Source organism: Zingiber officinale, chromosome 4A (genome assembly GCF_018446385.1).
Source record: "Zingiber officinale cultivar Zhangliang chromosome 4A, Zo_v1.1, whole genome shotgun sequence".
Taxonomy (NCBI): domain Eukaryota; kingdom Viridiplantae; phylum Streptophyta; class Magnoliopsida; order Zingiberales; family Zingiberaceae; genus Zingiber; species Zingiber officinale.
In genome coordinates, this window is record NC_055992.1 from 70,367,342 (window position 1) to 70,511,520 (window position 144,179).

The 144,179-nt window shown below is 38.7% G+C and overlaps 1 non-coding gene across 1 annotated transcript; it reads right to left on the reverse strand.

Moving 5' to 3' along the window:
- Positions 1-72,532: 72,532 nt before the first annotated feature.
- Positions 72,533-72,639, reverse strand: LOC121974048. The gene has a single exon (XR_006109923.1). It is a non-coding gene; the product is annotated as a small nucleolar RNA R71 (small nucleolar RNA).
- Between the last annotated feature and the right edge of the window lie 71,540 nt (positions 72,640-144,179).

Below are 144,179 nucleotides of genomic sequence, written 5' to 3' on the forward strand. Positions count from 1 at the left end.
TAGTAATAGATCTTCTCGTAACACCTGAGCAATATAACCGATAATATATACATGTAAAATAAATAACATGTATAAAACATGACAACCATATGTAACAATCATAGCTCAAATAAGTGCAACATATCACAATCACATGTAGCTAGTAACTACAAGATATGTATACAAATATATCTCCACAGATGCACTGTGCATCATATGCAAATGCACATACATGCCACATGGTCATCCTCGCCACATCTCAAGACACCACGACCCCTGTATGGCCGAGAGACTTTGGTTTGTGATAACTATACTACCCTCTAGATACCACTACAAAGCGATCGAGGTAGATAGTTCGCTAAGTAGTTATCTAACTACATAACATCAGGGTCCCTGACTACTCAAATCTCTAGCACCCGGACTACTGTACCCTCCAGACTCACTACTCACGAGTGGCTGAGGCGGATAGAGTATAACACTGAGTGGCAAAGTGAGCACAATAGGATAAGAAGAAACTGCTCTAGCTACCATTACTCATAAGTGGTCAAGTGTACGACGCTAGAAATGATTGACAACCCACTCAACTACAAGAAATGTAAGGAACTAGGGTGCTAAACACGCTTAAGCGTAGCAGAAAACTTCTAGTTCCTCTAAAAGATCCATGCGAAGGGAAAGACATGTTACAATCTATACTAAGTTTATAACATGATAGTATACCTTTGATGCATGCACATGAACTCCAGATAGCTTAGATCTCAGCATGACCACATGTTCGTGCCTCTATGGTATCCACACGAACAAGTGTTCGTTTGTCTCACAAACTCATAAAGTGGAGAAGGCAACCACCTAAGGTTGTGCTAGCAACCTTGATAGGAGGTCTCAGACTAGAGGAGAAGAGAAGAGGAAGGAGAATGAAGAAGTACACGAAAATTAGAGGAAAAATGCTTAAGTATTTTCATCCAATGAAATACTTAATGAGCACTAATTCAATTAATGAGCATTAATGAATATTTACACTCCATTAAGGACCACATTTTAACCTCTTCATTTTGAATTCACTTTCAAAAATTGAATGATTCATTGAATTTCTAAATTTAATAAATTAATCTCCATTAATCCTCTTAGTGAATGAATTCACTTGAGTCTAACTCAACTCCAATTCAATCGAGTCTTACTCAATTGATTGTTGGGTTATCGGGCCGCGAAAACCGTGTTTTCGCGTCACGGAAACCCCGAATCACCCATGCCACTGGATCTCGTGTGAAGGATAGATTTTAAAATTTAAATACGAGTACGAGTTTACTAAAACTTAGATCTACTCCTAGATCTACATGGAAGAGATCTATACCTTCGATGCGTGCCCTTTTTCGTATCCCGCTCGTCCAAGATTCGTCGGATCTCGAAAGTATCAAAGATAGATACTTCTCTATACGTATCCACACGAACACACTAGGTGGAGATGACCAAAACAAGGTGTGCTAGCACCTTATGGGATTCGGCCAAGGAAAGAAGAGGGAGAGCAAAAATGGCTAGAGGAAGGAGATGAAGTGAATGCACATGAATGAGAAAATGAATTCACATCCACAACAAAAAGTGGACGGCCACTTTCCCAAGTGTAACCCCCATTTTTGCATTAAGTGTGGCCATTAAGAGATTTGTAACCTCCATGAGATGGCACACACATGTGCTAAACATGATGATGTGGCACCTCATCATTGGCCACTTAATGCCAACTCACCAATGAGGTGACATGAAGTCAAGTCAAACTTGACTCTTTATCTTCCTCTCAAGTCAAGTCAAACTTGACTTAATCTCTCTCATGGTTGATCTAATCTAACCATTTAATTCAAGCTACTTTAATATAATGAATCTAATTTATTTAATTAAATTGATTCAATGAGTCATAATCTAAATTAGACTCATTAAACATATGAATCAACTTGAGTCCAACTCAAGTTAGCCCAATTAGGATTACTCTTAATCCAATTTGATTCATCAAATGAATCCAATCCTCTTGGTTCATCATATGAACCTAATCTCCATCTAATTGTCCTTAGTGTGTGACCCTATAGGTTCTTGTAACGTTAGCAATGCCCCTAAACCTATTTAGGAGCACAAGTAATGAGCGGTATCTAGCAATACATCATTACTACCCAATGTTACAAGAATGTTGAGATCCAACATCACCTTGTGACTCCTCACAATATATGACAAATGTCCTTCTATCCTAGACATCTAGATTGATCAATATGAGGCATAGACCGTGTCATCCTCTAATCAATCTAAATCTTGAACTCCAAGTAAACTCACTAAATCAAATGAGCTCAATATCTCATATTGACTCATTTGGGCATGACCATTCACTTCGTGGTCTCACTCTATCAAGAATATCGATGTCTCTCCCGTCATATAGGAGGGATAGATCCCATCTACATCACTCACATCCCTCCACATAATTTGTTACATACCCAGTAATCGCCTTTATAGTCCATCTAGTTACGGGTGACGTTTGATGAAACCAAAGTACATAACTCCTTATGTAGGGAACCATGGTGACTTCAGGTCTAAAGACTAGTAGTCATACTAATATCTACATGAGAAAGTATATGACACTCATATAACGATCCATGATACTTTCTCATGGCGGGTCATTCAGTATACATTCTCCAATGCATACCCATGTATCAACTTCATATCTTTATATCCATGACTAGTGAGATCAAGTCATCGAGTTGACCTACATGCTAGTATTATTGCATTAGCATTGTTCCTGAATGTTAACACTCGACTAGGAATGATTAAGAGTAGTGTTCTCTATATCATCTCACTATCAGTTCAACTAACTGATTGATATAGGTGAGAACCGTCTACTCAAGGATGTTCTTATACTTAATTTATTTGGCACCAATACAAGTAAGTATAATAATCAAAAACCAAATGCCTTTATTTATATAGAAAATGATACAACAAGTCCAAAATACAATCATCAATTGATTGGCTCTAGGGCTCTAGCTAACATTGAACTCATGCAATTTCAAATATAATGAATCACTATCTCATTAATTTGTATTGACTCCTTGAGTCTAGTTTGAATTGGACTCAATCAAATAATTAGATCCAATTGAGTCTAACTCAATAAGTCCAATTCAGATTAGACTTAATCCAATGATTCATCATATGAACCCATCTTCAAATCTACTTATTCTTTGTGTGTGACCCAATAGGTTCTCGTAACATTGGCAATGTATCTAAATCAACAATTAGATACATAAGCATTGAGTGACATCTAGCAAGGCATCATTACTACCCAAGTGACGAGAAAGTCAAGATCCGACCTGACCTGTCCATGGGTATTATCTTGTATGACTTGGTCCCTCTATTCTTGATATCTAGATTAATAAATAAGGCATAAACCGTGTCATCCTATTATCAACCTTTTGTGTTTCTTGATCTTTAAGTAGACACACTCAATCAAATAAGCTCAATATCTCATATTGACTCATTTGCTCATAGTCATGCTTTCTTGTGTCCTACTAATCAAAGGGCCCACAAATATCACTTCTGTTATATGGAAGGGATAGATCCCATCTACATCACTTACATCCCTCTGCATAATTCATTGTATACCCAGTGATCAACTTTATTGTCCACCTTGTTACAGGTGACGTTTGCCGATACCAAAGTACACAATTCCTTATGTAGGGAACCATAGTGACTTCAGGTCTAAGGACTATTCATAACAATAGTCACATGAGAATATTTATGACACTCATATAATGATCCATTAAATATTCTCATGGCAGGTCATTCAGTATATATTCTCTAATATATACCCATGTGTCAACCTGATATCTCATATCCATGACTTGTGAGATCAAGTCATCCGTTGACCGACATGCTAGTCTCAACGCATTAATATTATCCTTGTATATTAATACTTGACAAGTAATAGTTAAGAGTAGTGTTCCATGTATATCTAGAATATCTCACTATCAATTCGATCAATTGATGCTGTAGATAAGAAACTACTACTCAAGGACATTATTATCCTTATTCAATCGACACTGAACTAAAATAAATATAATAACTAACTTTACCTTTTATTAATAATGAAATATGATACAAAACAAGCCCTTTATAATCATCTCATAATTGGTACTAGGGATAATACTAACAAGAAAGACATTTGATTGTTAGCATTGTAGTGTAATGATGGGCATGATGTAATTATCATGATATAGACACAGCCATCATCAATGCAACAACACAATTAACATAAATACCTCAAGTACAAGATGTAAAATATCGAATAATGGTGAATAATGATAAGGAAATTTTCTGGAATTTTTAGAAATTTTTCTGGAATTTTTCGAAGACCGTATGGACGAGTTTACGGGGATAAAACTGGGCCCGGGAAATCCTGTTTAGGCTACCCCATTTAAGCGGGGAAATGTTGATTTTCTTTTTATTTTATTTTCTTTTCCTTTTATTTTCTCCACCTCCTTCCCGAGTGCCTTTCCTCACGATCCTCCGCGATGCCGAAGCCCTAACCGGCGACGGTTTCTTCCCCTTCCTCGCGGTTAAAGCCGTGTCCGATTTCTTCTCTTCTCATCTCTTCCACTTCATCGCCGAAGCTCCCCAACCCGATCATCTTCCTCCTTCCTCTCCGAGCCCTAGCCGTCTCGACCCATCACCTCCTCTTGACCTTGATCATGCCGGTGCCGAGGCTCTTCATCGCTGGCGCAGGGCCACCGGAGCCGAGCCCCTTCCTCCGATCGCCAAGCAGAGCCCCCTTCCCTCTGCCCTAGCGTCGTCCGCCTTCCTCTCATCTCTGCCCGACGGTGCCACCCCGCCCTGTCGCCATCGCTGGTTGCCTTTCACCATTGCCTTGTAGTCACCTCGGTCTGACGTGACTAGCCACGGCCAGGCACGACCATCCCGTGGCCACTACAGCTCGCCCTTGTGCACTGCCTTGTTGATCACCGTTGACTCCCTGTTCTTGAGTCGTGCCCTAGATCCTATCCAATAAGGTGAGTTGGTTGGAATTAGGTTATTGTTTGGCAGTAATCCCGACTCTTGATCTTGATCCTCTCCTTGCTGCTAATCTAGGTTACGGATTGGTGAGGAAGTGGTGCTCTGTGGTGTTATTTGTTTAGCAGCAGAAGACCTTAATCCACAGTAGTGAGGGCTGTGATTTTTAGGTAAAGAGTGGTGATCTTGATACATTTTGTAATTTATGTGGTCTATGAATTTAGCATTTGCTTAGTTGTAGATCATGTGTATTGGATTTTGTTAGATGATTAGGTTTACATGTTGGATTAGGTAGGGTTAATGTTATATGATTAGGGTTTTACCCTAAATTAGTTTAGGGGATTTTATTTAGCTATTCGTTTGAATTGTAGCTAAATAAAAATGTATATATATATTGGTGACACAGGACATTGACGCGAGACTAGTATCTTGACGTTGGATTTGGACCAGATTGGACTTTTCGATTAGAGGCGGGTACCTTGACTTATCTTTTGATATGATCATTTGATATGCATAGTAGATTTTAACAAAGAGTAATAGTTTTGTTTATATCTGTATCGATATGTCATTATCTATTACCTGAGCATGCTTTAATTGTTTACTGTTTGCATTCATGTTTATACCTTCAGATTACTTACGATTATAGATCTAATGACATACTATGCCTTTTGATATACCGGACTAGGTTTTTATCATACCTTACCTGTGTACCTTAGATCTTCGGATTTGATCCATTGATGGTAGGGTACACATTTTATATATATGGATACGTTCAGGATATTGCCATGCTTAGTGTCATGCATCATCTCGCATGATTGCATGCTGCGCGATAGTCGACTCCATTATTGTTGAGCACATCGCCAGTTACATAGATCTGCACACACCACCACTCATGGGTTAGTGGTATGTCAGGGAGGTGTGTGGCAGTTCTGTTGTTAGGCTCTGCTGGTCCGATGACTCAGTGTGGTAGCCGGCATATAGTTTGCTCTATTTGGTTCCGTTGGTCCGCTCATGGATAGTGTGACGCAGTGTGGTAGCCGGCAGGGACCCCTCCTCTGGATTGTCTCAGGGAGATGAGGCCATTGCACTCCCCCCCCCCCTTATGATTTGGGGTAGGAGGATAGGTGTACTTCGACAGCATCTCGTCCACTCGGTCACTCATCAGGAGCAGTAACGGCAGAGTGCACGGTAGTCACTGCCCTACCCACTCGGTCTCACCATCGTGTGTGAGATGACTGATTGGAGAGTAGGGGTGACCAGGACATGTCATTGACATCATACATATTGATGCATATATTGCTTGTGTTTGCTGCATATTGGATGGATGCATTTATTTGACATGCATACAGGATTTCTATACCTCTCGAATTGTTATACTTATACCCAAGTCCTGGTTAGTACAATTTTCTCTTATTTATTTCAGATGCATTTATCATTCTTATGTCAGGAGACTGTATGCATGATTAGTGCTAGTTGTTATTTTCTTACTATGCAGATCAATATTACCCGCTGAGGAGTTGCCTCACCCCGTGGTCATTACTATTTTCAGGTTGAGGCTGTCCGGAGAGTTCAGTCGCTAGTCCCCTACAGATCGCAAGGATTTTTATTTGGTCTTTTTGGTTTTCTTATTGTACTAGTTTGGTTCTATGGATGTCACATGGTTTAATTTATTGCCGATGGATTTTTATTGGATTTGTTCTACTACATGCCTGCCTGGATGGCAGAAGGGGTGAGTTGATTTTATCGTTATGATTTGTGTTTTATAAGTATAGTTGAGTAGGGAATCAGTTTTGAGCTTTATGAGTGTAGTTGAGTAGGAGATTTTGAGATGGTTTTCTATATTATTGCTTTAGTTTAGTTTTTCTATTAAACGCGTGGATGATTGCTGATTATTATTGATTGCTATTGTTCCGGCCATGTGGGCCGAGGTATATGTGGCCTTGAGGGCAATGTATAAAGTTTCATATTATCACCCGTACAGGGGAGGTGCTGCCGAAATTTTCTTCTGGCAGGGACTCCCCCGGGGTGTGACAAATTATTTGGTATCAGAGCCCCCGGTAGTAGCTGCTTATGGCATGTATGGACAGGAGCACCCCAGTACTCTCATAGTACCACAGTGCTTTGTTCTGGGACCACAGTATCTGACTCAAGGGCAGTATCAGTTGCAACCCCAGCCACTGGTTCAGTACTAGTCACCGCCTCAGTCCCTAGTATAGTATCAACCACAGCCACTGGTCCAGTACCAGTCATCGCCCCAGCCGCCGGTCCAGTATCAGTCTCACCTACCTATCAGCCTCTGGCTCAGTATCCGACACCGTCATAGTGGCAGGCTCAGACTCAGGCACAACATCCTTTGGCAGCACTACCACCTCCTCCACCGCCAGACACTGGACGTATTCATGCGGTGACAGAGAGGATGCACAGTGGGCCGACGGATCCATTTTTCGCAGTACGATTTCTATTTAGGCATTATCCACTGATATGCTGATAGATATTGGTAGCTCGCATTCTTTTATTTCCTGTGCCTTTATGAAGGACATAGGTAGGCTACCTACTCTTAGACAGCAGCGACTGACTGTCTCCCTACCGTCCGGTGATACATTTGACGTCACTCAGGAGGCCAGAGGTAGCCCGTTAGACTTTGGCAACATGATACTTACAGTAGATCTTTTAGTACTGGAAATGATCGACTTTTATAGTATTCTTGGCATGGATTGTTTGTCAACATATCATGCCACTGTTGATTGCCAGACGAGGGTGGTCACATTCCGGCTATTAAGAGTTTTTGTTAATGCCATCTGGGCTTACCAATGCTCCAGCGGTATTATGGATTATCTGTGGTGGAGTGTTGCTCCCACGTGTTATGGATTGGTGTGATGGAGCATTGCTCCCACATATTATGGATTGTTTGTGGTGGAGTGTTGCTCCCACATGTTTTGGATTGTTGTGGTGGAGCGTTGCTCCCACATATTGTAAATTGCTTGTAGAAGAGCGCTGCTCCCATATAGGTTGCATTGATGGTGGTAGAGCGTTGCTCCCACATATATAGTATTTCTTATGATGGAGCGTTGCTCTCACATACGATGATCTATTTCTTTGGTGATTTGTAGCTAGTGATCATATTTCAGACTTGTTGTCAGGGATCTTATAGTTGAGTGTGCCTGTTATACGGGCATTATGAGTTATAGGTTTTACCATTTAGGCTTACAAAGCCCTAGATGTTTTCATGGACTCGATGATTTCGGTATTCCTAGGTTGTTTGGATCGGTTTCCATTGTCTTTGTTGACAATTTTGTAATCTATTTCTGATCCGAGGAGAATCACGTACACCCCCTTCGCATACTTCTAGAGATGTTTCGACGGAAACATCTATATTTGAAGTTCACATGGGTAGAAGCCTGCGAGACCAACTTCCAGAAGCTTAAGCGGAGATTAGTGTTAGCACCAATTTTGGTTTTGCCCGCTGGAGAGGATGGATTCATGCTCTACACCTACGCATCTCTTCAGGGTTTGGGCGCTGTTCTGATGCAGCACAACAGGGTAGTCTCCTATGCTTCTCGTCAGTTAAAGAAGCATGAGAAGAACTACCCAGTACATGATCTGGAGCTAGCCACCATCATCTTTGCTTTGAAGATTTGGCGGCATCATCTGTTCGTCATTACCTTTGAGATTCTCACTGATCATAAGAGTCTCAAATATATTTTCACTCAGAAGGAACTTAATCTCCGGCTAAGGAGATGGATGGAGTTCCTGAAGGATTATGATTGTACCATTAGCTACCACCCGAGGAAAGCTAATGTGGTTGTCGATGCACTCAGCAAGAAGTATAGAGGGACTTTGGCTTGCCATCGAGCATCAGTCACATATTTGATTCAGGGTTTTTTCGAGTTAGGCCTTGAGGAGCGGGGACGGACAGAGCAGGGTATTCTTGTTACCATGATTACTCAGTCGTCGATCAGGACGAGGATCCGAGAGGCCCTGGCCGGTGATCAACATTTTCAGTTCATTGGCAGCCAGATAGCTTCCAGGCAGTAGACCGAGTTCACACGAGATGAGGATGGTATTATATACTTCCGAGGCAAATTATGCGTACCTCAGTCTCACCCGGTCTTACAGGAGCTACTTCAGGAGACTTATCGCTCTCGATTTACGATAGCAGGGTATTCTTGTTACCATGATTGCTCAGTCGTCGATCAGGACGAGGATCCAAGAGGCCCCGACCGGTGATCAACATTTTCAGTTCATTGGTAGCTAGATAGCTTCCGGGCAGTAGACCGAGTTCACACGAGATGAGGATGATATTATATACTTTCGAGGCAGATTATGCGTACCTCAGTCTCACCCGGTCTTACAGGAGCTACTTCAGGAGGCTTATCGCTCTCGATTTACGATCTATCCAGGTGGAACCCGCATGTATCAAGATTTGAGGCGTTCCTACTGGTGGAACAGTATGAAGAAAGACATCACGGAATTTGTAGCTAGATGTCTTGTCTGTCAGCAGGTGAAGGCCGAGCACCAGAGACCTGTCGGATTACTTCAGCGGATTCCTATTCTTGAGTGGAAATGGGATCACATTACCATGGACTTTGTGGTGGGTTTGCATAGGACACGACGAGGCCATGCCGCGATTTGGGTAATCGTTGATCGATTAACCAAACCCGCGCACTTCTTAGCGATCCGGAAGACTGATTCCCTGGATTGATTGGCAGATCTGTATTGCCGGGAGATCATCAGATTACATTGTGTCCCTTTGACTATTATTTCGGATAGAGACCCCCGGTTCACGTCTCGTTTCTGGCAGAGTCTGCAGCAGGCTTTGGACACTTAGCTCCGTTTCAGTACAGCTTTTCATCCTTAAACAGATGGACAGTCAGAGCGGACCATTCAAACTCTAAAGGATTTGCTGAGGTCATGTGTATTGGATTTTGGAGGCAGTTGGGAGGACCATTTGCCATTGGTAGAGTTCGCCTACAACAACAGCTTTCATTCGGCTATCCAGATGGCACCGTTTGAAGTGTTGTATGGTAGGCCTTGTTGGACATCCACCCTCTAGGATGAGGTTGGGGAGGCCCAACTATTGGGACCTCATAGAGCTTCGCATGAGACAGAGTTGGTCCGTACGATCAGACGGAGGATATTAGAGGCGCAGGACCGCCAGAAGAGTTATGCTGATCGGAGACGGAGTCCCCTGGAGTTCTCTATAGGCAACCATATATTTCTGCGAGTTTCACCCACGAAAGGGGTGAAGAGATTTGGTCTCAGAGGTAAGTTAGCTCCGCGGTACATTGGCCCTTTCCAGATCCTAGAGAGGATTGGAGCAGTAGCTTATCATCTGGAACTACCACAGTCCTTGATGTGAACTCAACGAGAAAGATATCTCAAGAACCCACAACGAATTGAAAACAGAAAGAAGGAAGGACTAAAAATGATAAGATGGATGAAAGAAACCTCGACCCAATGCTTAGAAAAGCACGAACCATGGTATAAGAGATGGAAGACGTCACAACCTTGGGATTGAGGTTGATAAGTCTTTGAACCCCACAAGGAGATGCCTTGATAAGTTCAAGTTCAATGAAGAACCAATAAGCGAGAACCTCACTGTGCTTTAGATTGAAAAATATGTCAAAGATACATGTGTGGCCGTCACCCCCTTTATTTATATCTTTAAGGTGACCAAAAAAATCCTAAAAGGCCAAAAGAAAGCTCATTTAGTAAAAGTCTATGTACACTACTTAGCCATTTTAAGCTTATGACTTTATTACAACCCAAATAAAAGTAGAAATTGAGTCTAAATTAAGCCTACATATCCCTACTACATAGAAATGAGACTTAAGTGATAATTAAGCTCATCTAAGGCTTGAATTAGGTTGACTATGCCGAATGACTTGCTCTTGGTCAAACATTCTTCAATGGTAGCTTTGGCCTTCACATCTTCAATTAGTACATTAAGTGCTTCCTTCATCTTTCAAGTCTTAGCCCTTGTAATTGGGCCTCCATTGATGCATAATGGATCATCATTAACATCTAGAGTGGGTTGACCATGATCCATATCGTTAGCTTGTTGCTCTCTTTCTTCGACTCCATCATTCCCCCTTTCCCCAAAAGGATTCGTCCTCGAATCTTGATCACCTACATCAAAGGGAGAAAGATCAGAAACATTAAATGTAGCACTCACATTATACTCACCTAGTAACTCAAGCTTGTATGCATTATCATTGATTCTAGAAATGACTTGAAATGGACCATCTCCTCGTGGATGCAACTTAGTAGGATGTTTAGTAGGGAATCTTTGTTATCTAGAGCCCTAGAGCCAATCATTTGATGATTGTATTTTGGACTTGTTGTATCATATTCTATCTATATAAATAAAGGCATTTGGATTTTGGTTAATATACTTACTTGTATTGGTGCCAAATAAACTAAGTATAATAATGTCCCTGAGTAGACGGTTCTCACCTATATCAATCGGTTAGTTGAACCGATAGTGAGATGATATAGGGAACACTACTCTTAATCATTCCTAATCGAGTATTAACATTCAGGGACAATGTTAATGCAATAAGACTAGCATGTAGGTCAACTCGATGACTTGATCTCACAAGTCATGGATATAGAGATATCAAGTTGACACATGGGTATACATTAGAGAATGTATGCTGAATGACCCGCCATGAGAAAGTATCATGGATCGTTATATGAGTGTCATATACTTTCTCATGTAGCTATTAGTATGACTACTAGTTCTCAGACCTGAAGTCACCATAGATCCCTACATAAGGAGTTATGTACTTTGGTTTCGTCAAACGTCACCCGTAACTGGGTGGACTATAAAGGCGATTACTGGGTATATAACAAATTATGCAGAGGGATGTGAGTGATGTAGATGGGATCTATCCCTCCTATATGACGGGAGAGACATCGGTATTCTTGATAGAGTGAGACCACGAAGTGCATGGCCATGCCCAAATGAGTCAATATAGGATATTAAGCTCATTTGATTTAGTGAGTCTACTTGGAGTTCAAGATTTAGATTGGTCAGAGGATGACATGGTCTATGCCTCACATTGATCAATCTAGATGTCTAGGATAGAAGGACACTTGTCATATATTGTGAGGAGTCACAATTAGTAGTCACATGGTGATGTTGGATCTCAACATTCTTGTAACATTGGGTAGTAATAATGTGTTGCAAGATACCGCTCATTACTTATGTTCCTAAATGGGTTTAGGGGCATTGCCAACGTTACAAAAACCTATAGGGTCACACACTAAGGACAATTAGATGGAGATTAGGTTCATATGATGAACCAAGAGGATTATATTCATTTGATGAATCAAATTGGATTAAGAGTAATCCTAATTGGGCTAACTTGAGTTGGACTCAAGTTGATTCATGTGTTCAATGAGTCTAATTTAGATTATGACTCATTGAATCAATTTAGTTAAATGAATTAGATTCATTATATTAAGTTGGCTTGAATCAAATGGTTGGATTCGATCAACCATGGAAGAGATTTGGTCAAGTTTGACTTGACTTGAGAGGAAGAGGAAGAGTCAAGTTTGACTTGACTAATCGCCACATCATTAGTGAGATGGAAAGATGTGTACCAATGATGATGTGCCACATCATCAAAGTGTGCCACCTCATGGGAGTTACAACTCCATTCTCTTTAATGGCAACATTTAATGAGAATGGGAGTTACACCTTGGAGAGGTGGCCGGCCACTTATGGTTTTGAATGGAATTCATTTTTCATTCAAGTGAATATTGATTCCTTCTTCTTCCTTGAGTTCTTCTTGCTCTCTCCCTCTCCTCTTTTTGCCGTGGCCTATCAAGGTGCTAGCACACCTTTGTTTAGGTCTTCTCCACCTAAGTTGTCCGTGTGTATACTTCTAGAGGACTGTACGCTTGACGATCTAGAGATCCGACATTTTGGACGAGCGGGATTCGCGTAGGGCGCGCATCAAGGGTATATACTTCTTAGCCTTTGTAGATTTAGTGTAAATCAAAGTTTTCTAACTCGTACTCGAAATTTTTTGAATTTTTCATTTGCACGGATCCGGTGGCATGAGTGATTCCGGGTTTCCGCGACGCGAAAAAGTGGTTTTCGCGGCCTAAAAAACCCAACAGTGGTATCAGAGCCACGTGCGAAGTTTGTACGAGTTTAATTTGATTTTTATGAAAAATTAAAGCTTCTATACATTTCTGTAAATTTATGGTTTTTATAGTTTTAAGAGTAATATTTCTCGTAGAAGCGAAGCACAAGTGTTTATACACTTGTAGGCTTCGACTACCGAGAAGTTTTTTCCGAAACGGCATCGTTTCGACCCAAATATTTTTGGGACAGCGGGTTAAGGTGCTCTTGGATCGCTTAGGAGCAACTCGCGATGGTTAGATCGCGGGTAGGGGTACTGCCCCTAACCCCGCAAGGGGATTTGCTCCGCGATTGCGCCCGAAATCGCTAATCGGGACCGCCGGGAAAATTTACTCATAAAATCTGTAAAATTATGAAAAATTACAGAAAAATTATGAAAAATATATAATTTTGAATTATATATTATTTTTGTGATAGTCATGGCCCAAAGACCCAATTCAATTGGACAATTGTGTTGTAATTCATAATACGGCCTGCGTGCCGTTATGTGATGTGCGTGCTTGTATTTTTATTTTTTATTTTATTTTCGCGACCTGCGCGTCGTGCCTTTCTCTTATATTCTGGTTGTAAATTAGATTTAGACTCGAATGTAACTCGAGTTTCAAAATTGTAATGTACAAAATTGGAGCTGTGGAAGGTCCACTCGAGACGGAGTTACGAGGAGGGCGCGACCAACACCAGGTGGTCAAAGGAAGGAGCTTGAGAAGCTGTTGACCTTAGGTTGACCATCCGATCTTCTCATTGGCTTGAGAAGATCGTAGTAGGGCCATGACATAATCACAAAATTATTTGATTAATTATTTAATTAATTGTTTTGTGTGTATGTGATGCATGCTAGTTAATTAAGTAATTAATTAGTGCCTTACGATTAGATTAGATCTAAGTCATGCACATGATGCACCCTTCGATTAGATTAGATCTATCGAGTATATGATACGCATCATCGTTTAGATTAGATCTAAATCACATCAACTCGTAATGCCTACCATGCCGTGATACCTACCACTACCTCGATCGCATGTAGTTGTTGAATCTGCCAAAGCAGAGCAACACATACTATCTTGATAGGGTACGGAGGGACAATCTTGGTCCCGCCTATCAACGCATGAGTGAGTACAAATCAATTAGATTGAGTATTCCTAGTTAACTCGGTTGGATCGAGTATAACTATAGGCATTCTTCCAACAGTTAGAAAGATAGGTCAAAATCACATTTATATTAACTCTCGGGCGTATTAGCCAAAGCTAACTCGAGTTTTAATATCAATGCAGATCTTGATCCTATAAACAAGAGTTGCATAGAGATGTAATTGGTAATCGTTACCTACCAATCATACTAAGTCTTGGGCGTATTAGCCAAAGCTAACTCAAGGGTTAGTATGATGTGGATCTTGTCCCACGTGAATTATAGAATTCAGTGAGAGCATCATTTAGTTAAAGGCCTAATTAAATGATTAAGAATATGATACTTATTTCTGCATTTATTTCTGTTGTAGAATTTTCATGACGTCGAATACGAACACCTTCTCTCTGCAATCTGTCCTTAAGAAGGACAAGCTCAACGGAGCAAATTTCCTGGACTGGTATAGGAACCTGAGAATAGGTCTCACCCAAGAACGTAAACTGTACGTTCTGGAGCAGCCCATTCCGGAGGCTCCTCCTGCCACTGCCACGCGAGCAGATCGAGATGCTTACAAGAAGCATCAAGATGACGCATTAGATGTGTCCTGTCTTATGCTCGCGACCATGAACTCTGAGCTTTAGAAGCAACATGAGTTGATGAGTGCTTACGATATGGTTGAACATCTTTGTCACCTATATCAAGGACAAGCAAGGCACTGGAAGAGGAACTCCAAATAATACCTGGAAGATCTTAAGAAGAAGATAAATAAGATTTCTACTTCAGGTATACATGTTATAGAAGTCAACCTCTCTATTTCTTCATCGTGGGTATTAGATACCGGATGTGCTTCGCACATTTGTACCAATGTACAAGCGCTGAGAAATAGCAGGGCATTGACGAAGGGTGAGGTAGACCTACGAGTAGGCAATGGAGCACGGGTTGCTGCTATTGCTGTAGGAACTTACTATCTTTCTCTGCCCTCTGGGCTAGTACTAGAATTAGATGATTGTTGTAATATGTCTGCCTTGACTAAGAACATAATTTCAATTTCTTGTTTGGACAAGAAAGGATTTTCGTTTACAGTAAAGAACAAATGTTGTTCTATCTATTTAAACGATATGTTCTATTGTAGTACACCTCTGATGAACGGACTCTATATTCTAGACCTTGAGAGCCCTATCTATAACATAAATACCAAGATGTTCAAGTCAAACGACATGAACCAAACCTATCTCTGGCACTGTCGCTTAGGTCATATAAATGACAAGCGCTTATCCCAGCTCCATAAGGATGGTATGCTGGACTCATTTGATTTTGAATCATATGAGGTATGCGAGTCATGCCTAAGAGGCAAGATGACCAAGACTCCCTTTAGTGGGCACAGCGAGAGAGCGACTGATTTGTTAGGACTCATACATAGTGATGTATGTGGTCCTTTCAATGTTGCTGCTAAAGGCGGTTATAGGTACTTCATCACATTTACTTATGATTTCAGTAGATATGGTTATGTGTACTTGATGACACATAAGTCTGAATCCTTTGAAAAGTTCAAAGAATTCAAGAATGAAGTACAGAACCAGCTTGGCAAGAGTATTAAGATACTTCGATCAGATCGAGGTAGAGAATACCTTAGCCATGAGTTTCGTGACTACCTAGCTGAGTGTGGGATTCTATCCCAACTCACTCCTCATGGAACACCACAGTGGAATGGTGTGTTCGAAAGGAGGAATCGTACCTTATTAGATATGGTACGGTCTATAATGAGTCACACAGATCTTCCAACATTCCTTTGGGGCTATGCTCTAGACACGACAGCTTTTATACTCAACCGAGTTCCATCCAAGGCCGTGATAAAGACACCATATAGGATATGGACTGGGAGAGATGCCCAGGTGTCTTTCATGAGAATTTAGGGTTGTGAGGCTTACGTTCGACGTCAAGTCTCAGACAAGTTAGGACCCAAATCCGACAAGTGCTATTTTATTGGATATCCTAAGGAAACTAAGGGATATTACTTCTACATTCCCAGTCAGCACAAGGTAGTTGTGGCAAAGACTGGGGTCTTTCTAGAAAGGGACTTTGTCTCTAGAAAGACTAGTGGGAGCGCGCTCGATCTTGAAGAAGTTCAAGATGCGAACAATAGCACTGATGCCTCGATGAAAATTGAACTGGAACCACAAAGTGTTGTGGATGATGTTGTTCCACAAGGTGTTGAGGAACAACAACTAGTTCATGTAGACATACCTCTTCGCAGGTCTGATAGGGTACGTCGTCAGCCTGAGAGATACTCATTTCTTTTGTCTGACCATGATGACATTGTGCTCATAGAGGATGAGCCTACCACCTATCAGGAAGCTGTGATGAGACCAGATTCCGAGAGATGGCTAGAGGCCATGAGATCCGAGATGGAATCCATGTACACCAACCAAGTTTGGACTTTGGTTGATCCACCTGAAGGGGTAAAACCCATAGGGTGCAAGTGGGTCTTTAAGAGAAAGACTGACATGGATGGACTTATTTATAAGGGTCGCTTGGTAGCTAAAGGTTTCAAGCAGATTCATGGTATTGACTATGATGAGACCTTTTCTCCAGTAGCGATGTTTAAGTCCATTCGGATCATGCTTGCTATTACAGCCTACCATGAGTATGAGATATGGCAGATGGATGTCAAAACCGTGTTTTTGAATGGAAACCTCGAGGATGTGTACATGACACAACCTAAAGGTTTTGTAGATCCACAGCATACTAGCAGAGTATGCAAGCTGTATAGGTCCATTTATGGACTAAAGCAAGCTTCTCGGAGCTCGAATCTTCGTTTCAATGATGCAATCAAACAGTTTGGTTTCATCAAGAACGAAGATGAACCTTGTGTCTACAAGAAGGTTGTAGGGGACATAGTTGTCTTCCTCATATTGTATGTGGATGACATACTACTCATTGGGAAGGACATCCCTATGCTTCAATCTGTCAAGACCTGGCTAGGGAGTTGCTTCTCAATGAAGGACTTAGGTGAGACATCCCGCATTCTAGGGATACAGATCTATAGTGATAGATCTAAGAGATTGCTTGGCCTAAATCAGAGTATATATATTGACAAGGTACTCCTTCGGTTTGACATGCAGAACTCCAAGAAGGGATTTCTGCCGATGTCACATGGCGTGAGTCTTTCGAAGACTCAAGGTCCCTCTTCTAGAGAGGAGAGACACCGCATGGATCAGATCCCTTATGCCTCAGCCATAGGATCGATCATGTACGCCATGCTATGTACTCGACCTGATGTCTCGTATACTTTGAGCATGACGAGCAGATACCAGTCAGATCCAGGTGAAAGTCACTGAATAGCGGTCAAGAATATTCTTAAGTACTTAAGAAGAACTAAAGAATATTTCTTGATATATGGAGGCGATGATGAGCTAGCTGTAAAGGGTTACAGTGATGCTAGCTTCCAGACCGACCAGGATGACTATAGATCGCAGTCGGGGTTCGTATTTTGCATTAATGGTGGTGCTGTTAGCTGGAAGAGGATACAGTAGCTGATTCTACAACAGAAGCCGAGTACATTGCTGCATCAGAGGCAGCAAAGGAGGCAGTTTGGATCCGCAAGTTCATCACTGAACTTGGGGAGGTTCCTAGCATTGCTGGCCCCATTGAGCTCTCTTGTGACAACAATGGAGCTATAACACAGGTGAAGGAACCTCGCTCACACCAGCGGACCAAACACATACTACGGCGCTTCCATCTCTTTCGAGAGATCATCGAGAGAGGAGATGTGAAGATTTGCAGAGTACTTACAGATGCTAACATTGCAGATCCCTTGACCAAGGCTTTGGCACAGAGGAAGCATGATGGCCACACTAGGTCATTTGGGCTTAGAGCCTACACTGATAGGCACTAGTGCTAGTGGGAGATTGTCAGCTAGTGCCCTAGAGCCAATCATTTGATGATTGTATTTTGGACTTGTTGTATCATATTCTATCTATATAAATAAAGACATTTGAATTTTGGTTATTATACTTACTTGTATTGGTGCCAAATAAACTAAGTATAATAATGTCTCTGAGTAGACGGTTCTCACCTATATCAATCGGTTAGTTAAACCGATAGTGAGATGATATAAGGAACACTACTCTTAATCATTCCTAGTCGAGTATTAACATTCAGGGACAATGTTAATGCAATAAGACTAGCATGTAGGTCAACTCGATGACTTGATCTCACAAGTCATGGATATAGAGATATCAAGTTGACACATGGTATACATTAGAGAATGTATGCTGAATGACCCGCCATGAGAAAGTATCATGGATCGTTATATGAGTGTCATATACTTTCTCATTTGGCTATTAGTATGACTACTAGTCCTCAGACCTGAAGTCACCATAGATCCCTACATAAGGAGTTATGTACTTTGGTTTCGTCAAACGTCACCCGTAACTGGGTGGACTATAAAGGCGATTACTGGGTATATAACAAATTATGCAGAGGGATGTGAGTGATGTAAATGGGATCTATCCCTCCAATATGACGAGAGAGATATCGGTATTCTTGATAGAGTGAGACCACGAAGTGCATGACCATGCCCAAATGAGTCAATATAGGATATTGAGCTCATTTGATTTAGTGAGTCTACTTGGAGTTCAAGATTTAGATTGGTCAGAGGATGACATGGTCTATGCCTCACATTGATCACTCTAGATGTCTAGGATAGAAGGACACTTGTCATATATTGTGAGGAGTCACAATTAGTAGTCACAAGGTGATGTTGGATCTCAACATTCTTGTAACATTGGGTAGTAATGATGTGTTGCTAGATACCGCTCATTACTTATGTTCCTAAATGGGTTTAGGGGCATTGCCAACGTTACAAGAACCTATAAGGTCACACACTAAGGACAATTAGATGGAGATTAGGTTCATATGATGAACCAAGAGGATTAGATTCATTTGATGAATCAAATTGGATTAAGAGTAATCCTAATTGGGCTAACTTGAGTTGGACTCAAGTTGATTCATGTGTTCAATGAGTCTAATTTAGATTATGACTCATTGAATCAATTTAGTTAAATGAATTAGATTCATTATATTAAGTTGGCTTGAATCAAATGGTTGGATTCGATCAACCATGGAAGAGATTTGGTCAAGTTTGACTTGACTTGAGAGGAAGAGGAAGAGTCAAGTTTGACTTGACTAATCGCCACATCATTAGTGAGATGGCAAGATGTGGACCAATGATGATGTGCCACATCATCAAAGTGTGCCACCTCATGAGAGTTACAACTCCATTCTCTTTAATGGCTACATTTAATGAGAATGGGAGTTACACCTTGGATAGGTGGCCGACCACTTATGGTTTTGAATGGAATTCATTTTTCATTCAAGTGAATATTGATTCCTTCTTCTTCCTTGAGTTCTTCTTGCTCTCTCCCTCTCCTCTTCTTGCCGTGGCCTATCAAGGTGCTAGCACACCTTTGTTTAGGTCTTCTCCACCTAAGTTGTCCGTGTGGATACTTCTAGAGGATCGTACGCTTGACGGTCTAGAGATTTGGCATTTTGGACGAGCGGGATTCGCGTAGGGCGCGCATCAAGGGTATATACTTCTTAGCCTTTGTAGATTTAGTGTAAATCGAAGTTTTCTAACTCGTACTCGAAATTTTTTGAATTTTTCCTTTGCACGGATCCGGTGGCATGGGTGATTCGGGGTTTCCGCGACGTGAAAAATCGGTTTTCACGGCCCGAAAAACCCAACAGTCTTTCCTTCCTTATATGAACCCAAACCCAATCTCCGGGTTCAAAGATCACTTTCTTTCGTCCCCTGTTGGCTTGCGTAGCATATTGTTCAGTTCTCTTTTCAATTTGCAATCGAACTTTTTCATGCAGTTGCCTCACAAACTCAGCTTTTCTGGTACCATATAAACTGGCACACTCAGAGACAGGCAAAGGTGACAAATCTAAAGGAGTTAAAGGGTTGAACCCATATACCACTTCAAAAGGTAAAAAATTAGTAGTAGAATGCACAGATCTATTATAAGCAAATTCAACATGTGGTAAATAGTCTTACCAACCTTTTAAATTCTTTTGAATGATAGCTCTCAATAAAGTAGATAAAGTTCGATTTACTACCTCAGTTTGTCCATCTGTTTGTGGATGACAAGTTGTAGAAAACAAAAGCTTTATTCCCAATTTTCCCCATAGTGTCTTCCAAAAGTAGCTTAGGAACTTTGCATCACGATCTAAAATTATGCTCCTCGGTACTCCATGAAGCCGCACGATCTCCCTAAAAAATAGATCAGCAATATGGTTAGAATCATCTGTTTTCCTACAAGGAATAAAATGAGCCATTTTAGAAAATATGTCCACAACCACAAAAATAGAATCCATACCTCGTTTGGACCTTGGTAGTCCTAAAACAAAGTTCATGGAAATATCAACCCAAGGTTCACTAGGAATTGGTAAAGGTGTATACAGTCCATGAGGTAAAGATCTAGATTTTGCTTTCCTACATATAATACACTTCTCACAAAATTTAACTACATCTTGTTTCATGTGTGGCCAAAAGAAATGCTCTACCAACACTTCTAGAGTTTTTCTTACTCCAAAATGTCCCATTAGTCTCCCACCATGAGGTTCTTGGATTAATAATTCCCTTAATGAACAATTAGGCACACACAACCTATTCACTTTAAAAAGAAACCCCTCAGGCCTATAAAACTTCCCAAAAGCAGCATGTTCATAAACTTCAAACACATTTCCAAAATAAGAATCATTAGAATATAGATCTTTAATGTATTCAAATCCTAACAATTTAGTGTTTAAGGTAGAGATTAAGGTATACCTTCAAGACAAAGCATCGACAACAATGTTTTCCATACCTTGTTTATACTTGATCACATAAGGGAATGATTCAATGAATTCTACTCATTTTGCATGATGCCTATTCAACTTACTTTGGCTCTTCAAATGCTTCAACGATTCATGATCAGTGTTAATAACAAATTCTTTGGGCCACAAGTAATGCTGCCAAGTCTCTAAAGCCCTCACCAATACATACTGTTGGTTGCTACTCGGAAAACCTAGAGGTTCCACTGTATAAAAATTTTGTACAAAGGTCTGAACCTTTTCCTAGCTACCATGTGTTCTTTTAAATTAAATTTTGGATCGCCTGCGGAACTTAACACGTTTGATCCAAAACTTAATCTATTCGTTCTTTTAGGTTTTGACTTGGGTCTCCTGCGGAACTTAACACGTTCGACCCAAATCACCTTAAGTTATTAATTCCATTAAATATTAATTTCCATAATTGGTTCCCAGTACTGACGTGGCGAGGCACATGACCTTCTTGGATATGGGAGCAACCACCACCGACTAGACAAAACCTTTTATGGAAAGCTAATATTTAATTTCCTAAAATAACTTTAGGTTAACCGAAAAGAACAATCAAATCACAAGGGAAAGAAAAACAAAAGAACACTATATTGAAAACAAATTCGAAACTCTAGAATCGTATGCCTCTTGTATTTAGTATTATTTCCAAAAATAACTAATATGATGCGGAAACAAAAATTACTAGTTATACCTTTTAGAAAGACCTCTTGATCTTCTACCCTATTCCTCTTCTAACCTCGGACGTTGTGTGGGCAACGATCTTCCGAGATGAGAACCACCAAGCACCTTCTTCTTCCTTACAAGTTTCGGCCATCAAAACTTCTCCTAGGATGAAGAGGTTCGGCCACCACCACCATGCTCCATGGGATGCTAGAAAAGAGGCTTCTTTTCTCTCCTTCTTCTCCTTCTTAGATCCGGTCACCAAAGCTATCTCCACCATGAGAAGGTTTCGGCCACACAAAGGAGAGGAGAGGAAAGAAAGGGCCAGCCACACCCAAGGAGAAAAGAGAGGAAAAATAGAATAGAGTTGTTAGCCTTGAAGCCTCCTCTACCCCCTCTTTTATAATCCTTGGTCTTGGCAAATAATAAAAACTTCCTTAATTCTTTTGCCATTGAAAAGGGAAATTTATTTAATTAAAATAATTTTCTCTTTTCAAATTATAATGGCCGGCCACTCTTCTCCCCAAAACAAGGAGAGTTTTAATTAAAAAAAAAATTAAAACTTCCTAATTTGTTTCTAGAAATTTATAAAAATTTCTCCAATAATTTTAATCCCTTCATGATTGGTTAATAAAAAGAAATTTTATAAATTAAAATCTTTCTTTTAAACATGTGGATAATTTCCAAAAAGGAAAGTTATCTCTAAAAATTAAAATCTCCTTTCAATCTATAAATAAGGAAAGATATTAAATCTTTTCTTAATCTTTTGTAGAAACTAATAAAAGAGAATTTTTAATTTTTAAACTTTCTTTTAAATCATGAATATAATTAAAAGGAAAGTTTTTACCAAAATTAAAATCAACCTTTTAATCTACAAATAAGGAAAGAGATTTTAACTCTTCTCTTAATCTTTTGTAGAATCTTATAATAGGAAGGATTTAAATTTTTAAACTCTCTTTTAAATTATATTATCCACATAAGAAAAATTTAAAATTAAAATTCCTTTTTATTTTAATAGGGACGACCACATGAATTCACCCATGAGCATACCCATGGCCGGCCCTAGCTTGGTCTCCAAGCTAGCTTGGTTGGCCCCTATAGGATGGGTAAGAAAGTGGGTATAGGTGGGTATAGTACTCTATAATTAAGAGGCTACGATAGGGACCGAGAGGAGGAATTGGTTTTGGTCTCCCGATAAAATTAAGCATCCCGTGCTCGCCCCGAACACACAACTTAATTTTATCAATAATAATTCATTCCACTAGAGAACTATTATTGAACTACCGCACCAATCCCAAATTACATTTTGGGCTCCTTCTTATTATGAGTGTGTTAGTCTCCCTGTATTTAAGATAACAAATGTCCACTAATTAAGTAAGTTACTGACAACTCACTTAATTAATATCTAGCTCCAAGAGTAGTACCACTCAACTTCATCGTCATGTCGGACTAAGTCCACCTGCAGGGTTTAACATGACAATCCTTATGAGCTCCTCTTGGGGACATTCTCAACCTAGATTACTAGGACACAATTTCCTTCTATAATCAACAACACACACTATAAGTGATATCATTTCCCAACTTATCGAGCTTATTGATTCATCGAACTAAATCTCACCCATTGATAAATTAAAGAAATAAATATCAAATATATGTGCTTGTTATTATATTAGGATTAAGAGCACACATTTCCATAATAACCGAGGTCTTTGTTTCTTTATAAAGTCAGTATAAAAGAAACGACCTCAAATGGTCCTACTCAATACACTCTAAGTGTACTAGTGTAATTATATAGTTAAGATAAACTAACACCTAATTACACTACGACCTTCCAATGGTTTGTTCCTTTCCATCATGGTCGTGAGCCACTGTTTATAATTTATAAGGAACCGATAACATGATCTTTTGTGTGTGACACCACACACCATGTTATCTATAATATAAATTAATTGAGCAACTACATTTATCATAAATGTAGACATTTGACTAATGTGATTCTTATTTCTAGATAAATGTTCATACCAAAAGCTAGGCTTTTAGTATACACTCTAACACATACATCTCCTTGTCATAAGTTGGATAGTTCAAAGCTGCTCCGCTAAGTTTCTCGCTAAAATAAGCAAGGGGTCGACCTTCTTGGATTAGTACAACTCCAATACCTATTTCTGATGCATCACACTCAATTTCAAAAGTTTTAGCAAAGTTAGGTAATGCAAGTAATGGTGCCGAACTTAGCTTCTCCTTAAGTAAGTTGAAAGCTGTAACTTGTTCACTATCCCAACAGAACCCAACATTCTTTTTAACAACTTCAGTCAAGGGTGCAGCTATAGAACTAAAATTTTTAACAAACCTTCTATAGAAACTTGCCAACCCGTGAAAGCTACGTACCTCAGTTATCAATTTTGGTGTTGGCCACTCATGAATTGCCTTAACCTTTTCTTCATCAACTGCTATTCCCTTAGCACTAACAATATAACCAAGAAACTCTATCTGACTAGTGCAAAAAGAACATTTTTGAAGGCTAGTATACAATTTTTCATTTCGCAAAACAAGTAGAACTTTTTGTAAATGGTTGATATGCTCATCTAAATTCTTACTATAAATCAAGATGTCATCAAAATATACTACAACAAAGTTCCTAATATAAGCACGAAAAATATGGTTCATTAATCTCATGAAAGTACTAGGTGCATTAGTTAGCCCAAATGGCATGACTAACCATTCTATTAGGAATGACTGCTCCTGGGATGAAGTCAATCTGGTGCTCTATTCCCCTAAGTGGCGGCAATCCATTAGGAACTTCTTCCGGAAAGACATCATAAAATTCCTGCAAAAGAGATTTAACAACACTAGGCAAAGAAGAGTTAAGGTTGTTAGTGTTGAAATAAGCCTCCTTGTACAAAAGTACAATCATCGGTTGTTGAGAATAAAAAGCTCTCTTAAACTCTCTTTCTTTTGCATAAAAGCTCCTTTTTTTACACTCTAGATTTTTTGTTTCTTTTTCATTCATTTTTTCACTCCTCTCATCCTCACTTTTTCTTTTCTCACACTCCTTTTCTATTCCATTTTTTTTCCTCTCGCAATCTTTTCTTTTTTCACTCTTATTTTTTATCCTCAATTGATCTTCATATACTTGCTTAGGAGTCAATGGTACAAGAGTTACAAGTTTACCATGCATCTTAAAAGAATATTTATTTGTGAACAAATCATGCTTGACCCTCCTATCAAATTGCCATGGTCTACCTAAAAGCAAATAACTTGCATGCATTGGTACTACATCACAAAGAACATCATCATGATACCTACCAATGGATAATGAAACCAACACTTGCTTAGTGACCTTAACCTCCCCGCAATCATTCAACCATTGTAGTTTATAAGGTCTAGGATGTTTAGTGGTAGGTAAGCATAATTTCTCAACCAAGATAGTACTAGCAATATTAGTGCAACTTCCTCCATCTATAATCATACTACATACCTTGTCTTCGATGTGACAACGGGTATGAAATATGTTGTCTCGTTGTTCTTCATCTTCTTCCTTCACTTGCACATTTAGAGCACGCCTAGTGACAAGGGCTTCCCCTTCAACAGCATACTCTTCTACATCACTTTCCATCAATGGTGGCAAGGCATTATCATCTTCAGACTCACTCTCAGTTTCATTATCACCATTTTCTTTCAAAAGCATACTTCTTTTGTTTGGACATTGTGAAGTAATATGTCCTCTTCCCAAACACTTAAAGCATTTAATATCTCTATTTCTTGAAGATTGGATAGGTTCTTTACCTTTAACCAATGGAGAATTAGCATCTTTATTCTTCAAAAACTCAGTCTTATTTTTTGATGCAACTTTATCATCTCTTTTGTTCCAACTAGATTTTCAAGTGGATGAATTAGAACTTTGACCATGCTTGATTGAATCCTTCCTTTTGAGTTGCCTTTCAACTTTCATGGACATATGCACCATATCTTCCAGCTCCACATAATGTTGCAACTCTACTATATTTGCAATTTCTGAATTCAAACCTTGTAAAAATCTTGCCATGGTTGCTTCTCGGTCCTCCTCCATATTAGCTCGAATCATGGCAATTTCCATCTCTTTATGGTATTCCTCCATAGTCTTGGATCCTTGGGTTAGACTTTGTAGTCGTTGGTACAAATCTCAATAGTAATGTGATGGAATGAACCTCTTTCTCATAATTGATTTTATCTCTTCCCAAGTGCCAACAGGTCTCTCGTTATTTCTTCTTCTGCTTAGAATAACTTGATCCCACCAAATAATAGCATAATCAATAAATTCAACAGCAGCAATGTTTACCTTCTTCTCTTCAGAGTAGTTGTGACAATCAAATACTAATTCTACTTTCTTTTCCCACTCCAAATATGCGTCTAGATCACTTTTGCTTTGAAAAGAAGGAATCTTCATATTGATATTTCCCAAGTTTCTATCAACATAATCACTCCTCCTTCCCCTTCTACCACCAATTCTAATACCACCAGATCTGTCACTAGAAGCGCTATCATCAATGCCCTCAGAAATGCCATCATCGTCATCGTTGTTGTCTTCACGATTATATTGCCTCGAACTTCATGTATGAACTCTACCAGCTTGGCTATTTTGCAATTCGGTAATTACAGCATCTTGTCTCTCCAATCTGTCGAGCATTTGATTGAATCTGATTTCCATGTGTTCCAAGTGTTGTCTCAAGGCACGTTGTTCAAGTGTTTCTCTAGGTCTTGCTTCTTCTCCACTTGTCGCCATTAATGCAATCTGTTGTCACTCAATCACTCAACTCGCTAATGTTAGCTCTTTAAAGAACTTAGAATTGTGGCAATTCCTTATAAAGGATCATTGACTGATTGAAAATCCCAAAGGTATAGGATAAAAGAAAGGAATTGATAGAAGAATTCAAATTATAGAATCGAAAACTTAAATTAAGTTCAGAAAGGAAATTTGCCAGAATTGAATCCAAGCAAAACTTATGAGAATGCGGGACTAAAAGATAAAGATATTTGAAATAAGAACTAAAAAGGAATTTGCCAGAACTTAATCTAGACAGGTGCAGAATTAAATTTAGGCAAAACTTTAAAGGAAATGCGGAATTGGAAAGTGAAAGTATACTAGGCAAAACTTTAAAGGAAATGCGGAATTGAAAAGTGAAACTATACTAGGCAAAACTTTAAAGGAAATGCGGAATTGGAAAGTGCAAATATACTAGGCAAAATTTTAAAGGAAATGCGGAATTGAAAAATACAAATATACTAGGCAAAATTTTAAAGGAAATGCGGAATTGGAAAGTGTAAGTATAGAAATGACAATTCTCTTCACTCACATTTTTTTTCTATTTTTTTCATTTCTTTTTGGAATTTCGGCCCTTTTTTTGACTATTTTTTGTCGAATATATATATATATATATGTATATATATATTGTTTTTGAATTTTGGTCTTTTTTTTTCCCGAAAATAATTTGATAGCACCAAGACGAATAAACCTCACTAAGATCGAGATGATAATGATAAGCAGATATTTTTGAACAAATAGACAAAGTTTCAAGCACAAAGAACAAAAGGATAACCAAATCGATTTAGAAAAACCAAATCTCTGATACCAAATGATGTAAACCCAACGAGAAAGATATCTCAAGAACCCACAACAAATTGAAAACAGAAAGAAGGAAGGTCTAAAGATGATAAGATGGATGAAAGAAACCTCGACCCAATGCTTAGAAAAGCACGAACCTTGGTATACGAGATGGAAGACGCCACAACCTTGGAATTGAGGTTGATAAGTCTTTGAACGCCACAAGGAGATGCCTTGATAAGTTCAAGTTCAATGAAGAACCAACAAGCGAGAGCCTCACTGTGCTTTAAATTGAAAAATATGTCAAAGATACATGTGTGGCCGTCACCCCCTTTATTTATAGCTTTAAGGTGACCAAAAAAACCCTAAAAGGCCAAAAGAAAACCCATTTAGTAAAGGCCTATGTAGACTACTTAGCCATTTTAAGCTTATGGCTTTATTACAACCCAAATAAAAGTAGAAATTGAGTCTAAATTAAGCCTACATATCCCTACTACATAGACATGAGACTTAAGTGCTAATTAAGCTCATCTAAGGCTTGAATTAGGTTGACTATGCCGAATGACTTACTCTTGGTCAAACCTTCATCAATGGTAGCTTTGGCCTTCACATCTTCAATTAGTACATTAAGTGTTTCCTTCATCTTTCTAGTCTTAGCCCTTGTAATTGGGCCTCTATTGATGCATAATGGATTATCATTAACATCTAGAGTGGGTTGACCATGATCCATATCGTTAGCTTGTTTCTCTCTTTCTTTGACTCCATCAGTCCCTGGCAGACATCCACGACGTATTCCACGTATCTATGTTGAGGAGATACATACTTGACCCGACACGTGTGCTGACAGATATCTCAGTTCCCATTCAGCCTGACGTCACTTATAAGGAGGTTTCGGTACGGATTCTGGACCGGAAAGAGCGTCAGCTGCGAAACAAGACTATCCGACTGGTTAAAGTCGGATGACAATATCATACGAATGAGGAGGCTACCTGGGAGCTCGAGGATACTATCCGAGCTCGATACCCCCATCTTTTCACTTGAGGTATGTGATTTAATTTACCGTTCAACATTTATAGTCTTTACCTTTTGTTAGTATTTGATGATGGTAGATAACAAAATTTGGGGGACCAAATTTTTATTAGTGGGGGAGAATGTAAAATACCGAAAAATAGTGAATAATAATAAGGAAATTTTCTAAAATTTTTAGAATTTTTTCTGGAATTTTTCGGAGACTGTTTGGACGAGTTTACGTGGATAAAACTGGGCCCCGGGAATGCCTGTTTAGGCTACCCAATTTAAGCAAGGAAATGTTGATTTTCTTTTTATTTTGTTTTATTTTCCTTTTATTTTCTCCACCTCCTTCCCGCATGCCTTTCCTCCTGATCCTCTGTGACGCCGAAGCCCTAACCGGCGACGGTTTCTTCCCCTTCCTCACAGTTAAAGTCGTGCCCGATTTCTTTTCTTCTCTTCTCTTCCACTTCGTTGCCAAAGCTCCCCAACCCAATCATCCTCCTTCTTCCTCTTCGAGCCCTAGCCATCTCGACCCATTGCCTCCTCTCAGCCTTGATCACGCCGATGCCGAGGTTCTTCATCGCTGGCGCAGGGCCACCGCAGCCACTGTGAGCCGAGCCCCTTCCTTCGATCGCTGAGCAGAGCCCCCTTCCCTTTGCCCTAGCACCGTCCGCCTTCCTCTCATCTCTGCCCGACGACGCCACCCTGCCCTATCGCCATCGTCGGTTGCCTTTCACCGTCGGCTTGTCACCACCTCGGTCGGAGGTGACTAGCCACAGCCAGGCACGACCATCCCGTGGCCACTGCAACCCACCCTTGTGCGCTACCTTGTTGATCGCCGTTGAGTCCCTGTTCTTGAGCCGTACCCTAGATCCTAGCTAACAAGGTGAGTTGGTTGGAATTAGGTTATTGTTTGGCAGTAATCCCCACTCTTGATCTTGATCCTCTCCTTGCTACTAATCTAGGTTACGGATTGGTGAGGAAGTGGTGCTTTATGGTGTTATTTGTTCAGCAGCAGAAGACCTTAATACAAAGTAGTGAGGGCTGTGATTTTTAGGTAAAGAGTGGTGATCTTGATACATTTTGTAATTTATGTGGTCTATGATTTAACATTGGCTTAGTTGTAGATCATGTGTATTGGATTTTGTGAGATGATTAGGTTTACATGTTGGATTAGGTAGGGTTAATGTTATATGATTAGGGTTTTACCCTAAATTAGTCTAGGGGATTTTATTTAGCTATTCGTTTGAATTGTAGTTAAATAAAAATGTATATATATTGGTGACACAGGACTTTGACGCGAGACGAGTATCTCGATGTTGGATTTGGACCGGATTGGACTTTTCGATTAGAGGCAGGTATCTTGACTTATCTTTTGATATGGTCATTTGATATGCATAGTAGATTTTAACAAAGAGTAATAGTTATGTTTATATCTGCATCGGTATGTCATTATCTATTACCTGAGGATGCTTTGATTGTTTACTGTTTGCATTCATGTTTATACCTTCAGATTACTTATGATCATAGAGGTAATGACATACCATGCCTTTTGATATACCGGACTAGGTTTTTATCATACCTTACCTGTGTACCTTAGATTTTCGGATTTGATCCATTGATGCTAGGGTATACATTTTATATATATAGATAGGTTCAGGATATTGTCATGCTTAGTGTCATGCATCATCTCGTATGATTGCATGTTGCACGATAGTCGGTTCCATTATTGTTGAGCACATCACCAGTTACATAGATCTGCACATACCACCACTCATGGGTTAGTGGTATGTCAGGCAGGTGTGTGGCAGTTCTGCTGTTAGGCTTCACTGGTCTAGTGACTCAGCGTGGAAGCTAGCAGATAGTTCTGCTATGTTAGGCTCCGCTGGTCTGGTGATGCAGCATGGTAGATGACAGACAATTTGCTCTGTTTGGCTCCGTTGGTCTGATCATGGGTAGTGTGACGCAGCGTGGTAGCCGGCAGGGATCCCTCCTATAGATTGTCTTAGGGAGATGAGAGCATTGCTGTCCCCCACTTAGATTTGGGGTAGGAGGATAGGTGTACTCCGACAGCATCCCGTCCACTCTATCACTCATCAGGAGTAGTGACGACAGAGTGCACGGTTGTCACAACTCTACCACTCAGTCTCACCATCGTATGTGAGACGACTGACTGGAGAGTAGGGGTGACCAGGACATGTCATTGGCATCATACACATTGATGCATATATTGCTTGTGTTTGATACATATTGGATGGATGCATTTGTTTGATATGCATACAGGATTTCTATACCTTTCAGATTGTTATACTTATACCCAGGTCTTGTTTAGTACAGTTTTCTCCTGTTTATTTCAGTTGCATTTATCATTCTTATATCAGGAGACTGTACACATGATTAGTACTAGTTGTTATTTTCTTACTATGCATGTTAATATTACCCGTTGAGGAGTTGACTCACCCCGTGGTCATTACTATTTTCAAGTTGAGGCTGTCCGGAGAGTTCCAGTCGCTAGTACCCTGCAGATCGCAAGGATTTTTATTTGGTCTTTTTGGTTTTCTTATTGTACTAGTTTGGTTCTATGGATGTTGCATGGTTTAATTTATTGTCGATGGATTTTTATTGGATTTATTCTATCACATGTCTGCCTAGACGACAGAAGGGGTGAGTTGATTTTTTCGTTGTGATTTGTGTTTTATGAGTGTAGTTGAGTAAGGAATCGGTTTTGAGCTTTATGAGTGTAGTTGAGTAGGAGATTTTGAGATGGTTTTCTGTATTATTGATTTAGTTTAGTTTTTCTCTTAACTGCATGGATGATTGCTGATTATTATTTATTGTTATTGTTTCGGCCGTGTGGGCCGAGGTATATGTGGCCTTGAGGGCAATGTATAAAGTTTTAGATTGTCGCACGTACAGGGGAGGTGCTACCGAAATTTTCTTCAGGCAGAGACTCCCCCGGGGCGTGACACATGATCCATCAAACACCTATATTTATAGGTATGGGTAGATCCAACTGATGTCTACTAAACAACAAATAAAATAAGTAGCAACACCAAACACATACAGACCATACACGTACGCACCCTACACCGTAGTTATAATCAACATACCTCCAATATCACACCAGACACGTATGATTACCAACATAGGTATTATCGACATAATTCCCCTAATAGTACACATTAGACATATGTACACACAGCATAGATACAATCAACATAATTCCTTCAATAGTAAACACTAGACATGTTTACACACACAACATGCAAATGGACGGTCAATAAGGTGACTCCTATAATTCACACCCAACATGTGTTCGCCCAACAACATATGCATAATTATCATGTTAACATAGTTAATAAAGTATCCCCTACCATACATACTCTACATGTATATACACAATAGAATATTGATATCCAAAAGCCAAGACTATATATGAAATGACTAGATCATCTCTAAGGTCAAGCAGATAAGTGTTAGGTAGGATAACAAAATGAACAAATTTAAGGTAAAGCAACCTAATCCATCAATTAAATAACCATGCACTAAGTTCAAAGAACTAAAAAGGGTAAGGAAGAAATACCCGTCTTTAACTGTCGGTCGTGCTAAACAATCCCAAGTCGAGATGCTCGTCTCGAATCAAAGTCTTGCAATTTCATAACGTACAGATTTAACTAATTATTTATGAGTTAAATAGCTATATCAAATCCCCAAACCTATTTAGGATAACCACAATCGAATACAATTATTGATTAAGCACCTAAACTAGAGTTACATTAGTTTAACCCTAATAAATCCATCATCCTCCTTAGATTAGGTTTAATCTCTTTAATTAACCATAACCATTCCACAACCTAATTAGATTAGGTTTATACCTGCGTATATCCAAAACTCACCCAAATCATCATATTACTACCCAATTCCATAATCATCCAATGATCACACACAACTAATCATGTAATAGAACTAATTAACTTACATGGATAACAAATTAATCGATTTAATCTCTAACTAAGACCTCCATTAATCTACAAATCTATTAGTTAATCCATGCATTATCACAAACCTCAATTTACATTAACCATAATCAAAATAGTAACCTAAATTCCAAATTCGTCTAGCCTTTACTTTGCTTGTTTTTGTCAGAGCTTACTATTTCTTCACCATCTCCAAATCAACACCCTAAATCACAATCAGTTAATGATTCCATTTAACACTGTCATCCACAATCAACCAAATCCATCACTGAAATGCAAACTAATCCTCAAACATAGCTTACCTTAATCTAGTTGCTCATGAGAACAGAGGATGGAGGAGTTAGGGCATTGGCGTTGGCTACTCATGACAAAGGGCAGCATCGACTGCAGGGGTGAGATCGAATGACGATTGACTAGTACTCGTGACAGGATCAGATCTAGAAGAAGGGGGCAAATTAGGTGGATCGATAGAACCTGCGAATCAGTCGGCTCAGCAAATCCTCCGGCCACTGTGATCACAGACACGAGAAGCACATATGATAATTGGCGGTGGTAGTCGAGTGAAGAAGACCATTGATCAGTGGCATAATTAGTAGATTCACCTAGGGTTCGCAAGAAGAGGGGCAAATGATAGCCTCTTGCTCGTGGCTGAAGAGATATCGGCAACGACATGAGAGGGAGAGGGCTCAGCGGAAGGGGAGCTCGTCAACATCTTGCTCGCGAAGATCAAGGGAATGGGAGAATAGGGACCAACTAGATCGGGAAGATCAAAAGCAATGGGAGGAGCGTCGACGGTGTTGTTGGAGAAGAGATGAGGAAATCGGCAAATGAGGAGTAACAAATGGGAATAAAACTTAGGTTATTAGGTATATACCTAGGTTTATATATATTAGACTTAGGTTAATTGAAATCAATCATATATATATATATATATGATTGATTTCAATTAACCTAAGTCTAATATATATAAACCTAGGTATATATATATATATATGTGTGTTAATTGAAATCAATCATATATATATATATATATATACCTAGGTCTATATATATTAGACTTAGGTTAATTGAAATCAATCATATATATATATATATATATATATATATATATATATATATATATATAAATATATATATATATATGTATATATATATGTATCTATATATATATATCCCTTTAAACGTGTCATATGGATTCCGTTTAAATTCTAAAAAATTTCTAAAAATTTTGAAAAAAATTCAATAAGGTTATTTCTCCAATAACATTTATTATTAAATTTTCCATATCTTACATTCATGGTAAGAAAATTTTTAAAGTTTTTTAAATCTATCGAACTTAATAAGTTGCAGGTAAGAAGTTTTGTCCAAGAAAGAGGAAAGTCAAATACTACAACTGCCAAGAAGAAGGATATATTAAAGATGACTGCCTAAAGCTAAAAAGAATGGAGAAAAATAAAGGACCAAATAAATCAAATCACAAGAACCATAGAGCAATATGGGATGAGTCATCATCCGAGTTTGAGTTGGAAGAATATGTCGGACGGCCATTATTGGCGAATAACCAAAGGGATGATGAAAGCACTTCAGATATGAGCATCGATGAAGGGAGAGACACAATAAAAGAAAGTAGTGATGAAGGGGGAGCGTTGAATAACGAGACTGACTCGGTAAGTGAGGTACATTCTCTACCTCCCGATAAACCGTATAAATTTATCAAATTACTTTCTAGAAGTTATTGTAAATTTAAAACAAAAAATGAATAATTTAAAAAGCAAAATTTAGATATAACAAAGGCTAAATTAGGAAAGTGACATGAAAATATATTCCTAACAAATATCTTGTTAATCTATAGGTAGGAATCTATATTAGATTCCAAAATCATTTCTAGATTATTTTTTTTTTAAATGATTTGCTAGGTTAGAATTTCCTTACTTAGAAAAATATTTTTTTTGTGTAAACTTTCTTTTATAATTTTCTGTTCAAATTTTTTTTAATGATAAGATATTATATATTCTATTAGAATAAAAGTTTTCAAAAATTTTTTGACCATTAATGGATTTTCTATGAATTTTTTAAAAAAATATTAATTTTTAATATTAAAAATTATAAAAATTTGAATTTTAAAAATTTATTTTTTTCATATATACATTCAATTTTACAAACTCTGAAAAATTAACAAGATTTTTTGAGGTCAAAATCTATTTTAATATTTATTCTAGAAAAATACATGTTTATATATAAAATAATTTATTTTTATTAAAATAAATTTATGTTTTTTGTGAAAATTTTTATCCTAATACTAATATTTGTGGTTAATGTTTATAAAATTTTTCAGAATTTTTTAAAAATTTAAAATAGTTTTTAAATTATTTTTTTACAAATCTGGTCTTTAATTCTTATAAATCCAATTTTTTTAAAAAATTAATTCTTGAAAAATATTTTTATATCGATCACTATTTCAATCACCCTTATTAAAATTTTTATATTTTTTTCTCTATTTACCCCTATTTTTTATATGATCAAAAGTGGAGAGAAATTTAGGGAGTTAAGGGGGAGATAATTGTAAAATTCATATTTTACTAATTGCATTATTGATGTTTTAAATTATCAATTCATTTTTCAAATAAATTCTATGTCTATTTTATCCTAACTTTAACTTGGGTTGATGTACATCCAAAAAGAGGAGATTGTAAGTACCCCAGGTTAGTTTTGATGTGGTCAACCAAGTGGTCTTATTGTGTTTTGATCCTTGTGTCTAAGTGTGTAGGAACTTGGGAATACAAGAAGTCGAGCGAAAGATGCAGCGAATGAGAAGGATGGCACAAAAAGCAAGTCAATGGGCTCGGTACATTTGAGGGATAAGGAGCTACAGAAAAGTATACTTGTAGAGCGAGAAGGACGCACGCGGCGCTTTCGAGGGATGAGAAGCCAGAGCGGAAGACTGCTCAAGGAGAAGGTTGGAGTTGGATTCAGGTGAGTTCAACTCTGGATGACCAGAGAATCACCCAAGCAACCGGAGTAGAAGCCAACAAGTCAACATGAAGTTTACTTGTCTAGGTACGTGGACCATGTCCAAGCACCCGGACTCCAAGAGCCTAAAAAGCTCCAGGCGCCTGTACCGCCCTAGCATAGTAGGGGTGCCTTGTCAAAGAGACATTGCAGCAGATGATGTTTGGGTCCACATTAATAGCACTCAAGCGCTTGGACCGGTCTAGGGGGCAAGGATGAAGTTTTATCATCAGACCATTGTGTAGCCATTGTGAGCAGATAAAGTGCACCGTTGAGGGCGCTCGGACAAGGTCCAGGTGCTCGAAGATACCACATCAGCAAAATGATAATTTTCGACCAATGATTATAAATAGAGCCTTGGTCCTAGGAGTTGAAAACAACACTAGATAACACACTTGCATTAACTTCTATAATCTTTGTTTTTAATTGTTCATACTTTCAATGCTATAAGGGGCTTCTCCACCTCTAAGAAAGGAGACTTTTAGTGAGCTCAATTCTTCCTTAGATTAGAAACCATCTAGGTTGCAAACCAAGTAAATTCTTTATGTCCTATACTTCCTTTTTTTAGATTTTATTACTTGTTTAACTAACATGTGTTCTTGAAAATCAATAAAAGCTTTAAATTCTAACTTGCAAGCAATTCACCCCCTCTCACTGACCAAAATGGGACCAACAACATGTTCAACCAACCTTGCTATTTTTTTTATTGCAGCTCCTAATAATTCATGCTTAATTAATGATGGGATTATAGATGGGCAAGTGATGATGATATTGGTGTGCAACCCTTCGATTTGGAACTGGTGGATAGTTGGAGACCCCAGAGTTGGGCACTCCTACTTTTGTTGATGCCTCAATTTCTTCTAAACAAGGCCTCAACATTAACTGTAATAATTGTACTCTTGGCCTAGATACTTCAACTGCACCTTCTTTGACCTCTAGAGAGAATCTTCAAGGAGAATAAAAAAGAGGGAATGATTCCTCATGAGATTGTTCCCACAATAAAAGCCCCCTTCGCATTTTGATCCATTAGCAAGAAAGTCTAGAGGTATCTTACTCTGACAAGAGCATGATTTAGATGAGCCTAATAAGGGGTCGAGCTATTGACCTAAAATAAGTACTTCTTGGGAGGCAACCCAAGTTCTTTCTTGTTTTCATTTAAGCTTTTCGTTTCTTTCTAGTTTCTTTTTTCTTCATAATAACCCAAATCCTCTACTTAATTTTTTTTCTTTTCTATCTTCTTTATATAGGATTCAAAGTTGTGGAGAAATGTAAATATCATATAGAGGAGTATTTTTAACACATGAATGTCTCAATCATTTGATGCTCATTACTTGGTAACTTCTCTAATTTCAAAACTTCCTCTATACTACATTTCTAGATTTTATGGGAAAATAAAAAATTTTAAGTTTGGAGATGTACTGGGCTTAGATTAGTTTTTTTTTTTTCATATTTCTTTATGCATAATAAAAAATTTTCTAGTTGCATCATATATCATGTCATTATTGTTTGTTCCTTAATGAAAAAATGCTAGCATACTTGTTCTAGATTTCATGTGGTTTATTGTAGCTTATGGTTCTAGTATGTTTAGTAATCTATCTTTTTTTATCCATGTTAGAATGAAGTGAGCAATGTTTTTACTATAAAAGTTTAATTATTGACCTTGTTTTAGGATCTCCCCAAACTTTACCTAGTTTTGATGGTAGATAACTCTAAAATTACTCATGATTCACAGAACTTGATTAGTACTAGTCCATGGTGATTTCTCAAACTACATTTTGGTTACTAGATGAGGCTCAAATCATGTCAGCTCATTTAGAAAAATTAAAATATCTCTACATTTGCATTCATGTGCATTTGTGTTCAAGTGTTGTGCCTTGCAATCACTTAGAGAAAAAAAATCAATGAGAGATATAAAAAAATATTTACCGTGAGTGAAAACTAGTGAGTTACCTCTTTGTGTGTTGGGTTTTTCGGGCCACAAAAACCGCTTTTTGTGTTGCGGAAACCCCGAATCCCATGCCACCGGATCCGTGCAAAGTTATAAAATTTTGTAAAAACTTCGTGTACATGTTTTCTAGCCTAGATCTACACTAGATCTACAAGGAAGAGACTTATACCTTTGTAGCGAAGCCCTTCACGTATCCCGCTCGTCCAAGGTTCGCCGGATCTCAAGGTTGTCAAGTGTACAACCCTCTATGCGTATCCACACGAACAAATCGATGGAGAGAACCTCTAAAGATGCGCTAGCAACCTTAGAGGATCAGCAATGGTGGAGCAGAGGGAGAGAAGAAAGGTAGAGAGGAAGAAGAAGGAGGTTACACACACAAAATGAAACTCCCACAATGACATAAAGTGGCCGACCACATTGAAATGAAGTTATATACCTCCATGGGATATCAAGAGTCACAACTCTTGATCTCCCTCATGATGTGGCACACACATAAGCCAACCTTGATGATGTGGAACATCATCATTGGCCCACTTAATGCCAACTCACAAATGAGGTGGCAATCGTCAAGTCAAACTTGACCTTTCATTTTCCTCTCAAGTCAAGTCAAATTTGACCACTTCTCTCCCATGGTTGATCAAATCTAACCATTGGTTCAAGTCAATTTTAATTTAATGAATCTTTATTCATTGAATTAAATTTGCTCAATGAGTCTAAGTCCAAATTAGACTCATTTAACACATGAACCAAATTTAGTCCAACTCAATTAGTTTACTTTGGATTACTCTTAATCCAATTTGGTTTATCACATGAACCTAATCCTCTTGGTTCATCAAATGAACCTAATCTCCATCTAATTGCCCTTTGTGTGTGACCCTATTGGTTCTTGTAACGTTGGCAATGCTCCTAAACCCATTTAGAAACATAAGTAATGAGCGGTATCTAGCAACACATCATTACTACCCAAGTTACAAGAATGTTGAGATCCAACATTCCTTGTGACTACTAATTGTGACTCTTCACAATATATGACAAGTGTCCTTCTAACCTAGACATCTAGATTGATCAATGTGAGGCATAGACCGTGTCATCCTCTAATCAATCTAAATCTTGAATCCCAAGTAGACTCACTCAATCAAATGAGCTCAACATCTCATATTGACTCATTTGGGCATGACCATGCACTTAATGCTCTCACTCTATCAAGAATAATGATGTCACTCCCGTCATATAGGAGGGATAGATCCCATCTACATCACTCATATCCCTCCGCATAATTTGTTACATACCCAGTAATCGCCTTTATAGTTCACCCAGTTACGGGTGACGTTTGACGAAGCCAAAGTATGTAACTCCTTATGTAGGGAATCATGGTGACTTCAGGTCCATGGACTAATAGTCATACTAATAGCCACATGAGAAAGTATATGACACTCATATAACGATCCATGATACTTTCTCATGGCGGGTCATTCAGTATACATTCTCCAATGCATACCCATGTGTCAACTTGATATCTCTATATCCATGACTTGTGAGATCAAGTCATCGAGTTGACCTACATGCTAGTCTCGTCACATTAACATTGTCCCTGAATGTTAATGCTTGACTAGGAATGATTAAGAGTAGTGTTCCCTATATCATCTCACTATCGATTCAACCAATCGATTGATATAGGTAAGAACCTTCTACTTAATGACGCTATTATACTTAGTTATTTGGCACTAATACAAGTAAGCATAATAACCATAAACAAATGCCTTTATATACATAAGAAATATGATACAATGAGTTCATACAACAATCATCAAATAATTGGCTCTAGGGCTCTAACTAACATTGTGACCAAGTTAGGTTACCGGGGAAATAACTGCTATGTTTCTCTTAATATCGAGCACTCCTTTGAGACCTTGGGTAGATTGAGAAGGATGAACCATGTGAGTGGCAGATAAGTGATGATACAACTCCAGATCAGCTCCAAGCTAATGAGACAGGACTGCAAGTCGAGATGTACGCCCCGAACCAAGAGGAGCATGAAGGGGACTTGCACGCGCCAGCTGAGCCGATAACGAAAGCAGAGGTCAAGCAAGTTCAACGTGTTGTACAAGCATTGACATCTCATATCTTGGAAGGCCAGGCTATGGAGTCACAGTCGATGTCATGCCGAATGATCAACTTCATACAAGTCAACCCTAAAATGGGCCAATCAGCTGCGGAAGAATGGAATATCATGATGCAACATGTTCCTAGTCAAATACCATACTACAATGCATATTGTTAGGTGGGAAAACCAACCATTCTGGTTGGAATTGGTGTGTCATTTAATGCCACCTACATTTTGGATGAATTCCCAAGATGGAGGACAGCTAGAGGGGGTGTGCATGAAGACTTGCATTTATTATCTTCTCTTTCCATGCCTTGGAAAGATGGAGGACAGCTAGAGGGACTATGCATGAAGACTTGCATTCATTATCTTCTCTTTCCATGCCTTGAAACTACCATTTTTAGTTCTATAGAATGTCTTTAGTAGATATCAAAGAGGCAATGAACATTATATCTTGAGAGAGTTTTTCTCCTTGCTATTCTTCAGCAACTTTGCAAGGATTACGGGTGAGCAATTGTAATTCTCAACACTCTTATAATATTGGTTCTGTTTCTGTTATAACCATCGGGTCGATGTTCTCTATTTTCTCATAATATTGGTTCTTGATTTTCTATAATCAACAGGTCAATATTCCATCCCTTTGAAAACCTCCTTTGGAAGATCCCAGAACTGAGTTCCAAATCTTATTGTTGGTGGGTCTCACAGCATTGTTCGTTGAGGTTTGCATTATCTTTGGTATCAGAGCCAAGTTCTAAATCAAGTTTATCTATCTTTCCTAGTGTTTATATTTTTATCATTTCAATCAGTCCATACTCATCTTGTTATCTTCATCTACTTTCTAGTTTTGTTGCAAAAAAAAAAAAGGAAGAACAAAAAAAAAGGGAAGAACAAAAAAAAAAGGAGCAGAAAAGATAAGGAAGAACAAAGATCGTTTGATTTGTTTTGATTGCATCTCGTGATATACATCCAGTACCATCTGTGGCTGCCGTGATTCCATTTGCATTTTTTTCTCAACACCGTTTACCATCTCCATTGTGCTGCTTTAAACTGATTTGCTTTATCTTATCAACGATTCTATTTTGCTTCATCATATCATCATTTCTGTTTTCTTCATATCTTCTTCCATCATTCCTTGATTGATATCGTAACTTCGATCCAACTGAGCCTAGAATCGGTGTTCTGAGTTTGTTGCGTTGAATAAGTGATTGCTTGTTTTGACTTGCTTAGTTTCTCTAGAACTTTTTTGGAGGAAAATAAGTGAGCAGAGAGAACTTAATTTTCTAAGTGAAACATGAGTGTTTGTGTGACATCCAACTGAGTACAAACACGTAAGGGAGTGACTAAGGATCCTCCTTTATTCGTAATATTTCAGTTGCAGCTCACTATGTCTCGAGAGCAAGGTGGCAGGGTTGATTCGAGTGATGGAGGAGGGGCTGATCAGACCATGATCATCTGGGCTATGCAGCAATAATTTGAGCGCATGAATGCCATGTTCAATGAGATTCGAGATCAACTAGACAGGCATGAGGATTGGCTCGAACAACTTCAGCAAGAGCCATTACCTAGGCATCGGATGTTAGCTAGAGCCCTAGAGCCAATCATTTGATGATTGTATTTTGGACTTATTGTATCATATTCTATATAAATAAAGGCATTTTGATTTTGGATATTATACTTACTTGTATTGGTGCCAAATAAACTAAGTATAATAATGTCCTTGAGTAGACGGTTCTCACCTATATCAATCGGTTAGTTGAACCGATAGTGAGATGATATAGGGAACACTACTCTTAATCATTCCTAGTCGAGTATTAATATTCAGGGACGATGTTAATGCAATAAGACTAGCATGTAGGTCAACTCGATGACTTGATCTCACAAGTCATGGATATAGAGATATCAAGTTGACACATGGGTATACATTAGAGAATGTATACTGAATGACCCGCCATGAGAAAGTATCATGGATCGTTATATGAGTGTCATATACTTTCTCATGTGTCTATTAGTATGACTACTAGTCCTTAGACCTGAAGTCATCATAGATTCCTACATAAGGAGTTATGTACTTTGGTTTCGTCAAACGTCACCCATAACTGGGTGGATTATAAAGGCGATTACTGGGTATGTAACAAATTATGCGGAGGGATGTGAGTGATGTAGATGGGATCTATCCCTCCTATATGACGGGAGTGACATCGGTATTCTTGATAGAGTGAGACCACGAAGTGCATGGCCATGCCCAAATGAGTCAATATAGGATATTGCGCTCATTTGATTTAGTGAGTCTACTTGGAGTTCAAGATTTAGATTGGTCAGAGGATAACACGGTCTATGCCTCACGTTGACCAATCTAGATGTCTAGGATAGAAGGAGACTTGTCATATATTGTGAGGAGTCACAATTAGTAGTCACAAGGTGATGTTGGATCTCGACATTCTTGTAACTCGGGTAGTAATGATGTGTTGCTAGATACCGCTCACTACTTATGCTCCTAAATGGGTTTAGGACATTGCTAACATTACAAGAACCTATAGGGTCACACACTTAGGACAATTAGATGGAGATTAGGTTCATATGATGAACCAAGAGGATTAGATTCATTTGATGAATCAAATTGGATTAAGAGTAATCCTAATTGGGCTAACTTGAGTTCGACTCAAGTTGATTCATATGTTCAATGAGTCTAATTTAGATTTTGACTCATTGAGTCAATTTAATTAAATGAATTAGATTCATTATATTAAGTTGGCTTGAATCAAATGGTTGGATTCGATCAACCATGGAAGAGATTTGGTCAAGATTAGCTTGACTTGAGAGGAAGATTAAAAGTCAAGTTTGACTTGACTTTATGCCACCTCATTGGTGAGTTGGCATTGATGTGGACTAATGATGTTACTCCACATCATCATTGGGTGCCACCTCATGGAAGTTACAAAGCCATTCTCTTTAATGGCTTCACATTAATGACACTTAATGCATTAATGTGGAGAGTTACACACATGATGGTGGCCGACCACTTGAATGAGAAGAACAACTTTCATTTTGAAAAATTATTCTCTCATTCATTCCTTCTTCTTCCTCCTTGAGTTCTTCTTGCTCTCTCCCTCTCCTCTTCTTTCCGTGACCTATCAAGGTGCTAGCACACCTTTGTTTAGGTCTTCTCCACCTAAGTTGTCCGTGTGGATACTTCTAGAGGACCATACGCTTGACGGTCTAGAGATCCGGCATTTTGGACGAGCGGGATTCGCGTATGGCGCGCTTCGAAGGTATAATTCTTTTTCATGTAGATCTAGGAGTAGATCTAAGTTGTAAACTCGTACTCGTATCGTTTTTGAAAAATTTTCTTCGCACGAGATCCAGTGGCATGGGAGATTCGAGGCGCCGCGACGCGAAAAAGTGGTTTTCGTGGCCCGAAAAACCCAACATCGGAGACGTGACCAACGACCACATTTTGCTCCAAATGTCCCAGATGATGACTATGATGATGGGGTGAGCAATGAAGTGGTCTCCAATGCTACTTGGAGAAGGGCTATGGCTATCAGACTCGAAAGGCCAAGGCATGTTCAAAGACAACACCGAGAAAGGGAAGCCATAGATCATAACATGGGCACCATCAAGCTGTCTATTCCTCCATTTGAAGGTAAAAATGACCCTGATGTTTATATTGAATGGGAAAGGAAAGTTGAGCTGGTATTCGATTGCCACAATTACTCAGAGGAGAAGAAAGTGAAGCTTACTGTGGTGGCTTTCACCGACTATGCCATTGTATGGTGGGATTAGCTGACCCTGAGTAGATGTTGGAACCGTGAGCTTCCCATCGAGAATTGGGAGGACATGAAAGCCGTTATGAGAAGAAGGTTTGTTTCATCTCACTATTATCGGGACTTACATTTGAAATTGCAAAGTCTGAAGCAGAGGTCCATGACTATGGAAGACTACCACAAGGAGATGGAGATAGCCTTGTTTTAGGCTAACATTGAGGAGGACCGAGAGGCGACCATGGCTCGGTTCATTTGTGGCATGAACCGTGAGATTGCCAATATTGTTGAGCTGCATCACTATGTGGAGCTTGACGATGTGGTGCACATGGCAATAAAAGTTGAAAGACAACTCAAGAAAGGAGTGTGATCATCTTCCAAGTATGAGGTTGCGAGTTCATCTCCTTGGAAGCAGAAGTGGGCATCATTAAAACCAACTGAGAAAGCAATTTCAAAATCGAAGGGAGAAACAAATGTGGCCAAGACCCAATCTAGCAACAAGGATAAGGGTAATTCATCTTCCCAACCTCAAAGAAATTGTGACATCAAATGTTTTCGTTGTTTAGGATCAGGTCATATTGCTTCTCAATGCCCGAACAAGTGAGCAATGATCATGTTGGATAATGGGGAGATCGAAACTAAAGAGGAAGATGAAGGAAATGAGTCCACTCCATCAGTTAAAGATACTAGTGATGTTGAGCTTGCTGTTGATGACCAAGCTCTTGTTGTGCTAAGAGTTCTTCATATTCAAGCCAAAGGAGATGATGACGGGCTGCAAAGAGAGAACATCTTCTACACCCGCTGTCATGTGAAAGATCGGGTATGCGGTTTGATTATTGATGGTGGCAGCTGTGTTAATGTGGCAAGCAAGTTAATGGTGGACAAGCTTGGCCTACCTACCTTAAAGCATCCAAAGCCGTATAGACTCCAATGGCTCAATAACAGTGGTGAGATGAAGGTAACCAAGCAGGTCCTTGTTTCATTTATGATTGGAAGGTACACGGATGAGGTTTTGTGTGATGTTGTACCCATGCAAGCTAGCCATTTGCTTCTTGGAAGGTCATGGCAATTTGATAGACGGGCCACACATGATGGGTACAAGAATCGTTACAGCTTCAGCAAGGATGGTAGGAACATTACACTTACACCTTTGACACCTCGTCAAGTATTTGAGGAAAAGCTCCAGATCAAAAGGTCCGTTGCAGCAAGAGGAAAAAGTGTGGCTGAGATAGAAAAAGAAAATGAGAGTGAAAATGAGAAAAAATATGGTGGACTGAAAATGGAAAAAGAGAGTGGAAAAAAAGAAAAGATTGAGAATTCTTTGTGAAAAAGAAAGAAGAAAGAAAAATGAGCTTCTATGCAAAAGAAAGAGAGATCAAAAGTGCCTTTAACTCTGATAGACCGATGATCTTGTTTCTATTCAAGGAGGCCTATCTTTCTTTGGCTGACCATAATGTTTCTTTGCCTAGTACTGTGATGTCTCTTTTGCAGGATTTCAAGGATGTCTTTTCCGAGGATATGCCACCTGGGTTACCACCCAAAAGCGGAATCGAGCATCTGACTGATTTCATTCTGGGAGCTTCCATTCCAAATCGACCAGCTTATCGAAGTAGTCCAGAAGAGACCAAAGAGCTTCAAAGGCAAGTTGAAGAACTTTTGACCAAAGGACATGCTCGTGAAAGCATGAGCCCCTGTGTTGTACCTGTGCTGCTGGTTCTAAAGAAAGACGGGACTTGGAGTGGATTATCGAGCTGTAAACAAGATAATGGTAAGGTATCGTCATCCTATTCCTCGCTTAGATGATATGCTTGATGAATTGCATGGATCCATTATGTTTTCTAAGATTGATTTGAAGAGTGGGTATCATCAAATTCGAAATAAGGAAGGGGATGAGTGGAAAACAGCTTTTAAGACAAAATAGGGGTTGTATGAATGGTTAATGATGTCATTTGGATTGATGAATGCTCCTAGCACATTTATGCATCTCATGAATCATGTGCTGCGTGCATTAATTGAAAAATTTGTTGTTGTTTATTTTGATGACATTCTGATCTATAGCAAGAGTTTGCATGACCATATTGATCATTTGAAATGTGTGCTTGAAGCTTTGAGGCATGAAAAATTGTTTGCCAACCTAAAGAAATGCAGCTTTTGCGTAGATAGGGTTGTTTTTCTTGGATTTGTTGTCAGTTCCAGAGGCATGGAAGTTGATGAGGAGAAGGTGAAAGCTATCAAGGAATGGCCTACCCCTAGCACCATCACTGAAGTAAGGAGTTTTCATGGTTTAGCCGGGTTCTATAGGAGGTTTGTGCCAAATTTCAGCACCATCGCTGCCCCTTTAACGGAAATCATCAAGAAGAATGTTGGATTTAAGTGGGGAGAGGCACAAGAGAAAGCCTTCAATACATTAAAAGAAAAGCTAAGCTCTGCTCCTTTACTACTTCTACCAGATTTTTCTAAGGCTTTTGAAATCGAATGTGATGCTTCTGGTATTGGTATAGGAGCTATTCTTATGCAAGAAAAGAGGCCAATTGCCTACTTCAGTGAGAAGCTCAATGGTGCAGCGTTGAACTACTCAACATATGACAAGGAGCTCTCCCTTTCTAAGGTTTCTTCCCCTTTCAAAAGGAGGCTCTCCCTTTTGGGGAGATTCAACTTGGGGTTGTTCATCATCCTCTCCAGCTTTGTTCCAGTGATCCTAAGCCATCTCCACTTCTGTATCGACTCCAGAAGCTAAGAATTGGTTCCGAAGATCACTCATCGTCTCTAGATAAGCATTTCTATTCACTCTTCTTGTTGGGTATTGGAATGTTTGTAATCTCTTTGTCTTCAGATCTCTATCTTTGTACTATAGAGTAGATTCATTGTTCTAGGATTAAGGGAGTAACTGTGGTGTGATTTGATGTATGAATCTCATGGATATACCAATTTCCTATTTAGATGATGTTGATGTGTTTTGTATCTATTTGATATTGTGTGTGTGGATGCTTGTGTTTGGATCTAATTACCATGTTGGATAGAATGTTTATGAGGCTTTTGGATCCCATAGAGGGATACCCTAGATCGTATGACCGAGTGGCATTTGTGACAGGCTGCCCCGCTAACGGACATCTAGGGGATAACCTTGAAAGGTGAAGCTAGTCTCTATAAAGAGGTGGGGTAGTTGAATGTATTTAGTGTTGGGATTTTCGGGCCGCGAAAATCGCTTTTCGCGTCGCGGAAATCCTGAATCACCCATGCCACTGATCTCGTGCGAAGGATAGATTTCAAAAATATGAGTACGAGTTTCAAACTATGATCTACAGTAGATCTACAAAGGAAAAACATTTTATACCTTCGATGCGTGCCCTTCGCGAATCCCGCTCGTCCAAGGTACGCCGGATCTCGTGATTGTCAACGTAGACAATCCTCTAGAAGTATCCACATGAACAAGATGTGTTCTCTAACACACAAGGATGGAGAAGAGAGCACCACAAGTGTGCTAGCACTCTCTAGGGCTCTCGGGTAGGATTGGAAGAAGAAGAAAGGAAAAGAAGAGAACACACTCCTCTAAAATCTCTATGTGACTTTCACTAACCTTTCTTCTTGGATTAGATTCACTCTCCTTTCTTCTCCCTTGCTTGAAACCCATGACCAAGAGAAGAGAAGGAGCAAGAAGAGAGCTTAGGAGGAGGAAGATCACTTGAATGAGAGTTACTCTTGCAAAAATGAAACTCTTTTCATCTAATTAAGTGGTTTGTAACCTCCATGGGATACCAAGAGTCACAACTCTTGGTAACTCCCATGTGGTGGCACTTCACTTAAGTAACCATGATGATGTGGAGCATCATCATTGGTCCACTTAATGCCAACTCACCAATGAGGTGGCATAAAGTCAAGTCAAACTTGACTCTTCATCTTCCTCTCAAGTCAAGTCAAACTTGACTTAATCTCTCTCATGGTTGATCTAATCCAACTATTTAATTAAGCCAATTTAATATAATGAATCTAATTCATTTAATTAAATTGATTCAATGAGTCATAATCTAAATTAGACTCATTGAACACATGAATCAACTTGAGTCCAACTCAATTAGCCCAATTAGGATTACTCTTAATCCAATTTGATTCATCAAATGAATCTAATCCTCTTGGTTCATCATATGAACCTAATCTCCATCCATTTGTTCTTTGTGTGTGACCCAATAGGTTCTTGTAACGTTGGCAATGCCCCTAAACTCATTTAGAAACATAAGTAATGAGCGGTACCTACCAATACATCATTACTACCCAAGTTACAAGAATGTTGAGATCCAACATCACCTTGTGACTACTAATTGTGACTCCTCACAATATATGATAAGTGTCCTTCTATCCTAGACATCTAGATTGATCAATGTGAGGCATAGACCGTGTCATCCTCTAATCAATCTAAATCTTGAACTCCAAGTAGACTCACTCAATCAAATGAGCTCAATATCCTATATTGACTCATTTGGGCATGGCCATGCACTTCGTGGTCTCATGCTATCAAGAATACCGATGTCTCTCCCGTCATATAGGAGGGATAGATCCCATCTACATCACTCACATCCCTCCGCATAATTTGTTACATACCCAGTAATCGCCTTTATGGTCCACCCAGTTACGGGAGACGTTTGACGAAACCAAAGTACATAACTGCTTATGTAGGGAACCATGGTGACTTCAGGTCTAAGGACTAGTAGTCATACTAATAGCCACATGAGAAAGTATATGACACTCATATAATGATCCATGATACTTTCTCATGGTGGGTCATTCAGTATACATTCTCTAATGCATACCCATGTGTCAACTTGATATCTCTATATCCATGACTTGTGAGATCAAGTCATCGAGTTGACCAACATGCTAGTCTTATTGCATTAACATTGTCCCTGAATGTTAATACACGACTAGGAATGATTAAGAGTAGTGTTCCCTATATCATATCACTATCGGTTCAACTAACCGATTGATATAGGTGAGAACCGTCTACTCAAGGACGTTATTATACTTAGTTTATTTGACACCAATACAAGTAAGTATAATAATCAAAAACCAAATGCCTTTATTTATATAGAATATGATACAATAAGTCCAAAATACAATCATCAAATGATTGGCTCTAGGGCTCTAGCTAACATTTAGTTCCTGCACTTTTATGTGAATTGAGTGGTGTTGTGTTTCTGTGTTGTATGACCGAGGGGCGTTGGTGATAGGCTGCCCCGCTAACGGACTTCATAGGGATTATAACTATTTAATCGCTAGAGGTGTAGATCAAAGTCCCTTGCTGGTTGTCTTCTGCAGGAGAAAACCAGCAACTTCCTACAATTGCATGTCAATTGAGGATATGAATTGGAGAAACATGCTACATCAATGAATATCACAATGAAACTGAATTCCTAGAACACTCACCAAACCATATACTTCATTTACTTTCCTAGTTCCATTTCTAGTTGCTACTTAATTCATTCTTTACCTTGTTGATTGTTTAGTTAATTCTACGTAAGACATTTCTTGTGTTTATAACCAGTCCCTGTGGGATTGATATCTTTTTATTACTGACGATGAAATCGTGCGCTTGCAATTGTATAATAGGGTTTCAACATTTTAAAAATACACCACTTTGTCATGATAGAACATTTTCAAAACAAGCAAAGACTTGTTGGTTTATAATAGGCTTTGAAAGCTAACTTTTGTAACATGATTTCAAAGTTTAAGGCTTTAAAGTAAAGTTCAAGATATTTTCAAAGTTATTTTCAATTATACTAACTTTTCAAAATATTGTAAGAGTGGTTTACTATGTACTTATCAAGATAATTTAAGAGTGGTTGGCAAAGTACTAAAAACATTCCAAAAATTTTTAACTTAGAAATATTTTCCAAAAAACTTTGAACAAGATGTTGAACTTAGAAATATTTTCCAAAATATTTTAAATAATATTTTAAACTTAGAAATATTTCCTAAAAACTTTAAACAAGATTTTAAACTTAGACATATTTTCCAAAATACTTTAAAGAAGATTTTAAAAATTACAAAGTAAAAAAGAATTACAAAGACAATTTTCAAATTAAAATTATTTTTCAAAAGATATTCTTGAAATTGTTTTTCAAATATATCCTTCCCTGAACTTGATGTAAAATATTCATCTAGAAATTGTCCTTAAAATGCCAACCATTTGTTACTAATTGACTATTAGAAAATAGCAATATTCACTTAATTAATCAAGTTAGTTTAATGCATCCAGTTAGTGTTTGACTAGAATGTATTACTTAACTTGATCACTGTAGTTTGGTATTTCTTGCTCAGACTTGTGTTGATGCACTGATATAAGTATCATAAGTCTAGGCAATTTGCTTATGCATCTCACGTTGTTCTTGCTTTTTGAATGCACAATCAAGGTAGACCTAGTGTGTTTGTGAGATGTTTAAGTCTTAGATCTATAAGGACAAGTTTTCTATGGATTTGACCTAGGCTAAGGACAAAATTAATTTTTTTGAAGTACTAAGGAAATGAGAATTGTTAGTAAAGAGTTTTTCTTAGAATTTGAAAATTATTTGAAAATTGATTTGATAACAACAGTCCTAGTCTATGAAATACATTCTTAATTGTCAACGTAAATTACTTAATTCACTTTTAGGGAGGGGTTTGATAAATATGTCAGCTAAGTTTAACTTGGACTCAATGTAGTTGAGTTCAATGTCTCATTTAGTTACATGATCCTTGATAAAGTGGTGTTTAATTTCAATATGTTTAGTTCTTGAATAATGCACTAGATTTTTTTGTTAAGTTGATTGAGCTAATATTATCAATTAGTACTTTTGTATTTTTAAATTTTAGATTGAAGTCTTTTAGGATATGCACTATTCATAATAGTTATGCAATACATTCTCCTATTGTTATATATTCTATCTCAGTAGTAGATAAAGTAACACAGTATTGCTTTCTACTAAATCAGCTGACAAGTGATGGTCCAAGTAGTTGACAACCACTACTTATACTTTTTCTATCTATTTTACAGCCCACATAATCTGAGTCAGAGAAACCTATTAATTTGAAATTAATGATTCAGGGTACCATATTCCTACGTTGGATGTTCCTTTTAAGTATCTAAAAACTCTTTTAACATTAGCCAAGTGTGACTCCTTGGCACATGTTTGGTACCTAGTACACATACTGACTATAAATAAAATGTCAGGTTCACTGAGGTTAGGTATAGTAGGCTTCCTATGGCGCTTCTGTAATATTTGAGGTCTATAGGTTTTCCACTTGGATCACTGTCTATGGTCACATTGGTGGCCATTAGAGTTTTAATTTCCTTGGAATTTTCTATACCAAATTTCTTAAGTAATTCAAGTGTATATTTTTGTTGATAAATGTAAGTTCCTTCATTTGTTTAGTTGATTTGAAGACTTAGGAAGAATGTTAGTTATCCTACTAGACTCATTTTAAATTCTTATTCCATCAATATTATAAATTCTTGTAAGAGTTTTGAATTAGTTTCCCCCAAATATTATATCATCTACATAAATTTGAGCTATAAGGAAATCTTGATTAATTATTTTGACGAATAGAGTTGGGTCTATTTGACCTTGTTTGAAGCTCTTTGAGATTAAGTATATGGTTAACCTTTCATACCAAGCTCTAGGAGCATGTTTGAGGCCATAGAGAACTTTCTTCAATTTAAACACATGGTTAGGGTGTTCTAAGTTCTCAAACCCTGGGGATTGACCTACATATACCTCTTCTTTAATTAGTCAATTGAGAAAGGCCAATTTTACATCCATTTGATATAATTTGAAACCCTAATGGGCCGCATAGCTCAACAGTATTCTAATTGATTCAAGTGTGGCGACACGAGCATAAGTTTCATCATAATCGAGTCCCTCGACCTGACTAAATCCTTTGTCTACTAATCTGGCTTTATTTCTAACAGTTTCCCCCCTTCATTTAGTTTATTTCTAAAATTTCATTTCTATTAATTTTTTATGTTCTAGTAATGGAACTAGATCTCATACTTCATTTCTTTTAAATTAGGCCAGTTCCTCTTGCATGGCTAAGATCCAATCTGGATCATTTAATGATCTTTTATTATTTTGGGTTTAATGTTAGAGATTAATGCTATTTGGCTTAGGTTTCTAAAAGCTGATCTAGTTTACACTCTTAGGCCTGGGTCACCAATTATTTATTCAAGTGGATAATTTGGGTTAACCCTTGTGGTTCTAGTTTGTTCATTTTCTTATGGTTGATGTTCTTCTTCATGTTCTTAACTTAACTTTTCACTTGCTCCCCCTTGACTAGTGCTACCTCTAATAAAATCAATTGGTTGAATCTGAGTTTGTTCTAAGTTATGGTTAAATTCTTCAAATTTTATATTTGTGGTTTTTTTATTCTTAGTGTATTTTTGTTATATACTCTGTAACCTCTACTGTTTAATGAGTAACCTACAAAAATTCTATTTTCTACTTTTGAGGTAAAATTTTCTAAGTATTCTCTTATATTTAGTATGTAAACTGGGCACCCAAACACTTTAAAGTATTTGATATTGGGTATTTATTTTAATAGAGTTTAAATGAAGTATTTTTATAATTTTTATTTATTATAGTTTTGTTTTGCACATGGAAGGTTGTACTAACAGCTTCTGCCCAAAAATATTTAGGAAGTTAATATTCATTTAGCATTCTCCTGAAGGCTTCAAGTAGGGTTCTATTCTTTCTTTTAACTATTTCATTTTGTTGGGGTGTTTTAGGGCACAAAAAAGTTGTGCCATTTTCTAAGCAAAATATATTAAAATTATAAGTCCTAAATTCACCTCTGTTATTACTTCTAATTGGTTTAATTTTTTGGTCTTTTTCATTTTCAATTTGTTACTGAAGACTTCAAATATTTCATATTTATTTTTTAAGAATTTTATCCAAGTGAATTTTGATTAATCATCTATTGATTTGATTCCATGGGAGTCAAATAGGTTTGCTTTCACTTACTAATTTGATTCCATGGGAGTCAAATAGGTTTAGGTGCAACAATTCTAGTATTAAATTTGTTTTAGTTTGATTTATTGATTTGTGAGTTGATTTGGTTTGCTTTCCTTATTGACAAGTGATCCTGTCTGAAATTTGCGAAGACGTGTGCTAGCTCCGATGAATGTCGATATGGAAGAAGCCCTCCACGATCCTACGCACAACGAGACAAACCAACAAAGCGTTAGTGACCTAAGACTAAGGTGGAGATCCCTAGCTAGGCCCTCCAACGCTCAAGTCAGTTTCTCTCTCAAAGGTGGAAGAAAGGAAGAAGAACAGTAATTGAAGTGAAACAGAGTTTAGATGCTAGAATTTGCGTACCTTTCCAACGAAGAGGATCCCCCTTTTTATACTACCTCATGTGACCTCCGTAGTCGTGAAGTGGTCCCCGATTCGTTAAGGTTTGTTAGGAGATGAAGTCATCTTCTAACCTTCATGCAATAATCCTTTAAGGAATCTTTTCTGCACCCCAGATGTATCCGTTTTGTCGTTTACGACTTGTATTTATAATGGGGCACATTATTATAACTGAAGGAACTTTTAGAAGATATTTCCCATCAAATATTCTGTTAAGCATGTCTCGGCTGGTCGTTCAAGAAGACCATGTATTAGGAATACCCTAAGTTAAATATGTCTTGGCCGGTCATTCTAGAAGATATTTTCTACCAAATATTATGTTAGGCATGTCTTGACCAGTCGTTCAAGCCAACTATGTATTAGGAATACCCTCTGTTGAATATGTCTCGGTCGGTCGTTCAAGCCGGCCATATATACTGTTAAGAATACCTCCTGTTGAATATGCCTCGATCTGTCATTCAAGTTGTTCATATATTAGGAATGTATTACAAGGCTAAGTAACTTTATGCTTGGGCAGGCTTTTCCCATCTGAACATATATGAGGACGTGGTAACTTGCTCGACCTGTGGTAGGCTAATATGCTGACAATCATACATAAGACTAAATACATTTATGCTCAAGCAGGCTTTGCCTGACCGAGCATGTATGAGCATGTGGGCACTCTCTTGGCCTGCGGTCGACCTGTAATATGATGAAAATCATACATAAGGTTTAAATTCCTTTGTGCTCGGGCGAACTTCGCCTAGCCGAGCATATATGAGCGCGTGTTTACTTGCTCAACTTATGGTTGGCTAGCACTACGCTGACAATCATACATAAGGCTAAAGCCTTTATGCTCGGGTAGGATTTGTCTGACCGAGCATATATGAACACATGGGCACTCGCTCGGTCTTTGATCGGCTGGTAATATACTAGAAGTCATTCATAAGGTTGAATGCCTTTATGCTCGGGCAGGATTTGTCTGATCGAGCATATATGAGCACGTGGGTGCTCACTCAGCCTTTAATCGGCCGGTAATATGCTAGAAGTCATTCATAAGGCTAAATGTCTTTATGCTCAGGCGGGTTTTTCCCGGTCGAGCGTATATGAGCACGTGGGTGCTCGCTCGGCCTTTGATCAGTCGGTAATATGCTAGAAGTCATTCATAAGGTTAAATACCTTTATGCTCGGACGAGCTTTACTCGATTGAGCGTATATGAGCACGTGAGCGCTCGTTCGACCTTTGATCGACCGGTAATATGTTAAAAGTCATACATAAGGTTAAATGCCTTTATGCTCGGGCGGGATATGTCTGGCCGAACATATATGAGCACGTGGACGTTCGCTCGGTCTTTGGTCAGCCGGTAATATGCTAGAAGTCATACATAAAGATAAATGCTTTTATTCTTGGCCAGGCTTTGCCCGGTCGAGCATATATAAGCATATGGATGCTCGCTCAGCCTTCATTTGATCGGCTATAGACCTTTCCTACCCTTCTCAACTTAGACGCCTCCTTCACTCAACAGGCTGATCCATCATAACTCGTATCACTAGTCCCCTCCCTTTAAGTCTAGTCGAAGGAGGTATAGCCAACTGACTAGACCTAAGTATACTTTTGTCCTTTTCTAAACATTTCATACCTACTACAGTGATCCTGTGACACCCTCAGCACATATCTTGTAACTAAGTTAAATAGAGGTGTGATCCTAACTTCTGCAATATCAACCTTTACTCTTTCTTGCTTCACTTTCCTCTAGAGATATTATTGAGAGCTATGGCTTCAAATCTCCCCCCCCCCCCCCCAAGATCAACTATTGTCCAAGAAGGAGAAGTCTTTGGCTGAGGCTATGCAAGCCTTAGATCTACACCATTCGCATCAAAGAGAGCTAAAGGTACGTCTACTAGCAGCTTAGTTTCAAGTTCGGTCGGAAGTAGCTTTGAGGGACAAATCTTATTTGGATTTAAAGCAGAAGACTGAGCAATTAGATGATTTAAAAGCTCGACATGCCTCATAAATAACCGTTCTGACCAGGAAGGTTCATGTAGACGATTTGTTGATATCGCAGCAACAACAAGACTTGGACCAGCAGAAAGCTAAAGTAAATTGTTTGTAAACTGAACTAGATCAGGCTAGATTAGAGCTAGCTTCTCTACCACAAGCCCAAGAGGGTAGCTCACACAAACACAATAGGATAGGATAAACATCTTCTCTTTGTCCATGCTGTTATTCTACTATACACCCATACTTATGATGGGTAGAACAATCTGGTAGATCCCAGAAGTAGGGAAAGTAGAAAATTATTTATCTGCTGTATTTGTATCTGTTTATGTAAGATTCACGAAAGTTCCAGGGTTGGGATTGTGTAAATATTTATGGTAATATAAAGTTATATATTTATGTCTAATTATGTTATTTGCTTGTTCAAGTGCCTTTAAATCTGATAGGGCTTATACTCTTCCGGGTATATACCTACCTAGACACATATATGTTATTCTAATTAAAGCCTACCACCATTCATTTCACCTAGTGCTTTCCGTTCGAGCCTGTAAGATACTAGTTTTCTTTAATACATATCATTGACTCAACTTGAGTTTTCCCTTTATTCGCCAAATTCATTATTATTTATTTATTTATTTATTATTATATTACCACACTTTGAGATTCATGTAATTTTTCAAAATAATCTCGTTGGTAATTGGTCCTTCTACAGGAAGAGAATGTTTGAAGATATAGCGGTTCAGTATATGATTCAATCTGTTCTGTCCATCATAAATACCTCTTCCTGGGTGAGAGCCACGTAGCATTTTCCCCCTTTTTCTAAGTAACCCTTGATACATTTTTCGTTCGTGTCTTATCACACATTCTTCTTGGCAAAATCAATGGCTCTCCTCTGTCGAATCATTTTAATTTGACGGTGATCCTTATATCACCCTAAAACCCTAAGTATCTTTTAACTCTTGGTTGTTCGTCTTCCTCCCATTATTCTCTGGCAATTTTCTTTTTCAACTTCCTTCAACCACCCGTCCTCCTTCATCTTCTTTTGTTTTCTTCTGTGACTTTTTCTCCTTAAGGACTCAGTAAGTCGTTTATTCCTTGAGTGTTTCCATTTTTTCACCATGGCTGCAGAATATTTACTTCCTTGGTGTACTCAAATTCATTCTTCCTTCACCGCTACCGATCGAACTTCCATCCGTTCTTTGTATGAAATACCTAGAGAAAATTGTATTAAGGTCTCACAACCTGATGCTCATCCTTGTCTTCCTCCTGGTGACTACATTGCCTTTTTTAAAGATCGGCTAGTTGCAGGCTTACGCTTTCCCATTCCTCCTTTCTTGATAGATATAAGTTAATATTTTGGTATTCCTTTACAATAATTTACCCAAACACCTTTAGGTATCTATGTGGGTTGTATATGGTGTTTCGCCTCTTCAGTATACCTCCTACTCCTAAAAAAAAATTTATATTTTCCAACCCCAAAAAATCGGAACCAGAAGTATTTCTTTTTCAATCTCGCCTAAAGATGGTGTTCTTTGAAGAAATGCCTTCATCCATCAAGGGTTGGAAATCATGCTTTTTCTTTGTCAAATTTCTTGGTCCCGTCGAGTGATCCACCAAATGGCAATCTTCCTTTCCTTCTCTCCCTAACGTAAGGGAGCTTCATCAACAATCGATTTTTTCTGAATACTCCCGTAAATTATTAGGTCATCATTTTACATTCACCAGTGGATACGTGGTGATCTCTTATATCTTTTTGGCCTGAGCCCTGCTCAAAAGAGCATACAATGTTCCTTTGGTAAATTTCAAAATTCTAACTATCCCTCCTTTACTAACTAAAATATCTTTTTGTTTGTTGCAATGGATACTTTATTCAGAGCTTTGGTTGACAAGGTAATCTGGTTAGAAGAGGAGGAATTATTAGCTAAGGAACAAGAGCTCAAAGCTAAACTTAACATCGCCTCAACCCAAGCATTTGACGCTCTTTTACCTAAGCCCTCAACTCAACCAACGCTCGCTTCTAGCTCTCAAACCACTCTTGGTGATGTTAGTATTAGCCCTAGTACCAATTATGAGATGATTGTAAAGGGCTCATTTTGTATCATATATTATTATTAATAAAAGGCAAAGTTGGTTATTATATTTATTTCAGTTCAGTGCCAATTGAATAAGTACAATAATGTCCTTGGGTAGTAGGTTCTTATCTACAGTATATCAATTAGTTGAATTGATAGTGAGATATGGTAGAGAACAATACTCTTAACTATTCCTAGTCGAGCATTAATATACAAGGACAATATTAATGTATTGAGACTAGCATGTAGGTCAACTGATGACTTGATCTCACAAGTCATGGATATAAGATATCAAGTTGACACATGGGTATATATTAGAGAATATATACTGAATGAGCCGACATGAGAATGTTTCATGGATCGTTATATGAGTGTCATAAACATTCTCATGTGACTATTGGTATGAATAGTCCTTAGACCTGAAGTCGCTACGGTTCCTTACATAAGGAGTTGTGTACTTTGGTATCGATAAATGTCACCTATAACAAGGTGGACAATAAAGTCGATCACTGGGTATGCAATGAATTATACCGAGGGATGTGAGTGATGTAGATGGGATCTATCCCTTCCATATGATGGAAGCGATATCTATGGGCCCCTTGATTAGTAGGACACAAGAAAGCATGGTCATGGACAAATGAGTCAATATGATATATTGAGTTTATTTGATTGAGTGTGTCTACTTAGAGATCAAGAAACACAAAGGTTGATAAGAGGATGACACGATTTATGCCTCAATGATCAACCTAGATATCAAGGATAGAGGGACTAAGTCATACAAGATAATAGTCACGGACATATTATGTCGGATCTTGACCTTCTCGTCACTTGGGTAGCAATGATGCCTTGCTAAATGTCACTCATTGCTTATGTATCTAAATGTTGAATTGGGTACATTGCCAATGTTACAAAAACCTATTGGGTCACACACAAAGAACAAGTAGATTTGGAGATGGGTTCATATGATGAATTATTGGATTATGTCTAATCCGAATTTGACTTATTGAGTTGGACTCAATTGGATCTAATTGTTGGATTAAGTCCAATTCAAATTAGACTCAAGGAGTCAATTTGAACTAATGAAATAGTGATTCATTGAATTTGAATTGCATGAGGATTAATTGAGTAAGACTTGATTGAATTAGACTTGAGTTAGACTCGAGTGAATTAGACTTGAGTTAGACTCAAGTGAGGAGACTTGAGTTAGACTCAAGTGAGATTTAATGAAAATAATTATTGAATTTCAAAATTCAATTATTCATTTCATTCAATTTTTGAAATTGAATTTGAAATGAAGAGTTACACTCATTTGAAATAAGGAGTTATAAGTTTGGTCCTTAATGGAGTGTAAATGCTCATTAAGACTATTAATGCTAATTAAGTATTTTCATTGGATGAAAATACTTAAGCTTTTTGCTCTTCATTTTTGGGGGGGATTCTCTTCATTCTCCTTGCTCCTCTTCTCTTGGCCGAAATCCACTTTCAAGGTTGCTAGCACAACCTTTCTCCTTTTGTGAGTTTGTGAGACAAACGAACGCTTGTTCGTGTGGATACCGTAGAGGCGCGAACGCGAGATCGTGCTGTGATCCGAGCTGTCGGGAGTCTGTGAGAACACTACAAAGGTATAATCTTTCATGCTATGTTAGAAAACTTAGTATATGTAGGAATTTCACTTTCCCTTCGCATGGATCTTCTAGAGGAAATATATTTTTCCGCTGCACGTTTGCGTGTTTAGCAATATATTTCCTTACAGGTGAAGCCTCCACAAGTTTACCTTTGGAGGATACCCCTTTGGAGATACAAGAACAGGTACATGAGGCTACTCCTACAAGAAAATGCCCCAAGCGAAGATTGACATTGGCGCCCCAAACTAAGAAACGGGCTATCTCTACTTCTGAAGATATACCCACAGGAGATATTCCACCTTCTTCTCCAAAACCTACCCTTTTGCCCTTGTATCCTATACTTGCTTCTTCCCCTCTTTAGTTACTAGAAGATCCCTCTCTTCCAAGTGCTAGTTTAGACCCTAAGTTCATGATGACCTTTCCTGAACCAATTCCTTTACCGACCCTAGGAACTCAGGGTTCTTCTATTCTTCTCTTTTCTCCTTCTTCACTTCATAGTTCTTTATCATCCTCTTCCACATCTGCTCCTACCCTCCCAATATTATTGGGGGTTTCTCTAACTACGGCTTGGGTAAAAGCCTGTAAAGAACTTGAGAAGCTCACTTCTGCTGATTGGGCTGACAAGTTTTCTTTTGAGGAAATTAAGGTAACATACCCTTCATCCTTCTGTTTTATGATTAATGTGTTCTAATAATAACTTTTTGACAGCGGTGGATTATTAGTATGAATATGGCCTGACACCCGTATGATTTATATCAAGAAGTTGCCAAGCTAAGACAACAAGCCTCTGGAGCATCCTCTTCTCACACCTCTGAAGAGTTGTCCAACCAATTACAAGAGACTCGCAAGCTTCTTGAGGCTGAACTTAAAAATTCAAGTAAATGGAAAGCCTTTGCAGAAGATTTTGAATCTCAAGCTAACTCAGAGTCCCTTCTTCCAACTGAACTAGCATCCAAAGTCTACTAAGAATGCTCAATTGTTATCTCAGCTACAAGCGTTGAAGGATGCTCACGCTCTAGAATTAGCTACTAAGGATGCTGCTTTGGAATCTAAGAATTCTGAGTTAACTTTCTTAAGTTCATCCTTAACCACAATTAAAAGAGCTCTCTTCCAAAGAATCTGAATTAAAAACTTTTCAAGATGCTTTGGCAGAGTACATGGCGGGTGAAGATGACAGATTTGAGAGGAGGAAAAGGATAATGCTAAAATCTCCAAAATTTAATGCTCCTATCGCTACCTCCATTACCAAAGCCTTCACCCTTGGAGCTGAGGGTGGCATAAAACAACTGAAGAAGCAAGGTCACTTAGTTTCTAACCCCCCAGCCAACTTCATGGACCATCGGGAATTACTTGCTGAGATGCCTCCTAACTTGTTTCCTAAACTATTTTAATTGTAAATCAGGATGTTTCTATAATGAAGAACAACTATTAACTTTTCACTTATTTCTTATGATGTTCCAATTGTTGGCACCTTCTGTTTTTATCTCTCTTTGTTGAGTACTTATAGATATGCATTACTTCAGATTAACTTGATCTGGTTTCATTACTAAAGGGTTAGGTTACTACTTTTAAGTATTCATTCAAGTTTTATAGCTCGCTTGGATTTGTTCCATTGCCCTTAAGATTATCACATATTAATGTTTCTACAAGCAAATTATCCTTCTTTGATAACAATTTTAATCTAATTCATTCCATTCGGATAGGCTTACTTCTATGTCTATTTTTGCCCGTACTTAACATTCAATCGGTTTGAGGACCAATCGAATTTACGTTTATATTCAGTTTCCTTTGAACTTGATACTCGGACGGTCTTTAGTGACCGGTCGAGTTTTCATTTATGCTCAATTTCATCCTTAATACTCAGTCGGCATTTGGTGACCGATCGAGTTTACTTCTGTGTTTGAATTCAAACTTAATATTTGGCCGACCTTTGGTGACCGATCGAGTTTATGTACATATATCTATATATATTCTGAACTAGTCCTGAAATTTGATCGGCTAGTACTGATTGATAGAATTTATAATACCCGAGTATATGATATTTAATATTTTCCTGGATCTCGAAATTTAAAATTCAATTTTGGTAATGGCTTTAGAATCTTGGGAATAAAACCTTTCATATCATCTACCCATACTATTTCTTCATTGGTGGCACGCCTACCTATGATGTTTGGTATGTACTTATTTTATTATGTCCACCGCCTTACTAATCCATCCAACGGCTCCTCTTCAATCCCGCTTTTCTTATCATCTTAACCTAACATTTCTACTTAAAACACCTTTTTTGATACCCTACCCAGGCTTTAAAGAGAGAATGAGAGAAAAATCCCTAACACTTCATCTTCCTCCTCCAATCCGTGTATCTTTTACTCTTTGTTTTCTGCTAACTCTACTTGTTTTTCCTACCTCCTCCTGTTAACAATGTCAACCTCCGATGAGTGGAACACTCAATGCTCTTCTGAGTTTGCTGCATCGGAAGCCTGTGAACTTCAATGGAACTATAACTTCCATACATACCGGGCCATTCCTACCCCTAGGGATCGTCCTCGTCTTCCTCCTTGAGAAAATGTGGTGATTTTCTGGGAACAGATTCTATGTGGTTTTAGATTTCCCCTTCATCCTTTCTTTGTCAATGTTAGTAGATATTTTGACCTTCCCCTGAATCAACTCATTCCCTAATCTTCTTTATTATGGTTGGTTTTGTTATCGTTTCCCGCTTACTAGATTTTCCCTTATCTTCTTGATTTTTTCATCACTTTTTCGTTCCTCGTCAAGTGGAAGATAGTGTTTTTAAATTTCAATCACGCCCTAAAACTACTCTATTCCATAGAATTCCTCCTCAAGGAGCATGGTGGGATAAATTTTTCTTTATGCCTCTTCCTTCTCCTCCCCCGTACCCAATAACTTGGTATCGGGATCTTTCCCCTATTCCTCCATTGGGTAATATCTTAGAAGATCCTATTCTTCATTCTTCAACGGGGAAATTAAAGGGCGCAAATTTTAACTTACCTGTCATAATCGCTGAAGGGTTATTATTCGCTTTTGATTTTAGCACAGCAGGCGCAACTTTGGATGTTTCTTTTGGTAAGATTATTTTCATTACTCATGTTTTGAACCATTATTGTGTTGTTTCTAACATAAATTTCTCTTTTTTTTCACTAGCTGATGCTATTCTTCCTGCCTTTATGTGCAAAAATACTCGCTTGACAAGGGCGGCCTTAACTAGAATGGGTGAAGAATTATTGAGGGATCACCATCTTAATCAACCCTCTTCTTCCCTTGGCCTACTACCTCCCTCTGCATGACTTCAAAAATCCTCAAGCCCCTCAAAATAAGAGGGTCCCTTTGTGGTGAAATGACGAAAACCTCGAACCTCAGCTCCTTGTCCCCTTTCACATACCATAGCTGATTTTGAGCAAGTTCCTATTACTCCTTCCATAATCTCCCATTCTAGAGGTAAAGAACTTACTTCTCCTACACATGTTCATTCTAATTTTGCATTAACTATGATGAGACCAAGACTCTTTATTCCTATGTCTTCTGTTATTTCCCTAACTGTTTCTTTATCAGAGGAGGTACCAACTGCTCCTGCAGACCCATTGTCCCTTCTTCCAGCTTTACCTTCTTCTTCCACCAAGCCCTGTGCCAAAAGAACTCCTTGCAAGAGATCAATTACTTCCGAGCCTGTTATAACACTCGTTGAATAGGATCCTTTGTTAATAAACGTCTCATCTCCTGACCCATCTTCACAAGCTTCCGAACCTCCTCCTCTTCTTCTTCACCATTTAAGGCTTCACCCCCCAGTTCTTCCATCTTATTCAAACAAGTCCATGCATTACCATTCCAGCTTGGCCAGACTTCAAGCCCTTCTTCGTCTGGACTACTTCAACTAAAGGGGGCACTAGCTGAATCTTGGTTACAATCTCAGGCACATATGAAAAGGAGCACCCTATCTGAGCATGCCGACGACCATAGTCATCAAGCTATTGCAATAAGTTTTTAACTTTAACTTCCTTATTTAGCATCTATAAAATGTAATCATATTATCATTCTATCCAACTATATGCTTCGAGCTTGCATTTGAGCAAGCTAGTCGTAGATTTGGAGAGGAATAACCAAACTTTAAAAGATAAAGTGGAGGAATTGCAAGCTACTTCCAACCTCCCTAACAATGAACTTATTCAGCTACGGGACAAGGTGAAGTCACAAACTGAATTTACTGCTAATTTAGAAAAAGCTCTACAAGACACCCGTCAATTGTTACAATCCCGAGAGGAGGAAAAAAAAACTTAGAGCTACAACTACAAGGGCTTAACTCTACGCTTAACATTGAAAGGGCTTTAAAAGATAAAGCTCTCTCGGATGTTGCTCACAAAATCACTCTGCTAAACCAGCTACAACAATCATATGGTTCGGGATCTCCTGAGTTAGCCCCAGAATTCGCCTCTAAAGACTTTGTCTTGTTCCAGCAACAAGAAAGATTGTGATCCCAAGATTTGTAAATAAGCTCACTCTTAAAAGAACTGGCGGAGGCTAAGGCAGAGAAAACTACTTTGCTAGGGGAAAAAGAAAGCCTACAATATGAATTTCAAGCATATAAGGCAGGCAAGGAAGAGCGCTGGCAAACCAAGTGCAGAGCCTATTTAAGTTCTCCTGAATTTGGTGAGGAGCATGCAAGACGCATTGTAGGAACTCTCACTCACTCTGTTGAAGGAGTAATCCAACAACTGAGAGAGGGGGGTTGTCTATCTGAAAACCCTCCTCCCTTGTTCATAGATCACCGTTGACTCAATCGGGAACTCCCAAAAGACCTTTTAAGTAAATTTGAGTAAACTTGGGATTTTGTACTTATATTTTCTCATAATTTCATAACTAATGTATATCATTTGTTGTTTATAAAATGTTAATGAAAATTTATACTTATCTGTTTTTTCTTGTGAGATTTCCTTATCTTCATAACCACCTAAGTGTTTATATAAATGAACAATTTCAATATGTTCACCATTTGTAGAGAAATCCCATAGAAAAATTAGAATCAAAGGAAGTAGATCTCCTAGTTATCCTCTGCGTGATATGTAATGATGAATGAAGATTTTTCTGATGATCTCCAGTTTCATATAGTTAAGTGCCTTGCTTATATATGAAGCATTCCTGATTTGTCCAATGGACCAGTCATATTTATATACCCGAGCGAAATTAACTATATGCTAGGCAAATGCTTCTCTGGACTTTCCTGACTATATAGTGGACTAGTCGGATTTGTATATCCGGGTGAGATAAAACATCAATAAGTACTGTTAACGCCAAACCCCATGGTTGATCTTGGAGAAGGTTTAAAGTCTCAGGTTCCCCCTAATAAAGGCAGGTCGGTCACTCCTTAGGGTCCCCGGTCGACTGTTATGGAGGTTTAAAGTCTCTGGTTCCCCCTAAGAAAGTTAGGTTGGTCACTCCTTAGGATCCCCGATCAACTGTTATGGTTTAAAGTCTCTGATTCCCCCTAAGGAAGCCAGGTCGGTCACTCCTTAGGGTTCCCGATCGACTGTTATGGTTAAAAGTCTCTGATTCCCCCTAAGAAAGTTAGGTCGGTTACTCTTTAGGGTCCCCGATCGACTGTTATGGTTTAAAGTCTCCGGTTCCCCATAAGGAAGCCAGACCGGTCACTCCTTAGGGTCCCTGATCGATCGTTATGGAGGTTTAAAGTCTCCGATTCCTCAAGGAAGCCAGGTCAGTTACTCCTTAGGGTCCCTAATCGACTGTTATGAACGTTTAAAGTCTCTGTTTCCCCCTAAGAAAGCCAGGCTGGTCGCTCCTTACGGTCCCTGATCGACTGTTATAGTGGTTTAAAGTCTCCGGTTCCCCCTAAGGAAGTCAGGTCGGTCACTTCTTAGGGTCCCCAATCGACTATTATGGAGGTTTAAAGTCTCCGGTTCCCCCTAAGGAAGTCAGACCGGTCACTTCTTAAGATCTCCGATTGACTATTTTGGAGGTTTAAAGTCTCTGGTCCCCCCAAAGAAGCCAGGTTGGTCACTCCTTAGGGTCCCCGATTGATTCTTATGGAGGTTTAAAGTCTCCGATTCCCCCTAAGGAAATCAGGCCGATCACTCCTTAGGGTCCCCGATCGACTGTTATAAAGGTTTAAAGTCTCTATTTCCCCCTAAGGAAGTCAAGCCGGTCACTCCTTAGGGTTCCCAATCAACTGCTATAGAGGTTTAAAGTCTCTGGTTCCCCCTAAGGAAGCCAGGTCGATCATTCCTTAGTGCCCCCGATTAACTGTTATGGATGTTTAAAGTCTCTAGTTCCCCTAAGGAAACCAGGTCAGTAACGCCTTAGGGTCCCTGATCGACTGCTATGGATATATAAAGAAGAGAATATAATATTGCCTGCACTTTCTCTGCTATTTGTATTAACAATGTTTGAACAGAATACATAAATGACTTATTGACATATTTGCTAAGTTCTATATGGTTGCAAATGATTAGCACTCTAAGGCCGTTCGAGTTTTCTCCCTTCTACATCTTGGAGGTAATAGGCATCTGATACAAGTTTCTGTATGATTTTATAAGGTCCTCCCCATTGAGGTTCTAGCTTGGTAACATCTCCCATAGGCTTGATTGTTAGCTAGACCCCTAGAGCCAATCATTTGATGATTGTATTATGGACTTATTGTATCATATTCTTATATTAATAAAGGCATTTGTTTGGTTATTATACTTACTTGTATTGGTGCCAAATAAACTAAGTATAATAACGTCCTTGAGTAGAAGGTTCTTACATATATCAATCGATTGGTTGAATCGATAGTGAGATGATATAGGGAACACTACTCTAAATCATTCCTAGTCGAGTATTAACATTCAGGGACAATGTTAATGCAATAAGACTAGCATGTAGGTCAACTCGATGACTTGATCTCACAAGTCATGGATATGGAGATATCAAGTTGACACATGGGTATGCATTGGAGAATGTATACTGAATGACCCGCCATGAGAAAGTATCATGGATCGTTATATGAGTGTCATATACTTTCTCATGTGACTATTAGTATGACTATTGGTCCTTAGACCTGAAGTCACCATGGTTCCCTACATAAGTAGTTATGTACTTTGGTTTCGTCAAACGTCACCCGTAACTAGATAGACTATAAAGGCGATTACTGGGTATATAACGAATTATGCAGAGGGATGTGAGTGATGTAGATGGGATCTATCCCTCCCATATGACGGGAGCGACATCGGTATTCTTGATAGAGTTAGACCACGAAGTGCATGGCCATGCCCAAATGAGTCAACATGAGATGTTGAGCTCATTTGATCGAGTGAGTCTACTTGGAGTTCAAGATTTAGATTGATTAGAGGATGACACTGTCTATGCCTCACATTGATCAATCTAGATGTCTAGGATAGAAGGACAATGTCACATATTGTGAGGAGTCACAATTAGTAGTCACAAGGTGATGTTGGATCTCAACATTCTTGTAACTTGGGTAGTAATGATGTATTGCTAGATACCGTTCATTACTTATGTTTCTAAATGAGTTTAGGGGCATTGCCAACGTTACAAGAACCTATTGGGTCACACACAAAGAACAAGTGGATGGAGATTAGGTTCATATGATGAACCAAGAGGATTAGATTCATTTGATGAATCAAATTGGATTAAGAGTAATCCTAATTGGGCTAATTGAGTTGGACTCAAGTTAATTCATGTGTTCAATGAGTCTAATTTAGATTATAACTCATTGAATCAATTTAATTAAATGAATTAGATTCATTATATTAAATTGGCTTGAATTAAATGGTTGGATTAGATCAACCATGAGAGAGATTAAGTCAAGTTTGACTTGACTTGAGAGGAAGATGAAGAGTTAAGTTTGACTTGACTTTATGCCACCTCATTGGTGAGTTGGCATTAAGTGGACCAATGATGATGCTCCACATCATCATGGTTACTTAAGTGAAGTGCCACCTCATGGGAGTTACCAAGAGTTGTGACTCTTGGTATCCCATGGAGGTTACAAACCACTTAATTAGATGAAAAGAGTTTCATTTTGCAAGTGTAACTCTCATTCAAGTGATCTTCCTCCTCCTAAGCTCTCTTCTTGCTCCTTCTCTTCTCTTGGTCGTGGGTTTCAAGCAAGGGAGAAGAAAGGAGAGTAAATGTAATCCAAGAAGAAAGGTTAGTGAAAGTCACATAGAGATTTTAGAGGAGTGTGTTATCTTCTTTTCCTTTCTTCTTCTTCCTATCCTACCCGAGAGCCCTAGAGAGTGCTAGCACACTTGTGGTGCTCTCTTCTCCATCCTTGTGTGTTAGAGAACACATCTTGTTCGTGTGGATACTTCTAGAGAGTTGTCTACGTTGACAACTTCGAGATCCGGCGTACCGTTGGACGAGCGAGATTTGCGAGGGCACGCTTCAAAGGTATAACTCTTATCTACTGTAGATCTGGAGTGTGAAACTCGTATTCATAGTTTTATAAATTTTTCTTTGCACGGATCCGTTGGCTTTGGGGCTTTCGGGGTTTCCGCGAAGCGAAAACGCGGTTTTTGCGACCCGAAAACGCGGTTTTCGTGGCCCGAAAAACCCAACATTGATGCGCTTCCATAGTAGATCACCCACCTGAAAGAACCTTGGAATAACTCTTTTGTTATAATTCTATCTCATTCTTTGCCGATAGGAAATAAGCCGAGTTGCTGCTTTATCCCATGCCTCCTCTATTAAAACAAGATCCATAAGACATCGATCCGTGTTGTTGTCATCATAAAGCCTTCTTCGATCGGACTCTACTCCGACTTCAATTGGAATCACTAATTCGCCCCCATAAAACAGGTGAAAAAGAGTAATTCCTGTGGCTTCTCGAGGAGTAGTACGATATGCCCACAATACACTGGGTAGTTCATCTACCTAGCTGCCACCAACATAATCTAATTTGATTTTTATGTCCTTTGATAATTTCTCTATTGGTTACTTCGGCTTGTCCATTTCTCTATGGATATGCCACAGAGGTTAAAGCTTGTGTAATGCCGTAATCAGAATACCATTTCTTAATTTTCCTCCCTTGAAATTGCCTTCCATTATCAGAAACTATTTTGTGTGGAATACTAAATCTACAAATAATATGCTGCCATAAAAATTTAATAACTGCATGTTTAGTAATTCTGACCAATGGTTCTTCTTCTACCTATTTAGAGAAATAATCCACTGCTACTAATAAAAACTTCCTCTGAGCAGGCACAAGAGGGAAAGGCCCTACTATATCCACACCACATTGATCAAAAGGAGAAGATACTATAGAAGTCTTCAATAATTTAGTAGGATGATGAGAAATATTTTGATGTTTCTGACAAGACAAACAAGTTCTCACAAGCTGAGCAGCATCTGCTTGTAAAGTAGGTCAAAAATATCCATCTAATAATATCTTTCTAGCAAGAGATTGACCTCCCATATGGCTGCCGCAAGAATCTTGATGTACTTATTATAGAATATATTGTATGTCATCTGATCCAATACATTTGAGTAGAGGACTAGAAAAGACCCTTTTATATAAATGGTCTCCAATCATAGTATATTGGCTTACCCTCTTCTTGAATACCCTAGCTTGTTTTGCATCAGTGGGCAGAATTCCTTGTCGTAAAAATAGAATGATTGATGTTCTCTAATCACCTTGAATTTCTAGATTAGCCCCCGTTGTTTAGCAGAAGATACAAATAATGTTTGTTCCACTGGTCTATCCAAATTCCAAGGCACAATGGCAGAAGTTAATTTAACTAACTCATCTGCTATTTAATTATCTGATCGAGGGATTTTCTTTACACGAACTTCATGAAATTCAACTTTCAATTTGTCAAAGGCCTCTGCATATAGCTTGAGTCTTTCATTGCTAATTCTAAAGCTACCTATCATTGTTGTGCTGTCAATTGAGAATCAGAATGAATTACCACACGAGTAGCTCCCACATACTTAGCAACTTGCAAGTCTGCTATCAATGTTTCATATTCAGCCTCATTGTTGGTGGCTCTATAATTCAATCTAATAGATAACTGTATTCGATATTCCCTTGGAGATATAAGAAGAATCTCAATTCCACTGCCTTGTCGAGTAGAAGATCCATCCACATAGATAATCCAAGTCTCCTCTATTTCTGGACTTGGTATTTCTGTTATGAAATCCGCCAAAGCTTAAGCTTTGATGGTCGCTCGAGGCTGATACTGTATATCATATTCACTGAATTCGGTCGTCCACTTAATCAATCTTCCAGACCCTTCTAGGTTAACAAGCACCCAACCGAGAGTGTTGTTAGTCAATACTATAATTAGGTGTGACAGAAAATAAGGGCGTAATCTCCAAGCTGCTAGAACCAATCCATAAGCTAACTTCTCGAGTATTGTATATCAACACTCTGCTCCTTTTAATAAATGACTTAAGAAATATACAGGTAATTGTTCTTTCTCTTCTTGCCTCACCAATACAGAGCCAACAGCATGATCGTTGGCTGATAAGTACACCCACAAAGTCTCTCCTACTACTAGTTTAGCTAATACAGGGAGAGTAGATAAATATTCTTTTAGTTCCTCAAACGCCTTGCTGGAATCCTCATCCCATTGGAATTTAGTTGCTCGTCGGAGTACCTTGAAGAAGGGGAGACTCCGATCGGCCAACCGAGAGATGAAGCGAGACAAGGTAGTAATCCTCCCTGTCAATCTTTGGGCCTCCTTCAGGTTCTTTGGGGGAGCTATGTCTTGTAATGCTTTTACCTTGCTGGGGTTGACTTCTATTCCCCGCTCGGTCACCATGTATCCTAGGAACTTCCCACTCTTGGCTTCAAATAAACACTTGTTGGGATTGAGCTTCCCATACCTCCTCAAGGTCCTACAAGTTTCTTCAATATCAGCACATAAACTAAAAGCCCAGTATAGATTTAATAAGAATGTCATCCACATAAACTTCTATGTTCCTTCCAATCTACTTCTGAAAGACCTTGTTCATAAGTCGCTGATAAGTAACTCCTGCATTATTTAAACCAAAAGGCATAACATTGTAACAATAAGTACCCTCATCAGTTATAAAGCAAACCTTTTCCTGATTTGCTTTGGCGAGCGAAATTTGGTGACATCCTTGATAGGCGTCCAGCATACTGATGAATTCACATCCAGCTGTAGAATCCACTACTTGATCTATTTGAGGCAGAGGATAATAATCCTTTGGACAAGCTTTGTTGAGGTCCCAGAAATTAATACATACTCGCCACTTATTACCGGGCTTAGAAACAAAGACCACATTAGCCAACCAGCTGAGAAATTGTACATCCCTAATATATCTGGCTTCCAGTAGTTTATCCACTTTTTCCTTGATAATTTTGTTTTGATCGGCTCTAAAGTCCCTTTTCTTTTGTTTGACCGGCCAGGCATCTGGGTATACATGCAGAGCGTGCTCCATAACTGTTGGTGCAACACCTTTTACCTCCTTAGGTGTCCATGCGAACACGTCACTGTTTCTCATTAAGCATTTTACCATGTCTTCCTTGAGATCCATATCCAGATCGGACGCGATGTAGGTAGTAGCTTCAGGTTGGCTGGTTTGTATCTGCACCTCCTCCTTCTCATCATATACAAGAGTGGATGGCTTTTCATGAATAGCGTTAATATCCATCCTCTAAGCTTTTCAGGTGGCAATAGCTTCCGCTATTACAACCTCCACATAGTACTTACGTGCTACTATTTGGTCTCCTTTAACTTCCCCCACTTGATCATCCATAGGAAATTTTATTTTCTGGCAGAAAGTAGAAACGACCATCCTGAATTCATTCAAGGTTGGTCGACCCAATATAACATTGTATGCTGATGGGGCATCCACCTCCATGAAAATCGATCGGCGTGTCCGCATAAGGGGCTTCTCCCTTAAAGATATGGCTAACTTTATTTGACCCAATGGTTGTACCTCATTGCCTATGAGCCCATATAATAGAGTGACCATAGGCTGAAGCTCACTCGGGTCGATCTGCAGCTGATCAAAAGCCTGTTTAAAGATAATGTTAACAGAGCTACAAGTATCAATAAAAGTACATGAAATATTATAATTGGCTATATCAACCTTAATTATTAATGCATCATCATAGGGGTACTTCTACCCCTACTAAATCTTTGGGCCCAAAACTGATTTCTGGCCCTGCTGCCATCTTAGCACTACACCCAACAGCGTGAATCATCAATCGTCGAGCGTGCAACTTTCTTGCCCGGTTGGAATCACCATCAGTGAGCCCTCCAAATATCATATTAATATTACCACGAGCGACATTATTGCGATTTTTCTCTTGCCGAGTAGATGGTGGTCTTGATTGTGCTTGGTCAGGTGTTTGTTCCTATACAGTAGGGAGAGGTAATATTCCTGCCTGCGATCCACTCAGTTGATATTCAATTTTAAGAGGAATATTCTGTCACGGATATCATCGCCGATTTGGTATTGGAGAATGTCGCCAATAGTGGGTGTTACCCGCCTGTTGATTCTTTAAAGTGAAATAGTTTTCTGTGTTGTGGATGCTGGTCAGATGATAAGTGCACCACCTTTACGGGAAATGTGCAGGAGCATCTACGTGTTGTACTGCTTGAGGCCGAGCTCGAGATGACGATGGTGCGAATCCGCCCGAGGCCCTTTAGGGGGTTGGGCAGGTCCCACCGGACGGGCCACTATTGGAATCGGCGTAGAAGTGTTAACATCTTCCTTGCTGGCAGCTTGAGCCTCCTCCACATTAATGAACTCCAAAACCCGCTCAATTAATATATCAAAATTGGTAGGAGGATTCCTAACCAAATTCTTAAAAAAAATCATTATCATTAAGCCCTTGAGAGAAGACGCTTACAAAGATCTCCGTGGTGGTCGAGGGAACATCAATAGTCATTTGATTGAATCTCTTAATATAAGCTCTGATGTATTTAGGGCCTTGCTTAATAGAAAAGAGACTCCAAGGTGTTTTATGGTACCTCCTATTACTAGAAAAATGGTGTAAGAATACCTTGCGGAAATCCTTAAAGCCATGAATAGAATTCTCTGACAATCGCTTGAATCATCGATTGTGACGTAAACCCGGACTCTACTGAAAACCATTTGGTTTAGACGTAAACCCGAGAGAGACCTTGTGACAAGAGGTACTCTACTGAAAACCCAGACTCTCTTGATTACTTCTTCACTTGATACCATACTTGGTTACTGGCAGGGAAAGTACTCCAATACACCGTCATGGGGGGTATTTGATAGTAATTTAGATTGTCCTACAATTATATAAGTAGAGAACTAGGGAAGGGTAAATTCATAGCACAACATTCACCATTACAATGAAACCAACGACCTAGAACATTCACTGAATTAAGGACTTCCTCAATTTATTTTCTTTTACTTTCAAATTTTAGTTGAAAATCTCAAAACAAACACTCATCGATTTTGTCTATCTAAATTCAAAGTGTAAAACCAACTAGCATTTAATCTTCAGTCCTCGTGGGATTGACTTATAAATTTTATTTCTTGACAATGACTATGCGCTTGCGATTTTTACACATCAAATTTTTGGCACAGAGGGACTAAGTGTTTTAAATCTAGTTGTTTGCATTAGAGTTTGGTTAGGCAATTATTTCAATTCTTTAATTCTTTAGTTCTTTAACTTTTTAGTTCTTATCCTTTATTCTTTATCTTTTCATTATTGCATTTTAATTCTGTAATTTCAATTTTATAATTTACTTTCTTAAAAACTCAAAAACAGCAAATTCTAGTTTGCTTCTTGTCTGTGTATGCGACGAAACACTGTAGATCTTTTGCCCATTGATCTTGAGATCAACCAGACATTCCATCAAAGACTGAATCTACAAAAGAACCAACCAGAGCAAGAACAGAGAACCATGGCAAACAAACCTCTGATGGATTATGTTGCACCTTACGTAAGAGGGCCAAGATTCAGTATCTCTAGACCAATAGTTGAGGCCAATCACTTTGAATTAAAGCCATCTTTTATTTCCATGGTTCAACAGCACTAGTATGGAGGTGGTCCAATGGAGGTCCAACTCATCGTCTTGACAACTTCAACGAATTATGTAGCATGATGCATATCAATAGAGTTCCTCCAGAAGCCATTAGATTATTATTATTTGGGTTTCCTTTGAGAGATCAAGCAAAAATCTGGCTAAATTTCTTGCTTCCAAAAAATATCACTTCCTGGGCTCAGTGTGAGCAGGTTTTCCTAGATAAGTTCTTTCCACTAAGTAAGATAGCATACCTCTGCAATCTTATTGCAAGCTTCAAGCAAACAGACTCTGAATCTGTCTATGAAACTTAGGATAGATTTAAGGTAATGTGGAGAGATTGCCCACATCACGGACTGGAAAAGTGGCTCGTGATTCACACTTTCTACAACTAAATTAATTATCAGACAAAGGTTTCGTTGAATTTTACTGCAAGAGGTACATTAATGAACGAGGACCTTGATGAAGCAGAAGACATTATCGAAAGTGTGGCACATAACCATCATCAATGGGCTTCAGAAAGAAGGAGTAAAAAAATACTAGGAAAATACAATGTGGATGTCATTGACTTGATTACTGCAAATCTTGATCTCTATCAAAGCAATTTGAGAATATAAATATATGCCTTGTAAATGCAATTTCTATATCATGTGAAGTATATGGAGCCTCAGAACACCTGAAGGATTTTTGTCCTCTTGGAGCTATCAGTATGCAATTATCTCAAGTGGAACAATGTGATGTTATCGGTAACTTCAACCAAAGGTAAAAGAACCCTTACTCCAATACTTGTAACCCAGGGTGGAAAAATCATCCCAACTTCTCATATTAGAACAATCAAGACTTTGGACAACAATCAAATCCACAACCAAGCCAATTTGAGAAACTTCTTGAGGAGATACTAGTTAATCAGAATGAAATGAAGTTTGACATCAAACAAATGAACATCAGGTTGGACAATTTAGAAAAGTAAATAAATTCAAGAATGGACAACCAAGACAAACACATAAAAATGCTTAAGAATCAAGTTGCTCAAGTAGCATGTTCTTTTCCTCAAGAGTTCAAGGAAATTTCCCTGGTAAACCTGAACTGAACCCCATGGAGCATTACAAGGCAATTGAGCTAAGAAGTAGACGGACCTTGGGTAATCCTCGAGTGACCACTACAGTCGAAGATGGAATTAAGATTAGTGAAGAGCCGTCTTTTTCTTCCCTACATCCAGAGCAGGATAAAAAGGAAGAAGAGATTACCATTGAGGTTGGAGAGCTCTCACCTGCGACCAAGATTCAAATAGTTTCATTCCCTCAAAGAATGCTTAGACCGTAGAAAGATGCAGCAGAGTTTGAAAAAATGTTAGAAAAGATTAGAGAAATTTGTATTGATATACCTCTGTTGGATGCTCTATATCAAATGCCCAAATTTTCTAAGTTTATGAGAGAGATAATTTCAAACAAGAGAAAGAAGGATGGGCTTGAGACAGTGGCTTTAACGGAGGATGTTAGTGCATTGCTTTTGAATGCCTTTCCTCCCAAGCTCCAAGATCTAGTTAGTTTTTTAATTCCATGCAAAATCAAGGACACGATTATTAACAAGGCCTTTTGTGATTTGGGAGCTAGCGTTAGCGTAACGTCCCTAGTTTTTCCTTTGTTATTTTTTTAAAATTCTTAAATGTAATTGCGGATGTCACTTACTCATACTTCGATAGCAATTTCTTAGTTCAAATAAAATTACATAGAATGTTTGAAAAATAATATAGCTAAATGCAAAAATTAAACTGAAAGGTCTTCGGGTTGTACTTCCATTGTTTCGAATTGGCTCATTGGTCAACATCTCCTGTCTCATTTGTTCCATTGTCTGGAAAAGAAAGGTTAAAGTCTATGAGTCGAGAGACTCAGAATATTCAAAATCATGTCATGCAATAGTTAGCGTATATAATCTAGTGTACTAAGGGAACCATATTATTAGGGACCATCCTACTAACATACCACGAGCGTATGCAATAAGCATCGACATAAGCATGAGGGAATAAATATAAGCATACAAACAGACGTAATCATGAGCATGTACATTAGCATAACGTAAGCATAAATATAAGCATATGATGACATAATCATGAGCATGTATATAAGCACAACATAAGCATAAATATAAGCATACGAATAAACATAATCATGAGCCTGTACATAAGCATAACATAAGAATAAACATAAGCATACTAACAAACATAATTGTGAGCATGTATATAAGCATAACATAAGCATAATATATCATAAATCATTTTAAGGTAGGAATCGTTGAAAGTGACTAGCTATCATTATATGGTTGATTGATCAATCTCAGCTATAAAATCATGGTACCTGGTGGTGGGGCATCAACACTCTCGTCACTGGGTCGTGGTCTAACATGGAAAACTGATATTGGGCTCCCTCTGGGACCTTATCTCATAAACAGGATCCCTCTAGGGCCTTTTCCCTTATGATGTTCCTATCTAATTATTATCATTTTGTCCCAATTAACTTATCCGATATTGGGCTCCCTCTGGGGCCTTTTTCCTCACAGTATTCTCATTAAATCTTTATCATTATCATTATCATTATCATTATCACTTTGTTATATTCAACTTACCAGATATTGGGCTCCCTTTAGAGTTTTTCCGTAAACAGACTCCCTCTGGGGTCTTTTCTCTCAGGTATCCTCATTAAATCATTATCATTATCACTTTAAGGTATTGTAATCAGATATAAGAGGGGCATGAACATAAACTTAAGCACAAACATGCAAATTCACAACATAATCTTAAGCATGGATATCATCATAATTCTGTGCATAAACATAGTGTAAGCATGCATAAACATAAACATGGTGTAATTATAAACCTAAACGTAAGCATGTAATTTTTATATCATAAGCTTAAGCATTGACTTGTACATCAGCTTAGCATGTGCATGCTTAGCAACATAAACAGGGTATAATCGTGAACCTAAACATAAGCATGCAAAGATCTCTAGTTTCTAATGGAAAACAAATAGAAGCACATGAAATCATTGTAGAGCAACCTCATGGTGATTAAACCCTTAAAAATAGAATTTAGTATACTCCTATAAATCTGAAATTTACAAGTTTTATACTTCAAATTGAGCATCAAATGGTCTTCTATCTTCTAAAGGAAAACAACTAGAAGCATGGAACAAACATGAAGTGAAACATCAAACTATATAACTTCTAAAAATAGAATTTAATTTGCTCCTATAAATCTAAAATTTACAAGTTTTATACTTTGAATTGAGCATTAAATAGTCTTCTATCTTCTAAAGGAAAACAACTAGCAGCATGGATCAAACATGAAGTGCAACATCAAACTATATAACTTCTAAAAAGAGAATTTAATCTACTCCTATAAATCTGAAATTTACAAGTTTTATACTTCGAATTGAGCATCAAATGGTCTTCTATCTTCTAAAGGAAAACAACTAGAAGCATGGAACAAACATGAAGTGCAACATCAAACTATATAACTTCTAAAAATAGAATTTAGAACTACATTTATGGAACCGAAACCTACAAGTTCTAAATTTGATGGGAACATAAATAATTCTCTAGCTTCCATGTAGAGGTGAGGAAGAACCTAAGCCATGGCATCATCTTCTTAAAATATAAAAGAACATAAGTTTCCATAAAACTTGAAACTTACAAGTTCTAAAATCAATGGAAGCATTAACAATTTCCTAATTTCCAAATAGAGATGAGGAAGGAACCTAAACCATAGCATCAACTTCATAAAGACGAAAAGAACATAGGAAACTATAAAATCTAAATCCTCCATTTAATACCTTTAAGGGCTTTAAAGAAAGGACTTAAACTAAAGCATCACAACTCAATCTATGGTACCCAAAATTGACAAGACATAGAAGCTAATCTAAAGCATTAACATAGTTGAAAACATGCCTTCAAATCTTGGCTACCAACCCGTCCTTAGTTGTCTTCTCTTGGAGTTGTAGCACCGGCGGAATTGGGTGAGGTGAGAGGCTTAGGGCCGGCGGCAAGTCCAAAAACAAGATAGGGTTCTATGTGAGGGTTTTATATAAGATGGAAGTTTTAGGACTTGGTCTAGATTTTATCTATTAAATCATGTAAATTCTTATACTTGATAGATTTTATAGATGCTAAATCATTTATATTGTTTTCTAATAAACTTTATACTAAGTCCAAATAGAAACCTAGATTCATGGTTATTTAATTTCATATGCATATTGATATTTAATCTAAAATTCCAGATATATCCATGTATATATCATATTCACATATAAAATTCCAGATATTTAACTAGATTCATGTTATAGTTTCTTACATGTTATATTAATCTTTATCTTTTTTCTTTTATACTATATAATTTATATTATATATTTTATATAATATTTCTTAGTTACACGTTATATTAATCTTACCTTTTCCTTATTTAATTTCATTTATGCTTTATAATTTATATTATACATTTTATATTATATAATATATTATTTATATTTTATTTCTATATTAATTAGATGAATATTCTATAAAAATTTATAACATATCAATACTAAATCTTTATATTTTTATATGCTAAGTCCTATATTATTTTTATATACTAAGTTTATCCATTTATAATTATACATATTATAGTCTCTTATATATATATATATACATTTTTAACTATATAGTTCATATTATATATTTAATACATATAATATATATTATTTATATTTCATTTTCATATTGATTAAATGGATAATTTATACACATAAATTATATTAAATCTTTATATATTTGTATCTTACTATTTTCTTAATATAATTCACTAGTCCAAATTTTTTAATTGTAGGCTAACTTAATTAATTAGGTCTATTTATATAAGTAAATTCTTAATTAAATCAAATGAATGATTACAATTAACCCAATAAATATTATTAATTAAATAAATTTAAATTTTAATTAAATTCTAATTAATCCAATAAATACCTTTAATTAAATAAATTTGAAGTCTAATTAAATTGTAATTAATCCAATAAATCTCATTAATTAAATAAATTTGAATTCTAATTAAATTATAATTTAATCTAATAAATATCCTTAATTAAATAAGTTATTTCAGACACTACAGTCAGTCTCATGTTATTTTTTATTTGTAAGAAGCTGGGTTTAAGTGATTTGAAACTGACTACCATTACACTTCAACTAGCAGACTCAACATGTAGATATCTACTAGATATAGTTGAAGATGTGAAGGTAGAAATAGAGAATTTTATCATCCCTATAGATTTTATAATTCTTGTAAGGCCTTTCCTCACCACAGCTGGAGCAAACATAGATGTGAAGAATTACAAGATATCACTGAAAGTTGGCATGGAAGAGCTTACCTTTAACTTATCCCAAGATTCACCATATCCTTCTTTTGAACTGATTTCAAACTCTTCTTCTTCAAAGACTTTACTGTTAATTGTAGATGGTTGTAGGTTTGGAGAAGACAGGCTAAAAATTTTTTTGTATCACCCGACTCAACCCCCAGACATAATAGTTAGTCCGGGGGAACAAGATGCAATTTTGGTAGGAAACCACCAAGTTTGGCTTCACCATCCTTCCAATTCACCAGATTTTCAGGATTCGGTGAGGAAAGAAACATGCCCCAGTGCTACTGTCGAGAAGGGGATGTAGATGATGGAGGGGCTGACACAGTTGGCTGTGGAGGGGAGCATCTTCCTTTTAAGGCAAAGGCTCCTAGTTGAGCTGTGTGAAAGAGTCAAGCTTAAGATCTAAAACAAGCGCTTCTTGGGAGGCACCCCTAAGAGTTTTCTTTTCTTATTTTGTTCCTTTATTTTCCATCTTGTAGAGTGTAATACATTCATCTTTATACTTTTCAGGTTATTGATGAATAAATAATGAAGGACAATGACTACAGAAGCTTCAGAATATGGCCATGAACTTGGCCATGCCTTTTATTTGGAGTAAATCAGGGGCCATGTCCTGGTTTATGGACCTGGCTGTGCCTTTTGGCATGGCCATAATGTTATCCTTGTAATTTCCCATAGCCATAGTCTAGATTTGACCTTGGTCGTGACAATTGGCACGACCTGGAGAACAAATAAGCCCATGCATGTGCCATTAGCACGGGATTGACAGTAAAACCAGAGCCATTTTAGCTCTGCCCGTGCTTTCTAGCATGGGCACCAAGCAATAAGGGATGCTTATCGTACCATTTGGCATGGGCACAGGACAAGAAACAGAACAATGTTGGCTCTGTCCGTGCTAAAAGGCACGACCATAAGGGAGAAATGCTGATTTGGCAGTGCCAATTTGGCATAGCATGTGCCATTTGGCATAGCCTGTGCCATTTGGCACAGGGCGTGCTAATAACACACAGCTGGGATATAAACCTAGTCGTGGCCATGTCTTACGGCACAGTGGTCATAGCATCACACCCCAAACCTTGTCAAACCTTCTTCTTCTTCCATTATTCATTTATCTCCCTCTTCTACACTCTTTCCCTTCTAAAACCTCTTCTTCCTACACAAGATCTACTCACCCCACCTTAAAAATTTTCCTTTTCTATTTCGAATAAGAGTAGACATTGAATAAATTCTTCCTTTATCCACTCAAAAATCTAGATCTATTCTTTTCTCTTTTCATCTTTGCCTTTTCTTCATCAAATCCAAGTCCTTAATTTATAAATAAATCTTCCCATCTTAGATATAGTTTGATATATCTAACGTCGTAAAACACATTCATAGGTTGGGTGGATCCAGCAGAGGGGATGATCCGAAGAAGGATAAAGGAAAGAGCAAAGCACCCATGAAGGAAAAGGCTCCAGTAAAATGGAAAGGAAAGCGTCCTGCCGTAGATGAAGGTAAAACTAACAAATTCGGTGTTATGTTTAGAAATGAAGATCAAAAATCTAGATTTGATAATTCGTTTAGCCGTAAGTTAGTTTGTACACATTATATGGACAATACAATCATGAAATGCTTAGGAATAAAAGATGATGTGGATTAGTTGGTTGGTAATCTTAATTGGAGTGATATAATGTACACTAGTGAACCAACCTACCCACGTCTTGCCCTTGAATTTTTAAGTTCTTTAGGGTCTAATTTCACTTCTGATGATGATCATGATGGGTAAATTAGTTTTAGATTAATGAATCATGATTATCTTTGGACTCTTTATGAATTTAATAATTATTTTAGATTACTCACGGGGGTATCTTGCAAGTTTGATTACAGATATAATGCCAATTCATTTTGGAGCTTAATCACTGTTCTAAGTGAACCCCATGACCCATCTAGGTCTAAATCCTCCCATATGCAGAACCCCGTCTTTCAATACCTTCACAATGTTATGAGCAAGATGATCTATGATAGAGGTGAGAGTGATGATGTGGTAAGAAAGGTGGAGCTTTACTCTATATGGGCCATAGTTCACAAGGTAGAATTTGCTAGAGGGTTCTATTTTTTTTTCAAATTATGCAGAGAGCGGGTAAGGTAAACTCGAAAACAATTGTATTTGGTGGTTTCATTACGACCATTGCTAGGAAGCTTGAACTAGACATTTCAAGTCTAGAAACTATACATGGAAATATCAAAATAGACATTGACACATGCCTAGCAATGAAAATGATTAGTCGAGATGAAATCGGATTCAGTTTTCCTAGAAGGGAAGGGTTTCCTATCCCTTTACCAAATTTCGAGTACACAACAATTCATAACCCCAACAATTGGATTATTAAAGACCCAATTCTCGGTTCCTCCGCATCCCCTAGAGAGCATCACGAGTATCCCTCATCTAGAGGTTCGTCGCCAGTCAGATTCTCCGATATGGCTAGACATTCTTTTGCTTACTGTAGTGCGGGGCCATCTAGATTTGACTTCTCTTATTTACATACATCATTGGACTCTCTTAATGAGAAGAAAGACATTTCTCATAAGATGTTGGAGGATCACTGTGACTTCACTCATGATCAACTCTGATATGTACAGGATCAATTTTAGAAGAGGGATGGTTTTTATAGTAGAGTATCCAATTTTATGGGAGACTACTACACTCACCAAGGGAGAATAAATGAATTTATGAACTCCATGGAATTCACTAGTCAGTAGATGGTCTCGATATACAGTACCATAAAAATATGGGTTATCTCCCTAAGTCCCTAGATATCTCCCTGGGACAGAGAGCAGACCTCCTTCGGGTGGTCAGTGTAACGCCCGCCCTTCCTGCTAGTAGGGCGGGGCTACTGTACGGGGAACATACATGCATATTAAAATTTCTTTTCTAAAGCAACGGAAGTACTTATTTATATATTCTTGTATACCTCTAAGTGAATGAGGTCATGAAGTCAATTTCTATCATAAACATGAACAAGTGTCAAGTAATCATGCAAAACATTAACATAAGATAGACATAGTTCATATCATGCATAAATTAATATAAGCATGTCTTTTCCTTAGCCGAGCCACTACCACACACATCTCTTGCCTCTCCTGCTACTCCCTTAGTTCACCCATCCTTTGCATTTATCTGCGGTACAAGGAAAAGTAAACTATAAGCACATAGGCTTAGTAAGATCCTTTCCTACTCACAAAAACTGTATATCATATCATAATCACATAAGCATATAGCATGCATACATAATCATCTAAAACATCATATCAGGTAAAAGAGCATCATAACATATCATAACATTCTACAAACAAAACATCATATCATATCATATCATAAAAGAACATCATGTCATGTTATATCATATCGTAAAAGAGTATCATGTCATATCATATCATGTCATAAAAGAGCATCATATCATATCATAAAATATCATAAAAGAGCATCATGTCATAATATATCATATCGTAAAAGAGTATCATGTCATATCATATCATGTCATAAAGGAGCATTATATCATATCATACAATATCATAAAAGAGCATCATGTCAATCATATCATATCATAAGAGTATATGCAAGATGTCTTTCAAAAACATGCATCATGTCATGTGCAAGATGTCTTTAAAACAATATCATATAATACTTAAACATAATCTCAACATGAGGGGGCTCGGCTATGTGCCACATATCATAAATGCGCGCAATCCCTAGGACGGGGTAGCTAGCCCCGAACCTACTAGGGAACTAGGCCCGTTTCATAGACCATCGACCTAGGGGCGTACTAAGGAGCCCATCCCTTTTTACTAGGCCTGTTTCATAGACCATCGACCTAGGGGCGTTTAGGAGCCCATCCCTGGTACAAGGCATACAAAGTAAAATAGCATATCATGGTTCATGTCATAACATAGCATATCATATCTTGTCATATCATGAAGAGTGCTCTTAGTCCCAACAAGAAGGGAAGCAACTCTTAGGCCTTTACTGGTCATATCATAAAGAGTGCTCTTAGTCCCAACTAATAGGGAAGCAACTCTTATGCCTTTGCTTGTCATATCATAAAGCATGCATACTTGAGCATATAGCACATCATAAGAGACATTATCATGCATGGTTCATAAGCATACATAAATGAGCATATTACTTGTCATATCATAAAGCATGCATACTTGATCATATAGCACATCATAAGAGACATTAACATGCATGATTCATAAGCATACATAAATGAGCATATAACATATCATAGGGAAACATAATCATGCATGGAATCATTAACTAACATCTCTTAATTCATATCAGAGCATGTGAGGCACATAATGAATCATAATTGGATCTCATTCACCAAATTCCATAGGGAGGCCGAAACATGCAAGGTATTACCCTAGGTACAAGCAACATAAAAGCATATGAACCCTAAATCAATTTCATAACATTTATCATAAAGAACATCATGAGCAAATTTAGTTAGGTTCTAAGCTTCCTAGGTCTTTTAATCTAGTTATGGCCGAAACTTGTAAAGCATGAACCTAGGTAACAAGTGGCATAAAAGCATATGAACCCTAAACCAATTTCAGATCATATATGATAAGGAACATCATGAGCATGTTTTGTTTAGGTTCTAATCTTCCTAGGTATTTCAATCTTGTTGTGGCCGAATATTAATGAGCATGAAACTAAGTTCTAAACAACATACAAGCATAAGAATATCATGTTAACTTCATATCTTATCCTAAGAATGTCATGAGCATGTTAAATCAAATTTTTAGCATTCCTAGGCCTTTAATCTCATCATGGCCAAAAGTTCAAGGAGCATGAAACTAAACTCTAAACAACATACAAGCATAAGAATATCTTGTTAATTTCATATCATCTCATAAGGAAAGTCATAAGTATGTTAAATCAAATTTTAAGCTTTCCTAGGCCTTTAATCCCATCATGGCCGAAAGTTCAAGGAGCATGAAAATAAGCTCTAAACAACATACATGCATAAGAATATCATGTTAATTCCATATCATACCATAAGGAAAGTCATAAGCATGTTAAATCAAATTTTGAGCTTTCCTAGGCCTTTAATCCCATCATGGCTGAAAGTTCAAGGAGCATGAAATTAAGCTCTAAACAACATACAAGCATAAGAATATCATGTTAGTCCCCAGGGCGTAGCACAGATGGGGAGTGCATGGTTCTGTGGCTGAAAGGTCCAGGGGTCGATCCCCGGGGTGTCACTGCCTGGGGTTAACGTCTCCGCCATGCACTTTCCACCTGTGTACCTGCATTTACCTCCCTCCATATCCGTGGGACCGGCTCTAGGGGGGCCGCTGATGTGGCGGTTCCACATTTTTTTATAAGAATATCATGTTAATTTCATATCATATCATAAGGAAAGTTATAAGCATGTTAAATCAAATTTTAAGCTTTCCTAGGCCTTTAATCCCATCATGGCCGAAAGTTCAAGAAGCATGAAACAAAACTCTAAACAACATACAAGCATAAGAATATCATGTTAATTCCATATCATATCATAAGGAAAGTCATAAGCATGTTAAATCAAATTTTGAGCTTTCCTAGGCCTTTAATCCCATCATGGCCGAAAGTTCAAGGAGCATGAAATTAAGCTCTAAACAACATACAAGCATAAGAATATCATGTTAACTTCATATCATATCATAAGGAAAGTCATAAGCATGTTAAATCAAATTTTAAGCTTTCCTAGGTCTTTAATTCCTTCATGGCCGAAAGTTCAAGTAGCATCCCTAGGTTTTTAAGCAATCTAACCTCATGGAAAAAAAAACGTGAACTACTTGGACCACAGGTGAGGGGATACTTACAAATTTCTTGCTTAGTTTTTCTTAAAATAAGGTACTCTTGTGAAGAGGAAGAAAAGCTTCTCTTCCTAGTTCTCCCTTTTCTTCTCTTGCTTGTAAGGAGTAGATCTTGAGGACTCCTTCTTGTGAATTAGTTTTCTTAGCAAGAAAACCTTAGCTTGGATTTCGGAAATGAGAGAGGGAGAGGTTTAGGTCTCGGTGGAGGAGGAAGAAGGAGAAGGAAGAAGAAGAAGGAGGAAGAAGTAGCCAAACTTTCTCTCCCTTCTCTTCTCATTCCTATTTATTCTCAATGAGGATGAAACATGTCCCAATTCATCCCCTTGGCTCCTCTATTCTCTCACCCTCTTCATTCCCACAAAAATAGAGAGAAGAAAGAAAAAAAAGCAACTTGTCTTTTGCTTGCTTCTTCTCTTAACCAAGAGGAAGAGGAGGAAAGCCACTTGATTTTCTCTTGCTCCCTTTCTTAATCATACTCTTACTTTTAACTACAATTTCTATTCCTTTTTATTTATATATCATTCATTACTCTAGTTGTTATCATACACAAATCTATTATGAGAGGTTCATGGTTCAAGCCTTAACTTCTCTTTCTTTTTATTTCTTTTTGATTCTATTTCCATTTCCCTTTTTATTCTAAAATAGAATACCCATATATATAGCTCAAATATTATGTGGGTGTTACAGTACCCCATACCTCATAGAAAGTTCATCCTCGAACTTAAAATAGCTTCGGATACTTCCATTTCATATCGTCTTCTCGTTCCCAAGTGGCTTCTTCGAACCGTTGATTTTGCCACAGGACCTTTACTAAAGGTACCTCTTTGTTCCTTAGTCTTTTGATATCTCGATCTAATATCTGAACCGGTCGGCTCTCATAACTTAGGTCCTCTTGCAATTATACTGTCTGTGGTTCGATCACTTGGTACGTGCTCGAAATATATTTCTTTAGCATCGAAACGTGGAACACGTTGTGGATAGCTGACATCTCCTGAGGCAGCTCTATTTATTAAGCTACCTTGCTAATTCTTTTCAAAACTTGATATGGTCCCACATAGCGCGGGCTTAGCTTTCCCTTCTTACCGAACCTCATTACTCCTTTCATAGGAGCTACCTTGAGGAATATTAAGTCTCCGACACTGAATTCCAATGGCCTTCGTCGCTTATCTGCGTAATTCTTCTGTCGACTCTGAGCAGTTTCTATTCTTTGGCGGATGTTCTGTATAGCACGGGTGGTGTTGTCGATGAACTCTGTTTGAAATCCCATATCCTTCTTTTCACCGCCTTCGTACCAACATGCTACATTTCCTCCTGTACAAAGCCTCGTAGGGCGCCATTCCAATAGTAGCTTGGTAACTATTGTTGTAGGTGAATTCTGCTAAGCATAAATATCGGCACTAGCTCCCTTTGAAGTCTAAGGCGCAAGCCCGTAACATGTCTTCTAGTACTTGGTTCACCCTTTCTGTTTGTCCGTCGGTTTGAGGGAGGAAGGCAGTACTGAACAGTAGCTTTGTGCTAAGAGCCTTCTGAACACATTCCCAAAAATGTGAAATAAAGCGACCATCCCTGTTAGAAATGATGGTCTTAGGAATCCCATGTAATCTAATAATTTCCTTGACATATAATTGAGCTAGTTGCTCAATTGAATAAGTCATTTTGATTGCTAGGAAATGGGTGGATTTTGTTAATCTGTCCACGATTACCCATATAGCATCATAGCTGTTTGTTGTCTTAGGTAATCCTGAAATAAAGTCCATAGAGATATCTTCCCATTTCCATTCTGGAATTTGGATTGGCTGCAGCAATCCTCCAGGCCTCTGGTGTTCTACTTTAACCCTTTGGCAGGTCAGGCAGGTACTGACGTACTGAGCCACATCTCTTTTCATACCGGACCACCAGAATTTCTTTTTCAGATCTTGGTACATTTTGGTGGATCTCGGATGCATTGCATAGGGTGTTTCGTGGGCTTCTTCTAATATCTTCTTTCGCAACTCTGGGTCGTCGGGATTACATAAACGATCCTTGAGGTATAATATTCCACTGTTAGCGATACGGAATCCATCATTCTTTCCCTATAGGGCTTCTTGTTTTATCCTCTGGATGCTTGGGTCACGAGTTTGCTTCCCCAATACATCATCGAACAACGTCGGTGCTATAGTCAGGGAAGAGAGTTGTCCGGTCACATCTTCGGCTCCATAGCACCAATTTCCCTTGGGTTCCCCAATAAATTCGAATATCGATTCAGCTTCAGGTCGGAAAACTACTTTTCTTTTACGACAATCGATCGAAGCACCGTACTTGCTCAGGAAATCCATGCCCAATATACTATCATAATCCTGCATATCAAGCACTATCAGGTCACAGTAGATGGGCGCGGCTCGCAACATATGAGTAGATGGCATTACTTCTCCCAAAGGCAGGGTTGTTAAGAATTTTCCATTTAAGGCTTGTGGTGGTATCTCTAACTTTTCCATGAAGGGTGTAGAGACAAACGAGTGTGTCACCCCAGTATCAAATAACACATTAGCATACTGACTGAAAATAGGTAGCTGACCTGTGACAACTGTAGAAGCACTCACCACATCTTCTTTGGTGAGAGAGAAAACCCTGGCATTCGTCGTAACTGGCGGGACTTCCAATCTCCCTTGGCTAATCGGAGTCCCTTCTATGGCAGCTTGTATCTGGTGTAGCTGTGAGGGGGCACTCCTGTTCTTGTTATACTACTGGGATGGTGTCTGGGACTGGACAGGGCAGTCTCTGGCCATGTTTCCTTCTCGTCTGCAACTGTAACACTTTCTCGTACCCTTGTGGCATACTCCGGAATGCTGCTTCCCACAAGCGGTACACTGAGGGTACTTAAGTTGCTTATTCGCTGGACCTCCTTTAGTGTTGTTCCATTGCTTCCTTTTTCCATTAGGGTTTCCTTTCCAGTTTGCTTTGGTACCTTGAGGTTTCTTTCCTTCTGTCTGTGCTTGATTCTTACTCTCATTCATCACCTTCTGATAGTGTTCGGTGATCAGAGCACTGCAGACCAGTTCTTCCGTAGTCTGCAGTCTATTAATTCTGCCGACCACATTCAAAACTATCTCGGGTCAGAGCATCTTCAGCATCAGTCTGACCCTTCTCTTTCTGTGCTGACCAACTCTGGGCAGAGGCGTGCCAGATGGTTGAAGCGCTTCACTGCTTCGTTAACTGATAAGTCACCTTGCCGGAACTCGGTGAACTCGTCGTAATGCCGGTTTGTTACCCGCATGTGGAAAAACTCCTCGAAGAACTCTGCTTCGAAGTCTGCCCAGTTCATCTGATTAACTTGTCTCTTGACCTTAACCCTTTCCCACCACATTCTTGCGTCTCCGGAAAAGCAGAATGACACGCACTTGATCTTTTCTGGTACGAGCCAGTCCAGCAGTTCTACTATACTTTCCACCATCTTGAACCAGGCTTGGGCGTCCCATGGCTCGCAAGTACCCGTGAAGTTCTACGGCTTCAGGCTTAGCCACTGTATTAAGTAAGTCTCCTGTCGGACCACTGGGGCAGGGGCTACCGGTGGTACTGGTTCAGCTGTAGGTATGACGGGCAATGTATTCTGATTTGTTGGTGGGGTGACAATGTTTCCTTGCTGATTCATCAAAGCAGCGATTACTTGTTGTTGTTCCGTGATCTGACGCTGGAGATCTGTGACTACTTGAGTCAGATCTGGTGGAGTCACTGTCTCCTCGGTCTTGTTACCGCGTCTTCTAGCCATATCTATCTTCATAATGACAATAAGGCTAGCATAAGTCCATGGTCATTCCTACTTATATCCGTGCATATTAAAACATTGCTTATCATACATAAAGGCTATTCATATCAGTTATACATATGTTCATGCATACTAAACGCATTTCTTATCATGCATAAAAAAAAATAGACTAAGCATAGAGATTCTTACTTGGAGCGGCAGGATGGAGGCTTGATGTGTGTGTAGCGGGAAGGCTAACTTGGCTCTGATACCAACTTGTAATGCCCGCCCTTCCTGCTAGTAGGGCGGGGTTACTGTACGGGGAACATACATGCATATTAAAATTTCTTTTCTAAAGCAGCGGAAGTACTTATTTATATATTCTTGTATACCTCTAAGTAAATGAGGTCATGAAGTCAATTTCTATCATAAACATGAACAAGTGTCAAGTAATCATGCAAAACATTAACATAAGATAGACATAGTTCATATCATACATAAATTAATATAAGCAGGTCTTTTCCTTAGCCGAGCCACTACCACACACATCTCTTGCCTCTCCTGCTGCTCCCTTAGTTCACCCATCCTTTGCCTTTATCTGCGGTACAAGGAAAAGTAAACTATAAGCACATAGGCTTAGTAAGATCCTTTCTTACTCACAAAAACCGTATATCATAGCATAATCACATAAGCATATAACATGCAGATATAATCATCTAAAACATCATATCACGTAAAAGAGAATCAAAACATATCATAACATTCTACAAACAAAATATCATATCATATCATATCATATCATAAAAGAGCATCATGTCATGTTATATCAAATCGTAAAAGAGTATCATGTCATATCATATCATGTCATAAAAGAGCATAATATCATATCATAAAATATCATAAAAGAGTATCATGTCATATTATATCATATCGTAAAAGAGTATCATGTCATATCATATCATGTCATAAAGGAGCATCAAATCATATCATACAATATCATAAAAGATTATCATGTCAATCATATCATATCATAAGAGTATATGCAAGATGTCTTTCAAAAACATGCATCATGTCATGTGCAAGATGTCTTTAAAACAATATCATATAATACTTAAACATAATCTCAACATGTGGGGGGCCCGGCTATGTACCACATATCATAAATGCACGCAATCCCTAGGACGAGGTAGCTAGCCCCGAACCTACTAGGGAACTAGGCTCGTTTCATAGACCATCGACCTAGGGGCGTACTAAGGAGCCCATCCCTTTTTACTAGGCCTGTTTCATAGACCATCGACCTAGGGGCGTTTAGGAGCTCATCCCTGGTACAAGCTATACAAAGTAAAATAGCATATCATGGTTCATGTCATAACATAGCATATCATATCTTGTCATATCATGAAGAGTGCTCTTTGTCCCAACAAGATGGGAAGCAACTCTTAGGCCTTTACTTGTCATATCATAAAGAGTGCTCTTAATCCCAACCAATAGGGAAGCAACTCTTAGGCCTTTGCTTGTCATATCATAAAGCATACATACTTGAGCATATAGCACATCATAAGAGACATTATCATGCATGGTTCATAAACATACATAAATGAGCATATTACTTGTCATATCATAAAGCATGCATACTTGATCATATAGCACATAATAAGAGACATTAATATGCATGGTTCATAAGCATACATAAATGAGCATATAACATATCATAGGGAAACATAATCATGCATGGAATCATTAACTAACATCTCTTAATTCATATCATAGTATGTGCGGCACATAATGAATCATAATTGGATCTCAATCACCAAATTCCATAGGGAGGCCGAAACATGCAAGGTATTACCCTAGGGTACAAGCAACATAAAAGCATATGAACCCTAAATCAATTTCATAACATTTATCATAAAAAACATCATGAGCATATTTAGTTAGGTTCTAAGCTTCCTAGGTCTTTTAATCTAGTTATGGCCGAAACTTGTAAATCATGAACCTAGGTTACAAGTGGCATAAAAGCATATGAACCCTAAACCAATTTCATATCATATACTATAAGGAACATCATGAGCATGTTTTGTTTAGGTTCTAAGCTTCCTAGGTATTTCAATCTTGTTGTGGCCGAATATTAAGGAGCATGAAACTAAGTTCTAAACAACATACAAGCATAAGAATATCATGTTAACTTCATATCTTATCGTAAGAATGTCATGAGCATGTTAAATCAAATTTTTAGCTTTCCTTGGCCTTTAATCTCATCATGGCCGAAAGTTCAAGGAGCATGAAACTAAACTCTAAACAACATACAAGCATAAGAATATCATGTTAATTTCATATCATATCATAAGGAAAGACATAAGCATGTTAAATCAAATTTTAAGCTTTCCTAGGCCTTTAATCCCATCATGGCCGAAAGTTCAAGGAGCATGAAAATAAACTCTAAACAACATTCAAGCATAAGAATATCATGTTAATTCCATATCATACCATAAGGAAAGTCATAAGCATGTTAAATCAAATTTTGAGCTTTCCTAGGCCTTTAATCCCATCATGGCTGAAAGTTCTAAGGAGCATGAAATTAAGCTTTAAACAACATACAAGCATAAGAATATCATGTTAATTTCATATCATCTCATAAGGAAAGTCATAAGCATGTTAAATCAAATTTTATGCTTTCCTAGGCCTTTAATCCTATCATGGCCGAAAGTTCAAGGAGCATGAAACAAAACTCTAAACAACATACAAGCATAAGAATATCATGTTAATTCCATATCATATCATAAGGAAAGTCATAAGCATGTTAAATCAAATTTTGAGCTTTCCTAGGCCTTTAATCCCATCATGGCCGAAAGTTCATGGAGCATGAAATTAAGCTCTAAACAACATACAAGCATAAGAATATCATGTTAACTTCATATCATATCATAAGGAAAGTCATAAGCATGATAAATCAAATTTTAAGCTTTCCTAGGTCTTTAATTCCATCATGGCCGAAAGTTCAAGGAGCATCCATAGTTTTTTAAGCAATCTAACCACATGGAAAAAACATGTGAACTACTTGGACCACAGGTGAGGGGATACTTACAAATTTCTTGCTTAGTTTTTCCTAAAATAAGGTACTCATGTGAAGAGGAAGAAAAGCTTCTCTTCCTAGTTCTCCCTTTTCTTCTCTTACTTGTAAGGAGTAGATCTTGAGGACTTCTTCTTGTGAATTAGTTTTCTTAGCAAGAAAACCTTAGCTTGGATTTCGGAAATGAGAGAGAGAGAGGTTTAGGTCTCGATGGAGGAGGAAGAAGGAGAAGGAAGGAGGAGGAAGAAGAAGGAGGAAGAAGTAGCCAAACTTTCTCTCCCTTCTCTTCTCATTCCTATTTATCCTCAATGAGGATGAAACGTGTCCCACTTCATCCCCTTGACTCCTCTATTCTCTCACCCTCTTCATTCCAACGAAAATAGAGAGAAGAAAGAAAAAAAAGCAACTTGTCTTTTGCTTGCTTCTTCTCTTAACCAAGAGGAAGAGGAGGAAAGCCACTTGATTTTCTCTTGCTCCCTTTCTTAATCATACTCTTACTTTTAACTAAAATTTCTATTCATATATCATTCATTACTCTAGTGGTTATCATACACAAATCTATTATGAGAGGTTCATGGTTCAAGCCTTAACTTCTTTTTCTTTTTGATTCTATTTCCATTTCCCTTTTTATTCTAAATAGAATACCCATATATATAGCTCAAATATTTCGTGGGTGTTACAATTAGCTTTCGGTGGATGGTAGATGATATGGGTTATGATAAGGGGACCCCCTTTTGTCTCTCAAGAGAAGGAAAGAAGGATAACGAAGATGAGGAAGGCTGGAAAGGGCGAGAGGAGGGATCACCCAGAAAAGGTTAGACCCGACAAAGGGGAGTTGCTACATGCATGGCAGACAGAGATAGGTCGGGTTTGACAGACCGACCGAGCATGTAAGACCAACCAACCAGGTAGGATCGACCGAGCGTGTAGGATTAGATGAAAAGACTGACCAAGTAGGTTCAGTCGGTCAGGTATAAAGGATCGATCCGATGTAAAGAGAGTTTAACCATGGGTGGTCCGAGACATAGCAGGGTCGCTAAAGTATATGAATCCGGTGAGCGAAGACCGGTCGAGCACAGGTACTCGACCAGGCATACATGACCAACCCAACATAGAAAGTCGACCAAATGTAAAAGTTCATGACCTTGTACATAATAGACAAAGATTGAATGAATGTAATATACTGATCAAGCCTATAAGCTTGACGGATAAAAGCTGACCGGGTTCCTTAGATCAGACGAACACAGATGCATTTGGTCTCATATAACCCTTAAACTACAGCTGGTTGAAGGAAGGGTTATCAGATAATGGTGTCTCTATAGACTCAACTAGGTGATTTTAGTCAATGATGTAGGGTCGGGCGTGCTCAAAAGAACGGTCGAGCATATGAGTTCGGTGAGCAAAGATCGGTCGAGTATAAGAGACCAATCGAAAGTAGAAGCACTTAGCATTAAGCTATCCTGAAGGCTTATATACACCCGACTGATTAGTCTCGGTCGATAAGGTAGGGCCAGCTGAATAGACCGGTCGAGCGTAGAAGTGTTTAACGACAAACGATCAACCGAAGGAAGAGTTAAAGGGCAAAGGCGTCCTCATACGTTTGACCGATCAATCTCGGGTGGTCAGGTGTGATCACCCATGTTCACTAGATAGGTCAAGTGTGAGAAGTAGATTGGACATAAAGGTCTTCAACCTTACATGGCTTCTGACATATTTATAATGAAGTCTTGGTCGGGTATAAGTAGTCGATCGAGTATAAAACTAAAACTAGTATGGACAGAATATATCCCACGTATATGCCAAATAAGTTTATGTGACTAAACAGGCACATGTAACAGCTGAATCACACTAGGTGAACCATAACAATATACAATCATGTGATAGCTTAATCCATTTGGCGGTAAATATCTTCTAGAATTCTCCGCAGATATGCTAAACGACAAAGAAGGTATATCTGGGGTAAGAAAAAGATTCCTTAAACTATTATTATTGCAATTCTAACTTACGTCATCTCTTAACAAACTTTAACAAACCGGGGTCCACCTCATGACTGTGGAGGTTAGATGAGGTGGAATAAAAAGGGAAATCCTCTCCACTGGAAAAGTACGCAAGCATACGCATCGCATCCAAATCAAACCCTAATTTTCATACAGTTTCTGCCTCTTCTCCCTTTCGCCGGAGAATAACTTGAGTGTCGGAGGGCCTAGCCAGGGATTCCCACTTTGGTCTTAGGTCACTAACGCTTGGAGACGAGATTATCTCATCCACTGGATTGCAGAGTTTCCACTGATCCCCGAAGCCATCTCACTAGAGTTCCCTTTTGTGGGATATCATTCATACGATCCACTTTGGTTTTCTCGGATCAATTATCTAGTCTTCAAGTGTCAGTGAGGTCCGCTGTGGTTTTCTCGGATCCTCTCTTGTTCATCAGTATCAGAATCTGCCATCATCCATCGTCGCCCAGTGCTCTATTTCGCAAGCTCTCAGACAGGATCAAATTTGGCGTTGTCTGTGGGAAATTTATTACTTGAATCTGAGAATACGTGATGGAGAACACTGGAAAGCATAACACTATTACTCTGACCCAAGAAGACTTGGAATCGCTCATCAACTCCCGGGTTCAAAAAGCATTACAACAACAATAGCAGCAGCAGGCTAATACTAGAGGTACCTTGCCGGTAGCAATAAATCCGGCGATCTCGACAATAGATCGCCGCAAAAATAAAGGTATGGAAGAAGATGATGTGCCTTATATAACCCCTTCCCCTATTTCCCCCACTAGACATCCTCGTGCATTTTTTTGCACTCCCATAGAACGAGGACGAAAGCCGGTGTTGCAAGAGTCCTCTGATGAAGCACCAGTAAAGGAAAAACGCAAAGGAAAAATGGTGACTAGCAATAGCTCCCCTGAAAGAATTGTTACTCCATTCTCTCAAAGGATTCTTGATGGCCCATTGCCAAAGCGCTATCAGAATTTGAATGTTGGGGAATACTCTGGGACTACAGATCCAGAGGATCATCTTGCTAAATTTGAGAACGCCTCTCTGCTACAACAATTTTCTGATGGGGTCAAATGTCGAATGTTCCTCACCACCCCTGGTGGAGCAGCTCAAAGATGGTTTAAACGCTTACCAGAGGGCTCTATTCGACGCTTCAAGGATTTTCATAAAGCATTTTTACATCATTTCTCTAGCAATCGAAGATATCACAAGAACCCTTGGAGTCTTTTCTCCATCAAACAAGGGCCTAATGAAAGCATCAGAGCATATATCAAGAGATTTAATCAGGTAGTTATTGATGTTCCTAATGCTACTACAGAGATATTGGTGAGTGTCTTCTCTCAAGACCTCAACGATAATGATTTTTTCAAGGACTTAGTGCGTAATCCCCACAACCAATTTTAATTTGTTGATTGAGCGAGCTACTGAATTCATTAATGTTAAAGAAGCTCAAGCGGCTCACAAGAAGGAAGGTATAGTGCCTATCTCAACCACAGTTCACGAGAGAGCTATAACCCCTGTTCATCCGCCAAGGGGGCCTCGTGGGGTCCCCCCCCCCCCCCCCCTCCCCACCTCGCCAGTCTGAGCGTAGACCGCAAGCAGTTCAGCATGTGGAGATGCCACAAGAAGCCCCTCGAAGATGGTGTACCTATCATATGTCGGGTACGCACTACACTGAAAATTGCTTTGCCTTAAGAAACCAGAGAACCAACAACAATCGCTATCATCGGTGATCTCCTAACCGATAACCCTACCAGAGGCATAATAGTCCCCCTAAGCAGGAATATCAGGCAACTGAGACACAATAGGGGACATTGTAGGTACCGGGCGGGCCATCCCTGACACATGACCCAGCACAACTCGAGATAGCGATTGCTCAATAGGAAGAAAATCGGAGCAATGCAGCCCGAGGCAATATTAATATGATAACGGGTGGGCCTACTGATGGCGACTCTAATCGCGCGAGAAAGGCACACGCTCGGCGACTACAGATCCATGCAGTTGGGTGCAGCATAGAAAAGGTAGCGAAACTAGAAATCAGTTTTGGTCATAAAGATCTGGAGGGAGTGGAAGTACCCCACGATGATGCTCTTATAATAAAAGCAGTTATAGCTAACTACAATATTTCCCGTACTTTCATTGATACCGGTAGTTCTGTCAATATTATTTTCAAGAAAGCCTTTGATCAGTTGTAGATAGACCCGAGTGAGCTACAGCCCATGGCGACTCCCCTTTATGGTTTCACGGGTAATGAAGTTCAACCGCTCGGCCAGATAAAATTGGCCATCTCTCTAGAGGAGGAACCCCTCATGAGAACCAGGAGATCTTATTTTATGGTGGTAGATGCACCTTCTACGTATAACGTCATATTGGGTCGACCGGCCTTGAACGAGTTTTGGGCGGTCGTTTCTACTTTCTGCCAGAAGGTTAAGTTCCCCGTCGATGACCAAGTAGGAGAAGTCTGGGGAGATCAATTACTCGCACGAAAGTGTTATGTGGAGATCATCTAAATGTAGGCTAATGTCGCCCGCAAAGTTCAAAGGATGGAGGTTAATGCTATCTAGGAGAAACCACCCGGTTTGATATACGAAGAAAAGGAGGAGGTACAAATACAGACCGGATGACCAGAAGCTATGACTTATGTGGCAGCCACATAGACCCTCCACTCAAAACTGAAGTGATACAATGTTTGAACCGGAACAACGACGTGTTCGCATGGACTCCCAAGGAGGTCACAGGTATTTCCCCTCTAGTAATGGAACACTCATTACATGTTTATCCTAATGCTAGGCCTGTCAAGCAAAAGAAAAGAGATTTTGTAGGTGACTAAAATCGTATCATCAAAGAACAAGTAGATAAGCTACTAGAGGCGGGATATATTAGGGAAGTGCAATTTCCTAGTTGGTTAGCCAACATCGTCCTGCTACCTAAACCAGGAAATAAATGGAGAGTGTGTATTGACTTCCGGGACCTCAACAAAGTCTGCCCGAAAGATTTCTATCCCCTATCATGCATTGATCAAGTGGTGGATTCCACCGCCGGATGCGAGTACATTTGTATGTTGGATGTCTACCAAGGCTATCATCAAGTACCTCTGGCTAAGGAGGATCAGGAGAATGTTAGTTTTATTACAGCTGAGGGTACCTATTGTTATAACGGTATGCCTTTTGGACTAAAAAATGTAGAAGCAACCTATCAGAGGCTTATGAATAAAGTCTTTCGGAAACAGATAGGAAGAAACAAGGAAGTGTATGCGGATGACATCTTGATTAAATCTCTTCAGGCTGTTGATTTGTGCAGAGACATAGAGGAAACATGCCAAACCTTAAGACAATATGAACTCAAGCTCAATCCTGGCAAATGCTGTTGGGTTTGTCGGGCCCCGAAAACCTCTTTTTCGCGTCGCGGAAACCCCGAGTCACCCGAAGCCATGGATCTCGTGCAAAGATTCGTAAACAAAAACTTTTCGAAAAACCTTTTCTTGTATGAGTTTGTAAAAAACTTTAGATCTACACTAAAGTTAAGATCATTACCCTTGATGCGCGCCCCACGCGAATCCCGCTCGTCCAAATGTTGCTGGATCTCAAGACCGTCAAGCGCACGGTCCTCTAGAAGTATCCACACGGACACACTAGATGGAGGTGACCAAAAAACCAAGGTGTGCTAGCACCTATGTGGTTCGGCCAAGGAAGTAGGAGAGGGATAGTGCAAGAAGAACTCTAGGAGGAAGAAGAAGGAATGAATGATAGAATCAATTTTCAAAAATGAAAATTATTCTCCACATTCAAGTGGCCGGCCACCTTCTAGGAGGTGTAACCCCCACATTAATTCCAATTAATGTGGAGACCATTAAGAGTTGTAACCCCCATGAGGTGGCACTCTAGGATGATGTGGATCAACACTATTGGTCCACATCTTGCCACCTCACTAAATGACATGGCAACAAGTGTAACCTCATTTAATGTGGGCCGGCCACATTAAATGCTACGGAGGCTTGTAACCTCCATGAGGTGGCACACATTGATGATGTGGAGCAATTCTATTGGTCCACATCTTGCCAACTCACTAGTGATGTGGCAAAAAGTCAAGTCAAACATGACTTTTTCTCTTCCTCTCAAATCAAGTCAAACTTGATCAAATCTCTCTCATGGTTGATCTAATCCAACCATATGATTCAAGCCAACTTAATATAATGAATCTAATTCATTAAATTAAGTTTATTTAATGAGTCATAATCTAAATTAGACTCATTGAATACATGAATTAACTTGAGTCCAACTCAATTAGCCCAATTTGAATTACTCTTAATCCAATATGATTCATCAAATGAATCTAATCCTCTTAGTTCATCATATGAACCAAATCTCCATCTAATTGTCCTTAGTGTGTGACCCTATAGGTTCTTGTAACGTTGGCAATGCCCTAAACCCATTTAGGAGTATAAGTAATGAGCGGTATCTAGCAACACATCATTACTACCCAAGTTACAAGAATGTCGAGATCCGACATCACCTTGTGACTACCAATTGTGACTCCTCACAAAATATGTGACATTGTCCTTCCATCCTAGACATCTAGATTGATCAATATGAGGCATAGACCGTGTCATCTTCTAATCAATCTAAATCTTGAACTCCAAGTAGACTCACTCGATCAAATGAGCTCAACATCTAATGTTGACTCATTTGGGCATGGCCATGCACTTCGTGGTCTAACTCTATCAAGAATATTGATGTCGCCCCCATCATATGGGAGGGATAGATCCCATCTACATCACTCACATCCCTCTGCATAATTTGTTACATACCCAGTAATCGCCTTTATAGTCCACCCTGTTACGGGTGACGTTTGACGAAACCAAAGTACATAACTCCTTATGTAGGGATCCATGGTGACTTCAGGTCTAAGGACTAATAGTCATACTAATAGCCACATGAGAAAGTATATAACACTCATATAACGATCCATGATACTTTCTCATGGCGGGTCATTCAGTATACATTCTCCAATGTATACCCATGTGTCAGCTTGATATCTCTATATCCATGACTTGTGAGATCAAGTCATCGAGCTGACCTACATGCTAGTCTTATTGCATTAACATTGTCCCTGAATGTTAATACTCGACTAGGAATGATTTAGAGTAGTGTTCCCTATATCATCTCACTATCGATTCAACTAATCGATTGATATAGGTATGAACCTTCTACTCAAGGACGCTATTATACTTAGTCTATTTGGCACTAATACAAATAAGTATAATAACCAAACAAATGCCTTTATTAATATACAAGAATATGATACAATGAGTCCATACAATCATCAAATGATTGGCTCTAGGGCTCTAACTAACAATCTCCCACTAGCACTAGTGCCAATCAGTATAGTCTCTAAGGCCTAATGACCTAGTGTGACCATCATGCTTTCTCTGTGCCAAAGCCTTGGTCAAGGGATCTGCGATGTTAGCCTCTGTAGATACTCTGCAAATCTTCACATCTCCTCTATCGATAATCTCTCGAATAAGATGGAAACGTTGTAGAACTGCTGTGAACTCTACCAGCTCATAGCACTACTATTCAAGTAGAATACGAACCCTGACTGCGATCTATAGTCATCCTGGTCGGTCTGGAAGCTAGCATCACTGTAACCCTTTACAGCTAGCTTATCATTGCCTCCATATATCAAGAAATATTCTTTAGTCCTTTTTAAGTACTTAAGAATATTCTTGACCGCTATCCAGTGACTTTCACCTGGATCTGACTGGTATCTGCTCGTCATGCTCAAAGCATACGAGACATCAGGTCGAGTACATAGCATGGCGTGCATGATCGATCCTATAGCTGAGGCATAAGGGATCTGATCCATGCGGTCTCTCTCCTCTCCAGAAGAGGGACCTTGAGTCTTCAAAAGACTCACGCCATGTGACATCGGCAGAAATCCCTTCTTGGAGTTCTGCATGGCAAACCGTAGGAGTACCTCGTCAATGTATGTACTCTAACTTAGGCCAAACAATCTCTTAGATCTATCTCTATAGATCTGTATCCCAAGAATGTGGGATGCCTCACCTAAGTCCTTCATTGATAAGCAACTCCCTAGTCAGGTCTTGACAGACTGAAGCATAGGGATGTCCTTCCCAATGGGTAGTTTGTCATCCACATACAATATGAGGAAGACAACTATGTTTTCTACAACCTTCTTGTAGACACAAGGCTCATCTTCGTTCTTGATGAAACCAAACTGTTTGATCGCATTATCGAATCGAAGATTCCAGCTCCGAGAATGGCCTCTAGCCATTTCTCGGGATCTGGTCTCATCACAGCTTCCTGATAGGTGGTGGGCTCATCCTCTATGAGCACAATGTCATCATGGTCAGACAAGAGAAATGAGTATCTCTCAGGCTGACGACGTACCCTATCAGACCTGCGAAGAGGTATGTCTACGTGAACTGGTTGTTGTTCCTCAACTCTTTGTGGAACAACATCATCCACAACACTTTATGGTTCCAGTTCAATTTCCATCGAGGCATCAGTGCTATTGTTCACATCTTGAACTTCTTCAAGATCGAATGTGCTCCCACTAGTCTTTCTAGAAACAAAGTCCCTTTCTAGAAAGACCCCAGTCTTTGCCACAACTACCTTGTGCTGACTGGAATTGTAGAAGTAATATCCCTTAGTTTCCTTGGGATATCCGATGAAATAACACTTGTCGGATTTGGGTCCTAATTTGTCTGAGACTTGACGTCGTACATAAGCCTCACAGCCCCAAATCCTCATGAAAGACACCTAGGCATCTCTCCCAGTCCATATCTTATATGGTATCTTTATCACGGCCTTAGATGGAACTCGGTTGAGAATGAAAGTTGCCGTGTCTAGAGCATATCCCCATAGATATGTCGGAAGATCTGTGTGACTCATCATAGATCGTACCATATCTAATAAGGTACGATTCCTCCTTTTGGATACACCATTCCACTATGGTGTTCCAGGAGGAGTGAGTTGAGATAAAATCCCACACTCAGCTAAGTAGTCACGAAACTCATGGCTTAAGTATTCACCACCTCGATCTGATCGAATTATTTTAATACTCTTGCCAAGCTGGTTCTGTACTTCATTCTTGAATTCTTTGAACTTTTCAAAGGATTCAGATTTATGTGTCATCAAATACACATAACCATATCTACTGAAGTCATCAGTAAATGTGATGAAGTACCTATAACCGCCTCTAGCAGCGACATTGAAAGGGCCACATACATCACAATGTATGAGTCCTAACAAATCAGTCGCTCTTTCGCTGTGCCCACTAAAAGGAGTCTTGGTCATCTTGCCTCGTAGGCATGACTCGCATATCTCATATGATTCAAAATCAAATGAGTCCAGCAAACCATCCTTATGAAGCTGGGATAAGCGCTTGTCATTTATATGACCTAAGCGACAGTGCCAGAGATAGGTGTGGTTCATATCGTTCGATTTGAACCTCTTGGTACTAACGTTCTAGATAGGGCTCTCTAGATCTAGAATATAGAGTCCGTTTATCAGAGGTGCACTACAATAGAACATATCGTTTAAATAGACAGAACAACATTTGTTCTTTATTATAAACGAGAATCCTTTCTTGTCCAAACAAGAAACTGATATAATGTTCTTAGTCAAGGCAAGCACATAAAAACAATCATCTAATTCTAATACAAGCCCAGAGGGAAGAGATAGATGATAAGTTCCTACAGCAATAGCATCAACTCGTGCTCCAATCCCTACTCGTAGGTCTATCTCACCCTTCATCAATGCCCTGCTATTCCTCAGCGCTTGTACATTAGTACAAATGTGCGAAGCACATCCGGTATCTAATACCCACGATGAAGAAATAGAGAGGTAGACTTCTATAACATGTATACCTGAAGTAGAAATCTTATTTCTCTTCTTCTTAAGATCTTCCAGGTATTCTTTGGAGTTCCTCTTCCAGTGCCTTGCTTGTCCTTGATATAGGTGACAAAGATGCTCAACCATATCGTAAGCGCCCATCAACTCATGTTGCTTCTGAAGCTCAGAGTTCATGGTCGCGAGCATAAGACAGGACACATCTAATGCGTCATCTTGATGCTTCTTGTAAGCATCTCGGTCTGCTCACGTGGCAGTGGCAGGAGGAGCCTCCGGAATGGGCTGCTCCAGAACGTACAGTTTACGTTCCTGAGTGAGAACTATTCTCAGGTTCCTGTACCAGTCCAGGAAATTTGCTCCGTTGAGCTTGTCCTTCTTAAGGACAGAACGCAGGGAGAAAGAGTTCGTATTCGACGTCATGGTTATCTACAACATAAAATTTGCAGAAATAAATATCATATTCTTTTAAAATCATTTAATTAGGCCTTTAACTAAATGATGCTCCCACTGAATACTATAATTCTTATGGGATAAGATCCACATCATACTAACCCTTGAGTTAGCTTTGGCTAATACGCCCAAGGCTTAGTATGATCGGTAGGTATCGATTACCAATTACATCTCTATGCAACTCTTGTTTATAGGATCAAGATCCATATTTATATTAAAACTCGAGTTAGCTTTGGCTAATACGCCCGAGAGTTAATATAAATGTGATTTTGTCCTACCTTTCCAACTATTGGAAGAATGCCTATAGTTGACTCGATCCAACCGAGTAACTAGGAATACTCAATCTAATTGAGTTTGTATTCACCCATGCGTTGATAGGCGGGACCAAGATTGTCCCTCCGTACCCTACCAAGATAATATGTATTGCTCTGCTTTGGCAGATTCAACAATACATGTGATCAAGGTAGTGATAGGTATCACGACACGGTTAGGCATTTAGAGTTGGTTCGATCTAGAGCTAATCTAATCGAGAAGGATGCATCTTGTGCACGACTTAGATCTAATCTAATCGCAAGGGTGCATCATGTGCACGACTTAGATCTAATCTAATCGTTAAGGCACTAATTAATTAATTAATTATTAAACATGCATCAGATACATAACAATTAATTAATTAATCTATTTGTGATTTAGTCATGACCCTACTACGATCTTCTCAAGCCAATGAGAAGATCGAATGGTCAACCTAGGGTCAACAGCTTCTCCAAGCTCCTACCTTTGACCACCTTGTGTTGCTCGTGCCCGCCTCGGAACTCCGTCTCGTGTGGACCCTCCACCGCTCCAATTTGTACATTACAATTTGAAACTCGAATTACATTCGAGTCTAAATCTAATTTACAACCAGAATAAGAGAAAGGCACGACGCGCAGGCCGTGGGAAAAAATAAAAATACAGCACACACAATCATATGACGGCACGCAGGCCGTATTATGAATTACAACACAAATCCAATCTTATTGGGTATTTTGGGCCATGACTATCATAAATTAATATATAATTCAAAATTATATATTTTTCATAATTTTTCTGTAATTTTAAAATAATATTTACAATTTTTATGAATAAAATTTCCCGGCGGTCCCGTTTAGCGGTTTCGGGCGCAATCGCGGAACGGATCACCTTGCGGGGCCCAGGGGCAGCGCCCCTACCCATGATCTAACCATCGCGAGGGTTCCTTTGCGATCCAACAGCACCTAAACCCGCTGTCCCAAAACGATTTGGGTCGAGACATTGCCGTTTCGGAAAAATCTTCCCGGCGAGTTCGTTTTTAGCGATTTCGGGTGCAATCGCGAAGCAAATTCCCTTGCGGGGTTGGGGCAATGCCCCTACCCACGATCTAACCATTGTGAGTTGCTCCTTTGTGATCTAATGGCACCCGACCCCGCTGTCCCAAACGAATTTGGGGCAAAACGAAGCCGTTTAAAGGAAAACTTTCCGGTAGGCGAAGCCTACAAGTGCCGAGACACTTGTGCTTCGCTTCTACGGAAAAATTACTCATAAAAACTCTAAAAACTCAATTTTTACAGAAAATCACAGAAGGTATATTTTTCATAAAAATACAAATGAACTCGTACAAGTCTTTGCACGTGGCTCTGATACCACTGTTGGGTTCGTCGGGCCGCGAAAACCGCTTTTTCGCGTCGCGGAAACCCCGAGTCACCCAAACAAAAACTTTTCGAAAAACCTTTTCTTGTACGAGTTTGTAAAAAACTTTAGATCTACACTAAAGTTAAGATCATTACCCTTGATGCGCGCCCCACGCGAATCCCGCTCGTCCAAATGTTGCCGGATCTCAAGACCGTCAAGCGCACGGTCCTCTAGAAGTATCCACACGGACACACTAAATGGAGGTGACCAAAAACCAAGGTGTGCTAGCACCTATGTGGTTCGTCCAAGGAAGGAGGAGAGGGAGAGTGCAAGAAGAACTCTAGGAGGAAGAAGAAGGAATGAATGATAGAATCAATTTTCAAAAATGAAAATTATTCTCCACATTCAAGTGGCCAGCCACCTTCTAGGAGGTGTAACCCCCACATTAATTCCAATTAATGTGGAGACCATTAAGAGTTGTAACCCCCATGAGGTGGCACTCTAGGATGATGTGGATCAACACTATTGGTCCACATCTTGCCACCTCACTAAATGACATGGCAACAAGTGTAACCTCCTCATTTAATGTGGGCCGGCCACATTAAATGCTATGGAGGCTTGTAACCTCCATGAGGTGGCACACATTGATGATGTGGAGCAATTCTATTGGTCCACATCTTGCCAACTCACTAGTGATGTGGCAAAAAGTCAAGTCAAACATGACTTTTTCTCTTCCTCTCAAATCAAGTCAAACTTGATCAAATCTCTCTCATGGTTGATCTAATCCAACCATATGATTCAAGCCAACTTAATATAATGAATCTAATTCATTAAATTAAGTTGATTTAATGAGTCATAATCTAAATTAGACTCATTGAATACATGAATCAACTTGAGTCCAACTCAATTAGCCCAATTTGGATTACTCTTAATCCAATATGATTCATCAAATGAATCTAATCCTCTTAGTTCATCATATGAACCAAATCTCCATCTAATTGTCCTTAGTGTGTGACCTATAGGTTCTTGTAACGTTGGCAATGCCCTAAACCCATTTAGGAGCATAAGTAATGAGCGGTATCTAGCAACACATCATTACTACCCAAGTTACAAGAATGTCGAGATCCGACATCACCTTGTGACTACCAATTGTGACTCCTCACAAAATATGTGACATTGTCCTTCTATTCTAGACATCTAGATTGATCAATATGAGGCATAAACCGTGTTATCCTCTAATCAATCTAAATCTTGAACTCCAAGTAGACTCACTCGATCAAATGAGCTCAACATCTAATGTTGACTCATTTGGGCATGACCATGCACTTCGTGGTCTAACTCTATCAAGAATATTGATGTCGCTCCCGTCATATGGGAGGGATAGATCCCATCTACATCACTCACATCCCTCTGCATAATTTGTTACATACCCAGTAATCGCCTTTATAGTCCACCCTGTTACGGGTGACGTTTGACGAAACCAAAGTACATAACTCCTTATGTAGGGATCCATGGTGACTTCAGGTCTAAGGACTAATAGTCATACTAATAGCCACATGAGAAAGTATATGACACTCATATAACGATCCATGATACTTTCTCATGGCGGGTCATTCAGTATACATTCTCCAATGTATACCCATGTGTCAGCTTGATATCTCTATATCCATGACTTGTGAGATCAAGTCATCGAGCTGACCTACATGCTAGTCTTATTGCATTAACATTGTCCCTTAATGTTAATACTCGACTAGGAATGATTTAGAGTAGTGTTCCCTATATCATCTCACTATCGATTCAACTAATCGATTGATATAGGTATGAACCTTCTACTCAAGGACGCTATTATACTTAGTCTATTTGGCACCAATACAAATAAGTATAATAACCAAACAAATGCCTTTATTAATATACAAGAATATGATACAATGAGTCCATATAATCATCAAATGATTGGCTCTAGGGCTCTAACTAACAAATGCTTGTTTGGAGCCAGAAGTGGCAAATTTTTGGGCTATATAGTGACTGAACGAGGGAAAGAGACAAATCCCAACAAAGTCTGAGCGATCCAGGATATGGAGCCTCCACGTAATATGAAAGAAGCTCAAAGGCTAACCGGGTGAATCACTGTGTTATCCCGCTTCATCTCTCGCTCAGCCGATCGAAGTTTTTATTTCTTCAAGATACTTTGAAAGGCTAATAAATTTTAATGGGATGAAGAATGTGACAACGCATTTCGAGAATTGAAAGAATACTTGTTAATCCAACTTGTGTTAGCTAAGCCTATAGTAGGAGAAAACTTATGGGTTTATCTTTCTGCAAATGAGCATGTTGTAGGCTCGGTACTGGTGAGGCATGAGGGGACATCGTAGAGCCATTCCCCCTAGCCACTGCTCAAAGAAGGTTTCTATCGGTAGTTGTAGATTATTTCTCAAAGTGGGTGGATGCGGAACCGTTAGCAAGAATTATTGAAAATGCAGTCATCAAATTCTTGTGGCAACAGATTATTTGCAGATTTGGTATTCCGCATAAATTAGTCTATGATAATGGAAGACAATTCCAAGGACAAATAATTAGAGAGTGGTGTGGAGGATATACTATTACCTAGGCATTCACCTCTATAGCATATCCACAGAGTAACGGGCAAGCAGATTGACCAACAGAGAAATCATCAGAGGACTTAAGAGTAAACTAGATCATGTTGGTGGTAGTTGGGTAGATGAGTTACCCAGTGTGCTTTGGGCTTACCACACCACCCCTCGAGAAGTCATGGGGATAACCCCATTTCAGCTAGTATATGGTGGAGAAGCAGTAGTCCCCATTGAGGTGGGGATAGAATCTGATCGTAGACGACTCTATGATGAAGATAATGACGGCCGACGTCTTATGAAACTCAATCTTATTGAAGAAGCTTGGGACAAGGCAACAACTCGTCTTACATCTTATCGACAACAAATGAGACAAAATTATAACAAAAGGGTTATCCCCCGATTCTTTCAAGTAGGGGATTTAGTGTGGAAGCATGTCAAACCTGTGGGTGATGTTACTAAATTGGCACCCCAATGGGGAGGATGTAACGCCCGCCCTCCCTGCTATCAACAAGGGACGGGGCTACGATACTCTACGTACGTATTACAGCGGAAGACTTAAAATTATTTTTCTTAGCTTAATTAAAACCGAACTACACTAACATGGTTTCATAACATGATAACAAAATAAATAAAAACTTAACATCAAGTCACCCATATTGTATTACATTTCACAAAAACCAAAGCATAGTTCTTAAAGGTTTTAAAGCAGGTTCTTAATTTGTTGCCTAGCCACCGCCACACACATCTTCGTTGCCCCTCCTGCTGCTCCTTTAACTCATCCAGCTTTTTCCTTTATCTGTGGTACAAGGAAAGTAAGCTATGAGCACTCATGGCTCAGTAAGTTCCTTTCCTACTCACTAAAACCAACAATCAGTACATAATCAAATAATGTCTCAACTTAACATGATCTCAACTAGTCATGGCATAACATATCATACTCTTTAAGCATATCATGCAACATAACAAACATTATAACTAGTCATGGCATATCATCTCTTAAAGCATAGCATGAAACATAACATAATCATATCATGGCATATCATCTCTTAAAACAAAGCATGAAACATAACATAATCTTATCATGGCATATCATCGCTTAAAACATAGCATGAAACATAACATAATCTTATCATGGCATATCATCTCTTAAAACATAGCATGAAACATAACATAATCATATCATGGCATATCTTAAATCATAGCCTCAACACAACATAATAATAGATTATATGCATCATGATTTTAAAAACATGTATCCGAAAAACATGTGTATGTCTCATGATCTTTTAAAACCATTTTCTTCTTACATATATATACTTGAACATAATATCAACATATTTAGGGCCCCGGCTTGTACCATACATACATAACATCAATGCGCGCATCCTAAGTATATCCAAGGTAGCAAGTCTTGAAACATACTAGGAACTAGGTCAAGATCACAAAGCATGGCCTAGGGGCGTATTTGAAGAGTCCATCCCTTATTAGCCTAGATCACAAAGCAAGGCTTGGCCTAGATCACAAAGCAAGGCCTAGGGGTGTACTAAGGAGCCCATCCCTTATTAGCCTAGATCACAAAGCAAGGCCTAGGGACTGATTAGGAGTCCACCCTTGGTACAAGCCTTACAAAGTAAAATAGCATGTATAAAAATGCATCATTTAGTCACATAGCAAAGCATAAAAGTATGCATCACTTAGGCATACATTATGTCATAAAAGTTTGCATCACTTAGGCATACATCATATCATAAAAAGTATGCATCACTTAGGCATACATCATGTCATAAGAAAGTATGCATCACTTAGGCATACATCATGTCATAAGAAAGTATGCATCACTTAGGCATACATCATATCATAAAAAGTATGCATCACTTAGGCATACATCATATCATAAAAAGTATGCATCACTTAGGCATACATCATGTCATAAAAAGTAGGCATATTTTAAACACATAGCATATCATGAAAACATGCATTTTCTAAGTACATAGCATATAATTAAAGCATGCATATTTCTACTCACATAGCATATCATAAAAGCATGCATATTCTAAGCACATAGCATATCATTAAAGCTTGCATATTTCTAAGCACATAACATGTCATTAAAACATGAATATCTCTATCCACATATCATATCATAAAAAGGTATAAATCACAAGCATACATGGTTAAGCATAAGGGTATATCATGTGATTATATTATCATAAGAAACATGGTAACATAGTTAACTTGGGTTCTAAGCTTCCTAAACCCTTGGGTTCCTATCATGGCCGAACCCCCTTAGGTCTCAATTTAGGTAAGAACAACCTCCAAGCATGTGAAACCTAAATCATCATCACATAAATTTCATAGGAAGCATTATAAGCATGATTAACTTGGTTTCTAAGTTCTCCAAGTCCTTAAACTCATGTGGCTGAACCCTATCAGTATATAAACAAGGTCCCAAATTTCATGAAAGCATGGAAACCTTAAACCATATTTATAGCATTTTTTTCCAAATAGCATAGTAGCATATTGAGCTAGTTCCTAAGTCCTTCAAGCCCTTAACATATGTCCTAGTCAAACTTTTAACAAGTGTTCATTAGGGCTAAAAACAAACATACAAGCATGTGAACTTGAACTAACATCATGTATAAATTCATAACAAGACATCATACAATAGGTATGGCCGAAACTTACCCTAGCCTCATTTAGGTCACTAAAAAACATATAGTATGAGAACTTTGGTTTTCTACTTATCATATTTCATGTAGAGTGACATAAGCATATTTAATTTTTGTTCTAGGGTTTCTAGAGAATTTATCCCTTCATGGCCGAAACACACAATGATCCATTTAGGTCATGGAAAAATTATACAAATATGTGACACAATCAACACCTTATCATATTTTCATAAGAAGCACTTTTAACACATATGGTTTCATTTCTAAGGCCTCTAGGTCTTTTAAACCCTACTTGGCCGAAACTCACAGAATATAAACTTGCTTCAAATAGCCTAAAAGCATGAGAAATTATACAAGTTTCATAGCATGTATAAAGACAAGCATATTAAACATACATGTGAATTGTGTCTTAGGCTTCTTTGGTTTCTTTCCCTTTTTATTTTATTTTTCCTTATGGCCGAAACCTACCAATCTCTAAACTAGGTTTTAAGTGTCCTAAAGCATGGAAAACCTAAGTAAGTTTCATGGCAAAAATTACTAAGAACATCATATACAAAGTTGGTTCATAAACAAGCTAGGACCCTTGTGATCTTACATGTCATATATCATGTAACTAATTTTCTATACTCAATTTAAACATAAGAGCATTAAACAACTTTCATATCATAATATCACAGAGGTCTTGAGTATATTAGAATTTTGTTCAAGCTTTTCTAAACTATCCATCTTATCATGGCCGAAAATCTAAAATAAGAGTTCATGGATTTCTAGCAATGTACAACATGCAATTCTTTAAGAGAACTCTATATTCTATCATACAAACATGGTTATTTAAATTTAAAGGTCTTCCTAACCCTAAGCCCTTTTCTTGGCCGAAACATATAAATGGATTTCTTTGGTTCTAAGTAACCTTCAATCAAGAAAACCAATAAAAACCCTTAGTAGTTCATGGGAGAAATTTTGTACTAGTTTAGTTAAACAATATTTTTTCCCTAACCTCCTTAACATATTTTTGGCCGAAACTCTAGGGTTAGGTACTCCTCTGATCAAGTATAATTTAAGTATAAAAACATGAAGAAAATCCTTCCTACATAGCATATAAAGAATATCATTAAATAAGGACTTGTTTAAACCATCCTAGATTTGAAAACCCTTTCTTTAGCCAAATTTTCTTAAATTCTTTTCTAGGTTTTCTAATCCTTATAGAATCCAAAAATCACATAAAAGCCTTGTACCACAGGTGAGGGGAAGCTTACATCCTTTTCGCTTGTGGATCTAAGGTATGGTGAAGAAGAAGTAGCCTCTTCTTCTAGTTCCTTTCCCTTGATTCCTTTGCTAAGTCCTCCTTGTATCTTAGGCTTTCTTAGGGAAAAGCTTGGCTTTGGGGCCAAAGATGGAGGAGAGGGGACTGTGGTGTTCTCGGTGAGGGAGAGGATGAATGAGAGAAAATGAGAGAAAAATAGTTTTCTCTTTTCTTGCTCCCTTTTATGTTAAGGGGGAAGAAGTAGCAAAATTGATTTTTGCTTTCCTTCTCCCTTAACCCATTTTCTATTTTTCTTACACTTATTTTATTTTCTATTTATTATCATCATTCATGATAAAATAAGGGGGAATGAATCCCCTTAATCCCTCTTTAAGTTTTCTGCAAAATCAAAGAGGAAGAGGGAGAGAAAGGGAGGAAGGCAAGTTTCCTTTCTCTTGCTCTTTTCTTGTTTTCTTTTGGATAGCTTTTACTCTTACCTTTATCATAAGTTTCCCTCCTTTGCTATCAATATCTTCTCTCTATCCCAATTGGTTTCTACTAATTAACTCTATGAATTATAATATAAGAGGTTCAAGGTTCAATCCTTGACCTTCACTTCTTTTTATTTCATTTTATTTCTTTTTGCTTCAACTCACTTCCTATTATTTTTCTAAGGCAAAATCCCACATTCATATATTCATCTTACAAGTTTAGTGGGTATTACAGTACCCCGTACCTCATAAAAAGTTCGTCCTCGAACTTTAAAATAGTTGCATCAGGTGGCACTGAACTTTCGGCTGAGTGCATCGGCCACTTTGTTCGCCTTTCCTGGGTGATAAAGAATCTCGCAGTCATAATCTTTAACTAATTCGAGCCATCGGCGTTGCCTCATATTCAGGTCTTTTTGCGTGAAGAAATATTTCAGACTCTGATGGTCGGTATAAATCTTACACTGAGCTCCATATAAATAATGTCTCCATATTTTGAGAGCGAAGACCACGGCTGCTAGTTCTAAGTCGTGAATGGGGTAATTTTTCTCATGTTCTTTAAGTTGTCTAGAGGCGTAGGCAATGACTTTGCCATCTTGCATGAGTACAGCTCCAAGTCCTGTGATGGAAGCATCGCTGTACATATTGAAGCCTCTGTTGGTTTCCGGAAGAGTAAGAATCGGAGTACTGGTCAGTCTCCTTTTTAATTCCGCGAAACTCTTCTCGCAAGCTTCTGTCCATTCATACTTTGTATTTTTCTTGGTGAGGGCTGTCATAGGGGCTGCGATTTTGGAGAAATTCTCTAGAAATTTCCTGTAATAACCTGCTAGTCCGAGAAAACTCCTGACTTCGCTGGCATTCCTTGGTCGGTTCCAGTTATTTACAGCTTCAATTTTACTTGGATCCACCATAACTCCATCTTTGGAGATGACATGACCTAGAAATATTACCCGGTCAAGCCAAAACTCGCATTTGGAGAATTTTGCATATAGTTGTTTCTCTTGAAGGATCTGTAGTACAGTATTCAGGTGTTCAGCATGTTCTTCTGGGGTTCTCGAGTAGATAAGTATATCATCAATGAAGACGATTACAAATTTATCAAGATATGCCGTAAATACTAGATTCATTTGGTCCATAAATACTGCAGGAGCGTTGGTTACTCCGAAAGGCATAACTATGAACTCATAGTGTCCATATCGGGTTCGAAATGCTGTTTTTGGTATATCATCTGGTTTCACCTTCACTTGATGATAACCGGATCGTAGATCTATCTTTGAGAAAACAGTCGCACCCTTCAGTTGATCGAACAGGTCATCGATCCGTGGGAGTGGGTACCGATTCTTGATCGTCACCTTATTCAGCGCTCGGTAGTCTATACACATTCGCATAGACCCATCCTTCTTCTTTACGAATAGCACTGGAGCTCCCCATGGAGAGTGACTAGGACGAATAAGTCCCTTGTCGAGTAATTCGGATAACTGTTCCTGAAGCTCCTTTAATTCAGCCGGAGCCATACGATAAGGTGCTTCCGAGATCGGCTGAGTACCAGGAATTAATTCGATCCCGAATTCTATCTCCTTGTCAGGGGCCAATCCTGGTAGTTCTTCAGGAAATACTTTTGGATAGTTGCATACTACCCTGACATCTTCTAGCTTCGGGTCTTTGACTTGATTAGTATCAACCACGTGCGCTAGAAACCCCATACATCCTTTGTCTAACATCTTTTGTGCTTTAATAGATGACAATAACCTCTCCGTTCCTTTTGATTCCCCGAAAAATTCAAACTCTGGTTCATCTTCGGGTCGGAAAATCACTTTTCTTTTGCGGCACTCGATTGAAGCGTCGTACTTTCTAAGTAAATCCATGCCCAAAATTATATCATAGTCCTGCATATCAAGTACTATCAGATTGCAGTAGAGTTCTCTGTTTGCGATCCAAATGAGTACTGCTTGCAGCATATGGTCTGATGGCATAATCTCTCCGGATGGTAAGGTTGTTAAGAATATGTCCTCTAGAGTTCAGAGTGGTATATCTAGCTTCTTCATGAAAGGGATTGAGACAAACGAGTGCGTTGCCCCGGTATCAAATAATACTACAGCATACTGATTGTAAATAAGTAGCTGACCTGTGACAACGGTAGAGGCATTCGCCACGTCCTCCTCGGTAAGGGAGTAGACTCTGGCGTCCGTCATAGTGGGAGGGGCCTCCAATCTTCCTTGGCTGATTGAAGTCCCTTCTATGGCAGTTTGCATCTGGTGAAGCTGTGCAGGGGCACTCCTGTTCTGGAAGTTCTGCGAAGGTGGTGCTTGAAGCTGAGTAGGGCAATCTCTTGTCAAATGACCTTCCTTTCCACAATTGTAGCACTTTCTGGTGCTCAGACGACATACTCCAGAATGCATCTTCCCACATGTGGCACACTGAGGGTACTTGGTCTGCTTATTGGCTGGATCACCTTTTGTTTTATTCCACTGTTTCCTCTTTCCACTTGAGTCTCCTTTCCAGTCAGTTCTGGTACTGTGCGATTTTTGTCCTCCGGTCAGTGCTTGGTTCTTGCCCTTATTCATTGCTTCCTGATAGTGCTCGGTAATCAGGGCGCTGCTGACCAGCTCCTCTGCAGTCTGCGGTCTATTAACTCCACCGGCTACGTTTAGAGCTATCTCGGGTCGGAGCATCTTTAACATCAACCGGACCCTTTCTTTTTCAGTTCGGACCAGTTCTGGGCACAGTCGGGCTAAGCGGTTGAACCTCTTAACGGCTTCATTAACTGACAGATCACCTTGCCGGAACTCAGTGAACTCGTCATAGTGCTTGTTGGTCACTCGCATATGGAAGAATTCCTCTAAGAACTCTGTCTCAAAATCTGTCCACTGCATTTGGTTGATTTGTCTTTTCGCCTTTACTCTGTCCCACCACATCCGGGCATCTCCGGTAAGACAGAACGACACGCATTTGACCTTCTCGTGTTCAGGCCAATCCAATAATTCCATTATATTCTCCACGGTTTTGAGCCAGGCTTGCGCATCCCATGGTTCACAGTTTCCCGAGAATGCTTCCGGCTTAAGCCTTTGCCACTGAATCAGATAGGTCTCTTGTCGGACCATCGGAGTAGGGGCTGCCGGGGGCACTGGTGCGGCTGTAGGTACAACCGGTAGTGGATTCACCGGTGGGGTAACTGGGTTGCCTTGCTGACCCATTAAGGTAGTGATCAGTTGTTGTTGTTCTGCGATCTGATGTTGGAGGTCTGCGACTACCTGCGTCAGATCTCGTGGAGTCACTGTCCCTCCGGTTCGGGCATTGCGTGTCTTAACCATGTTTATCTAAAAGAAATAGACTAGTGTAAGTGGTTATCGATTTTAGCCAATCTAACATACTGGTTTGTTTCTATCTATTTGTTATGGTATTATTCCTAACCTACCAATATGTACTCCTAATCTAATTTATAACTAAAAGCATAAAATAAAGCATCAAATATAAGCAAGTAAAACATGAATCTACAGCATAAACAACATAAGGAAAAATAAGGAATATAATGACAAACAATGTAACATAAGGAAATAAAGCGTAAGCAATGTAGTAAAGAAATAAAACATAGGCAGTATACCAAGAAGAAAAATAAAGCATAAGTTATATAACATGAAACTAAACATAAGCATGTAACAAGAAAATTAAACATAAGCATATAACAAGTAAATTAAGCATAAACATTCTTACTTGGAGCGGCAGGTAGGAGGCTTGATGTGTGTGTAGTGAACTGGCAATAAACTTTGGCTCTGATACCCTCCTGTAACGCCCGCCCTCCCTGTTATCAACAAGGGACGGGGCTACGATACTCTACGTACGTATTACAGCGGAAGACTTAAAATTATTTTTCTTAGCTTAATTAAAACCGAACTACACTAACATGGTTTCATAACATGATAACAAAATAAATAAAAACTTAACATCAAGTCACCCATATTGTATTACATTTCACAAAAACCAAAGCATAGTTCTTAAAGGTTTTAAAGCAGGTTCTTAATTTGTTGACTAGCCACCGCCACACACATCTTCGTTGCCCCTCCTGCTGCTCCTTTAACTCATCCAGCTTTTTCCTTTATCTGTGGTACAAGGAAAGTAAGCTATGAGCACTCATGGCTCAGTAAGTTCCTTTCCTACTCACTAAAACCAACAATCAGTACATAATTAAATAATGTCTCAACTTAACATGATCTCAACTAGTCATGGCATAACATATCATACATACTCTTTAAGCATATCATGCAACATAACAAACATTATAACTAGTCATGGCATATCATCTCTTAAAGCATAGCATGAAACATAACATAATCATATCATGGCATATCTGTTGGGTTCTTCGGGCCGCGAAAACCGCTTTTCGCGTCGCGGAAACCCCGAATCACCCAAAGCCGTAGATCCGTGCAAGGAAAAACCGAATGAACTTACGAGTACAAGTTTCAAAATTTTTAGATCTACACTAGATGAGAGTTATACCTTCGAAGCGAGCCCTTTCGCGTTCCCGCTCGTCCAAGGAGTTGCCGGATCTCGAGAGTGTCAACGTAGACACTCCTCTAATGATATCCACACGAACAAGGAGTGTCTCCCACACTTAAAGGATGGAGAAGAGAGCCCCAAGTGTGCTAGCACTTTCTAGAGCTCTCGAAAGGGATTGGAAAAGAAGAAAAGAAGAAGGTACAAAAGAAATCTTATACACTCACTAGTAGTATCCTTCCTTTGTGACCTTCACTCTTCCTTTGCTCTTGGATTCACTCAACCACCTTCTCCACACCATGAAAGTCACGGCAACAGCAGCAAGGAGGAGGAAGAAAGCTTAGAAGAAGATAGAATAATTACCACACTTCAATTGCCACAAAACCAAAACCCCTTTTGCATTAGTGTGGCCGGCCACCACATTGTAACTCCCTCATTAATGTGGCCGGCCAGATTAAAACCAAGGGGAGAGTGTAACCCCCATGAGGTGGCATGCCTCATGAGGTGGAGGTGATGTGGCAAGGATGAGTCATCCTTATGATGTGACAATACATCAAGTCAAACTTGATGTTTCAATTTCTACTTGGTCAAGTCAAACTTGACCAATTTTCTTCCTTGTTGAGTTAAATCCAACCTTTGACTCAAGTCAATTTTAATTTAATGAATCTCAATTCATTAATATAAATTGACTCAATGAATCAAATCTAAATTAGACTCATTCAACAATTGAATCTAATTGAGTCTAACTCAATAAGTCTAATTTGAATCCAATTGATTCATCAGATGAACCCAATCCAATTGGTTCATCATATGAACCCAATCTCCATGCACTTGTTCTTTGTGTGTGACCCAATAGGTTCTTGTAACGTTGGCAATGTTTCTAAACTCCTTTAGAAACATAAGCAATGAGCGGCATCTAGCAATACATCATTGCTACCCAAGTTACAAGAAATGTTGAGATCCAACATCACCTTGTGACTATTAATTGTGACTCCTCACAATATATGACAAGTGTCCTTCTATCCTAGACATCTAGATTGATCAATGTGAGGCATAGACCGTGTCATTCTCTGACCAATCTAAATCTTGAACTCCAAGTAGACTCACTCAATCAAATGAGCTCAATATCTCATATTAACTCATTTGGGTATGGCCATACGCTTCGTGGTCTTAGTCTATCAAGAATATCGATGTCGCTCCCGTCATATGGGAGGGATAGATCCCATCTACATCACTCACATCCCTCTGCATAATTCGTTACATACCCAGTAATCGCCTTTATAGTCCACCCAGTTACGGGTGACGTTTGACGAAACCAAAGTACATAACTCCTTATGTAGGGATCCATGGTGACTTCAGGTCTAAGGACTAATAGTCATACTAATAGCCACATGAGAAAGTATATGACACTCATATAACGATCCATGATACTTTCTCATGGCGGGTCATTCAGTATACATTCTCTAATGCATACCCATGTGTCAGCTTGATATCTCTATATCCATGACTTGTGAGATCAAGTCATCGAGCTGACCTACATGCTAGTCTTATTGTATTAACATTGTCCCTGAATGTTAATACTCGACTAGGAATGATTTAGAGTAGTATTCCCTATATCATCTCACTATCGATTCAACTAATCGATTGGTATAGGTATGAACCTTCTACTCAAGGACGCTATTATACTTAGTCTATTTGGCACTAATACAAATAAGTATAATAACCAAACAAATGCCTTTATTAATATACAAGAATATGATACAATGAGTCCATACAATCATCAAATGATTGGCTCTAGGGCTCTAACTAACAATATCATCTCTTAAAACATAGCATGAAACATAACATAATCTTATCATGGCATATCATCGCTTAAAACATAGCATGAAACATAACATAATCTTATCATGGCATATCATCTCTTAAAACATAGCATGAAACATGACATAATCATATCATGGCATATCTTAAATCATAGCCTCAACACAACATAATCATAGATTATATGCATCATGATTTTAAAAACATGTATCCGAAAAACATGTGTATGTCTCATGATCTTTTAAAATCATTTTCTTCTTACATATATATACTTGAACATAATATCAACATATTTAGGGCCCCGGCTTGTACCATACATACATAACATCAATGCGCGCATCCTAAGTATATCCAAGGTAGCAAGTCTTGAATCATACTAGGAACTAGGTCAAGATCACAAAGCATGGCCTAGGGGCGTATTTGAAGAGTCCATCCCTTATTAGCCTAGATCACAAAGCAAGGCTTGGCCTAGATCACAAAGCAAGGCCTAGGGGTGTACTAAGGAGCCCATCCCTTATTAGCCTAGATCACAAAGCAAGGCTTAGCCCAGATCACAAAGCAAGGCCTAGGGACTGATTAGGAGTCCACCCTTGGTACAAGCCTTACAAAGTAAAATAGCATGTATAAAAATGTATCATTTAGTCACATAGCATAGCATAAAAGTATGCATCACTTAGGAATACATTATGTCATAAAAGTATGCATCACTTAGGCATACATCATATCATAAAAAGTATGCATCACTTAGGCATACATCATGTCATAAGAAAGTATGCATCACTTAGGCATACATCATATCATAAAAAGTATGCATCACTTAGGCATACATCATATCATAAAAAGTATGCATCACTTAGGCATACATCATGTCATAAAAAGTAGGCATATTTTAAACACATAGCATATCATAAAAACATGCATTTTCTAAGTACATAGCATATCATTAAAGCATGCATATTTCTACTCACATAGCATATCATAAAAGCATGCATATTCTAAGCACATATCATATCATTAAAGCTTGCATATTTCTAAGCACATAACATGTCATTAAAACATGCATATCTCTATCCACATATCATATCATAAAAAGGTATAAATCACAAGCATACATGGTTAAGCATAAGGGTATATCATGTGATTATACTATCATAAGAAACATGGTAACATAGTTAACTTGGGTTCTAAGCTTCCTAAACCCTTGGGTTCCTATCATGGCCGAACCCCCTTAGGTCTCAATTTAGGTAAGAACAACCTCCAAGCATGTGAAACCTAAATCATCATCACATAAATTTCATAGGAAGCATTATAAGCATGATTAACTTGGTTTCTAAGTTCTCCAAGTCCTTAAACTCATGTGGCCGAACCCTATCAGTATATAAACAAGGTCCCAAATGTCATGAAAGCATGGAAACCTTAAACCATATTAATAGCATTTTTTTCCAAATAGCATAGTAGCATATTGAGCTAGTTCCTAAGTCCTTCAAGCCCTTAACATATGTCCTAGTCAAACTTTTAACAAGTGTTCATTAGGGATAAAAACAAACATACAAGCATGTGAACTTGAACTAACATCATGTATAAATTCATAACAAGACATCATACAATAGGTATGGCCGAAACTTACCCTAGCCTCATTTAGGTCACTAAACAACATATAGTATGAGAACTTTGGTTTTCTACTTATCATATTTCATGTAGAGTGACATAAGCATATTTAATTTTTGTTCTAGGATTTCTAGGGAATTTATCCCTTCATGGCCGAAAACACAATGATCCATTTAGGTCATGGAAAAATTATACAAATATGTGACACAATCAACACCTTATCATATTTTCATAAGAAGCACTTTTAACACATATGGTTTCATTTCTAAGGCCTCTAGGTCTTTTAAACCCTATTTGGCCGAAACTCACAGAATATAAACTTGCTTCAAATAGCCTAAAATCATGAGAAATTATACAAGTTTCATATCATGTATAAAGACAAGCATATTAAACATACATGTGAATTGTGTCTTAGGCTTCCTAGGTTTCTTTCCCTTTTTCTTTTATTTTTCCTTATGGCCGAAACCTACCAATCTCTAAACTAGGTTTTAAGTGGCCTAAAGCATGGAAAACCTAAGTAAGTTTCATGGAAAAAATTACTAAGAACATCATATACAAAGTTGGTTCATAAACAAGCTAGGACCCTTGTGATCTTACATGTCATATATCATGTAACTAATTTTCTATACTCAATTTAAACATAAGAGCATTAAACAACATTCATATCATAATATCATAGAGGTCTTGAGCATATTAGAGTTTTGTTCAAGCTTTTCTAAACTATCCATCTTATCATGGCCGAAAATCTAAAATAAGAGTTCATGAATTTCTAGCAATGTACAACATGCAATTCTTTAAGAGAACTCTATATTCTATCATACAAACATGGTTATTTAAATTTAAAGGTCTTCCTAACCCTAAGCCCTTTTCTTGGCCGAAACATATAAATGGATTTCTTTGGTTCTAAGTAACCTTCAAGCAAGAAAACCAATAAAAACCCTTAGTAGTTCATGGGAGAAATTTTGTACTAGTTTAGTTAAACAATATTTTTTCCCTAACCTCCTTAACATATTTTTGGCCGAAACTCTAGGGTTAGGTACTCCTCTGATCAAGAATCATTTAAGTATAAAAACATGAAGAAAATCCTTCCTACATAGCATAGAAAGAATATCATGAAATAAGGACTTGTTTAAACCATCCTAGATTTGAAAACCCTTTCTTTAGCCAAATTTTCTTAAATTCTTTTCTAAGTTTTCTAATCCTTATAGAATCCAAAAATCACATAAAAGCCTTGTACCACAGGTGAGGGGAAGCTTACATCCTTTTCGCTTGTGGATCTAAGGTATGGTGAAGAAGAAGTAGCCTCTTCTTCTAGTTCCTTTCCCTTGATTCCTTTGCTAAGTCCTCCTTGTATCTTAGGCTTTCTTAGGGAAAAGCTTGGCTTTGGGGCCGAAGATGGAGGAGAGGGGACTGTGGTGTTCTCGGTGAGGGAGAGGATGAATGAGAGAAAATGAGAGAAAAATAGTTTTCTCTTTTCTTGCTCCCTTTTATGTTAAGGGGGAAGAAGTAGCAAAATTGATTTTTGCTTTCCTTCTCCCTTAACCCATTTTCTATTTTTCTTACACTTATTTTATTTTCTATTTATTCTCATCATTCATGATAAAATAAGGGGGAATGAATCCCCTTAATCCCTCTTTAAGTTTTCGGCAAAATCAAAGAGGAAGAGGGAGAGAAAGGGAGGAAGGCAAGTTGCCTTTCTCTTGCTCTTTTCTTGTTTTCTTTTGGCTAGCTTTTACTCTTACCTTTATCATAAGTTTCCCTCCTTTGCTATCAATATCTTCTCTCTATCCCAATTGGTTTCTACTTATTAACTCTATGAATTATAATATAAGAGTTTCAAGGTTCAATCCTTGACCTTCACTTCTTTTTATTTCTTTTTGCTTCAACTCACTTCCTATTATTTTTCTAAGGCAAAATCCCACATTCATATATTCATCTTACAAGTTTAGTGGGTATTACAGAGGACCATACAAAGTTATATAGAAGCTTGCTTCCAGCTCTTATTATCTCCAAGACACAGAAGGAAGAAAGCTTGAGAGGCCTTGGAGTACAAACCACTTACAACCATATAGAGCCTAACAAGTACGCTTGTAATTTGTTCTTATATTTCATTTAATTTTTTAGTATAAGGAAAAGACGTAGGCGTATACTATTTAATCAATACATGAATTTACTAGAATGAACCAAACAATTCTCCTCCAAGCGTGCTCCCTCTGCTCGATAACAGTTGATCGGAGACCTCAAGGAGTGACCAGGCTGGCTTCCTGGAGGGGAACCGAAGACTTTAAACCTCTAGTCATCGAGCGTGTTTCCTCCACTCAGATCAATCTAAGCGTGCTCCCTCCGCTCAATAACAGTCAATCGAGGACCTCAAGGAATGACCAGGCTAGCTTCCTGGAGGGGAACCGGAGGCTTTAAACCTCTAGTCATCAAGCGTGTTTCCTCTGCTCAAATCTATCCGAGCGTGCTCCCTTCGCTCGATAGCAGTCGATCAAGGACCTCAAGGAGTGACTGTTGGGTTTTTCAGGCCGCGAAAACTGCTTTTTCGCGTCGCGGAAACCCCGAAAGCCGCAAGCCAACGGATCCATACAAAGAAAGAGTTTGAAAACACACGAATACGAGTTTCGACCTAGATCTACACTTAGATCTACTAAAGGAAAAAAAAAGGTTATATCTTTGAAGCGAAGCCCATCGCGTTCCCGCTCGTCCAAACAATGCCGAATCTCGAAGTTGTCAACGTAGACAACTCTCTATATGTATCCACACAAACAAGTAGGTGGAGAAAAACCACACAAAAGGTGTGCTATCACCTTTGGATGGTTCGGCCAAGAGGGGAGAGGGAGAGCAAAATTGGAGCAAGGAAGAAGATGAAGGAATGAATGAGATTGATTCCCAAAATGAAAAACATATCTCCCATTCATGTGGTCGGCCACATTAAGAGGGTGAGTAACTCCCATGGAATGCCAAGAGTCACAACTCTTGGTAACTCCCATGAGGTGGCATCCCACTTTAGCAACCATGATGATGTGGAGCATCATAATTGGCCCACTCAATGCCAACTAACCAATAAGGTGGCATAAAGTCAAGTCAAACTTGACTCTTCATCTTCCTCTCAAGTCAAGTCAAACTTGACTTAATCTCTCTCATGGTTGATCTAATCCAACCATTTAATTCAAGCCAATTTAATATAATGAATCTAATTCATTTAATTAAATTGATTCAATGAGTCATAATCCAAATTAGACTCATTAAACACATGAATCAATATGAGTCTAACTCAATTAGCCCAATAAGGATTACTCTTAATCCAATTTGATTCATCAAATGAATCTAATCCTCTTGGTTCATCATATGAACCTAATCTCCATCTAATTGTCCTTAGTGTGTGACCCTATAGGTTCTTGTAACGTTGGCAATGCCCCTAAACCCATTTAGGAGCATAAGTAATGAGCGGTATCTAGCAACACATCATTACTACCCAAGGTTACAAGAATGTTGAGATCCAACATCACCTTGTGACTACTACTTGTGACTCCTCACAATATATGACAAGTGTCCTTCTATCCTAGACATCTAGATTGATCAATGTGAGGCATAGACCGTGTCATCCTCTGATTAATCTAAATCTTGAACTCCAACTAGACTCACTAAATCAAATGAGCTCAATATCTCATATTGACTCATTTGGGCATGGCCATGCACTTCATGGTCTCACTCTATCAAGAATACCGATGTTGCTCCCGTCATATAGGAGGGATAGATCCCATCTACATAACTCACATCCCTCTGCATAATTCGTTACATACCCAGTAATCGCCTTTATAGTCCACCCAATTACGGGTGACGTTTGACGAAACCAAAGTACATAACTCCTTATGTAGGGAACTATGGTGACTTCAGGTCTAAGGACTAGTAGTCATACTAATAGCCACATGAGAAAGTATATGACACTCATATAACGATCCATGATACTTTCTCATGGCGGGTCATTCAGTATACATTCTCTAATGCATACCCATGTGTCAACTTGATATCTCTATATCCATGACTTGTGAGATCAAGTCATCGAGTTGACCTACATGCTAGTCTTATTGCATTAACATTGTCCCTGAATGTTAATACTCGACTAGGAATGATTAAGAGTAGTGTTCCCTATATCATCTCACTATCGATTCAACCAATCGATTGATATAGGTAAGAACCTTCTACTCAAGGACGTTATTATACTTAGTTTATTTAGCATCAATACAAGTAAGTATAATAACCAAAAACCAAATGGCTTCATTTATATAGAATATGATACAACAAGTCCAAAAATACAATCATCAAATGATTGGCTCTAGGGCTCTAGCTAACAATCTCCCACTAGCAATAGCGCCAATCAGTGTAGGCTCTAAGCCCCAATGACCTAGTGTGACCATCATGCTTCCTATGTGTCAAAGCCTTGGTCAAGGGATCTGCGATGTTAGCCTCTGTAGGTACTCTGCAAATCTTCACATCTCCTCTCTCGATGATCTCTCTAATGAGATGGAAGCGTCGTAGTATGTGTTTGGTCCACTGGTGTGAGCGAGGTTCCTTTGTCTGTGCTATAGCTCCATTGTTGTCACAATAGAGCTCAATGGGGTCAGCAATGCTAGGAACCACCCCAAGTTTAGTGATGAACTTGCGGATCCAAACTGCCTCCTTTGCTGCCTCTAATGCAGCAATGTACTCGGCCTCTGTTGTAGAATCAGTTACTGTGTCCTGCTTCGAACTCTTCCAGCTGACAGCACCACCATTAATGCAAAATACGAACCCTGACTACGATCGGTAATCATTCTGATCGGTTTGGAAGCTGGCATCACTGTAACCCTTTACAGCTAGCTCATCATTGACTCCATATATCAAGAAATATTCATTAGTCCTTTTTAAGTACTTAAGAATATTCTTAACCGCTATCCAGTGACTTTCACCTGGATCTGACTGGTATCTGCTCGTCATGCACAAAGCATACGAGACATCAGGTCGAGTACATAGCATGGCGTACATGATCGATCCTATGGCTGAGGCATAAGGGATCTGATCCATGCGGTCTCTCTCCTCTCTAGAAGAGGGACCTTGAGTCTTCGAAAGACTCACGCCATGTGACATCGGCAGAAATCCCTTCTTGGAGTTCTGCATGGCAAACCGAAGGAGTACCTTGTCAATATATGTACTCTGACTTAGACCAAGAAATCTCTTAGATCTATCTATATAGATCTGTATCCCTAGAATGCGGGATGCTTCACCTAAGTCCTTCATTGAGAAACAAGTCCCTAGCCAAGTCTTGACTGACTGTAGCAAAGGGATGTCTTTCCCAATGAGCAATATGTCATCCACATACAATATGAGGAAGACAACTATGTCCCCTACAACCTTCTTGTAGACACAAGGTTCATCTTCGTTCTTGATGAAACCAAACTGTTTGATTGCATCATCGAATCGAAGATTCCAGCTCCGAGAAGCTTGCTTTAGTCCATAAATGGACCTATGCAGCTTGCATACTCTGCTAGTATGCCGTGGATCTACAAAACCCTCAGGTTGTGTCATGTACACATCCTCAAGTAGGTTTCCATTTAGAAACGCGGTTTTGACATCCATCTGCCAGATCTCGTAATCGTGGTAAGCTGCAATAGCAAGCATGATCCGAAAGGACTTAAACATCGCTACTGGAGAAAAGGTTTCATCATAGTCAATACCATGAATCTGCTTGAAACCTTTAGCTACCAAGCAACCCTTATAGATAAGTCCATCCATGTCAGTCTTTCTCTTAAAGACCCACTTACACCCAATGGGTTTTACCCCTTCAGGTGGATCAACCAAAGTCCATACTTGGTTGGTGTACATGGATTCCATCTCGGATCTCATGGCCTCTAGCCATTTCTCGGAATCTAGTCTCATCACAGCTTCCCGATAGGTGGTAGGCTCATCATCTATGAGCACAACGTCATCATGGTCAGACAAGAGAAATGAGTATTTCTCAGGCTGACGAGGTACCCTATCAGACCTGCTAAGAGGTATGTCTACTTGAACTGGTTGTTGTTCCTCAAATCCTTGTGGAACAACATCATCCACAACACTTTGTGGTTCCAGTTCAACTTCCATCGAGGCTTCAATGCTATTGTTCGCATCTTGAACTTCTTCAAGATCGAACGTGCTCCCACTAGTCTTTCTAGAAACAAAGTCCCTTTCTAGAAAGACCCTAGTCTTTGCCATAACTACCTTGTGCTGACTGGGAATGTAGAAGTAATATCCCTTAGTTTCCTTGGGATATCCAATAAAGTAGCACTTATCGGATTTGGGTCCTAATTTGTTTGAGACTTGACGTCTAACGTAAGCCTCACAACCCCTAATCCTCATGAAAGACACCTGGGCATCTCTCCCAGTCCATATCCTATATGGTGTCTTTATCACGGCCTTTGATGGAACTCGGTTGAGTATAAAAGCTACCGTGTCTAGAGCATAGCCCCAAAGGTATGTCAGAAGATCTGTGTGACTCATCATAGATCGTACCATATCTAATAAGGTATGATTCCTCCTTTCGGATACACCATTCCACTATGGTGTTCCAGGAGGAGTGAGTTGGGATAGAATCCCACACTCAGCTAGGTAGTCACGAAACTCATGGCTATGGTATTCTCCACCACGATCTGATCGAAGTATCTTAATACTCTTGCCAAGCTGGTTTTGTACTTCATTCTTGAATTCTTTGAACTTTTCAAAGGATTCTGACTTATGTGTCATCAAGTACACATAACCATATCTACTGAAGTCATCAGTAAATGTGATGAAGTACCTATAACCACCTCTAGCAGCGACATTGAAAGGGCCACATACATCACTATGTATAAGTCCTAACAAATCAGTCGCTCTCTCGCTGTGCCCACTAAAGGGAGTCTTGGTCATCTTGCCTCGTAGGCATGACTCGCATATCTCATATGATTCAAAATCATATGAGTCCAGTAAACCATCCTTATGGAGCTGGGATAAGCGCTTGTCATTTATATGACCTAAGCGACAGTGCCAGAGGTAGGTTTGGTTCATGTCATTTGACTTGAACCTCTTGGTATTTATGTTATAGATAGGGCTCTCAAGGTCTAGAATATAGAGTCCGTTTATCAGAGGTGCACTACAATAGAACATATCATTTAAATAGACGGAACAACATTTGTTCTTTATTGTAAACGAGAAACCTTTCTTGTCCAAACAAGAAACTGATATAATTTTCTTAGTTAATGCAGACACATAACAACAATCGACTAACTCTAGTACAAGCCCAGAGGGCAGAGATAGAATATAAGTCCCTACAGCAACAGCAGCAACCCGTGCTCCATTGCCTACTCGTAGGTCCACCTCGCCCTTTGTCAATGCCCTGCTATTTCTCAGCGCCTGCACATCAGTACAAATGTGAGAAGCACATCCAGTATCTAATACCCAGGATGTAGAAATAGATAGATTGACTTCTATAACATATATACCTGAAGTGGAAGTCTCACTTCGCTTCTTCTTAAGATCCTCCAAGTATACCTTGCAGTTCCTCTTCCAGTGCCCGGTCTGACCGCAGTGGAAGCAGGTAGCATCCTTGGCGACCCCTCCTTTAGGCTTCAGTGCCTTGCCTTTGCCCATGCCTTTGGGCTTGCCCTTGCCCTTATGTTTCTGAATCATCAGAACAGTGTTGGGCTTAGACTTCTTAAGGTTCAGTTCAGCAGTTCGTAACATACTAAGCAGCTCTGGCAGCGGCTTGTCAATCTCGTTCATATTGTAGTTTAGAACGAATTGACTTTAGCTATCTGGCAAGGATTGTAAAATCAGGTCAGTGGCCAGCTCTTGGCCAAGTGGAAACCCCAACCTTTGTAGGTTCTCTATGTACCCAATCATTTTGAGTACTTATGGGCCTACAGGAGCCCCGTCTGACATCTTGCACTGAAACAGTGCCCTTGAGATCTCAAATCTCTCATGCCTCGCTTGACCTTGATACAGTTGACGAAGATGTTCAACCATATCGTAAGCGCCCATTAACTCGTGTTGCTTCTGAAGCTCAGAGTTCATGGTTGCGAGCATTAGACAAGACACATCTAATGCGTCATCTTGATGCTTCTTGAAAGTATCTCGGTCAGCTCGCGGGGCAGTGGCAGGAGGAGCCTTCAGAATGGGCTGCTCCAGAACGTACAGTTTACGTTCTTGGGTGAGAACTATTCTCAGGTTCCTATACCAGTCCAGGAAGTTTGCTCCGTTGAGCTTGTCCTTCTCGAGAACAGATCGCAGGGAGAAGGTGTTCGTATTCGACGTCATGGTAATCTACAACAGAAATAAATGGAGAAATAAGTATCATATTCTTAGTCATTTAATTAGGCCTTTAACTAAATGATGCTCCCACTGAATTCTATAATTCATGTGGGACAAGATCCACATCATACTAACCCTTGAGTTAGCTTTGGCTAATACGCCCAAGACTTAGTATGATCGGTAGGTAACGATTACCAATTACATCTCTATGCAACTCTTGTTTATAGGATCAAAATCCGTATTTATATTAAATCTTGAGTTAGCTTTGGCTAATACGCCCAAGAGTTAATATAAACGTGATTTTGACCTATCTACCAACCATTGGATAATACCTATAGTTAAACTCGATCCAATTTAGTTAACTAGTTACTCAATCTAATTGAGTTGTACTCACCCATGCGTTGATAGGCGGGACCAAAATTATCCCTCCGTACCCTACCAAGATAGTATGTGTTGCTCTGCTTTGGCAAATTCAACAACAACATGCGATCGAGGTAGTGGTAGGTATCACGGCATGGTAGACATTACGAGTTGACGCGATTTATATCTAATCTAAATGATGATGCGTATCATATACTCGATAGATCTAATCTAATCGAAGGGTGCATCATGTGCACGACTTAGATCTAATCTAATCGTTAGGCACTAATTAATTACTTAATTAACTAGCATGCATCACATACACACAAAAGCAATTAATTAAATAATTTTGTGATTATGTCATGGCCCTACTACGATCTTCTCAAGCCAATGAGAAGATCGGATGGTCAACCTAAGGTCAACAGCTTCTCAAGCTCCTTCCTTTGACCACCTCGTGTTGCTCGTGCCCTCCTCGTAACTCCGTCTCGAGTGGACCTTCCACCGCTTCAAAATTTACATTACATTTTGAAACTCGAGTTACATTCGAGTCTAAATCTAATTTACAACAAGAATAAAAGAGAAAGGTACGACGCGCAGGTCACGAAAAAAAATAAATACAACACGCACATACACAAAATGGCACGCAGGCCATATTTTGAATTACAACACGAATTATCCAATCGAATTGGGTCTTTGGGCCATGACTATCACAAAAATAATATATAATTCAAAATTATATATTTCTATAATTTTTCTATAATTTTTTCTATAATTTTTACAATTTTTACGAGTACAATTTCCCTGCGGTTCCGTTTAGCGATTTTCGGGCGCAATCGCGGAACGAATCCACTTGCGGGGCCAGGGGCAGCGCCTTTACCCGCGATCTAACCATCGCGAGGGTTCCATTGCGATCTAACAGTGCCTTAGCCCTCTGTCCCAAAAAGTTTTGGGGCGAAACTTGGCCGTTTTGGAAAATTCTTCTCGGTAGTTGAAGCCTACAAGTGTCGAAACACTTGTGCTTCGCTTCTACGAGAAAAATACCCATAAAAACTACAAAAATCATAAATTTACAGAATATTACAGAACTGAAAAGTTTTCATAAAACACAAAATAAACTTGTATTCATCTTCGCACGTGGCTCTGATACCACTGTTGGGTTTTTCGGGCCGCGAAAACTGCTTTTTCGCGTCGCGGATAAAGAAAGAGTTTGAAAACACACAAATACTAGTTTCTACCTAGATCTACACTTAGATCTACAAAAGGAAAAAAAAGGTTATACCTTTGAAGCGATGCCCTTCGCGTTCCCGCTCCAAACGGTGCCGGATCTCGAAGTTGTCAACATAAACAACTCTCTATATGTATCCACACAAACAAGTAGGTGGAGAAAAACCACACAAAAGGTGTGCTAGCACCTTTGGATGGTTCGGCCAAGAGAGGAGAGGGAGAGCAAAATTGGAGCAAGGAAGAAGATGAAGGAATGAATGAGATTGATTCCCAAAATGAAAAACATATCTCCCATTCATGTGGCCAGCCACATTAAGAGGGTGAGTAACTCCCATGGAATGCCAAGAGTCACAACTCTTGGTAACTCCCATGAGGTGGCATCCCACTTAAGCAACCATGATGATGTGGAGCATCATCATTGGCCCACTCAATGCCAACTCGCCAATGAGGTGGCATAAAGTCAAGTCAAACTTGACTTATTCTCTCTCATGGTTGATCTAATCCAACCATTTAATTTAAGCCAATTTAATATAATGAATCTAATTCATTTAATTAAATTGATTCAATGAGTCATAATCCAAATTAGACTCATTAAACACATGAATCAACTTGAGTCTAACTCAATTAGCCCAATAAGGATTACTCTTAATCCAATTTGATTCATCAAATGAATCTAATCCTCTTGGTTCATCATATGAACCTAATCTCCATCTAATTGTCCTTAGTGTGTGACCCTATAGGTTCTTTTAACATTGGCAATGCCCCTAAACCCATTTAGGAGCATAAGTAATGAGCGGTATCTAGCAACACATCATTACTACCCAATGTTACAAGAATGTTGAGATCCAACATCACCTTGTGACTACTAATTGTGACTCCTCACAATATATGACAAGTGTCCTTCTATCCTAGACATCTAGATTGATCAATGTGAGGCATAGACCGTGTCATCCTCTGATCAATCTAAATCCTGAATTCCAAGTAGACTCACTAAATCAAATGAGCTCAATATCTCATATTGACTCATTTGGGCATGGCCATGCACTTCGTTGTCTCACTCTATCAAGAATACCGATGTCGCTCCCGTCATATAGGAGGGATAGATCCCATCTACATCACTCACATCCCTCTGCATAATTCGTTATATATCAAGTAATCGCCTTTATAGTCCACCCAGTTACGGGTAACGTTTGATGAAACCAAAGTACATAACTCCTTATGTAGGGAACTATGGTGACTTCAGGTCTAAGGACTAGTAGTCATATTAATAGCCACATGAGAAAGTATATGACACTCATATAACGATCCATGATACTTTCTCATGGCGGGTCATTCAGTATACATTCTCTAATGCATACCCATGGTCAACTTGATATCTCTATATCCATGACTTGTGAGATCAAGTCATCGAGTTGACCTACATGCTAGTCTTATTGCATTAACATTATCCCTGAATGTTAATACACGACTAGGAATGATTAAGAGTAGGGTTCCCTATATCATCTCACTATCGATTCAACCAATCGATTGATATAGGTAAGAACCTTCTACTCAAGGACGTTATTATACTTAGTTTATTTGGCATCAATGTAACACCCACGAATTCTTAAGCTAAGTAGGTGAAGATTTCTTTTAGAATAAAAGAAGATAAGATAGAAAATATATATATATATATATATATATATAAAGAATTTGGTCAAGGATTGAACCTTGAGCCTTCTTAAGCTAAGAATTAAAAAATTACCACTAGACCATCATGAGTTATTGTTAAATAGAGAATGGATATTGTAGATAAAGATAAAACCATGATTAAGAGAAGAAAGCAAGAAAACATCAAGTAGCTTTCTTCCTCCTTCTCTTGATTAAGAAGCAAGACAAGTTGTTTTTTTTTCTTCCTCACTCTTTTTCATTTTCGTGGATGACAAGAGAGAAGGAGAGGAGAGGAAGTAGGGGGATGAATGAAGACATTTCTACATCAATAAGAGAATAAAAGATGAGTTAAGAAGAGGGGAAAGCAAAGCCTCTTTTTGCTTCTTACTTCCACCTAGCATAAGAGGGAAAATCAAGAAGGGACTTCATTTTTTCTTCCCTTCCCTCATCTTGCCGTGACCTAGAGCCTCCTCTCTTCTTTCCCAAAAATCCAACTAAGGTTTTTCTCCCTAAGAAAACCAAACCACAAGAAGGAACCCTCAACATCTACCTCTCACAAGCAAGAAGAACACAAAGGAGCACTAGGAGGAGGAGCTCTCTTCTTTCTTTTCACCAAAGGGTACCTTCTCTTAGGAAAAGACCAAGCATGAGGATGTGAGTATCCCCTCACCTGTGGTACAAGTGGTTATATGATTTTTGTTCGGGTTTATATGAATTTATAACCTAGAGTTTCCTTTAGAAATTTCGGTTAGGATACTTGTAAAGTTCATGGAAGCTTAAAAACCAAAACCAATGTGTTTAAGTTTTTCCTCATGATATGTTATGAATATGACCTTGATATTTCATGCTTGTATAAGGCTTGGAGTTAGGTGATACTCTACCTTAGGGTTCGGCCATGAAGAGGCTTAAAACCTAGGGAGGCTCAATTTAAAAACTAACATGCCTATGATCACTTCTATGATGTTATATGAATATTTTCCTTGATGTTTTTACTTGTATGTTGTTTAGAACTAGTAGGACCCTACCCTAAGTTTTCAGCCATGAAGGGATTTAATACCCTAAGGAGGCTCAACCTCAAATCTAGCTTGCTTATGTTTTACCTTATGAAAAGATATGGAAAGTAACATAAAGCCCTTGAGATTCATGTTGCTTAGGGTTAGGTTTTTCACATGATAAACTTTCGGCCAACCTAAAATGTAAGGCTTAGGCATGCCTAAATTCAACCCTAACATGTTTATGTCCCTCCCCATGATATGCCATGAAATTCATAAGGTACTCACATGCTTGTAATTTCTAGAAGAGGTATCAAGTATGAAGATTTTCCATAATATGTTGTGAATGTGCTATTGATGTTTTATACTTGTATGTTGCTTAGAACTAGTAGGATCTTACCTTAAGGTTTCGGCCATTAAGGGATTTAATACCTTAAGGAAGCTCAACTTCAAATCTAGCTTGCTTATGTTTTACCCTATGAAAAGATATGAAGATAACATAATGCACTTGAGATTTCATGTTGCTTAGGGTTAGGTTTTCCATGATGAACTTTCGGCCAACATGAAATGTAGGGCTTAGGCAAGCCTAAATTCAACCCTAACATGTTTATGTTTTTCTCTATGATATGCTATGAAATTTATAGGGTACTCATATGCTTAGAATCTATGCTTTTGTAGCATTCGGCCACTTACACTTGGTGAACTTAGGAAGATTGAACTTTAACCTAATATGCTCATGTGAATGCCTATGATAAATACATGGAAAATTGATTAAGATTCACATATTTACATGCTATTGTAACCAAGTTTTGGACCATGTATGTTTCGGCCAAGATGGATTTAAAAACCTAAGAAGCATGGAACCTAAATCAAATATGCTTATGATGTTCCTTATGTTAAATGTTATAGAAATGAATGTGGGTTCATATGCTTGTATGAGTTCATGAAACCTAAATGAGCCTATGCATGTTTCGGCCACCCTTAGTGGGTTGAGAATTTAGACTAAGATATGACTCAATATGTACTTCCCTTGCCATGATATGAATTAGGAGAAGTTAACTTGTGATCCATGCATGATCATGTTTCTTTTTCCTTCCATGATATATTATGTTGCTTGTTTACATATACTTATGAACCATGCATGAGAATGATACCTAAAATGGCTATGTGCCCAAATATGATGGCTATGTGCCCAAATATGGTGGCTATGTGCCCAAAGACAAGTATGATGGCTATGTGCCCAAGTATGCATGGCTATGTGCCCATTTATGCATACCTTATAATGACATGAATGACATGAACATGATATGCTATGAATGACATGAATGTGATATGATATGAATGACATGAACATGATATGCTATGAATGACATGAACATGATATGCTATGAATGACATGAATGTGATATGATATGAATGACATGAACATGATATGCTATGAATGACATGAACATGATATGCTATGAATGACATGAACTTGATATGCTATGAATGACATGAATATGTTATGAAAAGATAGAGATATGATATGACATGTATTTTACTTTTAATGGCTTGTACCAAAAGTGTAACGCCCGCCCTCCCTGCTAACCCTAAGGGACGGGGCTACGATACTCTATGTACATATTACAGCGGAAGACTTGAAATAATTTTTTTTTCTTAGTTTAATAAAACTTTTCTTTTGTTTTCAAATCCGAACTACACTAATATGGTTTCCATAACATGATAACAAGATAAATAGAAACATAACATCAAGTTACCCATATAGTACTATAATTTACGAAACCAAAGCGTAATTCTTAAAAGTTCTTAAAGAAGGTTCTTATTTGGTTGCCTAGCCACCGCCACACACATCTCCTTGCCTCTCCTACTGCTCTTTTAGCTCATCCAGCTTTTTCCTTTATCTGTGGTACAAGGAAAGTAAGCTATGAGCACTCATGGCTCAGTAAGTTCCTTTCCTACTCACTAAAACCGAAAATCATCACATGATCAAAGAATATCTCAACATAACATGATCTCAACTAGTCATGGCATAACATATCATACTCTTTAAGCATATCATGCAACATAACAAAATCATAACTAGTCATGGCATATCATCTCTTAAAGCATAGCATGATACATAACATAATCATATCTAATCATGGCATATCATAGCATCATCATAAGGTAGCATGGCATATCAAGCTCTTAAAGCATAGCATGAAACATAACATAATCATATCTAATCATGGCATATCATAAATCATAGCATCATCACAACATGATCATAAGGTATATGCAATATGATTTTGAAAACATGTATCCGAAAAACATGTGTATGTCTCATGATCTTTAAAACCATTTCTTCTTACATATATACTTGAACATATTATCAACTTAAAGGGGATCCCGGCTATGTACCACTTACATATTGCGCGCAACCTATGTAGGTCCAAGGTAGCAAGTCTTGAACCCTACAAGGCAAACATATTTGGCCCGAGTCTTACTCCATCGACCTAGGGGCACTTAGGAGTCCATCCCTAACGAGGCCCGAGTCTTATTCCATTGACCCCGGGGCGCTTATGGAGCCCACCCTTGGTATAAGACATATAAAGCAAAGTACATGTCATACTTATACATATCACACATCATAAGGGCATGCATCACTTAGGCACACATCATATCATAAAAGTATGCATCACTTAGGCATACATCATATCATAAAAGTATGCATCACTTAGGCATACATCATATCATAAAAGTATGCATCACTTAGGCATACATCATGTCATAAAAGTATGCATCACTTAGGCATACATCATATCATAAAGGTATGCATCACTTAGGCATACTTCATGTCATAAAAGCATGCATATTTTCACCACATAGCATATCATAAAAGCATGCATATTTCTATCCACATAGCATATCATAAAAGCATGCATATTTCTAGCACATGTCATATCATGGAAAGTATGAATCACAAGCATACATGTTTAAGCATAAGGGTGTATCATGTGATTATACTATATTAAGAAACATGGTAACATAGTTAACTTGGATTCTAAGCTTCCTAATCCCTTGGGTTCTTATCATGGCCGAACCCCCTTAGATCTCAATTTAGGTAAAAAAATAACCTCCAAGCATGTGGAACCTAAATTATCATCACATCAATTTCATAGGAAGCATTATAAGCATGATTAACTTGGTTTCTAAGTTCTCCAAGTCCCTAAACTTCATGTGGCTGAACCTTATCAGGTGTGAAACAAGGTCCCAAATGTCATGAAAGCATGGAAACCTTAAACCATATTTATAGCATTTTTCTTCCAAGTAACATAGTAATCATATTTGAGCTAATTCCTAAGTTCTTCAAGCCCTTAACATATGTCATGGCCAAAATTTCACAAGTATTCATTAGGGCTAAAAACAAGCATACAAGCATGTGAACTTGAACTAACATCATGTATAAATTCATAATAAGGTATCATACAAAGGGTATGGCCGAAACTTACCCTAGCCTCATTTTAGGTCATTAAGCAACATATAGCATGAGAACTTTGGCTTTCTACTTATCATATTTCATGTAGAGTGACATGAGAATATTTAAATTTTGTTCTAGGGTTTCTAGGGCATCTATTCCTTCATGGCCGAGACCTACAATGGTCCATTTAGGTCATGGAAAAATTATACAAGCATGTGACACAATCAACACATTATCATATTTCCATAAGAAGCATTTTTAACACAATTGGTTTCAATTCTAAGGCCTCTAGGTCATTTAAACCCTACTTGACCGAGACCCATCAGTGGTTAACTTTGCTTCAAATAGCCTAAAAGCATAGGAAGTCATACAAGTTTCATAGCATGTATAAAGACAAGTATAATAAACATACATGTGCATTGTGTCTTAGGCTTCCTAGGTTTCTTTCCTTTTTCTTTTATTTTTCCTCATGGCCGAAACCTACCATTCTCTAAACTAGGTTTTAAATGGCCTAAAGCATGGAAAACCTAAGTAAGTTTCATGGCAAAAATTACTAAGAACATCATACACCAATTTGGTTCATAAACAAGCTAGGACCCTTGTGACCTTACAAGTCATATATCATGTAACTAAATTCTCTACACCCTAATTAAGCATGAGAGCATTAAACCACGTTTATATCTTAATATCACAGAGGTCTTGAGCATGTTAAAATTTTGTTTAAGCTTTCCTAAGCTATCCATCTTAACATGGCCGAAAATCTTAATGATGAGTTCATGAATTTCTAGCAATATTCAACATGCAATTCTTTAAGAGAACTCTATATTCTATCATATAAACATGGTTACTTAAATTTTAAAGGTCTTCCTAACCCTAAGCTCTTTTCTTGGCCGAAACATATGAGGGGATTTCCTTTGGTTCCAAGTAACTTTCAAGCAAGAAAAACCAATAAAAGATCCTTAGTAATTCATGGAGGGAATCTTGTACTAGTTTGGTTAAACAATGATTTCCCTAACCTCTTTAAAACATTTTTGGCCGAAATTCTAGGGTTAGGTACTCCTCTGACCAAGCATCATATAGGTATAAAAACATAAAGGAAAACCTTCCTACATAGCATAGAAAAATATCACGAAATGATGACTTGTTTAAACCTTCCTAGATTTGAAACTCTTCTTTGGCCGAATTTTCTTAAATTCTATTCTAGGTTTTCTAATCCTCATAAAATCTGAAAATCACATAAAAAGCCTTGTACCACAGGTGAGGGGAAGCTTACATCCTTTTCGCTTGTGGATCTAAGGTATGGTGATGGAAGAAGTAGCCTCTTCTTCTAGTTCCCTTCCCTTGTTCCTCTTGCTAAGTCCTCCTTGTATCTTAGGCTTTCTTAGGAGAAAACCTTGGCTTGGGGCCGAAGATGGAGGAGAGGGGTCTGGGGTTCTCGGTGATGGAGAGGGGAGAATGAGAGAAATGAGAGAAAAATTAGAATTCTTCTCTTTACTTGCTCCCTTTTATGTTAAGGAGGAAGAAGTAGCAAAATTAGTTTTTGCTTTCCTTCTCCCTTAGCCTTTTTTTCCTATTTTATTTTTATTTGTATTTATTTATTTATCCTCATCATTCATAGTGAAATAAGGGGGAATGAATCCCCTTAATTAGCCTCTTTTATTTTTCGGCAAGAGAAGAGAGAAAGAGGGAGAGAAGGAAGGAAGGCAAGTTGCCTTTCTCTTGCTCTTTTCTTGTTTTCTTTTGGCTAACTTTTACTCTCACCCTTATCATGAGTTTCCCTCCTTTGCTATCAATATCTTCTCTCTATCCCAATTGGTTTCTACTAATTAATTCTATAAATTATAATATAAGAGGTTCAAGGTTCAATCCTTGACCTCCTCTTCTTTTTATTTCATTTTATTTCTTTTTGCTTCAACCCACTTCCTTTTATTTTTCTAAGGCAAAATCCTACATTCATATACTTATCTTAAAAGCTTAGTGGGTGTTACAAAAAGAGTGGGCTCCTTATGCGCCCCTAGGTCGAATTACGGGCCTAGTAAAGGGTGGGCTCCTTATGAGCCCCTAGGCCGAGCTACGGGCCTAGTTTCGTAGTAGGTTCAAGACTAGCTACCTTGGGTCTACTTAGGATGCGCGCATTATGTATGTATGTGGTACTAAGCCGGGCCCCTTTCATGTTGAGATTATTTTCAAGTACTATATGATATTGTTTTAAGACATCTCACACATGACATAAATCATGTTTTGAAAGGCATATTGCACATGACATTTACATTTCCCATGTTTTAAAGGACATCTTGCATCCATGCTCATGATATGATGAAAAGTAATGCTTACAAGATATGCTATGATATGATGCCTTGATGTTATGAAAAGAAATGTCATGATGTTTTCACTTATGCTATGATGTACACTTATGTTATGATATGATCTATACCTTGATATGATGATTTTCTTATGTTATGATAGTACCTCCATGCTATGAAAGGATCTATGCCATGATACGATGATTTTCTTATGTCATGATAGTACCTCCATGTTATGATATGATTTATACCATGATATAATGATTTCTTATGTTATGATGTGATTTATGCTATGATAGGATGTTACTTGTACCATGATAAGAATTAGACTATAATATGTTGTTTACTTTACCTTATGTCATTACTGAGATTCATGCCATGATTTGATATGTTTTAATTACATGATGATATGAGCATCAATTACTCTATAATGTATGATATGATGATGTTGCATGATACGTTGGTTTTTGTGAGTAGGAAAGGATCTCACTAAGCCTTGAGTGCTTACAGATACTTTTCCTTGTACCACAGATAAAGGTAAAGAATGGAGAAACTAGAGGCGCAGCAGGAAGGGGCAAGAGATGTGTGATGGTGACTTGGCTAAAGAAACAAAATAACCTGCTTAAGTGAACTTAGAATAATATGTTATATTATGTGATGTCTTTTATGATTCTCTATGCATGAGTTAGAAATCAATACTATGACTATTTAAGTTGAACTATGTTATTTCTTATACATATGCTTACAATGTTACTCTATGCTTAGAAACATAGATATGCTTCCGCTGTATGTATGTATGAATGTTTAAGTTACTAAGTCTAAGGATAAGGAAAGTAACCCCGCCCTCACTAGGCAGGAGTGGTAATAAAGGGGCGGGCGTTACAGGTTGGTATCAGAGCCAGGTTAGCCATCTCACTACACACATCAAGCCTCCATCCTGCCGCTCCAAGTAAGAATTTTCTATGCTTACTTTATTTTATGTATGATATGTTTATTTAAATATGCATGCCTATTTTATTGTGATGATTTTTTTTTAGTCTAGGGAATATATGATGGTAGGATAGGATTGACAATAACATATGCTAGGTCGTGTTAAGAATGATAACTACCTTATGTTATTCTAGTTGGGAACTATAAACGACTTATGCTAGCATTGTTGTCATTTATGAAGATAATCATGGCTACTAGAAGACGCGGTGGTAGACCTGAGGAGACAGTAACTCCACCAGACCTGACTCAGGTAGTCACAGACCTCCAGCATCAGATCACCGAACAACAACAATTGATTACTACTCTGATGGGTCAGCAGGGAAATCTGGTCACCCCGCCAGCAAATCAAAACACTATGCCCGTTATACCTGCAGCTGCCCCGGTGCCACCGGCAACCCCTGTTCCAGTAGTCCGACAGGAAACTTATCTGATACAGTGACTGAGATTAAAGCCGGAGAATTTTACGGGTACATGTGAGCCATGGGACGCCCGGGCCTGGTTCAAGACGGTGGAAAATATCGTAGACCTACTAGATTGGCCCGTACCAGAAAAGATCAAGTGCGTGTCTTTCTGTTTTTCTGGAGACGCAAGGATGTGGTGGGAAAGAGTTAAGGCCAAGAGACAAGTCAATCTGATGAACTGGGCAGATTTCGAAGCAGAATTTTTGGAGGAATATTTTCATATGCGAGTGACAAATCGTCATTATGACAAGTTCACTGAATTTCGGCAAGGCGATTTATCAGTTAGTGATGCTGTGAAGCGCTTCAACCGCCTCGCACGCCTATGTCCAGAGTTGGTCAGCACGGAAAGAGAACGGGTCAGATTAATGTTGAAAATGCTCCGACCTGAAATAGCTTTGAATGTGGCCGGGGGAGTTAATAGACCGCAAACCACGGAAGAGCTAGTCAGCAGTAATTTGATCACCGAACATTATCAAAAGGCGATGAACGAAACAAGGAGTCCGACACAGACGGAAGGACAGAAATCGCAGAGTACCAAGACGAACTGGAAAGGGAATTCCGCTGGGAAAAGAAAACAATGGAGCAACAGTAAAAGTGGTCCAGCAAACAAGCAGCCGAGGTACCCTCTATATGCCACTTATGGTAAGCATCATTCCGGAGTATGCCATCAGGGTACGAGGAAGTGCTACAATTGTGGACAGGAAGGACATATGGTCAGAGATTGCCCTACTCGGTTCCAGGTACCATCTCAGCAGTATGACCAGAATAGGAATACCCCTGCACAGCTACATCAGATGCAAGCAGCTTTAGAAGGGACTCTGATTAGCCAAGGGAGATTAGAAGCCCCACCAGTGACGATGAATGCCAGGGTTTTCTCTCTCACAAAGGAAGACGTGGCAAGTGCTTCTACTGTGGTCACAGGTCAGCTATCTATTTTTAGTCAGTATGCTACTGTATTATTTGATACCGGAGCAACCCACTCGTTTGTCTCCATACCCTTCATGGAAAAGTTAGAAGTACCACCACAAATCATAAAAGGAAAATTCTTAACAATCTTACCTTCGGGAGAAGTGATGCCTTCTGATCAAATGCTGCGAGCTGTGCCTATCCGAATCGCAAACAGAGTAATCTACTGCGATCTGATAATACTCGACATGCAGGATTTTTATATTATACTAGGCATGGATTTCCTGAGCAAGTACGGCGCTTCAATCGAGTGTCGTAAAAGAAAAGTAGTCTTCCAACCGGAAGCCGAATTGAAGTTCGAGTTTATTGGGGAGCCACGGGGAAAGATGTGTTACGGGATCGGAATCATTGCAAAAAGGCTCTCTACTCTGATGATAGCTCCAACGCTGTTTGACGACATATTAGAGAAGTAAGGTTGCGACCCGAGCATCCAAAGGATCAAGCAAGAGGTACTAGAAGGGAAGGATAACGGATTTCGTGTCACTGATAATGGAGTACTCTATCTTCGAGATCGGTTATGCATACCCGATGACCCAGAGTTGCGGAAAAATATATTTGCGGAATCTCATGCAACCCCTTATGCGATGCATCCAGGCTCCACCAAAATGTACCAAGATTTGAAGAAGAAATTCTGGTGGTTCGGAATGAAAAGAGATGTGGCCCAATATGTCAGTTCTTGCCTGACTTGCCAGAAGGTCAAAGCAGAACATCAGAGACCCGGAGGGTTACTACAGCCAATTCAGATTCCCGAATGGAAATGGGAAGACATTTCTATGGACTTTATCTCAGGACTACCCAAGACAACCAATGGGTATGATGCTATATGGGTAATCGTGGACAGATTGACGAAGTCCACACACTTTTTAGCAATCAAGATGACATATTCAACAGAGCAATTAGCCCAATTATATGTTAAGGAAGTTATCATATTACATGGGATTCCTAAGACCATTATTTCTGACAGAGATGGTCGCTTTATCTCACATTTTTGGGAATGTGTTCAGAAGGCTCTTGGCACAAGGCTGTTGTTCAATACTGCCTTCCACCCTCAGACTGACGGACAAACAGAAAGGGTGAACCAAGTACTAGAGGACATGTTACGAGCTTGCGCTTTAGACTTCAAGGGAAGTTGGTGCCGATATTTATGTTTGGCAGAATTCGCTTATAATAATAGCTACCAAACTACCATTGGAATGGCGCCTTACGAAGCTCTGTATGGAAGGAAATGTAGGTCACCTATATGCTGGTACGAAGGTGGAGAAAAGAAAGAACTGGGGCTCCGAACGGATTTCATCGATGACACCACCCGAGCTATACAGAATATCCGTCAGAGAATAGAAACTGCTCAGAGCCGACAAAAGAACTATGCCGACAAACGGCGTAGCCCGTTAGAGTTCAGTATCGGAGACTTGGTATTTCTCAAGGTAGCTCCGATGAAAGGAATAATGAGATTTGGGAAGAAGGGCAAGCTAAGACCACGATATGTGGGACCATACGGATACTGAAAAGAGTGGGTCAAGTGGCGTACGAACTAGAGCTGCCCCAGGAGATGGCAGCTATTCACAACATATTTCACGTCTCAATGCTCAAGAAGTGTATTTCCAGTACAGATCAAGTGATTGAGCCTCAGACAGTACAAGTTCAAGAGGACCTAAGTTATGAAAGTAAACCCATCCAAATACTGGATAGAGGAGTCAAAAGGTTAAGAAACAAAGAAGTACCTTCAGTAAAAGTCCTATGGCAAAACCAACGGTTTGAAGAGGCAACATGGGAACGTGAGGACGATATGAAACAAAAGTACCCGGAGCTATTCTAAAGTTCGAGGACGAACTTTCTATGAGGTATGGGGTACTGTAACACCCACGAATTCTTAAGCTAAGTAGGTGAAGATTTCTTTTAGAATAAAAGAAGATAAGATAGAAATATATATATATATATATATATATATATATATATATATAAAGAATTTGGTCAAGGATTGAACCTTGGACCTTCTTAAGCTAAGAATTATAGAATTACCACTAGACCATCATGAGTTATTGTTAAATAGAGAATGGATATTGTAGATAAAGATAAAACCATGATTAAGAGAAGAAAGCAAGAAAACATCAAGTAGCTTTCTTCCTCCTTCTCTTGATTAAGAAGCAAGACATGTTGTTTTTTTTTCTTCCTCACTCTTTTTCATTTTCGTGGATGACAAGAGAGAAGGAGAGGAGAGGAAGTAGGGGGATGAATGAAGACATTTCTTCATCATTAAGAGAATAAAAGATGAGTTAAGAAGAGGGGAAAGCAAAGCCTCTTTTTGCTTCTTACTTCCACCTAGCATAAGAGGGAAATTCAAGAAGGGACTTCATTTTTTCTTCCCTTCCTTCATCTTGCCGTGACCTAGAGCCTCCTCTCTTCTTTCCCAAAAATCCAACTAAGGTTTTCTCCCTAAGAAAACCAAACCACAAGAAGGAACCCTCAAGATCTACCTCTCACAAGCAAGAAGAACACAAAGGAGCACTAGGAGGAGGAGCTCTCTTCTTTCTTTTCACCAAAGGGTACCTTCTCTTAGGAAAAGACCAAGCAAGAGGATGTGAGTATCCCCTCACCTGTGGTACAAGTGGTTATATGATTTTTGTTTGGGTTTATATGAATTTATAACCTAGAGTTTCCTTTAGAAATTTCGGTTAGGATACTTGTAAAGTTCATGGAAGCTTAAAAACCAAAACCAATGTGTTTAAGTTTTTCCTCATGATATGTTATGAATATGACCTTGATATTTCATGCTTGTATAAGGCTTGGAGTTAGGTGATACTCTACCTTAGGGTTCGGCCATGAAGTGGCTTAAAACCTAGGGAAGCTCAATTTAAAAACTAACATGCCTATGATCACTTCTATGATGTTATATGAATATTTTCCTTGATGTTTTTACTTGTATGTTGTTTAGAACTAGTAGGACCCTACCCTAAGTTTTCGGCCATGAAGGGATTTAATACCCTAAGGAGGCTCAACCTCAAATCTAGCTTGCTTATGTTTTACCTTATGAAAAGATATGGAAAGTAACATAAAGCCCTTGAGATTCATGTTGCTTAGGGTTAGGTTTTTCACATGATAAACTTTCGGCCAACCTAAAATATAAGGCTTAGGCAAGCCTAAATTCAACCCTAACATGTTTATGTCCCTCCCCATGATATGCCATGAAATTCATAAGGTACTCACATGCTTGTAATTTCTAGAAGAGGTATCAAGTATGAAGTTTTTCCATAATATGTTGTGAATGTGCTATTTTTGTTTTATACTTGTATGTTGCTTAGAACTAGTAGGATCTTACTTTAAGGTTTCGGCCATTAAGGGATTTAATACCTTAAGGAAGCTCAACTTCAAATCTAGCTTGCTTATGTTTTACCCTATGAAAAGATATGAAGATAACATAATGCACTTGAGATTTCATGTTGCTTAGGGTTAGGTTTTCCATGATGAACTTTCGGCCAACATGAAATGTAGGGCTTAGGCAAGCCTAAATTCAACCCTTACATGTTTATGTTTTTCTCTATGATATGCTATGAAATTTATAGGGTACTCATATGCTTAGAATCTATGCTTTTGTAGCATTTGGCCACTTACACTTGGTGAACTTAGGAAGATTGAACTTTAACCTAATATGCTCATGTGAATGCCTATGATAAATACATGGAAAATTGATTAAGATTCACATATTTACATGCTATTGTAACCAAGTTTTGGACCATGTATGTTTCGGCCAAGATGGATTTAAAAACCTAGGAAGCATGGAACCTAAATCAAATATGCTTATGATGTTCCTTATGTTAAATGTTATAGAAATGAATGTGGGTTCATATGCTTGTATGAGTTCATGAAACCTAAATGAGCCTATGCATGTTTCGGCCACCCTTAGTGGGTTGAGAATTTAGACTAAGATATGACTCAATATGTACTTCCCTTGCCATGATATGAATTAGGAGAAGTTAACTTGTGATCCATGCATGATCATGTTTCTTTTTCCTTCCATGATATATTATGTTGCTTGTTTACATATGCTTATGAACCATGCATGAGAATGATACTTAAAATGGCTATGTGCCCAAATATGATGGATATGTGCCCAAATATGGTGGCTATGTGCCCAAAGACAAGTATGATGGCTATGTGCCCAAGTATACATGGCTATGTGCCCATTTATGCATACCTTATAATGACATGAATCACATGAACATGATATGCTATGAATGACATAAATGTGATATGATATGAATGACATGAACATGATATGCTATGAATGACATGAACATGATATGCTATGAATGACATGAACTTGATATGCTATGAATGACATGAATATGTTATGAAAAGATAGAGATATGATATGACATGTATTTTACTTTGAATGACTTGTACCAAAAGGGTGGACTCCTTATGCGCCCCTAGGTCGAATAACGGGCCTAGTAAAGGGTGGGCTCCTTATGTGCCCCTAGGCCGAGCTACGGGCCAAGTTTCCTAGTAGGTTCAAGACTAGCTACCTTGGGTCTACTTAGGATGCGCGCATTATGTATGTATGTGGTACTAAGCCGGGACCCTTTCATGTTGAGATTATTTTCAAGTACTATATGATATTGTTTTAAGACATCTCACACATGACATAAATCATGTTTTTAAAGGCATATTGCACATGACATTTACATTTCCCATGTTTTAAAGGACATCTTGTATCCATGCTCATGATATGATGAAAAGTAATGCTTACAAGATATGCTATGATATGATGCCTTGATGTTATGAAAAGAAATGTCATGATGTTTTCACTTATGCTATGATGTACACTTATATTATGATATGATCTATACCATGATATGATGATTTTCTTATGTTATGATAGTACCTCCATGCTATGAAAGGATCTATGCCATGATACGATGATTTTCTTATGTCATGATAGTACCTCCATGTTATGATATGATTTATACCATGATATAATGATTTCTTATGTTATGATGTGATTTATGCTATGATAGGATGTTACTTGTACCATGATAAGAATTAGACCATAATATGTTGTTTACTTTACCTTATTTCATTACTGAGATTCATGCCATGATTTGATATGTTTTAATTACATGATGATATGAGCATCAATTACTCTATAATGTATGATATGATGATGTTGCATGATACGTTGGTTTTTGTGAGTAGGAAAGGATCTCACTAAGCCTTGAGTGCTTACAGATACTTTTCCTTGTACCACAGATAATGGTAAAGAATGGAGAAACTAGAGGCGTAGCAGGAAGGGGCAAGAGATGTGTGATGGTGACTTGGCTAAAGAAACAAAATAACCTGCTTAAGTGAACTTAGAATAATATGTTATATTATGTGATGTCTTTTATGATTCTCTATGCATGAGTTAGAAATGAATACTATGACTATTTAAGTTGAACTATGTTATTTCTTATACATATGCTTACTATGTTACTCTATGCTTAGAAACATAGATATGTTTCCGCTGTATGTATGTATGAATGTTTAAGTTACTAAGTCTAAGGATAAGGAAAGTAACCCCACCCTCACTAGGCAGGAGTGGTAGTAAAGGGGCGGGCATTACAATCAATACAAGTAAGTATAATAACCAAAAACCAAATGCCTTTATTTATATAGAATATGATACAACAAGTCCAAAAATACAATCATCAAATGATTGGCTCTAGGGCTCTAGCTAACAGTGACCAGGCTGACTTCCTGGAGGGAAACTGGAGACTTTAAACCTCTGGTCATCAAGCATGTTTCCTCCGTTCATATCTATCCGAGCATGCTCCCTCCGCTCGATAGCAGTCGATCGAAGATCTCAAGGAGTGATCAGGCTGGCTTCCTGGAGGGGAACCGGAGACTTTAAACCTCTAGTCATCGAGCGTGTTTCCTCCGCTCAGATCTATCCGAGCGTACTCTCTCCGCTCGATAGCAGTCGATCAGTGACCTAAAGGAGTGACCAGGCTGGTTTCTTGGAGGGGAACCGGAGACTTTAAACCTCTAGTCATCGAGCGTGTTTCCTCCGCTCAAATTTATCTGAGAGTGCTCCCTCCGCTCGATATCAGTCGATCAGGGACCTCAAGGAGTGACCAGGCTGGCTTCCTGGAGGGGAACCGGAGACTTTAAACCTCTAGTCATCGAGCGTGTTTCCTCTGCTCAGATCTATCCGGGCGTGCTTTCTCCGCTCGATAGAAGTCGACCGGGAACCTTAAGGAGTAACTCGGCTGGTTTTCTTAAGAATAATCGAAGACTTTAAACCTTCATAG